The sequence below is a fragment of the Epinephelus lanceolatus genome, chromosome 15, assembly GCF_041903045.1.
Source record: "Epinephelus lanceolatus isolate andai-2023 chromosome 15, ASM4190304v1, whole genome shotgun sequence".
Classification (NCBI taxonomy): Eukaryota; Metazoa; Chordata; class Actinopteri; order Perciformes; family Serranidae; genus Epinephelus; species Epinephelus lanceolatus.
In genome coordinates, this window is record NC_135748.1 from 13824215 (window position 1) to 13965870 (window position 141656).

Below are 141656 nucleotides of genomic sequence, written 5' to 3' on the forward strand. Positions count from 1 at the left end.
CTCTCTCTTTCTGTCTCATTGTGTCATACAGATTACTGTTAATTTATCATGTTGATCTGTCCGTCCTGGAAGAGGGATCCCTCCTCAGTTGCTCTTCCTGAGGTTTCTACCGTTTTTTTCCCCTGTTAAAGGGAGTTTTTCCTTATCCGCTGTGAGGGCCCTAAGGACAGAGGGATGTCGTATGCTGTAAAGCCCTGTGAGGCAAATTGTGATTTGTGATATTGGGCTTTATAAATAAAATTGATTGATTGATTGATATTATATTTGGTGGTATGGCTCTGTTCTGGGGCCTCTCTGCCTTTCCTCGGGCCTGTACAGAAAGCCTCTTGCACGCGCCTACCGGGAAAGCATAAGGCGGAGAAAGTACACCTCTCCACCCTTCTGCGTGCCAGCATGGAAAGCCATAAAGCATAAAGAGCACACCTCCCTGCCCTTCCATGCGCCTACATGGAAAGCCTAAGGCAGGGAGAGCAGCAGCAAAGACCCCTCTGGGAACAGAACAGAGCAGCATCAATGACAAACAGAAATGACATTGATAAGTCAGACACAGCATGAAAAGGAGGAGCTGGGGTGGAGGCGGGTTGCAAAGCAGCTTGTAGAGGAAGCAGCAACAGTAGGATGGCCAGAGCAGTTTAAATAGGGTTCCCTGAATGAGATTCGCCAATTGGTTGCATAGAAAGGAATCATGTGATCTATCAGCTGACTCCCTTCCATCAATCAGCTGCTCCGTTAGTTGATTGGGCTGTTTGCTCCATCAGCTGATGTGGCTGGGATGTGAGCTGAGCTTGACATCATATCCTGCCTGAACTAACACTATGCTCAATTTAGGTGCAGTCTGCATGCAGCAGGATTGGCCAATAAAGAACACAGAATACTGAGATTTAAATTAGGAGGTCTGGAAACTTACTTTGTTGTCCCAGTTAAACTTTCTTTCTACACTTTCAAGTTTTAAGTAACTTTTATGCTGTAAGAGCTTTGTTAATCCCAGTATTTTCTTTCATCATAGTAAATGATGCCTGCATATATAGTTTGATAAACTGATCAAGATATGCACAATCTGACACAAACCATGTCTCAATGTATTTTAACAAATGGAATTTCTTCCAACTATAACAAAAGGTGACGTCTCTTCATTTACATGTTGATGAGATTTAAATCAGGTTTATTCATGAAGAGTTTTGCAAAGCAGTACAGTTAATTTTTCATCAAGATGCAAACACAGTCAGTACGGTCCAATCCATTGTTTTTTAAATATACATTTTTTGCTTTAAAAAAAGTCATATTAGTATAATGGCAGCATATAACATAGATGGTTGTGAGGGAGCAGAGTATTCTGTGTTCTGTCTTTTCTGGTATGTGACATGAAGAATTCATAGAGGAAAACTGGGTTTCATGCTATGACAAAATCCATTACTTCAGCTCATTTTAATGGACATTTTATTTGACCAAACATTTTCATTTCATTGAGAATAAAATATTGTATTTTGAGAGTAACAATCACATTTTATGATTTGTGTTGGGTAATATGTGCCACGTGATTAGAAAACCGCAGTACGTTTGCTGCAGTAACATTACATTGCACTCACAAAATTAATTCAGAAGCTTATTTGCATTATACAATAACAGTTTTAAATGTGCCACATTTCCATTCACCTCATGATCACACTGAGGTGTCTAAACCCAGGGCCTTTGCAAATACCCTTTGTGCATCCTCAGCAAGCATGTCCAGGGACGTATAAAGAGCTTTGTAGGTGGAGATAAAAGACGCAATCATTGCTGCTGGGATTCCAAATAATGGAATATATGTAGATGCGCCCCTTGCTACAGTTAATGCAGTGTCATCAGCACAAAGTGTCTTAACAGCATCTGTGTTTACTTCATTTGCAGCCAGTTGTGATGTCATCACTGCTCTAAGATCATCCACAGGCACGCGTGCACTACGAGCAAGACTCTGCAGTGACTCGCTATCAATCTCAAAAGTAACTTTGTACTCATTGATGGTAGCAACCAACATGGCTATATCAGTGGCAAAAGAGAGCTCAGGAACTGGTGCAGCCGCTATGAGTACAGACTTAAGGGCATGGTACTTTATTTCTGCCTGTAAAGCCTCTTTCTTCTTGCTGATGATACCATGACTGATATTAGGCATGGCCAACAGCAGAGTGTTCTTCTTGTGTGCAGGAAGTTCTCTCTCGAGGGTCTCCTCTAACAGATGGAAATCATAGAGGTGGAGATGACGGCTGGACACCAGGAAGACTTGAGGTGACTTGAAGCCTTGTTTTTCAAGACCTGTGTCACAAACAGAACAAAGAAGTTTATTTCATATGATGACAATAGAATGAGAAAACATCCTGAGCCTCCTCGTGTCAGGATACACCAGCAGCTCTCTCCAGGTCAGACACAAAGGTTGTTTTAGATCTTAGAAGATGAATGGTCAAGCCAACAGACTCTCACTGGGGGTGTTAAAAATCACAAGAGACTTGACTCCACCCTGTTGGAACCGCCCACCTCCTGAGGTGATATAAACCCGCCTCGAACCTCAGCCCTTCCTTTTCTCTCCTTCCCTCCAAAACCACCAGACAAAGAAAGCTGCCTGAAGTACCGTCCTTTTCTATAATGGTAAATTGTGGATGCATAAATGTGAAGTAAGTTAAGTTCATGGACCTTGATTTATTGTTAAAGTCTGTGTGAAGGTGGAAATTTATGTTTTATGACTTATCCTCTATGTTTGTTCTGTGCAGGAAATCATCCACCACCCTTTGTTCCACTCTGCTCATCCTTGTAACCTCAAATAAATTGCCAAGAACAGATTGCCGGTTCCTGTGTTTAAATGTGCACACCACACTGGATGCTCCCCTGAACCACCGTCACATACAGCCTAGTTTTTTCAGGGGAGCTCTGCCAGTGTTCATATGAATCATTTATGACCTGATAACATTGTTAGCTCTTCCTCTCAACATGGGCTGCCAAGTTATTTTTGGCTCGTCTCCTTAAAATGAAGCAGTGTCTACCTGTGACCCTTGTTGCATATACGTTTCAATTTTAGGCATTTGTTCTCCTCTAACCTCAGACTTACCTTGAATGCAGTTGTCCCTGATTTGTTTAAGAGTCCTTTCTGCGTTGAAGTCCCTCTGGCTGTCTTCCTCATCACGTAAGTTATGGTCAATCTTTGAGCGAACAAAGTAGAACTTTTTCTGCATCCTCTGAATCTCCTGAGCGAGCTTCACATCATTTTCTCTGAAGCGATCAGCTGAGATGATGATGAAGAAGTCAAACTTTTCAAATTCAACATGCTCCAGGTAGTTGCTAGCTGAAAAGTTGGGAGTGCCAATACCAGGAAGATCCCACAGTGTGACATTGGGATAGTTGGGATGGGGGTATGGTGTAGCCTCTGAGGTGGTTTCTACAGGACCAGTAGGGGCGGCTCTCTCATCTCTGTTGTCTATGCCTCTGAAGGCATTAACAAAGGTGGATTTACCAGAGCCAGACTCTCCTGTGATGCCAATATTTAGTGGAATATTATCCTGCTGATCCAAATACTCCTGGATCTTTGCAGCTGCTGAGGCATGTCCATTGGTTAGCAGCTCCTCTTTAATTTCTTCTATTGGTTCATAATCAAATGGATTAGCCATAGCGCGCTCTGAAAAATAAAGAAAACAGAAAAATAAAGAAAACAGAAAATCACTGCAGAAGTTTGATTTAGAGACTCACCCTCATCTAATCATGCATAAAAATGCAACAACTCTTATAAGATGCATTAGAAGATTGCAGTTAATCTTTTTTTCTTTGAAAATGAAAAGCTTGCATAGTCTATAATATAAGATACATTGTGGCCTGGATCTTTAATGATCAGTGATCTTTAATGGGCGGCAAAACATATCAAAACATGCAAAAAATGAATTCAGAAACATAATCATTGTGTCTTTGTTCTTTCAACCTCATTACATAAGACTACTAGTACACTACATGTAAGGACAATGCAGGGTGTGTTACATGGGACAAAGTTGTGGTGATAAGCACAGCAAAGTCATGAATATGGACTGAATATTTAAGATTCTAACAATCATAAACATGCATTGTAACACACAACACAGTGCAATGTGTAGCTGTAAATATATCTCTTACCGTATGAGGCACTTGGATCGTTGTTACTCAGTAAGAAGTTATCACTCCTTTCTCTGCACAGCCGCACAGTGTCAGAGTTGTACAAAGTTCAGTTCCTTACACAGTCTGTGAAGCGACCAATGAAAACATCTGCTGTGAGCCACGATGACCAATCAGTGTCTGTCCTGTTTCCTCGGCCCCATTATCAGTGAAAGCAGCTGGTTTACAAGAAATGTGGAGAGGAGGGGTGCATTTACATTAGAGAGCTGCACCCTCTGAGGTATGCACTGGCACTTATTCCGACAAACACCATTTGCCTTTACTAGGTTTATAGCTTATCAAAAACACAATAACTCTGATTATAATATAACTATAACATGCATACAAATTGCATTAGAAGATTACATTTAAATATGTTTTTTTCCTCCAATATTAAGAACTTCTGTTGTCCATACTGTAAGCTAGATTCTGGCCTGCAGTCAGTGAGCTACTGTGGACAGCAGAAAACATTGTAACATGGAAAAATGAATTCAGTACCGTATTCATTGTGTCTTTGTTCCTTTAAATAACCCAAGTAACCTCATTACACAAGACTACTAATAAACTACATGAAGGATAATTCAAAGTATGTTACAAAAAACAAAGCTGCAGTGATTGTTGTGGAATAAAGAGGCTCAAAACACAGGATCTGACATTTGAGGGTTGAAATCTAAACTATTTGATACATCATAACAATTTATGACATCTCACAAACAAGCAGTATCAGCTGACACACCCACAAGCTTTCCAATACACATTAAAGGGCGTTTCCTGTTTCCTGTTTTTCTGATAACCAGCTCTGGGAACTGCTGCTTCTCCTAAGCGACCCAAAGGTCTGAGTCATGTCGGGCCATCTGGCTGCGGTCAAGTCCACTCATCTCAGTGCCGACCTGTGGCATAGGCGATACAGGAGAATGCTAAGGGCCCCGTTATCCACAGGGGGTGGCACAAATGGGGGAAGAACAAAATTAAAATGTTTAGCTTTTACTATTTTGTTAAAAAAAAAATTCAATTCCATATAATATTTTGTCAAAGTCTGAGGGAGCTGCTGGAGAGGGGCTAAAGAGCTGCACGTGACCCTGGAGCTGCCTGTTATCAACTTCTGAGTCAAGCCAGGAGACCCTCGATAGGGGGCTCTGCCAGCGATAATAGAATGAATCAGTTTATGACATGCTAATATTGTAAGCTCATCCTCTCAACTTGGGCTGTCCATGTAAAAAGTTCTTTACAATGAGGCAGGGTGTACTTGTGGACCTTGTTGCATATGCCATTAAAATTTAGGCATTTGTGATTATACCCTCTAACCTCAGACTTATCTTGAATGCAGGTTTACGTCACTATTTCAAACAAGGTCAGGTGGTGTTCCTGTGCAGGCTGGTCCTTCCAGAATCTGGATATAGAGCCAAACTAAATTATTTCTTTCTATACTACAACTGGGATAGACACGTTTTAGTGAACTTTTATGCTATAGAGGTTTAGCAATACCAAAATTTCTTTCCATTACAGTCAGTGAGTCTTACATATGCAGATTGTTTGTTAAACTGATCAACACAAGACATGCACAATCCGACACAAACCATGTCTGGATGTTGCTGAGCATTAAAACCACCGGCGGTTCTTCAAACTACAACAAAAGTTGCTGTCACTTCATTTACATGTTGATGAGATTTAAATCAGGTTTATTTATGAAGAGTTTTGTAAAATACTATCGTTAATTTTAAACACAGTAAGTACGGTCCAATCCATTGTAGACAGTGGAATGAATTACATTCAGATATTTACACAACAGATATTTAATCTTATATATATATATATATATATATATATATATATATATATATATATACATATATATTTTTACATTTTCACTGAGGCTGCCATTAAAAAAATGTAATAGTGTAATGATAGCATGTGCTCACTCGATGGTTGTGGAGGAGCAGAATATCTTGTGTTCTGTCTCTTCTGGTATGTGACATGAAGAATTCATATAGAGCAAACACAGGGTTTCATGTTATGACAAAATCAATTACTTCAGCTCATTTTAATGAACATTTTATTTGATCACTCAAACATTTATTTCACTTAGAAAAAAATATAGTATTTTGATAGACACCATCACATTTTATGATTAAAGTGTTTGATGTAATGTGCCACTAGATTAGAAAACTAGAATTTAGTTTTAAATGTGCCACATTTCCATTCAGCTCATGATATCACACTGAGGTGTTCAGACCCAGGGCCTTTGTAAACACCTTCTGTGCATCCTCAGCAAGCATGTCGAGGAAAGTATTAAGAGCTTTGTAGGTAAAGATAAAAGAGAGGGATGCTGCTGCTGGGATTCCAAATAATGGAACAAACCTGAACCCTTCCTCTGCTGCCATTAATGCAGCATCACTTACAGACAAGCACAACATCTTAATGATAAGCTCTTTGTTTATTTCCTTTAAACCCAGTTGTGATGTCATCACTGATCTAAGATCATCCAAAGGCACGTGTGCACTACGAGCAAGACTCTGCAGTGACTTGCTATCAAGACCAAATGTAACTTTGTACTCATTGATGGTAGCAACCAACATGGCTATATCAGTGGCAACAGAGAGCCCAGGAACTGGTGCAGCTGCTATGAGTGCAGATATAGAGGCAAGGTACTTTATTTTTGTCTGTAAAGCCTCTTTCTTCTTGCTGATGATACCATGACTGATATTAGGCATGGCCAACAGCAGAGTGTTCCTCTTGTGTGCAGGAAGTTCTCTCTCGAGGGTCTCCTCTAACAGATGGAAATCATAGAGGTGAAGATAACGGCTGGACACCAGGAAGACTTGAGGAGACTCGAAGCCTTGTTTTTCAAGACCTGTGTCACAAACAGAACAAAGAAGTTTATTTCAGATGATGACAATAGAATGAGAAAACATCCTGAGCCTCCTCGTGTCAGGATACACCAGCAGCTCTCTCCAGGCCAGACACAAAGGTTGTTTTAGATCTTAGAAGATGAGTGGTCAAGCTAACAGACTCTCACTGGGGGGCTCTGCCAGAGTTCATATGAATCATTTATGACCTGATAACATTGTTAGCTCTTCCTCTCAACATGGGCTGCTCATGTGATATTTTATTTTTGGCTCACGCCTTTAAAATGAAGCAGTGTCTATCTGTGACCCTTGTTGCATATACCTTTAAATTTTAGGCATTTGTTCTCCTCTAACCTCAGACTTACCTTGAATGCAGTTGTCCCTGATTTGTTTAAGAGTCCTTTCTGCGTTGAAGTCCCTCTGACTGTCTTCCTCATCACTTAAGTTATGGTCAATCTTTGAACGAACAAAGTAGAACTTTTTCTTCATCCTCTGAATCTCCTGAGCGAGCTTCACATCATTTTCTCTGAAGCGATCAGCTGAGATGATGATGAAGAAGTCAAACTTTTCAAATTCAACACGCTCCAGGTAGTTGCTAGCTGAAAAGTTGGGAGTGCCAATACCAGGAAGATCCCACAGTGTGACATTGGGATAGTTGGGATGGGGGTATGGTGTAGCCTCTGAGGTGGTTTCTACAGGACCAGTAGGGGCGGCTCTCTCATCCCTGTTGTCTATGCCTCTGAAGGCATTAACAAAGGTGGATTTACCAGAGCCAGACTCTCCTGTTATGCCAATATTTAGTGGAATATTATTTTGCTGATCCAAATAATCCTGGATCTTTGCAGCTGCTGAGGCAGGTCCATTGGTTAGCAGCTCCTCTTTAATTTCTTCTATCGGTGCATAATCAAATGGATCATCCATTGCGCTCCCTGAAAAATAAAGAAAACAGAAAATCACTGTGGTATTTCAATTTGCAGAATATAAAAGCTTACCCTCATCTAATGATATATATAAATCATATATAATGCAAAGATAGCAGATTACATTTAAGTACATCTGTTGCCAACTGTTTAAAAACTGTGAAGTGTACACTACAGGGTAAATTTTGGTCTGCAGTCAGTGATCTTTAATGGGCAGCAAAAACATCAAATTAGGGAAATATGAATTCAGAAACACATGCACTGTCTTTGTCCCCTGAGATGGCTACTGTAACCTTATTATCTTACATAAGACAGTGCCACGTAGCCTATGTTGCACACAGAACAAAGCTGCAGTGATAAGTGACGTCATAAACTGTGTTGGGTTGTTTCTCTAAAAATGTACATTACTCATTACCCTTTTCAAAAGTAATATTACTTGACTGATTACTCCCTGCCAATAGTAAGGGTCACGGTAATTGTAGCCAAGGCTAGATAGCTTGAAAATGTTTTTTTTTTCTACTTGGGGGCTTCAGTTAGATGTGACCGGTATTATTCCCCCCACATAACAAGCCACAAGCATTATTAGTCCTTTTGTAGCCTGCAACTCAGCCTGTGCGGGGCTACAGCCGACCTCCGCGGCCAAGAAGGGCGCACCCTTGGTGGAGTGTATTTCTTGGAGCTTTGCGTTGTTGCGCTGTCAGTCGCACTAAGTATTTCACTCGGCAGGTTTGAGGACGTGGTTTTCGCAGTGAACTTTAGTACCACTACCTACAGCAATAGTGTTCCCGTCTTCTTTCCTCACGACATAGTCATGGGTGTATACAGCTGTTTCTTTCTTCCAAGCTTGATGCTTTGTGACGCGCACGCGCAGCGCGACGATTACAGAAATGAGTCCACTGCTGATTGTTGTGTTTCAAGTCAGTGGTGATGTGATTACAAAAGTAAAATTGTAACGAGCTATTTGGTTTGAGGCTAACTGTAACGTTATAACTGGAACTTTATTTGTAATCACACTACTCGTTACTGGAAATAATTATGTCATTACTGCCCAACACCGATCATTAATATGGAGATAATATTAAACTAATAAACCTTTAACAATTATAAACATGCATTGTAACACACAAGACAGTGCAATGTGTAGCTGTAAATATATCTCTTACCGTATGAGGCACTTGAATACAACAAGAAAGTTTAACTTCTTTCTCTGCACAGCTGCACAGTGTTAGAGTTGTACAAAGTTCAGCTTCTTAAAGTGAGTGAAGCGACCAATGAAAACGTCTGCTGTGAGCCACGATGACCAATCGGTGTCTGTCCTGTTTCCTCGGCCCCATCATCAGTGAAAGCAGCTGGTTTACAAGAAGTGCAGAGAGGAGTGTGCGTTTGTATCAGAGAGCTACACCCTCTGAGTTATGCACTGGCACTCATTCAGACAAACACTCTTTGCTCTTTATCAGTTTATCAAGAGCTGTTTTCAACAAGATGACATTAGTTACCCAGAATATGGATATGTGGCTTGTAATGAAAATATGGTTTTGATGAAATACACATCAGAGAAGTGACCAATGAAAAAGTCTGTTGTTAGTCGTGTGTGTGTGTGTGTGTGTGTGTGTGTGTGTGTGTGTGTGTATGTGTGTGTGAACACGTTTGGGTCGTAATTTCTGGGAATCCAAAGTTCTCCTGGTTTTCTACTTATTCCTAGAGCTGGGGTTCGTGCGTCAATACTTTCTATTTTCTTTGTCTCTTTGGCAAAAACAACCGTTTCTATTGCAAAACTTGGCACATCCGTCCCAACAGTCAGGTCACTCTAACCCCTCTAAGCCCTCATTTAATCTCCCAAGGCTTGACTTACACACAAACTACTCAAATTATCAAAACACCCCTTATGGGTCCTTTTTGCTGCCAAATCTGATATTTGACTAGCTGCTTCCTAAACTTTGTGTAACTGACCTTATTTTCACCTTTAGTATAAAATGATACATTATCTGCCTCTACATAGTCCCTCCTCTTTATATTTTATCATACATTACTCGCAGAGATAATGTATGGTAAATTAACGCCTATGCTTGTATGAATATGACTAGGATATATGGCACTGTAACTATAACCAGTGTTCCTTACTAACATGAATATATGGTCCTGTACGAAACTCTTGAACTTGAATATGATGATGCATAAGAACACATACAATATGGTGATATATGAACTTAACATGAACATATGATAACATATTTTATCATCTGTCACCATTCAACTGATGGAGGCGAAAAACCTGGCGGCTGTTTAATCCAGGAAAAGTCCCCCATCGGCCCCTTCCTGTTAGGCAGCCTTAATAGATGAATCTTAAACAAATTGACCAAATACATCACACAATAAAATGCAACTTACTTATTGGATTATAATGGAATCACAGAAATTATTTTGGATAGTATGCATAACTTGAATCAGATTACATTTTCCTCTTGTAAAGGCACAACAATAAATATAGCAACATTTAAAAATGATTAAAAAATAATGATTAAAAAATGGTTACAGAGACTAAAGACTAAAAGAATGGTATCATAATGATATTTATGTGATATGTTTATATGTGGTTGTGGTGTATATAGTCCCCCTTCTCTCTTTGAGGAGAGAGTATCAGACATTGTTCATCATTCTCTCTCACAGTTCCTCTTGTCCTTTGAATTGTCCATGTAATCAGGGATTGGGAACAAATCTGGTATTTCCTCCCCCCTCTGCGCCAGAAGAATTCTGCACACCAAATGTTCAGGGGTCATCATACTTAGCATTTGTGCTCCCTGCATGTCCGTTATGAGGTTCAGTCTCTTGTCCATTGCTCTCACACACCATTTCTTCAGGATAGGTAGAATGCAACATTTCAATAAGGAGAACAGAATTAGTACTATCAGTATAATTATCCCTGTCTTAGCAAAAACGGCCCCCCATTTTCCAAAAATTTCCTCTAGCCCATCCCACTTAATGCTTCCACCCCTACCAGCATTTTCAGTCATTTCAAACTTTAAAGCTTCAGCTTATTCATAGCAACAGGAAATGTTCCATCAGGCGAAGTGTTATTCATTTAATCTGTTCCTGACTATACAGCTTACAGTCACAATAAATTTATCTGAGAGTGTTGCCATGGGTTTCAACACAGTGTGAATTGGGAATTTTGTGGTTGCATCATACTTATCTTGAACACAGTTGTGCATTGCTTCCTGGAGCGGCTGTGACTCCAGCGGATGTCTCGTGCACCTCGTCTTCAGAGTCTGACTCAGGCTCCTTGAAGCAGCCTCCTTTGTCCCCAGGTTGCCTGTTGGTTGCAACACCAGGCTGCACATTACTCCCGCCAACAATCACATCATTTTCCTCATTGTTTTTTAGTTTCATACTGCCCTTTGTCTCTGCCTGGACCTTGGTGCAATGGCTCAGCTGATACCACGTCATGCTTCCTTCGACTTGGACTGCTGTTGGAGTCGCCCTCACCACAGTGTACGGCCCTTCCCTTCTCGGCTCGTGCCACTTTCTCCTGAAGACCTTCACGTACACCTGATCGCCTGGCACCACCTGTCTCTTGGCCTCCTGATTGGCCCTTTGGCTCCTTCACCTTTTCCTGCAAATATATACAGTACAGGCCAAAAGTTTGGACACACCTTCTCATTCAATGCGTTTTCTTTATTTTCATGACTATTTACATTGTAGATTCTCACTGAAGGCATCAAAACTATGAATGAACACATGTGGAGTTATGTACTTAACAAAAAAGGTGAAATAACTGAAAACATGTTTTATATTCTAGTTTCTTCAAAATAGCCACCCTTTGCTCTGATTACTGCTTTGCACACTCTTGGCATTCTCTCCATGAGCTTCAAGAGGTAGTCACCTGAAATGGTTTCCACTTTACAGGTGTGCCTTATCAGGGTTAATTAGTGGAATTTCTTGCTTTATCAATGGGGTTGGGACCATCAGTTGTGTTGTGCAGAAGTCAGGTTAATACACAGCCGACAGCCCTATTGGACAACTGTTAAAATTCATATTATGGCAAGAACCAATCAGCTAACTAAAGAAAAACCAGTGGCCATCATTACTTTAAGAAATGAAGGTCAGTCAGTCTGGAAAATTGCAAAAACTTTAAATGTGTCCCCAAGTGGAGTCGCAAAAACCATCAAGCGCTACAACGAAACGGGCACACATGAGGACCGACCCAGGAAAGGAAGACCAAGAGTCACCTCTGCTTCTGAGGATAAGTTCATCCGAGTCACCAGCCTCAGAAATGGCAAGTTAACAGCAGCTCAGATCAGAGACCAGATGAATGCCACACAGAGTTCTAGCAGCAGACCCATCTCTAGAACAACTGTTAAGAGGAGACTGCGCCAATCAGGCCTTCATGGTCAAATAGCTGCTAGGAAACCACTGCTAAGGAGAGGCAACAAGCAGAAGAGATTTGTTTGGGCCAAGAAACACAAGGAATGGACATTAGACCAGTGGAAATCTGTGCTTTGGTCTGATGAGTCCAAATTTGAGCTCTTTGGTTCCAACCGCTGTGTCTTTGTGAGACGCAGAAAAGGTGAACGGATGGATTCCACATGCCTGGTTTCCACTGTGAAGCATGGAGGAGGAGGTGTGATGGTGTGGGGGTGTTTTGCTGGTGACACTGTTGGGGATTTATTCAAAATTGAAGGAACACTGAACCAGCATGGCTACCACAGCATCCTGCAGCGACATGCCATCCCATCCGGTTTGCGTTTAGTTGGACGATCATTTATTTTTCAACAGGACAATGACCCCAAACACACCTCCAGGCTGTGTAAGGGCTATTTGACCAAGAAGGAGAGTGATGGAGTGCTGCGGCAGATGACCTGGCCTCCACAGTCACCGGACCTGAACCCAATCGAGATGGTTTGGGGTGAGCTGGACCGCAGAGTGAAGGCAAAGGGGCCAACAAGTGCTAAACACCTCTGGGAACTCCTTCAAGACTGTTGGAAAACCATTTCAGGTGACTACCTCTTGAAGCTCATGGAGAGAATGCCAAGAGTGTGCAAAGCAGTAATCAGAGCAAAGGGTGGCTATTTTGAAGAAACTAGAATATAAAACATGTTTTCAGTTATTTCACCTTTTTTTGTTAAGTACATAACTCCACATGTGTTCATTCATAGTTTTGATGCCTTCAGTGAGAATCTACAATGTAAATAGTCATGAAAATAAAGAAAACGCATTGAATGAGAAGGTGTGTCCAAACTTTTGGCCTGTACTGTAGATCTATGGAAGGCAGTTATTTGTTTTATATATTCAGACAGTTCCATTTGCAGTTTTCGGCTAAAGCGATCAATTACCACCAGCATGTATCGTTTGCCATGTTACAGATTTTACCATGTCTACATAGTCCATACATAAATAATGCAACACTGTGGGTTTCTCAGATCAGAATGGTTAACCATGCTACTATAAGTCCCTCATGGAACCTCCAAAACCTTTCTCATCCTGTGCTGCTCCTCTCTTGAGCCATAGACTATGCTCGCCCTGACCTGCTTCCTCTCGTATTAGTGTAATGTCTTTTGGTGTAATCATAGGTTCCAGGGACACCACTGGTGCCATTCCCCCTCTCTGAGCGGCTCCGAATCCCCCTCCTTCTACCGGTCCGGGGCTCACCTGTGGACAGGCTACTGCTCTGTGGCCAAGCTCTCCACACTGCCAACATGCTCCAGGCGGTGGATATGGCTGTGTGTATGGTTGCGGGTAGATATTGACAACTGGGGGTGGTTGCGGTGGCTGTGTTGGCTGTGCGGTGGGTGTGTTCATTAGCGTGTGGTTCATTTTTTCAGCTGTAATTGGCACTTGGGTGTTAGCTTTGCCCTTGCTCTGCAGCTCGCTTAGTTGCAGCTGTGCTAGTTTTCTCTGGACTTCTCTATCCTGCTCCTTCATCCTCTGCCCATCTTTTCTGTGTCTCTCCACTGCGTGGATCACATTGTCACAAAACTGTCTGTGTGGCATTGTTGTTAGTGCGACTACGTCTCTCAGTTTGCTCTGGACTAGGGTGGGGAGCGCGTCAGTGACTGAGTCTCTGACCAGAGTCGTTAGCACCTGGCTCTGCCCGATGTCTTCCTCAGTCTCTTGTCTCCATCTTTTCAAGTGATTGTTTATGTATGTTACAGGATTATCAGTCTCTCTGAAGGGGTCACCCTGCAATGCTTTAGGGTCAACTCGTGTCGGGTACTCCCTCCTCACTGCAGCCCACAGTTTCCCACGATAGGCATCAAATTCAGTCCCATCAGCCATGGGACTTATCATCCATTCACACTCATTGCACTTCAACATGTTCTCCATTGCTGAGGCTCCAAGAGTCTGAGCCCACACCGCCTTCACATCCCCCAAAGCCAACAATTTGCCAATGGTAGCTTCCTCAAAAGCTCTGATTCACCTTGAGGCCCCGTCGTGAATATCAGGGAGTCTGGAGACCAGGCCGGTCAGATCGAGGGTCTGCCACGGGATATAATGTCCCTGGGTCCCCTATATTAAGATTGGAGCAATATAATGTTCATTATTATATCTGTCTGTTTTTTAAGTAGTGAACATCTTCAAAAGTTTCAATTCCAATTCTCTCTTTTCTTGACGTGTCTTTGATTTGTCTTTAGGTTTGTAATCCCTTATTCTGATTTCCATACTCTCACAAACCATCATGTCAAACGTGCCTCCCTTCGGCCAAGGGTATTCTAGTCCCTTGGTTCGTTTCTCCCATTTCTCTGAAATTTTCTGGATGTCTTTCAAAATGTCAGGGTTTTTGCTTCCCAACAGAGCTATTGGTGTTGGATACGTTGTTTTAGATTGTAGTGTAATTGTCTTATCTAAATTTGTGTTCTTATGTGTTGAAAGAAGAAAAACGCTCAAACTTTCCACTTTTGCTGGCGCTCTCGAAAGGAAGGGCTGGGAGGGGACTGTGCTGTGGTGCACCTAAACTATTTTTTAGAAAGCCTGTGTCTGTGTTCCCAGGCTCCTCCCCCCTTAGTTTCCTGGCCGATTACAGCCTCAGTTTGTTCTCAGCTGTCTATGTGATCACTTATCTCCACACAAATCCAACTCTCTATACAACTATTTCCTCAAACACTTTCTCTCTTTCAGCCTGGGCTCGGACACCACACACCAATCTTAACCTCTCAACACAATGCAAATCCCAACTTTGCTATTGTCTCAGACACACTCTCTTCTGTTTTTCTTCAACACAAACACATTCACACTCTGGACACAGCTTTCTTACGCTTCTCTCAGATACCACACACCTAAGGGTTAACAGTTCCTTTGCGTTCAGCCCAGAGTCTTACACACACATGTACAGGTACATACACATACTGCAGTCCATACATTCAGTTATCACAATTATGCTTCAAGTCTACACAGAGCTTTATGTTTCAATTCACACATTCATACATGAGCTCAACACACCGTACAAGCAATTACACAGTATTACATATGACGTCCAAGTAAACAGTTTTTCCACACACACAAAAAATTACTTTGTCTTATCAAAAATTTGTATTTTTAGATTGTTCAATTAAGATTCTGTATTCGGCTGCAGCCTTGTTCTGTTTTTTTTTCTCCCCACCAAATTGTAATTTTCCAGTTATTTCCTTTGTACTACCGGTGTTATCCGTATTTTAATTATTTATTTTATTATCCAGCTGGATTCATTTATATTTTCTCTATTTATCTGTCTTTTTCTATATTTTATTTTCTATATCAGCTCATGGTCTCTTCTCTTCAGACCAGTCTGGTTCATAGGAGCTTAACTGCCTCTCTCGGCGCTCCTATCTCTTGGCACCCTTTCTGAATTTAGAGTCATCAATTTGTGCCACTAATCATTACTGCCGACACTCAGCTACTTGTTAAACTGATTAACGCAAGATCTGCACAATCTGACACAAACCATGTCTGGATGTTGCCGAGCATTAAAACCACCGGAGGTCCTTCCAACTACAACAAAAGGTGACGTCTCTTCATTTACATGTTGAGATTTAAATCAGGTTTATTTATGAAGAGTTTTGCAAAGTACTACAGTTAATTTTTCAGCAAGATGCAAACACAGTCAGTACGGTCTAGATAAGGAAACTATGATTTGTATGAGCTGTCTGCAGTAGTATTACATCACATTCACAAGAATAATTCAGAAGCTCATTTGCATTGTACAATAGCAGCTTTAAATGTGCCACATTTCCATTCAGCTCATGATACCACACTGAGGTGTTCAGACCCAGGGCCTTTGTAAACACCTTCTGTGCATCCTCAGCGAGCATGTCGAGGAAAGTATTAAGAGCTTTGTAGGTGGAGATAAAAGACACAATCATTGCTGCTGGGATTGGACTGCTGAACGAACAAATTAGAACTTTTTCTTCATCCTCTGAATCTCCTGAGCGAGCTTCACATCATTTTCTCTGAAGCGATCAGCTGAGATGATGATGAAGAAGTCAAACTTTTCAAATTCAACATGCTCCAGGTAGTTGCTAGCTGAAAAGTTGAGAGTGCCAATACCAGGAAGATCCCATAGTGTGACATTGGGATAGATGGGATAGGGGTATGGTGTAGCCTCTGAGGTGGTTTCTACAGGACCAGTAGGGGCGGCTCTCTCATCCCTGTTGTCTATGCCTCTGAAGGCATTAACAAAGGTGGATTTACCAGAGCCAGACTCTCCTGTGATGCCAATATTTAGTGGAATATTATCCTGCTGATCCAAATACTCCTGGATCTTTGCAGCTGCTGAGGCAGGTCCATTGGTTAGCAGCTCCTCTTTAAAGTCTTCTATTGGTTCATAATCAAATGAATTATCCATTGTGCTCCCTGAAAAATAAAGAAAACAGAAAATCACTGCAGAAGTCTGATTTGCAGAATATAAAAGCTTACCCTCATCTAATCATGCAATAAAATACAATAAGTCTGATCATAATATATAATGCAAAGATAGGTGATTACATTTAATTACACAATTTTCTAAATTTAAGAGCTGCGTGTCATCTACACTGCAGAATAAATTGGGCCATCAGTCAGCCAGCTGTCTCATAAGGCCGTCGCTGCTTTGCTCCAATCATCACTATCACACAGCACAAAATATCATGTCGGGGCTGCTTTCAACAACACATAATCGTTGTTAGCCTCCATGGACAAACCACTATAAATGTCCCTTGCCAAAACACCATTGTACTGTGCCTGGTCGAGAGGGAATGCTTTAGCCAGCTGAATCAGTGTCTAATCCTTGTAATGTTACAGTGGCCCGGGTAGTCTGTAAGGCTCAACAGGGTATCCTGCTGGTATGCATCAACAATGTAACTGATGACACTCTCCCGTTGAATGGAGGAGGAAATCAAGGAGTAATAAACAATAATCTTTATTAGGACAAAATCATATAGCCAACAGCCTTGCACACAGGTATGCGGAGACAGTCTGAGCCCTATGCTCCCCCTAAGTGCCACTCACAACGGCCAAAACAAGTGTACAGGGGCTCATGCCAATATAGATCACCTCTCAGGGCACAACACACACCACATTGCACCACAAGGAAAATCACTGCGCCACAAACACACCTGTGCTATCAGGGCAGCAGCCCCAGAGGATTTATTTAAGTACCTTTAACTGCTTTCCAAAATCCCGGCACTCTGGCTCTTAGCTGATGTTTAAAATCAATAACATTTAACAATAAATCACACCAGACACATACAAAACAAGCAGCTGCGAATGAATACGTCAGTGAATAAAAACCACTTAACTTCACCTGAGTTTGAGACCCTCCTCCAGGTCTGAGCTTTGGTGCTGATCCGGCTTCAGTCACAGTCTGGCCTGGAGACCACCGCTGGTCCAGTGCAGAGAAGCCTCTCCATAGACGGCAGGAGAGCCTCGTTACAGGCTGGAGAACGGACAAACTCACACGTGCCTCACACAGGACTCTCTCCCTGTCCCCACTAACTATCCTGACCGGTCGGCGAATAGCACTCGCTCCCTGGTTATGAGTGCACCATACAGCTGGCTCGGCTGGGCTTCTGCCCCGTCACGGTCAGCGAACACTCGGCTATCCAGAGACCGGTGCACCCGGTCACTCTCCTTCTGTCAATGCATCTGTGTCTGACACACTCCCTCCCACAGTGCATCGCTTGCTCTCATCTCACGTGCAGACACTCACCCTGCTCTCTCTTCCGCCTCCCTCCCTGACACACAGCATCACTCACTAAGTCATGGGAATATATTCAACCCTTTCATCTTCCAGACTGCTTTGTGATGCGCACGCACAGCTCGATGATGACAAAAATGAATCCACTGCTGTGATTGTTGTATTTCAAGTCAGTGGTGATGTGATTACAGAAAATTGTAACAAGCTATTTGGTTTGAGGCTAACTGTAATGTTATGACTGGAATTTTATTAGTAATCACACTACTTGTTATTGGAAATAGTAATGTCATTACTGCCCAACACTGATCATTAATATGGAGTTAATATTAAACCGATGAACCTTTATCAATCATAAACATGCATTGTAACACACAATGCAGTGCAATGTGCAGCTGTAATCTCTTACCCCATGAGGCACTTGGATCGTTGTTACTCAGCAAAAAGGTAGTGTTCAGCTCCACATCAGAGAAGTGACCAATGAAAAAGTCTGCTGTGAGCCACATGACCAGTAAGTGTCTGTCCTCTGTTCTCATCCCCATCATCAGTGAAAGCAGCTGGTTTACAAGAATTGCAGAGAGGAGGGTGCGTTTATTAGAGAGCTTCACATGCTGACTCATAACCCACTGGGCCAGCAGACTCTCTGACGTCCAGCACCTCATGATTAACAAATGAAGCACTGTACTACCAGTACTGCTGTCTGTGCCTCTGAAGGCATTATCAAAGGTGGATTTACCAGATCCAGACTGCGATGCCAATATTTAGTGGACTATTATTCTGCTGATCCAAATACTCTGGAACTTTGCAGCTCACATCACTCATCAATTTATTCTTTCATTTCTATAAAAAGAAAAAAGTGCAAGAAAAAAAAGATGTAAAATAACTGCACTGTTTTTATTTAAGGTATAGCAGACCACATCAGCCTACTTGATAAACTGATCAATGCAAGATCTGCACAATCTGACACAAACCATGTCTGGATGTTACCGAGCATTAAAACCACCAGAGGTCCTTCCAACTACAACAAAAGGTGACGTCTCGTCATTTACATGTTGATGAGATTTAAATCAGGTTTATTCATAAAAAGTTTTGCAAAGTAGTACAGTTAATTTTTCAGCAAGATGCAAACACAGTCAGTACGGTCTAGATTAAAAAACTATGATTTGTATGAGCATTTGTCTGCAGTAGTATTACATCACATTCACAAGAATAATTCAGAAGCTCATTTGCATTGTACAATAACAGTTTTAAATGTGCCACACTTCCATTCAGCTCATGATATCACACTGAGGTGTTCAGACCCAGGGCCTTTGTAAACACCTTCTGTGCATCCTCAGCGAGCATGTCGAGGAAAGTATTAAGAGCTTTGTAGGTGAAGATAAAAGACACAATCATTGCTGCTGGGATTCCAAATAATGGAACAAACCTGAACCCTTCCTCTGCTGCCATTAATGCAGCATCACTTACAGACAAGCACAACATCTTAATGATAAGCTCTTTGTTTATTTCCTTTAAACCCAGTTGTGATGTCATCACTGATCTAAGATCATCCAAAGGCACGCGTGCACTACGAGCAAGACTCTGCAGTGACTTGCTATCAAGACCAAATGTAACTTTGTACTCATTGATGGTAGCAACCAACATGGTTATATCAGTGGCAACAGAGAGCCCAGGAACTGGTGCAGCTGCTATGAGTGCAGATATAGAGGCAAGGTACTTTATTTTTGCCTGTAAAGCCTCTTTCTTCTTGCTGATGATACCATGACTGATATTAGGCATGGCCAACAGCAGAGTGTTCCTCTTGTGTGCAGGAAGTTCTCTCTTGAGGGTCTCCTCTAACAGATGGAAATCATACAGGTGGAGATGACGGCTGGACACCAGGAAGACTTGAGGAGACTCGAAGCCTTGTTTTTCAAGACCTGTGTCACAAACAGAACAAAGAAGTTTATTTCAGATGATGACAATAGAATGAGAAAACATCCTGAGCCTCCTCGTGTCAGGATACACCAGCAGCTCTCTCCAGGCCAGACACAAAGGCTGTTTTAGATCTTAGAAGATGAGTGGTCAAGCCAACAGACTCTCACTGGGGGGCTCTGCCAGTGTTCATATGAATCATTTATGACCTGATAACATTGTTAGCTCTTCCTCTCAACATGGGCTGCTCATGTGAAAAGTTATTTTTGGCTTGTCTCCTCAAAATGAAGCAGTGTCTACCTGTGACCCTTGTTGCATATACCTTTAAATTTTAGGCATTTGTTCTCCTCTAACCTCAGACTTACCTTGAATGCAGTTGTCCCTGATTTGTTTAAGAGTCCTTTCTGCATTGAAGTCCCTCTGACTGTCTTCCTCATCACTTAAGTTATGGTCAATCTTTGAACGAACAAAGTAGAACTTTTTCTTCATCCTCTGAATCTCCTGAGCGAGCTTCACATCATTTTCTTTGAAGCGATCAGCTGGGATGATGATGATGAAGTCAAACTTTTCAAATTCAACACGCTCCAGGTAGTTGCTAGCTGAAAAGTTGGGAGTGCCAAAACCAGGAAGATCCCACAGTGTGACATTGGGATAGTTGGGATGGGGGTATGGTGTAGCCTCTGAGGTGGTTTCTACAGGACCAGTAGGGGCGGCTCTCTCATCCCTGTTGTCTATGCCTCTGAAGGCATTAACAAAGGTGGATTTACCAGAGCCAGACTCTCATGTGATGCCAATATTTAGTGGAATATTATCCTGCTGATCCAAATAATCCTGGATCTTTGCAGCTGCTGAGGCAGGTCCATTGGTTAGCAGCTCCTCTTTAAAGTCTTCTATTGGTTCATAATCAAATGAATTATCCATAGCGCTCCCCGAAAAATAAAGGAAACATAAAATCACTGCATTTTGATTTAGGGACTTGCATTATTTAAAATGCACCTTCATCTAAACTTGCATAAAAACACAGCAAGTACAATTACAATATAATTACTTACAATATGCATATATGTTTATTTGATTGCATTTAAATGAGTGTACTTTTTTCCTTCTAAAATTAAGAGCTTGTGTAGTCTACACTGACAACTAACTACTAATACACTAAATGCAGGACTTTGCAAAGCATGTTCCATTGGACAAAGCTGCAGTCATTAGCACAGCAAAGTCACAAACATTAACTAAAATTAAACAGATGCAACTTTAACAGTCATAAAAAAATAATATACAATACAGCGCATGGTATAGCTGTGAATCTATCCCTTACCGTACTTCTCTTTCTGCACAGTGGTTCAGGCTCAGAGTTGTACAGAGTCCATCCAATAAGAAAGTCAATACAGTGTCCAATGCAAACATCCTGCTGTGAGCGACAGAGACTAACCAGTGTCTGCCACCTCTCCTCATGCACATTATCTATAAAACCAGCTGGTTTATGAGAAACGGGGAGAGGAGAGGTTTATTTATATAGAGCTGCATCATTTTGCACATGCCCTGGTACTCTACAAACAGTATTTGCCTTTCATAGGTTTATCAAGACCTGTTTTCAGTCACATGACATGGTTATGAGGTAGATCAGAGGAGAAGTACTGTAGTGTGGACCATTTTGAAGGATGTACGTAATGTACAATGAAGGCAAACTGTTTCAGTCGCCCTTCCAAATCGCCCCAGTTAGTCTGAGTGACAACAGACAAGAACTGTCAACTTGATACACTCTGTTTTCACGAGAACAATTAAATGTATTTCTGGAGGACAGTGAATTTTCACACATCTTATGAGAGAGTGTTTTTGCAGCATTTCAGTAGTATTTTATTTCGACTTTTTTGTTGTTTTTTTTTTTTTACATTTTATGGCATGTGTTTATTTCTTTATTCTTACTCTAGGTCCTCAGTACCAAACATGTAAGCATGGAGGTCATCCTCAGCAGGGATGTTGTCCTCATTGCTGACTTCAATCTTCTGCTTAACAGGGAAGCATCTGGGCATCAGCTTTCTTCCACTCTAAGAGGAAAAAAAGGACTCCATTTTAACCCCCGGGTTTATTTCTGTAACAGTTTTGACGACATGTTTGGGTAGAAAACAAACTGATCCGTTAAAATTTCTTTTTTAAAAATAAAAAAAAATTGTGTGAGGTTTAGTAACTTCATTTCAAAGATGTAATATTAATAGTGTTTGTTCAAATTAAAACTACATTACCCACAAATAAGGATTCGTTCCTGTGTGAGAGCAGCACCCTATGTCTTTGCATTGAGCTGACTCACTATTTTCTTGGCGTCACCCACGGATCTCTGGATGCACCTCTGCTCTCTTTCTTTCCGTTTCTCCATCTCACGTCTCCGCTTTTCTTCATGCAACCTGGAACATGATGTAATAAACAGGAAGAGAAGCAGTTTTCAGGTCACGTGCTCTTTGGAGAAGCATCTCTATCCAGAGCTCCTCACATTACCATATGTTTTCACATTGTATTTTAACAATGCGTTGGAGACAGAGAAGCCAGTCTGAAGAATACTACTCTGCTGATAATGTGCAAATTTGTCTTAAGCATTCCCACACTACATTATCAGTAGACTCATACATGATATACACATGTATTCAATCACTTTCTCCAACATTTATTTACAAAAATACTCTATTGAGAAAACTTAAAACGTGAATTCTGTGGTGCAAAAAAGAAGAATTACGTACCTGCAATCAGTGGATGAAATGTACCCTCTACATGCTAATATGCCATGAACTCTAAGCTATATAATACATACTGTGATGAACAATACACTTATCTAAACATAAATGTCTACTGTAAGGCCACTCATTGACAAAAACCTGTTCCTTCTCTCACGGCCCCTGATCTGCCTCAGTGTCTTCAAGTCTCCTTTAGGCATGCTCTCCATTTGCTCGAGCAGTGAAGTCATCCTGTCCTCGACACTGGACAGCTTCTCTAAGGTGCTGAGGCTGGCCAACGGCTTACCCACGCAGCAGCGATACACTTCTGTCACCTTCACTCTCAGAGCATCCAACGTAGCATCCTGAAAGCATGGAGAGGAGGTGGGATGGATAAAAGGGAAAGGGGGAAAGTGAGAGGGAGAGGAGACAGAATAAAGCATCTGGTCCAAATTAGCATGCTATGTGCAGTTTACATAAGTACTTCTCTGCTGGAAAGAAGGTCTGGGTTGTGTATGTAGTAGAAAGATGCAAATACTTGAAATTGGATCTACATGACAAGAGAAAACAGAGAAAAAGGCCTGTGGCATTTGCTTCTGCTTAAGAGAAAGAAAATCTACAACACACTGCGCCGCACCAGGCCAATAAATGCTCCAGCTGATGGGTGACATAATGCGAGCTTGACCATTTTGACACAGGAAATAATATGGCAGTCGGCTGGTAACAAACAGTCTCAAATTACAGTTCAACAGTAGGTTGAAATATGTTTCTGAAAAAAATTTAGGTGAGAAATAGGCAACACAATAACAGAATCTTAGTTGCTTAGTTTTACTGTTTGATCTCAGTTTTTCCAGCCTCCATTTGTCACAGTACAGGAACCAGTATGGCAGCCCCCTTCCTGTTCACAAATTCTCATACAGCCAAACAGTGCACTAAAATATGTTTCTTATGACATTTTAGGTAAGAAATATGCACTACAGTGACAAAATCTTTAAAGAAGTATTTCACTGCTGGAGAGATGGTCTTCTCATATTGCTATAGCTGCCTATGTAGTAGAAAGACGCAAGTATTTTTGAAATTGGTGCTACATGACCAGAAAAAAAAAAGAGAAATGGGCTTTGGCATTCACTTTTGCTCAAGAGGTAGAAAACCTGTAACTACCAGAATGTTGGCCTGGCCATTTTGAGACCACTGTCACACACGTGAAACTAGCATTGATAATTGTATGTAGGGGAGACACTGATTGTTGCCTGGCTGGCAGTGAGTCGGGAAACAGGCATGGACAACAGTAAATGTACCATTAACATTATTTTTCACTGTATTTCTTGGCAAGCCAGCTAACATTACTTATCAAGCTAGCGTTCTGTGTGCAGCACACCCAGCACAGCCCACATTTGGCATGAATATCAGCTCGGCAGGTAACAGTCTCTCGCCTGCATTTGATCATGTGTGACTATACCCCGACACAGAAAACAAGAGGCGGCCAGCTGGCCATATTGGTCTTGTCCCCCAGTACCTATCTGGCCTCCTCCAACCCTATACCCCCTCCTGTACTAAGAGTCCCACCCTCTGGACTTCTCCTAGCAGCGATCTGCAAAGCCCCATCTCTAGATATTTACAAACAACTGTGGAAAACCCACTTGTTCTTACTTCGCTATTGTTATTTCTGTTCTTGTTTTGTTTTTTTATTTTCATTTTGCTTGTTTATTTATTTCTGTTTTCTTACTCTGTAACGAGGCCTTGGGTACCTTGAAAAGCACTATATAAATCCAAATTATTGTTAACAGTCTTAAACTACAGCTAAACAGTAGCTAAAACATGTTTCTGAACACATTTTAGGCGAGCAATGGGCAACGCATAAACAGAACTTGGGTTCATATTGGATCACTGCTGCTTACTTCCACTGTTTGATCTCAGCCTCCGTTTTTGCAATGCAGTGAACAGTATGGTGCCCAATTCCTCTTCACAAATTTTTGCATTACAACCAAACAGTGCACTTAAATCTGTGAAGACGTTTTAGGCAAAAAAAAAACGAAAAGAAAATACAGAAACAGAATCTTGGTTAATATTTGATCAGCTCTGCCCAGGTTTACAATTTCATCAGTTTTCTCTGACTTTGAAAGACAGAGAGAGAGTGGCAGCTCTCTGTCTCAATCTGTTTCATACCCTTCATGTTTTTGGTGGCGGGCATATGAAAATGTGGAAGCACAATGACGCAAAATCTGCCATCCAGCAGATCTGAGCTGGGCAATGAGCAGGCGAATCTGTGCGCTGGTAAGATTGAGAGAAGTTTATCACATTTACATTTTCTACCCACATTGTTATGATACAAAGCCGTTTAAAAATCGGACAAGTATCCCTTTAATGATGCCACTTCAGATAACTTCTGGGTGTCGTAACCCCCGCTTTAAGTTGTCGAGCACAGCTTTTTGATTTGAAGTGTTGGGAAAAAAATGTAGCTAAATGTACAGTACAGTCTGCTGCCTTACCTGGTCCTCTGTTTTTAGTAAATCGTGGAACTGAAGCATCATTTTGAGGTTGGCGGCTCTCTTCTTCTCCTTGCCGATTCTATCCTCAGTGTCATTTATCTGTAACGTTAGCTTCTCGTCATCTTTCCTTTAGACACAGAGGAATTAGTGTTGGATGAGGTGAATGCCACAACTTGTTCACAGTATTTTCTATTTATTTTATGTCTTTCATGTGTAATGGTTGGTTGTGTGTTGGTTTCCCTTGGTTGTGTGCCTGCTTTTTATTTAATTTTTTGTACGTTACAACCATCCTTGACGTTACAATTGCTATTATCACTTTAATGTACTTATTAATACTGTTTTGTTTGTGTTTTTTTTTTTTTGTTTATGCTGTATCCCCTCATACTCCACATTCTTCAGTAATGTAGTGGCTTTTGTCTTGATCAAAATCAGCCTTCTGAATGCATATAACGATACTAAGTTTTGCATGAGTGTTTACGCCTTTGATTCATCTCCCTTCTCCATGCACCTTGGAAGTAGGTCAAGTTGCTCCAGAAACCCTTTCCCAGCTTCTTGGATAAATATGATACGTACGTTTTCTTCGAGGCGACCTCCATCATCTGCTGGAGCTCCTCCAACATCTTATTTTTTGTGGTACAGTTTGAAGTCAGGGACAGGATCTGGTCTTTCACCTCCATCATTGCATCCAGTAGCTGCTGGGGATCTCTTAAGTATTGCTCCAGCTTCTCCTGCAGGAGGGGGGTAGTGACATCACACTGTGAGCGCTGCAAGTAAACTCAAGATAAAAAGAGGCTGTTAAGGAATACCGACCTCATAGTCTGAGCTGTCGCTATCCAGTTTAGATTTTGTGACACTGAAATGCCAAAGACAGAGTTTGAGCTCAAGACAGATTAAGATGTAATGATTTGTGTGGGTAGATGGTGTCTGTATAGCTTTATGAAACAGCAGCAACAAGCATTATAATGCATCAGAGTACATGAATTTACAAAACAAATACTAGATGTGCAGCGTAACACTCATCGCCATGGATGTAAATAAGTGTTGGTGTGTCCTTACAGTGTGTCGTTGTGGGCTGAGGACAGCGTGGGCTCTGTGGTGGAGGGCGGCGCTTTACCTGGGCTGGACTCCAAACCTGTGTGCATGTTACCATTCACATCACATTGCCAGCACTATTCATACTTACAAGTCAGGATATGAGAGTCTCTCAGAGCTCCTACACATTTTCCATTTATAAATTCTATGCTTTTCCAGACTGAGTGCAACTATCTAGATGATTAGAATGTGAATACATGGTTTTTAAATCCAACTATTAAGACTTACATTCTAACTAAAAAAAAAGTTAAATACTTTAATTTTCATGGTGTCTGCGCAGCCTTGTTTATTCACTTTGACCTTGGAAACAGCGATGAACACAGCCATAAAGGTATGGTTTCTATGCACAGTCTGTTTACTTTTCTGATATCCACATCACTGCACAACTTAATGTTCAAACAAACTTAAGGCCCTGAGTCCACATAAGCATTCTTTCCCAGCTGAAAAGCACTGCTCAGGAAATGCCTGGCTGGGAGCTGTCGCTCTTTTTTTAGCTGAGACAGTTTGGTTGCATCTGGTTGCTATGATACAGAATATCCACAGCAGTAAACACATTGACACAAGGCACAGTAATCACTCTCAGTGAAGGGAAGGCTGAAGATAAACATTTTCCAGCTCGGCGCTCAGGAGAACAACACCAAACTGACCGCACTCAGAGCAAAATAGAAGCTCAGTGCCTTGACACGCTGCTGGTGTTTGTATCATGGCATAAATAATCAGCACTCCCACTGCAAATAATTAAAAAAGATGCTGACCTTAGGAAAAAAAAAGGGTTTGGTGGACACAGACCCTAAGATTAGATGATTTGTGATGCTGTGTACTGTGTATATTCAGTATATTATATTATAAAGAAATTAGCTCTCTAGCGCCCCCATTTTGTTTGATCGGGTCAATAATGGAGGGGTCCCCTCAGATTATGTGTGGTCATATGCCTACAAAGTTGCGTGGTGATCGGTGAAACCCTTGAGATGTTATACACCTTTATGTAGATCGGTCAAACTTCCCAGGAAGAGATCGATCAAGTGTTTTTCAAAAAATTCAAAATGGCTGAAAATCTATATAACCCGAAGTTATGGGTTTTTGGGGAAAATCTGTCCCTCATGAGGAGAGGCACTCTGTTCAAAGTTTCATGTCTCTACGACATACGGGGCATGAGATATGCCCATTCAAAGTTTGCAATTTCAATCGGTTGCTATAGCGTGGTGAATCACATGGATTGACCAAGTCATTGAGGAGAAAAACATGGAACAGACACACAGACAGAGTTTTTGTCATTATATAGTAAGATAAGATAAACTTTATCTTCCCAAACGGGAAATCTCTTTTAAGCACACAGTGCGACATAGCCAAGAGCCAAAGACAACCATCATGTACAATCAAGACACACAGAAGACAACCATGTAGTACAGCAAGATCGTACAATCAAAACGACTAGGCAAAATAAATACATCAACTTTATCATAACAGGTAAGGCTAAAAGAAAAACACCGGTTGCACTAGCACAGGCGATATTAATAATAATTAAAAGTGCAATAAAAACTGTAGTATAGATAGTGCAAATAAAATATGGTAGTGCAAATAAAACTGAAGTGCGAGTAGAAATGTACCAAAGTGTGCAACAGCTCAATAGTCACAATAGCAGCCTTGCTCTGCCAGGGAGACACCGCAGGGCCAGCAGATGAAGAGAGTGGCATAACCACAAGAACATTACAAGAATATCTTTTGTGAGCTTGTTCTGGCCTGCACTCTCTCTCACACCATGAGAAACACTTTGCGTGTATGATCAATTTCATTTTTAGAAATTCTGAATATTAGAGTTCTGAGAACAGAAAAGGTGCAATGGTCTGGAAACCCAAATATTTTTCCATACTCTCTTTTCTGTTTTCCATACATATCCCGACCTGGAAACTACAAAAAATCAACCTCCATACTTTTCCGTACTGCGCAGGATCTCTGGCGTCTGCTGCATCAATCCTGACCAGTCTTTTTTTGTAATCTGTGTCTTGTGAGTCCCTCAGTGATAATGAAGTCCAAAATAAACTGATGGAGTGCTCTTTTACATATTACCAAATCTCATACACAAAGAGCAGTGTTTATTAATTTTGCAATAGTCATCTCATACACACTGGAAAGGCTGAGAAAGATTTGATTTAAAGCTCCAGCCTGTAGGATTTAGGGGGATATTTTGGCAGAAACTGAATAAGAATTGGGTTTTCATAACCTTAGAATTAGCTGTTTATATCAACATAGGGAGCAGGTCCTCATCTACAGAGATCACCATGTTGCACTGCCATGTTTCTACAGTAGCCAAGAATGCACAAATCAAACACTGGCTTCAGACAGGGCCATTCACATTTTTGTGTCAGCCACTGAAGTCAGAAGCCCATCTGCAACGAGCAGCATCGCAAAACCACTGCTTTGTAATGGGAAACTGCTTCATTCAGTGTTTTTATCAGTTTAATTCACTTGTTTGTTTGTTTTGAAGCAACCTCTGTGTATAATTCCTGTTGAAAACCTTATTCTGGGTTTTTATCAGTTTTAATCACCTGGCCTGTTTGTTCTGAAGAGGACGAGACCTCTGCGGATAATTCAGCTCCAAGTAAAAACCTCCCAAACAGCGAACACTGAAGGAATTTTTACAGGGAAAAGCTTCACCTGGTTGCAATCTGCAATCCTCACCACTAGGTGGCACTACATCCCCCTAAATCTTACACATTGGATTTAAAGACCAACACTGACTCACCTCACTGTGGCAGTTGTAATCCATTAAACATTGATCCACTGGGTTCTAGCACTTACCCTGGCTAACTGCTGACTCATGAGGCTCCCTGCCTGGCTCAATCTGAGTGTCTCTGTCAGACAGGACTTCAGCTTTCAAATTCTCTGCCTCCTGGGCCTCATGCCACTCCGGAGTCAGCATCTTTAACAGAATGTTCTTGGATTGCTTATATTCATCCAGGGTATCCTCAAGCTGGGCAGCTTCACTGTGAAGAAGAAAAGGTTTTTGATCCATTTTTGCAGATTAATACTTCCAAAATTGCTTATAGATCTTTTCCTAGCACTTAGTGGTTAATCACTTCATACATACACAACATGTAGAAATTTGCACATACTCTATTTATGTTAAACTTGCAATATTATCACAATGCTACCTTTTTACGCTCTCTACTTCATCAGTTAACTTCTCAATTGCAGAATTCAACTCCAGTTTGGACTTGCTCATTTTTTCAAAACTGACAACAGAGATAAAATTAGAATTATTACAAAACTGGAAAGATAAATTAGTCTGAAGTTACAATGACAAAGAATCCACTACTGCTTACGGTATTCTGGCATCCGCAGATTTCTTCTTCTGTCTCTCGAGCTGCTCTTCCATCTCAAGTTCCTGTTCAAGCTTCTTCACATGTTGCTCCTTTGCTTCAATAGCCTTGTCCATCCTCATAATCTCTGACCTTTTCTTCATCAAGGATTTCTATGGATGGAAGGATGAGGGTAAAAGGGGTACTGGAGATAATTAAAGAGAGAGAGGTCAGACATAAATTGGCAGTAGATATTTGTTCAACATACTCATGTTCAAGTTATCCCATGTTTTTATCTTAAAGAAAAGTTTGACATTTGGGGAAATATCCTTATGTGCCTTCTTGCTGAGAGTTTGATGATCAGATTGATACCACACTCATATGTGTGCATCTAATACGTAGCTACAGCTAACAACTTAGCTTAGCTTAGCTTAGTGAAAAGACTATAGCAGGGGGAACAGCTAGCCTGGCTCTGTACAAAGGGAATAAAATCCAACCAGCAGCACTTCTACAACTCCATAACTAACATTTATTATCTTGCTTGCTTTACCCGTACAAAAACTAAAATATAAAAATAAGTTGTGGTTTTACAGGGAGTCTTTGCTGGCTGACTGGAAACCTCACAGTGATGACAACACTGTTCAAAGTCAATTGTGCTTGCCCTAGATACAGTCCTGCACATAGTCAGATCAATATGGGTGATTCTTACAGTATTTGTTATCCACAGCTTCTTTATACGCAATGGCAGCAAATGTCAGCTGGCAAACAGCCACACAAACAACCCGCTCAAGCTTCCTATCCAGCCCACAGAATATTAATGAAATCATAAAATTTGAGGAAGAAAACACCTGTTCCAGTATTAATGATATCTAGCTGTTTTTTCCTTCTTAAATTGAAGCAACTCCCAAAACAGCTGAGATGGAAATAATCTTATTCGGAATGATCTACCAACCTACAATATGTGCATTTGACCTGTTATAACGTTATTATCAACCCCAAACCTGCAGGACAGGTTCAGGTAAGATTACTAGAAAATATCACAGGTTATTATTTATCAATAACTTGCAGAAAGAAATACTCTAGGTCACTCTCTCCCTCTCTTTCCCCACATGTGTCTCTGTTCTTGTCTCTGTCCTTGGTCCTGCCAGCTGTGCTACTATAAGGCATAAAGCTAGAAGACTGCGGGTCGGGTCTGGTTCAGGTGGTTGATTATTTTTGCTGGTTTGCAGTGCAGATCGGATAGATGAAGCTGACACCAATTGCCATCTTTTAGAAATGGAATACAATTTGTGCCATATCTTCATGTCTGCTTAGAAAAATTCTGGCCTTTGGACAAACGTAGTTGATGACCCCTGCTCTTTGGAAACCTCCCCCAATTAGTCAAATCCCTGTAGCCATCTGAAGGCATCCTGTGACTTGTGTTCCATCTCACCCAGCCCTTTCACACTAAGCACTGCTGCACCCAAATGAACCAAAATAGCAGGTGCACTTGGAGACATCCACGGTCTGTGCAGCGCTGATCATTGCGCTTGCACCATTTAAACAGGATAAACACAGGATAAACCTGGTTAAGTTATTTACCTGTGTTGCCCTCTCCACCAAAAAATTAAATGTTGGGTCCTTCTTAACAGTCACTAGGGGCAGAGAGCAGATAATTGTTAACACTAAAGTAAGCAATCCTTTAAAGCCAAAAGAAGTACCTTTGCAACTTTTACATGTTTTGACTCTCTGCTCTGCCTCCACCCACCTCGTTCCACCAGAGACATCCTCTGCTTTGGACTGCCTGGTTTAGTGAGAGCAGAGTTATCTTTGAGTTTTGGAATTTTCATCTTCTCTTTTTTCTCCTGCTCCTCCACTGCTTCTCCCGCCAAGTCACCAGTCATCTCGTCAGCACAGGCAGCTAAGAATTTACCCAGCTCCTGAGCATGAACGAGAACAGCAGCACAAATTTAATCATCAACTTTTCACTTTTTACAGACACCACTTAACACTACTCATAGCAGGTGACAAATTGCTCATGCACAGTTGTAGTTAAACACACACTAACCTCTAATCTGCGTTCCTGTTCCATCACGATCACTGTTGACAGGAACTGGCTCTCTTCTGTCCTCCTTCCTCTCAATTCTACTCACAGGATAAATGACAGAAACGTTTTTGTACAAAACAAACATTAATTGATTGAGGATAGTTATTTATAGCTGTACTGTATAGCTTGTGCTTTCCAATTATGTCACTTTGTCCTGTGTTTATCAATCTCTAAAAGGTCAAGATTGCCAGAAAACATATAGATTGCCAGAAAACATATAAACATATATATATGTACAACTAAAAATCCTTGAAAATGACTGTAGGCATGCTTTCTTCTTTGGGAGGCATGACCCTATGACAGATATTTACCTGGCTCTGGTGATGACGTGTCTGAGCTTGCTTCTGCCATCTGGTGCTGGACTGGCTCTAATTGAAACATGTTTGTAGATGACAAATACAACTGTGAAACTGACCGCCTTTAGGAATTCAGAATTAAACTAGAACTTTAAGAATGGATGCTTTTCAATGACTTTACTGATTTTACTGGCTAAATCAAGTCTGGCCCTAAGCTGCCTGAGGTCCTCAGACCGGTTCCCACATCAAGACTTTACAGTCTGTTTCATACTAGTAGTTAAAACATATGGTTTCACATAGAAAACAGACACAACAAATCTGTTTCAGGTAGCGAATAACCTAACGTTAGCGCTATTCCAGCATGCCAACGTTATTAGCACAAGCCTATGGCATTTTACATTGTAGAAATTAGCCTAGCAACTAGCCATCTTTTGCTCTTCTCATATAAAGCCAGGGCCAACAGCAACATTTAACAAAGGTAACGGCACACAATTTGTTTCCATTACAACTTAGCCTCGCGTCACCAGGCTCTTCACATAAAGTAAAGAGCCTGCTGGTAATTACAACTCACAAGGTTCACTGACAACACAACTGTCATATACTAAACACCTTTTCCAAACAGCAGAGATTTCCTCTGCTCATATGAAGCCAGGATAAATCACCCACAAGACTTAAAATGCTAACGTTATTCAAGTGGAGGCTTTACTGTCTTCACAATTTATTGTTTATCTGTAAAATACAAGTAAATACAAGCTTCGTTTCCACTGAGGGAAATGGTTTCAGTACAGAAGCAGACAAGAGGTCTTCTTCACCACGACTTGCAGATACAGTTCTGAGGAGGTGCACGTCAGGCTACAGCGTCGATTCAACGCAGACGTATAAACTCCCTCTGTGATAAGCAGCGTTAATGATAGTTAACTTCGGTAGCTAACGTTTACTTTTGCAATTTAGTTAAATTTGTTTAGGAATTTACAAAGTTCCTGGAACTTACCAACTTAGAGAACAATTATTCTAAATTAAAGGTCCATTAAAGCTTCTTTAAAGTACGTTAATATACGCTAGTTAGCAAGTTAAATGCGATTCTCAGTAACGTTATTCGACGCTAATGTCAGTTAGCTTAGCAAGTGCCTAGCATGAGTCAGGCATTAATGGGCCTGGCAGTAGATTGCCGTTAGCTTGACACCAATACCGAGCTAGCCTAACAGTGTAAAGTTAGCACTAAACGGCATTCATTTGATATTAACAGAGACATTAAACTACTGTACCTGTTACCTGATATTAGCTACTCCTTCTAGCTTTTATACATCCGAGGCAAATTTCAGTTACAAACTGGGCTGTTAACGGCGTTTTTCTACTGTGGTCTGTGATGAGTTAACAGCAACACATGGTTGCTGCATTTTATGTCCCTAATGTTTCCAACAAAGATAATAATAATCTAAAAAAAAACATGCCATGCCATGAGAGACAAATAAATACTAAAAAAAAGTTAAATTAAATAATTACTTGTATGACAATACTGCAAAAAAACCAAAACAACCGATAATGTATAATTTGTATGACGATAATGCAAAAAAAAAATCAATGCCATGAGAGAAAAATAAATATAAAAATTACAGTTAAATAATTACTTGTATTACAATAATGCAAAAAATAAAAATAAAAAAATCAATACCATGATAGACAAATAAATACTATAAAAAGGTTAAATTAAATAATTACTTGTATAAAAAAATCAATGCCATGAGACAAATAAATATTATAAAAAGGAAAAATCAAATAATCACTTGTGTACTTGCACAATGAAAATGCAAAAAAAATAAAATAAATAAAAAATAAATAAATTGAAAAGAAAATTGAAAATGAGGATCGGCATTAGAAAAGAGGAATTAATTTGAATTCATCAAATGTGGGTACGTTTCTAGAATATTCTAAAAACCTGTTTCTTTTTTGTTGTTTGTGAGAGCTAATAAGTTTAGCATTTAATTCACTCAAAGAGGGGTAGGGGATTATGAAACTTGTGCATAGTTTTTTATCTGTTGTATACATGTATCTGTTGTATAGATGTATATGTATGTATATATAGTAGATTATGCTGGTCTAATCAGGTTGCACCTATACTTGCAAAATGTAGTCTCAATAATTCAGACTGTAATTGCCAACTTGTCTAGAAATACATTTTAAGGGAAAGCGATGATTTTTCAAGGGAACTAAAAAGCATATGATCTGAAAAAATAATGCCCCCATTTTTTACTGGATAAAACACCATGGACCACACTCTAAGTTGTAACTGACAGAATCACACAATATTCAACTGTGAGACACAGTGGACACAGTTACGACATGACAGGAGAGGTTGGATATTTTAATTTTTATAAAGGTAAAATAAATGCTACACAAGCCTGCAGCAACTCAGTTTGCATTTACTTCTTTCAAAAAATGAGCAGTTCAATGAAGAGACCTGGGTGCAGAGTGAATACAATCAACTATTGGCTATGATACAAAAATAGCAATATTCAGTTCTCCAAAGACAGTAAGTGAGAACTCTTGGTCTACAGAGCAGACCAGAGAGGCTCATACCCACAGTACTAATGACAAAATGAATGTGACATGCAATACATGGAGACTGCATCACCTGCCATATCGTCAAGCACTTCAGTCATATAAGAATTACAATTGTACATTTTGAGTTACCATCAAATTAACGACAAAACCTTAGTGTAATGATTTTTGTTATCAGCCAGTACGTGAATAGTGAATATTTTAGAGCAAAAGCTAAAAAAAACAGTTGCTGTAAGGTCATCCTCTACTGTAATGTGGTATGAGTACAAACATCCAGTGTTTCCAATGTACAACAGGAGGTAGAAGGAAACAAATAAGAATAAAAAGGTGAATTCTTTCCCATTACTGACAAAATAATGACGGCAACATTGCTGAGAGAAGTTGCAACTGAATAAACCCCAAAGCTTAACCTGTAAAACCACTATAGCAATGCAAAGCAGGCAAGTAGAGGAACATATACTGTAGAGTATGTGGTATTTCACAGTTAAGACTATCAGCAGACCTGGGAAGTCATTAAACATAATGCCTGTTTATACCTGGTATTTTCACGTAGTCTTTCAGCTCTGTGTCAGTAGTGTTTTTATCTGGTAGGGTGCCAGATAAGCAGGGACATCAGCCGAGTAGTTGCTCATTGCATTCACAACTGTCCACTTGTGCTCAGATCACCTGAGACACGTTATTACCAGGTATAAACAGGTTCATACACTTTTATACATGTGTGCTTCATTCTAAATTGAATTCTCTTCAAAGTTGATGTAGGGTGATAAACGTTAAATACATTCAACATGTGAGTAGTGTTGAAGCCGCCCTCAGCTTGTTGTCCCAGGGAGGCTTGTGAATCCAGTACTGGAGTGCCCTCTAGTGACACATCTGTTCTAAGCTCTTTACTTGATACTAATGTCAGATAGGTATTACAAGATATAACATGAACATGTATGACACTTGAATTATTTGCAAAGCGCTGCTAAAATTAAGTTAACATGAACACGGTTTAGGTAACATGATTCATATTGTGTGGGATAAGTGACAGATCAAGTAATTCAACTCTGCTAACAGCATCACTGGAGCAGGCAATCGAGAAGGCTACTGGCAGACGTTGGCAGGATGGGGGTAAAACTCTAAGTAGTGTTGTCAAAAATATCCATTTATCGATACATATCAATTCTGAATATTCAAAACTGTGCTTATTTTGCAAGGTAGCCATATTATTGATACTACTTGTTTGCTCTCTCATCTCCTCAATCGCAAGTCGACCCACGCACACACATCACAACAGTCCCGCGCCTTTGTTCACTCACTCACAGTGCTGTGTTCTCGTCACTCTTCTCATTCACTCCGGTTGCATATGGGATTCGTGGCACTGTTTTGTTTTTTACTTGCTCTTTATTGCCTTTTGAAAAGCAATCTCAGAGGCTTTTAAGCAGGTGCACCACTGCAAGAATATTGTTTTTTTTTTATTAATGTGAAAAAGTAGTAACTGTTAATATTTACTACAGTCATACTGCTGTTCTCTGCTACCACCCAAGACAAGTCATTGTTGTCATGTTAAAGTGCTGTTATATTTATCTGTTAATAAAAGATTTATATTCTATGACAGTACTGCCAATTTTCTTCTTATGGTATCGAATATTGATATTTTCAAGGTACTGTTGAAGTTAGAAATTCCAGTATCGTGTCAACAGTAACCAAAAGTGTTTCTTTTATATGATTAGAACACCTTTTAAATTACTTGTGATGGCATAAAGTTTAGTTTTGTAGAAAAATATGACAATTCTGGTAAAATCTGGTGCAGTCTTCATGATGCTAACAATTTATAAATTCCTAGATTTCCAGGGTTGGATTCAACGTTATGAGAGGATGTCACGGGTGATGATGAAAGTCCCTCTTTCCGCCTGTCTTACTGACCAGTTTTACATCCGTGATGATGATGTCATGGCTCACTGCCTTGCACATGTCATAGATGGTTAGCGCAGCGACGGATACGGCCGTCAAAGCCTCCATCTCAACTCCGGTCCTGCCTGTAGTGCGGCACGTTGCTGTAATGACTGCAGCTTTCTGCAGCTCATCAAGGTCAAAGGTGACAGAGGCGTGGTCTAAGGGGAGTGGGTGGCAGAGCGGGATGAGGGCTGAGGTCTGCTTGGAAGCCATGATGCCAGATAACTGCGCCACTGCCAAGGCGTCACCCTTAGCCAGCTGGTTATTCCGAAGCAGCCGGAAGGCGGTGGGGCCCAAGATGACGGTGGCACGGGCTGTGGCTGTTCGACGTGTGGGAGCTTTCCCTCCGACATCCACCATGGCGGCTCGGCCCTGGGCGTCTGTATGTGTAAGCTGGGCTTCGGTTGTTTCATTAAGGTCAGCGTTGTAGATGTTTGTGCCTGACTGTGTGTGATCCCTCACAGATTGTCTGACTTTGACACTGGGGTCTTTGCTGGAACTTTGATTGTGGCACAGTCTAACACTGCGTTGTTTAAGATTTAATTTGGCATTCATTAGTAGTGTGCAAAAAATAGGTTTTCCCGGGGTCCCGAGTATGTGGCTCTTCAAAGCATTAGGCCCCCCGGCTTGTGCGTACCTGAGACAGTCTGTATTAATGTAGCTCATGACATTTGTGCGCAGAATAAAACTTGCAGTCTTAGTGTGACCACTGATGAAAGTTAGAGCATTACTAAACTCAGATGAGCGAAGGGGTGCTGCACTGTGGAGGCAGTCCATCGTATTAAGTTTCTCTTTGTTGAAATGTGACCTAACATGGGTACCCCCACTCTTTAAGGTTCTGGAGCAGCAGACACGGCCTGCTTGTGTTAAAGCAGTGCAGTCTGGAAGGCACAAAAAACCCTCTCTATTCAGGACTCTCCTGCTGCCTGAGCTACATGTGTGAGGAGCTGCTGCTGGAGAGAGGAATGTGTTGTTTGTAAGATGAGAAACAATGGGGAAAGCTCTCTGGCTGTCTTGTGACTGTGGCAGAGACAAAGGCATTTGGGATGTGGTGCCTGTTGGAAACAGAGAACACTGGTTGTCAGGGACAGCGATTCACAGAAACAGCACACATTTATATGTAGATGAACATGGGCGATATATGAAATCTATCTGATATATTCGAGTATCATCTTTTGTGTGACATGGCAGATGACCATACTGTCATATCAAAAATGTTCCTTGCACATTTTAGTGATTTATTCATGCATTACAAGCAGGCTGTGTTTATGTGCAGGAGACTCACTCTCCCTCTCAGTTTCATGCACAGACACCCCAACAGTTTCACGTCAATCCCAAATGGAGGAAGATCCTGGAGTGTGTCTATCAGCTGGGAGTGGTTCGGTTTCAGGAGGGCAGACATGGAATAAACTACTATTCTGTACAAAATATGCCACAAAATCTCCCTTATTTTGCTGTGTGTCATGTACCATTGGTACTAGTCAGCCCTTGTCGGCTGTTTTTGACCGATTTGAGCTTTTAAACAGAAATTGTTCATTATTGTTTGTGTTGTTACTCAGGACACTCTGGTGTGAAATTTCAAAAATGTACATTTACTAAAATGTCACTTATGGTTGTGTTCCATCTAAATTGAAATTAGTTTACTGGAATGATCACACAGGTATGATTATTCCCATAAATAGGTTAAATTAAACAGTTATACAGTTTTACAGAAAATATAAAAATATCTTACTCGTATATCATGGCATGGCCTAAAAATATCAAGTTATTATTTATATGCCATTTAGCCCAGCACATTTCAGGCAGAAGTTTTTAACTCTCATTAGTTCAAATGTCATTGAATCTTGAAGCTGTATAATAAACTGTGAATAGATGAATGTAGAAAAGATACAGTGGTACAGCCCATGATGATCATAACACCACAAAGAAATAATGACTGAACAGTGAACAAACTGGGTGTGAGAGATTTGTACGTACAGCCATGTCACCCACCAATGAGGATCATCGGCCTGTTCTTCATCTGAGAGATACTAAACATGCCTGAGAAGACAAACAGGAAGAGATTACACTCTAGTGGAAGAAATAATCCTCAATAATCTATGAGTATATCCCACAAATGACGCACTGCATATGAACTAACACCAATGGACACATGTCTACCTGCATGTTGTTTCTTCTTCCTGCCCACAGCAGCTCCAATGATTTGCAGTAGCTCTTCATCTGATGCCCCGGAGCGCAAGACATCTCTCAGAGACACCTCAGAGCTCCCAAACAAACATACCTGAGAGAAGACAGACAGGAAGGGAAGGGAAAACATTCAAAATCGAATCATGGATGGTTCTGGATGGATGAGATTATTCATAGCGCCCACACACAGTATGCAGCTACATTATCACAAAATAGACCCATTAACAGCTCCTTGACACCCAACAAAGAATCACTGTAGCTTTACCTTGAGGTTCCCATCTGCAGTGATGCGTAAGCGGTTGCAGGAGCCACAGAAATGGTCAGACATGGAGGTGATGAAGCCCACCTGACCTTTAAAGCCTGGCACTTTAAAAGTCTGTTATAAGAAAAAGTAGAGTGAAGAATTCTTTCAGACGGCTTTCAAGCTTTCAAAGCCATGACAAAGTGCTTGATTTGGCTCTTAAGTCCCAGACACACCAAACAAACTTAAGGGAACTAGTGGTGATGAAAGCCCCCTGCTGCATTGCCTGACGTTGCTGTGTCTTGGCCAAAAAAGTTGCATGGGAACAACTGTTAAGACTACAGCTGACAGTCAACCAGCGCATACATTCTGCGCCTGCGTGAGAGCAAATAACGCTCCGCAACAGCAGACAGCGGTCATCTGCAATCCTTATTCAAAAAGGGAAACCGGAAGACCATCTTGACACTAGTTAGCCAGTTAGCACAAAAAACACAATCCAATTTTGACAGAATAAAGCATTTTTACAATCACAAAATGTTTCTGTTAAAGAGCTCAATAGCTACAGGAAAATAATCTCACCTTACCAGGGTTCCATAACATTTTTACCCATGAATTTTATACAGCCTTACATCAATACACTTACAAGGCATGTGCTGATAAATAAACTGCCATGGCAAGCTAACTTTACTCACTCGTTACGCATTCCTGCTGCCAACTAGCCACATATGTCCACTGCCAACTGACCTGACCAGCACATGCAGGTACATGGCAAAAAATTAAGGTTGCAGCATAGAAATTAGACAGATGTCCCTACGGGGACAATACAGTACATCGTATTGTATCGTATCGTATCATAAAATCAAAGATTCTATAGATCTCAATTCAATATGATGTGTTGGAATTATAATTTTGACAAGTTTCTATGCATTTACTTCTTGGTAAACAAACATTGGTTTCATAGAAATATCTAATAATTGTTTTGAAACCTTGCCTGAACCTTATCGTACGCAATGTATTAATAAATTAAGCTTGATCACTGTTATGCCTCTTCTGTCTTCCCCCATGTCAGTGGATCAATGATCCAAGACAGTGGGCTGGTTTTTGCTTATCCAAACATTTGGTCTACGTGTATCACATGATACCACTGAGTTTTTATAATTATATTTCAAGGCTGTGGGAACCCTGCCTTATGTAACAAGTTTGTTTTGAGCTCATTCCCTTTTGACTTTTGGTCTTAGTTTATAATCCTCACCTCCACTTCTCTTATCATGCGCTGAACTGAACTGCTAATCAGATTAATTTCATTTGTGTCTGCCATCGCCAATTCAACATGCTGAATCGGGGGTGAAAAAATCGATTAGCTTCGTCAAGGGCCAACAGTGTGGGACACACCACATCGACAAGGGTGGCAGACACTCACTAGCGGTCCAACTTTGACCAACAGCAGACCATCGGTTTGGTGTATCAGGGCCTTTACACCAGGGTTGAAAATGAACTGTTTCATCCATCTGCCACGGTGGCTACTGGATTCCAAAATCTTCCAGCCACTCAATAGATTAGCATTGTTTTTTTTGGCTGATGAGTAAAACAAATCTAGCAGCAACTGTGTATTTCACCAGCATTTGGCTGGTGGCTGGTGCTTATTTCCAGCCCTGCACCAGACATTTCATGTTTCCCTCAGATCTGGACATTAATGAGATTCTTTAGAAGATTGTTAATGTTGATCTTCTATTGGCCACACAATGAATCAACTAACAATTCCAGCACTACAAATGTGTGTCAGCTGATAAGATACAACAGTGTTTTCTGAAAGAACTGAGTTAGGAATGGCTTACATGTGATTAGAAGGATCGAATAATGTGCCAGAAGGAAGTAAAAGACAGTATTTCTCAGAGAAATTCTATCGCCCACTCACCTCAACAATAATGAATATCATCAATTGTTATTTTTCAGCACATTAATGATGGAGAAATACAGAGCAGCTGGACAGACTGACCTCGGCCGTTTCTGTGTGTCCACATTGAAACATTTCCAGTTTGGGCCATTGCTGCCTGATGCGGTCCAGCATCTCCTGATAACTCACCATCTTCTTGAAGTTCCACTTGTTGCCTGCAGAGCGAAGAGGAAGCTGTGTGGGTCAGTGTAGGGAGCAGCATATCACAAGTTACAACATGGAGTGGCCAAGAGCATTTTATACTATAATAAATCACTGCAATGGTTTTACTCAATTCTTAAAGGAGTTATTTGAACACTAAATATCAAATAGTCAGTTTGATTTTTTAAGAACTGCTGGACAGCATTGAGCATTGTAGGCAGAGTTCACATTTATATTATATATTTGGATGTCTAACCAATGTATGAAAACAGCTTCGTACTGTAATTTGACTCTTTGGATAGTTTTCCAGACCTGTGTAATAACACATTGTGTGAAGGCAGCACTCACCATCAAAGGGCATGTATTCGATGAAACGCACCTCCAGAGGCTTCTTCTCTGTCAGCGCCACAAAATCAAGCAGCTCACCCTCATTGAGGCCTCGCATGACCACACAGTTAACCTACCGAGAGCAGCACACAACAAAAAGCCACTGATTACTAAACTGTACATTCATCTCCTCAGTTGTGTCTCAACTTTGAGGATGCCAATTTCAAGGCTGAAACCACACAGTAGCTGGACACTGAAGCAACCACACAGGCATTTGATCAAATAATATTACTTTCTGGCGATGCATGCATCGGTATGTAATTGCCTTTTTTATTTAGCAGGGACAGTACACATTAATCAACACTTCAGTTTCCAATTCACTAAATGTACCAGAGTTAGATCATTTTCACCTGTAGTCACTGGACAGGTTGTTACAAATGTGGCCTACTGTAGCACTACACTACAACACAATATGATACAATACAGCAATACACTAAAAATATGAGATGCATGTAAGGGGAGTGCCAGAAATGAGGTAGTAGATTGATTACACATGATTGCATGTTTGGTTTGCTTTAAGCCATCTCTTAAGTTTATGTTCAAAGGTTAGGTAAATAGTGCTTTCTCTTAATTCAACAGGAAGACTATTTCAGTGGTAGGTGGCTCTGACTGAGAAGACTGCTGGCCCAAACTTGCTAGGTCTGTATTGTACAACACAGTCACCTCTGATTGTTGCTCTGCAGCTATCATTCTGCATTAACAACAGACTCAATGGGGGAAAGGAAAGCCCGTGTAATGTTGGAAGCTTAAAGATGACGCAGGCATCTGCGCGACACAGCCTATAGTTGTGAAAAGACCTTGCTGGATTACACCTGACAGATGAATCCATTACTGGTTGATGATTTAGAGGAATAATGTTTAGGACACACAAATGAACTGTCAATCAGATTTTTATTTTTTATCAGAGCTCTATATGATATTCAGATCATTAAGGTAGCATCAAACCACTATTTGCTTTGTAAAGATATAGTGGAGTGTTAGTGTCCTGAGCAGGGAATAAAGCAACTCTACCTTTGTGTGTGTGTTGTAATCTAAGCCTCTGGTCTTTGTTGTGGTAGATGGTCTGGCTGTGTGCATATTTGTGCATGCGAGTCCCTGTGTGTGTATCCCACTGGTTAGCTATTCTCTGCCCCTCTGCACTGTGCTCAAATGGCTTTTAATGCTAACATCAGGATGGCGTAGTTATGGAAGTGTAACGCTGGGATACTACAGTATGCAGTGATAAATCACATACAGCCTATCAGGAAGTCGCACAGCGATAGTCAGGATATAGGTGAAATATTATATTTAGCAATTATGTTAAATCTATGAGCGGCCAAAGCATGTTGGTATTAAGATGAAGTAAAAGACAGTGTTTTATCTCACTCTAAAAATACATCTAATCATAAAATTTAAAATTCAAAACTATAATTCAGATTATTCAGAGAGCCTTATCACTGTTTGTTCTAACAGTGGCCCTAACAACAATAGAGTAGTTACAACATGAGGAAAAATTGAACTGAAAATAGTTCTTGGTCGTATGCAGAGCATCAAGCTATGTGACTTCCTCCATCCTGGCATCTTTAGCATTCCAATTGACCACAGTACTTTTTACAGTAAACATCCATAGCTATCATTGACAGGATTGTAGCCCATTTCGATAGCCTTATCAATGCCCTCCATGACCTTGTGGAACCCTGGAAAAAGAGATTAATGATGAATGTCTAAAGTTAAATTAAATATTTTGCATTTAACGCATTAAAGGACAACTTCGGTATTTTTCAACCTGGGCTCTATTTCCCCATGTGTATGTGTGCATATGATTCATAGGTACAGCTCTTTCTAAAATTGGTTCAGTATTGAGGGAGGCGGATGCAGCCGGCAGCTGCGAAACGAGCTAAAACGGTAACGGGGGCAAATGCGTCCCGTATAAGTTTGTGCATTAAAAGTGCTTTTTTTCGCCACTGAAGGGTTCAGATCGCCAGTGCTATCTCTGTAAATAGCATAGTAAGCATTTCGAACATTGATTATATAACATTACCTCCACTGTGTCTGTAGCTCTCTCTACTCGTGGGACAGCCATATTCTTGAGGAAGAGGTGTTTCGGGATTGGATGTCTTCTCTTCTTCAGCTGGCAGTAGTCATCTTGGGAGAAGTGAGCACTGCAGACCCGATGGTCTGCAAGGCACAGTGTCTGGACAGGAGTGTTAGCATCCATTTGTAGCACAACTAGCCATAACTTAAGCATCTCGCCGTCCGATAAAGGCAGCCTATGAAAGCTGTATGGGGTGTTGCGCGACATCCTGTTCTTGCAATTCGGATAAGCACAAACACGAACCATTGTTTTCAATGGAGTTTAAAACTCTCAACTGTACTCTCAACTGTACTCCGGGACAACCAGCGCCACTCTGAGCGGCGCTCAGCATGGCTCCTCCGTTTTCTTCTGGCAATAAGCAAAGCTCTCGCGAGATGACGTCATAGCTGGGAGGAGGTGAAGGGTCAGGGAAACGCTTAGTATGCTATCTACAGAGATAGCACTGGCAATCTGAACCGGTCAGTGGCGAAAAAAAAAAAAGTACTTTTAATGCGCAAACTTATACGGGACGCATTTGCCCCCGTTACCGTTTCAGCTCATTTTGCTCCTGCCGGCTGCATCCGCCTCCCTCAATACTGAACCAATTTTAGAAAAGTTGTACCTATGAATCATACGCACACATACACATGGGGAAATAGGGCCCAGGTTGAAAAATACCGAAGTTATCCTTTAATCATACCTTGATATTGTTGAATTCTGTGCTACCTCGTAAAATCTAAGTTAGAGATGGTGCTGATTTAAGTAAAGTTTAAGGTAAAAATGTATTTAGCTATACGACAGGCACAAGACAATCTTGAGCTCAGAGCTGAGTGATGCAAGTGTCTAAAATGCGGGATACTTTAGCTTTACAGGTCTTTACAACACGAGTTCAGCTTTCTCTGTTCGCTGCCTTTTAACATCTGACTAAGCAAATGATTTGCTACAAACCACTGACATGTAAACATCTACCACAAATCCCTCAGCAGCAGCCAGAGCTTTTCAACTGCAAACTGTCAAGGTCAGACTCATCGTTTGTTTTCATCTGCACAAAACCCACAAATCCAGGCAGACTCACGCTGGCTGGTATGCTTCTCTGCAGAAGGTGAGGCTTATGTTTAGTCATCTAGAAGCATCATAACTGCAATTAAATACCACATGTTGTTGTTAAAATACTGAATAAGCTCCCTGAAAGCTAAGGGACAAGATGTCTTTCAGGCCGTACCACACATCTAATATCTGCTGAATCTTTTAGTGACAAAAAAAAATCAGGTGTTATGGAAGAAGACTGGCTCAGACAACATTTTCGTCTTTGTGCCAGTACTGCCATCATTTCCTTTTTCTCTCTCCCTTATTCCCTGATCTCAGTCAGTCCATCTGTTTCTACCTTCCATACACCAACCACCCAGAGCTCTGCCCTGCTGTCGCCTGCACTTTACGAGTGTTTTGAGTTTACAGGCTCCATCAGTAACCTTGTGGGACTGGCCCACAACAACATATGCACACAGTATTGATTTAGGCCATTAACAACTTTTGGGTTATATAAAGACAAGGAGAACAACAGAAACAACACTGAAACATTATTTTTTATAGATGAGAGCCTTTTTCAGTCTCAAAGAAACTGAGGACATGACTCCAAAGACAAATTACAACTCAACATTCATCTGCTGCAATTAAGCATACTTAAACTACAGTATTGTCTTCTAATCTCAGCACCATTATGTCTCATATTACATTGAAAGCTTCCAATCACTTAACCTTCCTTTCAGTATTGCAGCTTATTATGGGTCAAATACTTTTTTGTACCTTTCCGCCTGACAATGAATTCAAATTTGGCAGGGACCAGTGAATCCAGGCTGATGTTAATCAGGTCAAGGCCTGCTTCTTTCAGCTTGGGCAGAAGCCTGGCCAAGTTCATGCCGTTGGTTGTCACCGCAATGGTTTTCAGGCCCTCCAGCTTCCTCAGTTCTGCTGTAGAGGGAGAGCAAACATGAGAACAAGGAAGATGAAGAAAGAGGGAGAGAGTGAAACACAAAGAAAAAACTGTGGTGTTTACACCCAGTATCTGCCAGGTGTGACTGTGGCATAGCTAAATGAGCTAACTGACTACACGTTAGTTAGCTTGCTTATATATGACCCATTTTGATTGAAGCGTAAAAGTGGTATGAAAATGACTGTCATATCTGACATGACACTTGACCAAAAGCTGGCTTTATGATGACAAAACTGAGATGACCTTAAAGAGTGATAGCATTGCACTCCTGTAACACTGTTGAACTCACAAGGGGCAGTTTTTCATTTTCTCCCTGAAGCCACAAAATCCTTTATAAAACTTTTTTGTTCACAAATGCAGTAGAACTCACCAAGACCTGCAACTAGACTAAAATTGCTGATGATCCCTTTAGTTACATTTCACAAAAATGAAAATATAACTCAAATTAGAACATGGCACTCTTAAATACTTGATTCTGATTGGTCAATCAACAAAATTCTGCTGTGTTTATTTCTTGAGGTATCACCGCTGCTCTGCTGCTCTGTTGCTAGGCACGCCATAGCAACAGCCTTAGACTGAGGAGCATCAAAATCAGTTAGAGATTAGCTGTGTTCGAAACCGTCCACTCACTCACTCACTATTCCCTATTTCGTGTTTACTATATAGTGCACTACATGGGGAACGACTGAACGAGATTTCGGACACTAACTGAAATTTTTTCTTCTTCTTTTCCTCTGGCAAAAGACGACAGCATTGCATTGTGGTATATGGGAGTAAAATGTAGGGTACATCGTTTGTTCACTCACATTTGCTGTGCATTGTGGGTATTTTATAGTCCACTATATAGTGAATGAAATTAACCGCGGAGAATTCGAACAACACTACAAAATGGCGAACACACTATATAGTGCACTATATCCGTGATAGGGAGCGATTTTGAACACAGCTTTAGTGTTAGTCCACACAGGCCAAATAGGATTGGAGTGGCATGGATACAGAGTACAGACACATTTCTTTCTGCGAATTTTGAATCAATAAAACGTGCTTTAACATGCTTGAGTTATTTTTCAACAGTCACCGGTTCACTATACATTATCCCTTACTTATTAAGTATGCAAATCTACTAATGCTAAACTATATTACCTTAAAGTACCTCTCCGGACATGTTTATACTTATACAAATACTAATATTCTTTTTAACAGTTTTCCCATATGATAATCAAAAAACAACCCCTGAAAAGGTCCCGGAAGAAGATTTCCTCGTTCTCTCTCATTATGAAATGTGATTAAGTTTCACTTTCACTTTCAGCTCTCTCCAGCGCCTCATGTGCTAGGTTGACTGGTGAAAGAGCAGCCTGCATCAGGAGGCTAGCGTTAGCATTCGAGGAAACATCAGAGCAATTCAACCATACATGTTTGAACTTCAGTCAGACTGAGACTCAGAGGAAAAGTCTGTTTTGCACAAAAGTCTGTGACTAGAAGATGTGTCAGAATAGCAAGTGTAATTATAGCTGCTGCGCAGCAATGGTCGGGGCCGGGCAATTTTAGGCAAAATTAGGCAATTCTGAGCAACACACACACTAAAACAAAGCATATCACAACATAGAAGTTACATCATATAATTATGGCATGCCCTTCAAATTGTGGATGAGTGGCTGAAGTGATCAGACTCATAATGTACAAAGGAAAGAAAAAACTCAAGAACAAGAAAGTAAGAATAACATTAACTGCTAACAATTATGAACAAACTGGCCTGATCTAGCTTAAAGCTAAACATTATCCATGGTGACAAAGATGAAAACATTTTTTAAAATGTAAAAGTAGCTATTGGATAGACTGCATATTGACTGATAGCTAAGCCAGATAAACAGGGAAAAGAGACAAGGGATAACAGGGAAAAGTGTTGATAAAGAGTATTTGTCTCTCCGTGAAACTGCCTGGATCATAATTATTTTAACCTTAGTAGTCTCTAATCCACATAGCATGATGCCTGAACATAGGACTTTCACATTAGAATGTCCGATCTGCTTGAACTCACAACTGCTGAGACTGAGGTCTGTCTTCTATCTCACTGAGCTAATTGGCAAGTGACAGTTTCACACATTGACTAAGCCAAGCATCAGGGTGCCAGACAGTAGCCATCCATGTCATGCCAAGATCCAAAGCTGTAGCACATATGGTTGATTTGTTATGAATTTTCAAAGTTTTGAAATTTAGAGGCTTGCTGTAGCACCACCATCAGGACTATTGTCTTGTGTTTCCAGCTGAGGACATCGGGCATGGGACTGGACCTTTATGAAAAGTTTGGGTAGATTTCTCATATGGAAATGTTGCAGAAGCTGAGGCTTGAACTCACAATCTTCAACACCAAGAACCATCCTCTATCTCACTGAGCTAACTGGCAAACAGAAATGTCACATGTAGCTTCACAAACTGACTAAGCCAGTCACCTGTGTGCAAGACAGCAGCTGTTAGTGTGTAAAGGCAGATTTCAAACGGCTGTCAAAAATTCAGTTATTAAGACAAAAATCCGAAAATACACAAATCTAGACACCATGGAGATGTTGGTAACTTGTTTTTAACAATGATTTATTGGCTCCATAAGTGAAAAACTGATGTTTAAAAATACCATTTTTGCATTGACTCCAATTGTTCGCATGAGAGCGAAATTCAAAATGCTGTAAAAAATTCGGTTTTTGAGATAAAATTCTGATATTTTCCAAACATCATCTACCATGACTCCAAAATTTTGTCTTTTTTTTAATGAACATTGAAAATATATTTAGCAAGAATTTGCAAGTATATGTTTACAATACCGTTTACAGTCAAACATTTTGATGCACTGTAGGCTCAATTTTCGATAAATCAAAAATCTGTGTGGCTCGTTTGTGTAGGACAGTCTGAAGATGCTCTGTAGCAAGTTTGGTGTCAATTGAGCAAATTGTGATGGACTTCATAATTTGCAATAGGTTTAAATGTACAAAAGTTTCTTCAGCATTGGGGCTACAGTTTGGTGAAAGTTGCAAATCTGTAGCACATATGGTTGATTTGTTGTGAATTTTCAAAATTTTTAACTTTAAACTTTAAAGGCTTGCTGTAGCGCCAACATCAGGACTATTGGCCTGTTTTTGCAGCTAAGGCAATCTGGCATGGGACTGGACCTTTGTGAAAAGTTTGGTGATTTTTCGCACATGGGAAGTAGGATTTCCTCGGAAGAAGAAGAAAGAAGAAGAAGAAGAAGAACATGCAGGGTGTGTGTGTGTGTGTGTGTGTGTGTGTGTTCAGACTTAATTTATACTAATCACCAAAAAACTATTATGGTTTTTCTCAGTGGCTTTGGTGCATTTCTCACATCACTATTAACATTTGCACAACAATTAGTGCGTTCCTTAAAACAATTAGTACAAACTGCAAATCCTAGTTGATAACCTGCAAAACTGTGTCACTTGCTCAAAATGGATAGTTCATTCCTCAAAAGCAAGCATTCATGTCAATGAAAGTGTCAGTGTCATCAAAATGAAAAGTCCTGACACCATTGTTTATGAACAAGAGAGTCAAATGGCATTGTCATGTTTTCATTATGACAGTTTACTCTGTAAGTGTTTTCCAATGCAAAAAAGCCAGATCTTGGTGACACTACCTGAAAATACTCAAGACAGCACTATACACTATTTGCACAGCCATTTGAAAAAACTACAGTAAAGTTACACATTACTGTATTTAGTGAGGTAACTGAGTACAAGACACTGAATACATATGTTTCACATTTTTACTGCAATTCTAATTTGTTCATAGCATTGTGCAAAAGAAAAATACACACTTATTTACAACAAACATAAGAAACACCCCTTGGGTAGAGCTGTGCACAACTGTAAACAATATTGCAGTACATATTGGCACTGAACATACAACATACACAGTACTGTAAGTCATTCATGCACATCCAGACATGACTGTGGAGAAGTGGCTTATCATTGGTTACAACTAATGCTTCATACACCCTTCCTCATCAGTGAAAGCAGAGTTCACCTGAGAGAAATTGTTCAGTTTAGGAGACATTTTCAGGAAAAAATGAAAAAAAAAACAAAAAACAAAATTTGCTCGACAGATTTTGACAATTACTTCAACATTTTTGTATGTAATGACTCAAGCAATGAAATGAGGAGTGTTAGTTTTATAGGGAATGACTATTCAGCATTCATAAGTATAGTTCAATTTGACTGACATGACATAAGCAAATGATAATGTTATAAAACAGCAGAGAATTGTATGAAAGCAATTGATGCATGTCCAAAAGCATTTGCAATTTGTTGGAAGGAATGAGAATCTGCTATTATGATGTGCACAAATGACTCAATGTTGTGGAGGTTGAACTAACAGTTTTGAGAATTTTAATTCTGATCAGAGAAATGCACCAAAGTGACTGAGAAAAACTGTAATGAATACCATACATGTGTAAAGCATAGACTGTATAAGAACCATGCTGAAGTGTCATTCACCTGCAGATAGTAGCCAGCAGGGGACACTGCCTGCAGCTGTTTCATGTTTCATGTTTCATGTAAATGTGTGTGTTTCTTGGAAGTCAGCTGCTTTACAGCTGACCAATCAGTTTTCTCTAACTCACAATCGGACATTTTCATTGGCCACTGTTGTCATCACCATCACTGCTTGATAAACTCGTAACTCATCGGCTGATGTGCTCTTGTCTCATCTGTTTCAATATTAAGACTCCAGGTGAGTAGCTTCTAATATTCAGCAAAGCCATCTTTTTATCCTGATGAAAAATATAAGGAAGCTGCTTATTGCTGTATAAACCTGGCATGGTATAATACAGAAGATCCACTAAAACTGAAAAGATTTCACCTTCCTCTGTGTTATTATGTGCATACCTGAGTACGCCAAACTGATCTGCTGTGTTCAAGGCTATACAGCATCATAACATATTTTAAAAGAAGACAGGATTTCTAAAGAAGTATTCTACCTGTCAGATTTTCATTGGTATCCAGGATTCTATGTACATGATGTTTGATCATTGCAGGACTGCATTTTCTTCTATTTATCAAAGACAATAATGACTTTTACCTCCTCTTTCACTCCATTTTACTGCAGGATTGCCATGGAGGATCCAGGATCCTCCAGGATCCATGAAGACATTAAAAAGCACTAGAGAGCAATAATCAAGCCTTAGCTGATGCAAAGATCCAGGAGTACTTGGATCAGCAGAACAATATTCCACTAAATATAGCCGTCACAGGAGAGACAAGCTCTGGTAAATCCACCTTTGTTACAGTTTTTCTCGATTGGTTTGGCTTATTTCTTGAAACAGAAATTACATTCTCAAAGCTTTAAGTGCATTTGGCAAAATAGTCCAATGGTTCAGCACAACACTATGGCTCACCTGCAAAAGGTCATATCTCTCCCAAAACAGTTAACTCATGCTTCAAACTAAGTCCCTTTCTCATATAAATAGTCAAGGCCCCCAAACACAAGTTTCCTTCTCAATTGCTTTGGCTCATTTCTTGAAACAGAAATGACATTCTCCAAGCTCTACATGCATTTGCCAAAATAGCCTGGATGTTTCAGCACAAAACCATGGCTCACCTGCAAAAGGTCATATCTCTCCCAAAACAGTTAACTCGTGTCAAAACTAAGCCATTTTCTCATATAAATAGTCAATGGCCCCAAAATGCAAAGTCTCTTTGGCATTGTGTAAGCACTGTTGGTCAAAATGTTTAGATGTTTTGTCACTATGGCAGTGGACCATGGAAATATCACTTATGTCACATTTCAATCTTGGTCCAGACCATTCACTGACAATGAATGGTTACTGTAATTGATGCCTTTTGTCTAGCTACCAGAAATCAAACTGTATCAAACTGAAAAAAATGATGGACCTACACTGTCATGGAAATTGTTACTGTATTTTTATTCATAAACATAAAGTAACTGCCAAACATCACAGTAAAAAGAAAATGTATACAGCAAAATATACTGTACTGTAAACACATCAACACAAAAAAAGGAAAATTATATGCAATATCGTTCACACCAGTAACTCCACCTCAATGGTCGTCCTCCTCATCTTCACTCTCGTGGTCGTCCTCTCTCTGCTGTCTGTCTGGCCACAGATTTTCATCCACATCACACCTGATATTCTCCCTTGCGATGCAACGGGGGAAGAATCTACGTGCAACCATCCCCTGCATTGATCTGCTGTGACATTGTCACAGCAAGCATCCATTGCTTCAAGCAGGGACCTCTGGTTCTGAGCCCGATGCTCATACACCCCCCACCTCCAAGCAGAGAAAAATTCCTCAATTGGATTGAGAAATGGGGAGTAAGGTGGGCAGTGAACCAGGCCCTGATGAGCGGGCCGCGGTGGAAGCTGACATTGTCCCACACAACTACAAACTTTGACAAGTGAGGCCCTACGAAACCTCTCTCATTTTCTGGGATGAGATCTGAATAAAGGTGATCCAAAAAGAACAGGAGCTTTTGGGTATTGTATGGGCCAAGGGTGGGAATGTGGGTGGCCACACCATTTTCAGAAATGGCAGCACACATTGTTATATTGCCCCCACGCTGGCCTGGGACATCCACCGTGGCCCGGTGGCCAATAATATTCCAGCCACGTCTTCTTCCTTTGGCCAGGTTGAAGCCGGCTTCATCCACGAAAACAAGGGTGTGAGGAGTCTCATTCCCCTCCAATGCCATTATTCTCTACAATACAGGTTGTCGGCCAATCCTAGACATAGAATTCACAAATAGACAATATTACCATTTGTATTGTGATGCACTGTCCTGTCCTGTAGACCTACTGTATGCCTTATGAATTTCTCACAGAATGAGTTACCAATTGTACTGTTGTTTTACTGTTACGTAATGTACTGAAATTCTACTGTAATGCATTGCTGTACAGTAATTGGAATACTACTGTAAACTGTACTATCAATACAGTAATTCCATTGTTGAATGAGTACATAGGCCTACCTGTTTCCCTACGGAAGGTTTGGATGATAGAAGACACTGTAGATCTGGGCACATTCGGCTGAACTCGACGACCTGCCTCTGCCATTGTGAGGCCATGATTGATCACATGGTCAACAAGTGTAGCCCGAATTTCATCCTGAACGGCATGGTGTCTTCGTGCCCCTCGCCCTCTTCCACCTACTCCGCTACCACGCACCCTTACTCCTCCTCCTCTTCCTCTTCTTCTTCCTCTTCCTCAAGCAGGCAGTTGGTCATTGTTTACCTGGCCAGGTGCCTCCATGTTCAGAAATTGTATTGATTCTGGTCAAGCTCTATATGTATGTTTGGCAAAAATCATACTCATGGATAGCACCTGTCAGGTAACTAAACATACCATTTGATTGGTCATCTGAGATGTGTTACACACCCCCTTTATTAGTCAAGTTCTAGATTCACCTGAGTCAATTTATCAATCAGCAAAAGATATTCATATCATGTAATGTGATGTTATACATGGTATTATGTTCCTGACTAATTTTGACAATTGAATGAACTCTTGTGCATGTGATGGCTGACACAATGAAATAATGCTGACATGTTTTGGAGAGTAAAACCATTTGACTGACAATCAACAGTTTAGATCAGCAAGATATATACAATTGGTAATTGTGCTAACTGTAGGCAACTGTAATCAATCATTTGCAAAGATGTGCTAGACATTTGCAATTTGTGCAAAATGTAGACAATTCTATTTAATCATTTGCAAAGTGTGCTAAGACATTTGCAATTTGTTGAAAGGAATGAGAATTTGAAATCTGTTGTGAAGAAGTGCCCAGTGGTTTGGAGGGTTGTCCATGTTGTTTTGAGAATGTAATTTCTGTTTCAAGAAATGAGCCAAACCAATCGAGAAAAACTGTAAAGGAGATCAGTGTAGGGGATGGTTGCGACATGCATGCCGTTTCTTCCCTCGTTGCAACGCAAGGGAGAATATACGCTGTGATGTGGACAAGAATCTGGAGCCATACAGACAGCAGCGTGTGGATAGCCAGGAGGGTGAGGACGGTGGCCAGGAGAGGGAGGGTGAGGACAGCGACCAGTGAAGAAGTGTTAGTTGTGAAACTCCAGCTTTATTTACAGTACTGTAGGCTACATATAATTTTCCTTGTTTTTTGTTTATGTGTTTATATTACAGTATATTATGCTGTATACATTTTCCTTTTACTCTGATATATGGAAGTTACTTTATGTGTGTGAATACAAATGGAAGTATGAGTGCAATGTGTGATGTCAAACCTTGGAGGCTACTCTTACGCTAAGATCCTATTTTATTTTTTTATTTTTTTTCAGTTTTATACACAATTGTATTCTGTTAGCTAGACAAAAAAAACTTGCACAGTAACCATTGTCAATGAAGGACTGGGCTAAGACTGAGAGGTGGACATGAGGGATATTTCAGTGGTCCTCTGCCATAGTGACAAAACATCTAAACATTTTGACTTGCAGTGCTTACACAATGCCAAAGGGACGATGCATTTTGGGGGCACTGACTATTTATATGAGAAAGGAATTTAGTTTTGACACATGAGTGAACTGTTTTGGGAGAGATATGAGCTTTTGCAGGTGAACCATGGTGTTGTGCTGAACCATCCAGGTTATTTTGGCAAAAGCACCAAGAGTGTTGAGAACGTCCGGTCTGTTTCAAGAAATGAGCCAAAGCAATTGAGAAAGGATCTTTGCATTTTGGTGGCACTGACTATTTACTATATGGGAAAGGAATTTAGTTTTGAAGCATGAGTGAGTTTTGGGAGAGATATGAGCTTTTGCAAGTGAGCTATGGTGTTGTGCTGAACTGTAAGACTGTTTTGCCAAATGATCTTACAGTTTTGAGAATGTAATTTCTTTTTCAAGAAATGAGCCAAACCAGTGGAGAAAAACAGTAATACAGGAAGGAATATTTTTATACAAAACTGTATAATGCAAATGCTTTGAATTACTTTTGTGATGCATTGCTATTTCTTAGTATTTTTTCCAAACATAGCTTGGTCTTACACTGTGTGTCATGACTGTAGTTATTGGTATAGTTTCTGTATTCTTATGGGCCTCGATACCACGTAATGCTATCTACACAAATGAAAGAATATTAAAAACACAGCTGAATTTTTTCATTGTTTTATTTCAAAAGGTCTTACAGTTTTTTACAATCGCTAACATCCTATTGTCCAATCTGTAGTCACATTTTGAAACACTCCAAACACAACTAGCACAACATCCGTCTGTTGTGGACCGTACCTTTAACACAAATCATGTTGTTTTCACAGAATATGTAGTCAACTCACACGTTTCTAAATTGCTTAAATTTTCTTTTTACGTACAAGCCTACCCAATACCAAACATGCAGATCTGTCTTGTGTAATTTACAAATGCTTGCACACAGCATGCCATAAATGAAAACCTAATGTTTAGACCTTAAATATAGTATAAAGTCCCACTTCTGCAACAACAGCAGCTCAAAAGCTACATTGAAACAGCTGATACTCATTTCTGAATTGAAACACTGATAAATAGCTAATTTAAGTTGTGTAAAATAGACCAACCACCGTTGATTCCAGTCTCAATTGGAGACATAATCCGACATTGAAGTTTTCTGATTACATGGACGTTTACAGGAAAAATGGGACTTTTTCAATTGTTTCTTTTTAATGTGCATACAGGAAAAACATAGTGGAAACTGCAAAGATTAGAACAGACTGCCTGAAACTGTTAGGTTTTTTTTGTGTCTTTTACTCTTTTCATTGTATTTGTGTGTATCATTTTTACACATTTGGAAGCAAATGCAATGTCTGGTGGATTTTTTTGTTGATCACTGTCAGCAATCTCAGATTGCTAACAAAGCTTTTACTGCAACGCACAAAAATACAAGCATTTGATACTTGACCAAAAGATGCAGAATTGTCTGCAATAAAGGAAACTGAATTATAAAAAATGATGGATGTCATATTGTCTATTGTATGCAGGTACTGACACATAAAAAGTAATACAGTTTTTATAACTATTACAGTTTTCCTCGATTGCTAAGACACATTTAATGAAACTAGAATCCAACGCTATTGCATTGACAAATCTGTCCACAGGTGGATACTGAGAAATACACGTTATATGTATGTATGTTATAGGTATCGATACGACCACGAATGACACACACACACACACACACACACACACACACTCACTCACAAGCTGTAATTAGAAAATTAGATTAATTAATTAATTAGAAAAAGCCTGTTGAGCCTCCTTGTGTCAGGAAACACTTCCCTCTCCAGAGAGTATTCAAGCCAACTGATTCTCATTAGAGGGCTCTGCCAGTATTCATATGATTCATTTATGACCTGTTAACATTGTTAGCTCTTCCTCTTTACTCAGGCTACCCCTCTAACCTTATACTTACTTTGAATGCAGTTGTCCCTGATTTGTTTAAGAGTCCATTCTGCGCTGAACTTTGACCTCTGGCATCTTTTCTCATCATGTATGTCATGGTCAATGTTTGAGCGAACAAAGTAGAATGTTTTCTTCATCCTCTGAATCTCCTGAGCGAGCTTCACATCATTTTCTCTGAAGCGATCAGCTGAGATGATGATGAAGTCAAACCTTTCAAGTTGACATTATAATCATACCAAATAGGATAGCCTATTTTCCAAAAATAACACACTCAAAATGTCAGAATCAAAATGAGACAGAGATGTACTTTTTAAAAACAAAAAAAAACTAGCTCTTTGTTTATTGCTTTTCAGGGAAAAGATTTTCAGATACTTAAAACATTAAGTCAATATTAACAGATTTTCAAAGTCCTTCTCTTCTGATAGTACGGCTGGAGAAGAGACAGGATTTTACAGTAAATTCAAGATATGATTAATGGCTACAGACCCTTTACAGATGCCTGAACTTCCCTTTATACTTTGTTGAAGAAAAAAAACTTTCATTTCCAATTCTGTGGCTGGTTCAGATGACTTTTATACACTGTGCAGTAGAGACAGTATCACTGCAAGGGTGTGGAATCCTATCTGAAGATCAATATTAAGAACAAGGTTTTATACTATGACACTAAAGGCTAAAACAAGGGGTTGTGAGCTGCGCTAATCAAGACTTCTGAGTGGCAACAAAGGTATATAGAAGTCAGGAAACTTAGGACAGGCTAATTAACAATACAATCTGATTCAATCTGCCCTAATCCCTTCAACACCTAAAACACTGTCTTCCTGGATGAGAGGTTCAAGAATTATAAATAGGGATCTATTGATCAGTGTTGAACAGTCTGTAACTCTGTAACTCAACAGTAACTCAACAGAAAGGATGATAATACATTAAGATACAACCAAAACTAGAAGGTAAAAAAAATTCCTCTACAACTTGAATTCAGTCTTTTAGACAGTCGAAGTTTCCACATCCTGCTGTGATGGGCAGAGAGTCTAAACCAAAGATATCTCTCTTTACTGTTACGATTTATTGTTGTGGAGGCTTCAGTGATTCATGTAATGGAGCAGACAGTCAACAAAGGGAGGAGGAGCCTGGTGTGTTTTTGTCTGGTGGAGTTTTGATGTTATGGTCTATGTATTCACTTCTCACTGCCTTCTGCAGCCTGTACTGTCACAACAATGAGATAATTACAGGTGCATCTGCTTATGTACCACTGCAGGCTCTGCCAGGAAAAGGAATGTTGAAAGCAAACAGATCTTAAACATCACATAAACTCAAACAAATGAGTGTACTTAGTTCCTAACAGAATTTGTTGCACTTGATTGCAGGTTTTCTAATTAGAGGAGTTAAGATGGCAAAATTAAAGATATTTCAGTCAGGAACACTTTTGTCAAAGAAAACTTTATTTCCATTTGCGTCATATGTTAGAGAGCTCATAGTGCCTTATTATCCCACCAGAACACTGTGCTCTGAGAATGCAGGGTTACTCATGGTCCCTAAAGTCTCCAAAAGTAGATCAGGAGCCAGAGCCTTCAGCTATCAGGCTCCTCTCCTGTGGAATCATCTTCCTGTTACGGTCCGGGAGGCAGACACCATCTCCACATTTAAGACTAGACTTAAGACTTTCCTCTTTGATAAAGCTTATAGTTAGGGCTGGCTCAGGCTTGCCCTGTACCAGCCCCTAGTTAGGCTGGCTTAGGCCTAGTCTGCCAGAGGACCCCCTATAATACACCGGGCACCTTCTCTCCTTCTCTCTCTCTCTCTCTCTCTCTCTCGTGTCCTGTTACTGCATCTTGCTAACTCGGCTATACTGCATGTCACTAACTCGGCTTCTTCTCCAGAGCCTTTGTGCTCCACTGTCTCTCAGGTTAACTCGTATTGCAGCGGTGCCTGGATGGTGTGACGTGTGTGGTTGTGCTGCTGCCGTGGTCCTGCCAGATGCCTCCTGCTGCTGCTGTTATCATTAGTCATACTTCTACTGTTATTATACACATATGATTATTGTCACATATGTATACTATCAGATATTAATATATACTTTCAACATGTTGTACCACAACAGCCAGAATTATAATTATAATATTATTACTTTCATTAATGTTGTTGTAAGCTACTGTCATTACCGTCTGTCCTGCATCTCTCTCTCTCTATGTCTGTTTCTCTCTCTCTTTCTGTCTCATTGTGTCATACAGATTACTGTTAATTTATCATGTTGATCTGTCCGTCCTGGAAGAGGGATCCCTCCTCAGTTGCTCTTCCTGAGGTTTCTACCGTTTTTTTCCCCTGTTAAAGGGAGTTTTTCCTTATCCGCTGTGAGGGCCCTAAGGACAGAGGGATATCGTATGCTGTAAAGCCCTGTGAGGCAAATTGTGATTTGTGATATTGGGCTTTATAAATAAAATTGATTGATTGATTGATATTATATTTGGTGGTATGGCTCTGTTCTGGGGCCTCTCTGCCTTTCCTCGGGCCTGTACAGAAAGCCTCTTGCACGCGCCTACCGGGAAAGCATAAGGCGGAGAAAGTACACCTCTCCACCCTTCTGCGTGCCAGCATGGAAAGCCATAAAGCATAAAGAGCACACCTCCCTGCCCTTCCATGCGCCTACATGGAAAGCCTAAGGCAGGGAGAGCAGCAGCAAAGACCCCTCTGGGAACAGAACAGAGCAGCATCAATGACAAACAGAAATGACATTGATAAGTCAGACACAGCATGAAAAGGAGGAGCTGGGGTGGAGGCGGGTTGCAAAGCAGCTTGTAGAGGAAGCAGCAACAGTAGGATGGCCAGAGCAGTTTAAATAGGGTTCCCTGAATGAGATTCGCCAATTGGTTGCATAGAAAGGAATCATGTGATCTATCAGCTGACTCCCTTCCATCAATCAGCTGCTCCGTTAGTTGATTGGGCTGTTTGCTCCATCAGCTGATGTGGCTGGGATGTGAGCTGAGCTTGACATCATATCCTGCCTGAACTAACACTATGCTCAATTTAGGTGCAGTCTGCATGCAGCAGGATTGGCCAATAAAGAACACAGAATACTGAGATTTAAATTAGGAGGTCTGGAAACTTACTTTGTTGTCCCAGTTAAACTTTCTTTCTACACTTTCAAGTTTTAAGTAACTTTTATGCTGTAAGAGCTTTGTTAATCCCAGTATTTTCTTTCATCATAGTAAATGATGCCTGCATATATAGTTTGATAAACTGATCAAGATATGCACAATCTGACACAAACCATGTCTCAATGTATTTTAACAAATGGAATTTCTTCCAACTATAACAAAAGGTGACGTCTCTTCATTTACATGTTGATGAGATTTAAATCAGGTTTATTCATGAAGAGTTTTGCAAAGCAGTACAGTTAATTTTTCATCAAGATGCAAACACAGTCAGTACGGTCCAATCCATTGTTTTTTAAATATACATTTTTTGCTTTAAAAAAAGTCATATTAGTATAATGGCAGCATATAACATAGATGGTTGTGAGGGAGCAGAGTATTCTGTGTTCTGTCTTTTCTGGTATGTGACATGAAGAATTCATAGAGGAAAACTGGGTTTCATGCTATGACAAAATCCATTACTTCAGCTCATTTTAATGGACATTTTATTTGACCAAACATTTTCATTTCATTGAGAATAAAATATTGTATTTTGAGAGTAACAATCACATTTTATGATTTGTGTTGGGTAATATGTGCCACGTGATTAGAAAACCGCAGTACGTTTGCTGCAGTAACATTACATTGCACTCACAAAATTAATTCAGAAGCTTATTTGCATTATACAATAACAGTTTTAAATGTGCCACATTTCCATTCACCTCATGATCACACTGAGGTGTCTAAACCCAGGGCCTTTGCAAATACCCTTTGTGCATCCTCAGCAAGCATGTCCAGGGACGTATAAAGAGCTTTGTAGGTGGAGATAAAAGACGCAATCATTGCTGCTGGGATTCCAAATAATGGAATATATGTAGATGCGCCCCTTGCTACAGTTAATGCAGTGTCATCAGCACAAAGTGTCTTAACAGCATCTGTGTTTACTTCATTTGCAGCCAGTTGTGATGTCATCACTGCTCTAAGATCATCCACAGGCACGCGTGCACTACGAGCAAGACTCTGCAGTGACTCGCTATCAATCTCAAAAGTAACTTTGTACTCATTGATGGTAGCAACCAACATGGCTATATCAGTGGCAAAAGAGAGCTCAGGAACTGGTGCAGCCGCTATGAGTACAGACTTAAGGGCATGGTACTTTATTTCTGCCTGTAAAGCCTCTTTCTTCTTGCTGATGATACCATGACTGATATTAGGCATGGCCAACAGCAGAGTGTTCTTCTTGTGTGCAGGAAGTTCTCTCTCGAGGGTCTCCTCTAACAGATGGAAATCATAGAGGTGGAGATGACGGCTGGACACCAGGAAGACTTGAGGTGACTTGAAGCCTTGTTTTTCAAGACCTGTGTCACAAACAGAACAAAGAAGTTTATTTCAGATGATGACAATAGAATGAGAAAACATCCTGAGCCTCCTCGTGTCAGGATACACCAGCAGCTCTCTCCAGGTCAGACACAAAGGTTGTTTTAGATCTTAGAAGATGAATGGTCAAGCCAACAGACTCTCACTGGGGGTGTTAAAAATCACAAGAGACTTGACTCCACCCTGTTGGAACCGCCCACCTCCTGAGGTGATATAAACCCGCCTCGAACCTCAGCCCTTCCTTTTCTCTCCTTCCCTCCAAAACCACCAGACAAAGAAAGCTGCCTGAAGTACCGTCCTTTTCTATAATGGTAAATTGTGGATGCATAAATGTGAAGTAAGTTAAGTTCATGGACCTTGATTTATTGTTAAAGTCTGTGTGAAGGTGGAAATTTATGTTTTATGACTTATCCTCTATGTTTGTTCTGTGCAGGAAATCATCCACCACCCTTTGTTCCACTCTGCTCATCCTTGTAACCTCAAATAAATTGCCAAGAACAGATTGCCGGTTCCTGTGTTTAAATGTGCACACCACACTGGATGCTCCCCTGAACCACCGTCACATACAGCCTAGTTTTTTCAGGGGAGCTCTGCCAGTGTTCATATGAATCATTTATGACCTGATAACATTGTTAGCTCTTCCTCTCAACATGGGCTGCCAAGTTATTTTTGGCTCGTCTCCTTAAAATGAAGCAGTGTCTGCCTGTGACCCTTGTTGCATATACGTTTCAATTTTAGGCATTTGTTCTCCTCTAACCTCAGACTTACCTTGAATGCAGTTGTCCCTGATTTGTTTAAGAGTCCTTTCTGCGTTGAAGTCCCTCTGACTGTCTTCCTCATCACGTAAGTTATGGTCAATCTTTGAGCGAACAAAGTAGAACTTTTTCTGCATCCTCTGAATCTCCTGAGCGAGCTTCACATCATTTTCTCTGAAGCGATCAGCTGAGATGATGATGAAGAAGTCAAACTTTTCAAATTCAACATGCTCCAGGTAGTTGCTAGCTGAAAAGTTGGGAGTGCCAATACCAGGAAGATCCCACAGTGTGACATTGGGATAGTTGGGATGGGGGTATGGTGTAGCCTCTGAGGTGGTTTCTACAGGACCAGTAGGGGCGGCTCTCTCATCCCTGTTGTCTATGCCTCTGAAGGCATTAACAAAGGTGGATTTACCAGAGCCAGACTCTCCTGTGATGCCAATATTTAGTGGAATATTATCCTGCTGATCCAAATACTCCTGGATCTTTGCAGCTGCTGAGGCATGTCCATTGGTTAGCAGCTCCTCTTTAATTTCTTCTATTGGTTCATAATCAAATGGATTAGCCATAGCGCGCTCTGAAAAATAAAGAAAACAGAAAAATAAAGAAAACAGAAAATCACTGCAGAAGTTTGATTTAGAGACTCACCCTCATCTAATCATGCATAAAAATGCAACAACTCTTATAAGATGCATTAGAAGATTGCAGTTAATCTTTTTTTCTTTGAAAATGAAAAGCTTGCATAGTCTATAATATAAGATACATTGTGGCCTGGATCTTTAATGATCAGTGATCTTTAATGGGCGGCAAAACATATCAAAACATGCAAAAAATGAATTCAGAAACATAATCATTGTGTCTTTGTTCTTTCAACCTCATTACATAAGACTACTAGTACACTACATGTAAGGACAATGCAGGGTGTGTTACATGGGACAAAGTTGTGGTGATAAGCACAGCAAAGTCATGAATATGGACTGAATATTTAAGATTCTAACAATCATAAACATGCATTGTAACACACAACACAGTGCAATGTGTAGCTGTAAATATATCTCTTACCGTATGAGGCACTTGGATCGTTGTTACTCAGTAAGAAGTTATCACTCCTTTCTCTGCACAGCCGCACAGTGTCAGAGTTGTACAAAGTTCAGCTCCTTACACAGTCTGTGAAGCGACCAATGAAAACATCTGCTGTGAGCCACGATGACCAATCAGTGTCTGTCCTGTTTCCTCGGCCCCATTATCAGTGAAAGCAGCTGGTTTACAAGAAATGTGGAGAGGAGGGGTGCATTTACATTAGAGAGCTGCACCCTCTGAGGTATGCACTGGCACTTATTCCGACAAACACCATTTGCCTTTACTAGGTTTATAGCTTATCAAAAACACAATAACTCTGATTATAATATAACTATAACATGCATACAAATTGCATTAGAAGATTACATTTAAATATGTTTTTTTCCTCCAATATTAAGAACTTCTGTTGTCCATACTGTAAGCTAGATTCTGGCCTGCAGTCAGTGAGCTACTGTGGACAGCAGAAAACATTGTAACATGGAAAAATGAATTCAGTACCGTATTCATTGTGTCTTTGTTCCTTTAAATAACCCAAGTAACCTCATTACACAAGACTACTAATAAACTACATGAAGGATAATTCAAAGTATGTTACAAAAAACAAAGCTGCAGTGATTGTTGTGGAATAAAGAGGCTCAAAACACAGGATCTGACATTTGAGGGTTGAAATCTAAACTATTTGATACATCATAACAATTTATGACATCTCACAAACAAGCAGTATCAGCTGACACACCCACAAGCTTTCCAATACACATTAAAGGGCGTTTCCTGTTTCCTGTTTTTCTGATAACCAGCTCTGGGAACTGCTGCTTCTCCTAAGCGACCCAAAGGTCTGAGTCATGTCGGGCCATCTGGCTGCGGTCACGTCCACTCATCTCAGTGCCGACCTGTGGCATAGGCGATACAGGAGAATGCTAAGGGCCCCGTTATCCACAGGGGGTGGCACAAATGGGGGAAGAACAAAATTAAAATGTTTAGCTTTTACTATTTTGTTAAAAAAAAATTTCAATTCCATATAATATTTTGTCAAAGTCTGAGGGAGCTGCTGGAGAGGGGCTAAAGAGCTGCACGTGACCCTGGAGCTGCCTGTTATCAACTTCTGAGTCAAGCCAGGAGACCCTCGATAGGGGGCTCTGCCAGCGATAATAGAATGAATCAGTTTATGACATGCTAATATTGTAAGCTCATCCTCTCAACTTGGGCTGTCCATGTAAAAAGTTCTTTACAATGAGGCAGGGTGTACTTGTGGACCTTGTTGCATATGCCATTAAAATTTAGGCATTTGTGATTATACCCTCTAACCTCAGACTTATCTTGAATGCAGGTTTACGTCACTATTTCAAACAAGGTCAGGTGGTGTTCCTGTGCAGGCTGGTCCTTCCAGAATCTGGATATAGAGCCAAACTAAATTATTTCTTTCTATACTACAACTGGGATAGACACGTTTTAGTGAACTTTTATGCTATAGAGGTTTAGCAATACCAAAATTTCTTTCCATTACAGTCAGTGAGTCTTACATATGCAGATTGTTTGTTAAACTGATCAACACAAGACATGCACAATCTGACACAAACCATGTCTGGATGTTGCTGAGCATTAAAACCACCGGCGGTTCTTCAAACTACAACAAAAGTTGCTGTCACTTCATTTACATGTTGATGAGATTTAAATCAGGTTTATTTATGAAGAGTTTTGTAAAATACTATCGTTAATTTTAAACACAGTAAGTACGGTCCAATCCATTGTAGACAGTGGAATGAATTACATTCAGATATTTACACAACAGATATTTAATCTTATATATATATATATATATATATATATATATATATATATATATACATATATATTTTTACATTTTCACTGAGGCTGCCATTAAAAAAATGGAATAGTGTAATGATAGCATGTGCTCACTCGATGGTTGTGGAGGAGCAGAATATCTTGTGTTCTGTCTCTTCTGGTATGTGACATGAAGAATTCATATAGAGCAAACACTGGGTTTCATGTTATGACAAAATCAATTACTTCAGCTCATTTTAATGAACATTTTATTTGATCACTCAAACATTTATTTCACTTAGAAAAAAATATAGTATTTTGATAGACACCATCACATTTTATGATTAAAGTGTTTGATGTAATGTGCCACTAGATTAGAAAACTAGAATTTAGTTTTAAATGTGCCACATTTCCATTCAGCTCATGATATCACACTGAGGTGTTCAGACCCAGGGCCTTTGTAAACACCTTCTGTGCATCCTCAGCAAGCATGTCGAGGAAAGTATTAAGAGCTTTGTAGGTAAAGATAAAAGAGAGGGATGCTGCTGCTGGGATTCCAAATAATGGAACAAACCTGAACCCTTCCTCTGCTGCCATTAATGCAGCATCACTTACAGACAAGCACAACATCTTAATGATAAGCTCTTTGTTTATTTCCTTTAAACCCAGTTGTGATGTCATCACTGATCTAAGATCATCCAAAGGCACGTGTGCACTACGAGCAAGACTCTGCAGTGACTTGCTATCAAGACCAAATGTAACTTTGTACTCATTGATGGTAGCAACCAACATGGCTATATCAGTGGCAACAGAGAGCCCAGGAACTGGTGCAGCTGCTATGAGTGCAGATATAGAGGCAAGGTACTTTATTTTTGTCTGTAAAGCCTCTTTCTTCTTGTTGATGATATCATGACTGATATTAGGCATGGCCAACAGCAGAGTGTTCCTCTTGTGTGCAGGAAGTTCTCTCTCGAGGGTCTCCTCTAACAGATGGAAATCATAGAGGTGAAGATAACGGCTGGACACCAGGAAGACTTGAGGAGACTCGAAGCCTTGTTTTTCAAGACCTGTGTCACAAACAGAACAAAGAAGTTTATTTCAGATGATGACAATAGAATGAGAAAACATCCTGAGCCTCCTCGTGTCAGGATACACCAGCAGCTCTCTCCAGGCCAGACACAAAGGTTGTTTTAGATCTTAGAAGATGAGTGGTCAAGCTAACAGACTCTCACTGGGGGGCTCTGCCAGAGTTCATATGAATCATTTATGACCTGATAACATTGTTAGCTCTTCCTCTCAACATGGGCTGCTCATGTGATATTTTATTTTTGGCTCACGCCTTTAAAATGAAGCAGTGTCTATCTGTGACCCTTGTTGCATATACCTTTAAATTTTAGGCATTTGTTCTCCTCTAACCTCAGACTTACCTTGAATGCAGTTGTCTCTGATTTGTTTAAGAGTCCTTTCTGCGTTGAAGTCCCTCTGACTGTCTTCCTCATCACTTAAGTTATGGTCAATCTTTGAACGAACAAAGTAGAACTTTTTCTTCATCCTCTGAATCTCCTGAGCGAGCTTCACATCATTTTCTCTGAAGCGATCAGCTGAGATGATGATGAAGAAGTCAAACTTTTCAAATTCAACACGCTCCAGGTAGTTGCTAGCTGAAAAGTTGGGAGTGCCAATACCAGGAAGATCCCACAGTGTGACATTGGGATAGTTGGGATGGGGGTATGGTGTAGCCTCTGAGGTGGTTTCTACAGGACCAGTAGGGGCGGCTCTCTCATCCCTGTTGTCTATGCCTCTGAAGGCATTAACAAAGGTGGATTTACCAGAGCCAGACTCTCCTGTTATGCCAATATTTAGTGGAATATTATTTTGCTGATCCAAATAATCCTGGATCTTTGCAGCTGCTGAGGCAGGTCCATTGGTTAGCAGCTCCTCTTTAATTTCTTCTATCGGTGCATAATCAAATGGATCATCCATTGCGCTCCCTGAAAAATAAAGAAAACAGAAAATCACTGTGGTATTTCAATTTGCAGAATATAAAAGCTTACCCTCATCTAATGATATATATAAATCATATATAATGCAAAGATAGCAGATTACATTTAAGTACATCTGTTGCCAACTGTTTAAAAACTGTGAAGTGTACACTACAGGGTAAATTTTGGTCTGCAGTCAGTGATCTTTAATGGGCAGCAAAAACATCAAATTAGGGAAATATGAATTCAGAAACACATGCACTGTCTTTGTCCCCTGAGATGGCTACTGTAACCTTATTATCTTACATAAGACAGTGCCACGTAGCCTATGTTGCACACAGAACAAAGCTGCAGTGATAAGTGACGTCATAAACTGTGTTGGGTTGTTTCTCTAAAAATGTACATTACTCATTACCCTTTTCAAAAGTAATATTACTTGACTGATTACTCCCTGCCAATAGTAAGGGTCACGGTAATTGTAGCCAAGGCTAGATAGCTTGAAAATGTTTTTTTTTTCTACTTGGGGGCTTCAGTTAGATGTGACCGGTATTATTCCCCCCACATAACAAGCCACAAGCATTATTAGTCCTTTTGTAGCCTGCAACTCAGCCTGTGCGGGGCTACAGCCGACCTCCGCGGCCAAGAAGGGCGCACCCTTGGTGGAGTGTATTTCTTGGAGCTTTGCGTTGTTGCGCTGTCAGTCGCACTAAGTATTTCACTCGGCAGGTTTGAGGACGTGGTTTTCGCAGTGAACTTTAGTACCACTACCTACAGCAATAGTGTTCCCGTCTTCTTTCCTCACGACATAGTCATGGGTGTATACAGCTGTTTCTTTCTTCCAAGCTTGATGCTTTGTGACGCGCACGCGCAGCGCGACGATTACAGAAATGAGTCCACTGCTGATTGTTGTGTTTCAAGTCAGTGGTGATGTGATTACAAAAGTAAAATTGTAACGAGCTATTTGGTTTGAGGCTAACTGTAACGTTATAACTGGAACTTTATTTGTAATCACACTACTCGTTACTGGAAATAATTATGTCATTACTGCCCAACACCGATCATTAATATGGAGATAATATTAAACTAATAAACCTTTAACAATTATAAACATGCATTGTAACACACAAGACAGTGCAATGTGTAGCTGTAAATATATCTCTTACCGTATGAGGCACTTGAATACAACAAGAAAGTTTAACTTCTTTCTCTGCACAGCTGCACAGTGTTAGAGTTGTACAAAGTTCAGCTTCTTAAAGTGAGTGAAGCGACCAATGAAAACGTCTGCTGTGAGCCACGATGACCAATCGGTGTCTGTCCTGTTTCCTCGGCCCCATCATCAGTGAAAGCAGCTGGTTTACAAGAAGTGCAGAGAGGAGTGTGCGTTTGTATCAGAGAGCTACACCCTCTGAGTTATGCACTGGCACTCATTCAGACAAACACTCTTTGCTCTTTATCAGTTTATCAAGAGCTGTTTTCAACAAGATGACATTAGTTACCCAGAATATGGATATGTGGCTTGTAATGAAAATATGGTTTTGATGAAATACACATCAGAGAAGTGACCAATGAAAAAGTCTGTTGTTAGTCGTGTGTGTGTGTGTGTGTGTGTGTGTGTGTGTGTGTGTGTGTATGTGTGTGTGAACACGTTTGGGTCGTAATTTCTGGGAATCCAAAGTTCTCCTGGTTTTCTACTTATTCCTAGAGCTGGGGTTCGTGCGTCAATACTTTCTATTTTCTTTGTCTCTTTGGCAAAAACAACCGTTTCTATTGCAAAACTTGGCACATCCGTCCCAACAGTCAGGTCACTCTAACCCCTCTAAGCCCTCATTTAATCTCCCAAGGCTTGACTTACACACAAACTACTCAAATTATCAAAACACCCCTTATGGGTCCTTTTTGCTGCCAAATCTGATATTTGACTAGCTGCTTCCTAAACTTTGTGTAACTGACCTTATTTTCACCTTTAGTATAAAATGATACATTATCTGCCTCTACATAGTCCCTCCTCTTTATATTTTATCATACATTACTCGCAGAGATAATGTATGGTAAATTAACGCCTATGCTTGTATGAATATGACTAGGATATATGGCACTGTAACTATAACCAGTGTTCCTTACTAACATGAATATATGGTCCTGTACGAAACTCTTGAACTTGAATATGATGATGCATAAGAACACATACAATATGGTGATATATGAACTTAACATGAACATATGATAACATATTTTATCATCTGTCACCATTCAACTGATGGAGGCGAAAAACCTGGCGGCTGTTTAATCCAGGAAAAGTCCCCCATCGGCCCCTTCCTGTTAGGCAGCCTTAATAGATGAATCTTAAACAAATTGACCAAATACATCACACAATAAAATGCAACTTACTTATTGGATTATAATGGAATCACAGAAATTATTTTGGATAGTATGCATAACTTGAATCAGATTACATTTTCCTCTTGTAAAGGCACAACAATAAATATAGCAACATTTAAAAATGATTAAAAAATAATGATTAAAAAATGGTTACAGAGACTAAAGACTAAAAGAATGGTATCATAATGATATTTATGTGATATGTTTATATGTGGTTGTGGTGTATATAGTCCCCCTTCTCTCTTTGAGGAGAGAGTATCAGACATTGTTCATCATTCTCTCTCACAGTTCCTCTTGTCCTTTGAATTGTCCATGTAATCAGGGATTGGGAACAAATCTGGTATTTCCTCCCCCCTCTGCGCCAGAAGAATTCTGCACACCAAATGTTCAGGGGTCATCATACTTAGCATTTGTGCTCCCTGCATGTCCGTTATGAGGTTCAGTCTCTTGTCCATTGCTCTCACACACCATTTCTTCAGGATAGGTAGAATGCAACATTTCAATAAGGAGAACAGAATTAGTACTATCAGTATAATTATCCCTGTCTTAGCAAAAACGGCCCCCCATTTTCCAAAAATTTCCTCTAGCCCATCCCACTTAATGCTTCCACCCCTACCAGCATTTTCAGTCATTTCAAACTTTAAAGCTTCAGCTTATTCATAGCAACAGGAAATGTTCCATCAGGCGAAGTGTTATTCATTTAATCTGTTCCTGACTATACAGCTTACAGTCACAATAAATTTATCTGAGAGTGTTGCCATGGGTTTCAACACAGTGTGAATTGGGAATTTTGTGGTTGCATCATACTTATCTTGAACACAGTTGTGCATTGCTTCCTGGAGCGGCTGTGACTCCAGCGGATGTCTCGTGCACCTCGTCTTCAGAGTCTGACTCAGGCTCCTTGAAGCAGCCTCCTTTGTCCCCAGGTTGCCTGTTGGTTGCAACACCAGGCTGCACATTACTCCCGCCAACAATCACATCATTTTCCTCATTGTTTTTTAGTTTCATACTGCCCTTTGTCTCTGCCTGGACCTTGGTGCAATGGCTCAGCTGATACCACGTCATGCTTCCTTCGACTTGGACTGCTGTTGGAGTCGCCCTCACCACAGTGTACGGCCCTTCCCTTCTCGGCTCGTGCCACTTTCTCCTGAAGACCTTCACGTACACCTGATCGCCTGGCACCACCTGTCTCTTGGCCTCCTGATTGGCCCTTTGGCTCCTTCACCTTTTCCTGCAAATATATACAGTACAGGCCAAAAGTTTGGACACACCTTCTCATTCAATGCGTTTTCTTTATTTTCATGACTATTTACATTGTAGATTCTCACTGAAGGCATCAAAACTATGAATGAACACATGTGGAGTTATGTACTTAACAAAAAAGGTGAAATAACTGAAAACATGTTTTATATTCTAGTTTCTTCAAAATAGCCACCCTTTGCTCTGATTACTGCTTTGCACACTCTTGGCATTCTCTCCATGAGCTTCAAGAGGTAGTCACCTGAAATGGTTTCCACTTTACAGGTGTGCCTTATCAGGGTTAATTAGTGGAATTTCTTGCTTTATCAATGGGGTTGGGACCATCAGTTGTGTTGTGCAGAAGTCAGGTTAATACACAGCCGACAGCCCTATTGGACAACTGTTAAAATTCATATTATGGCAAGAACCAATCAGCTAACTAAAGAAAAACCAGTGGCCATCATTACTTTAAGAAATGAAGGTCAGTCAGTCTGGAAAATTGCAAAAACTTTAAATGTGTCCCCAAGTGGAGTCGCAAAAACCATCAAGCGCTACAACGAAACGGGCACACATGAGGACCGACCCAGGAAAGGAAGACCAAGAGTCACCTCTGCTTCTGAGGATAAGTTCATCCGAGTCACCAGCCTCAGAAATGGCAAGTTAACAGCAGCTCAGATCAGAGACCAGATGAATGCCACACAGAGTTCTAGCAGCAGACCCATCTCTAGAACAACTGTTAAGAGGAGACTGCGCCAATCAGGCCTTCATGGTCAAATAGCTGCTAGGAAACCACTGCTAAGGAGAGGCAACAAGCAGAAGAGATTTGTTTGGGCCAAGAAACACAAGGAATGGACATTAGACCAGTGGAAATCTGTGCTTTGGTCTGATGAGTCCAAATTTGAGCTCTTTGGTTCCAACCGCTGTGTCTTTGTGAGACGCAGAAAAGGTGAACGGATGGATTCCACATGCCTGGTTTCCACTGTGAAGCATGGAGGAGGAGGTGTGATGGTGTGGGGGTGTTTTGCTGGTGACACTGTTGGGGATTTATTCAAAATTGAAGGAACACTGAACCAGCATGGCTACCACAGCATCCTGCAGCGACATGCCATCCCATCCGGTTTGCGTTTAGTTGGACGATCATTTATTTTTCAACAGGACAATGACCCCAAACACACCTCCAGGCTGTGTAAGGGCTATTTGACCAAGAAGGAGAGTGATGGAGTGCTGCGGCAGATGACCTGGCCTCCACAGTCACCGGACCTGAACCCAATCGAGATGGTTTGGGGTGAGCTGGACCGCAGAGTGAAGGCAAAGGGGCCAACAAGTGCTAAACACCTCTGGGAACTCCTTCAAGACTGTTGGAAAACCATTTCAGGTGACTACCTCTTGAAGCTCATGGAGAGAATGCCAAGAGTGTGCAAAGCAGTAATCAGAGCAAAGGGTGGCTATTTTGAAGAAACTAGAATATAAAACATGTTTTCAGTTATTTCACCTTTTTTTGTTAAGTACATAACTCCACATGTGTTCATTCATAGTTTTGATGCCTTCAGTGAGAATCTACAATGTAAATAGTCATGAAAATAAAGAAAACGCATTGAATGAGAAGGTGTGTCCAAACTTTTGGCCTGTACTGTAGATCTATGGAAGGCAGTTATTTGTTTTATATATTCAGACAGTTCCATTTGCAGTTTTCGGCTAAAGCGATCAATTACCACCAGCATGTATCGTTTGCCATGTTACAGATTTTACCATGTCTACATAGTCCATACATAAATAATGCAACACTGTGGGTTTCTCAGATCAGAATGGTTAACCATGCTACTATAAGTCCCTCATGGAACCTCCAAAACCTTTCTCATCCTGTGCTGCTCCTCTCTTGAGCCATAGACTATGCTCGCCCTGACCTGCTTCCTCTCGTATTAGTGTAATGTCTTTTGGTGTAATCATAGGTTCCAGGGACACCACTGGTGCCATTCCCCCTCTCTGAGCGGCTCCGAATCCCCCTCCTTCTACCGGTCCGGGGCTCACCTGTGGACAGGCTACTGCTCTGTGGCCAAGCTCTCCACACTGCCAACATGCTCCAGGCGGTGGATATGGCTGTGTGTATGGTTGCGGGTAGATATTGACAACTGGGGGTGGTTGCGGTGGCTGTGTTGGCTGTGCGGTGGGTGTGTTCATTAGCGTGTGGTTCATTTTTTCAGCTGTAATTGGCACTTGGGTGTTAGCTTTGCCCTTGCTCTGCAGCTCGCTTAGTTGCAGCTGTGCTAGTTTTCTCTGGACTTCTCTATCCTGCTCCTTCATCCTCTGCCCATCTTTTCTGTGTCTCTCCACTGCGTGGATCACATTGTCACAAAACTGTCTGTGTGGCATTGTTGTTAGTGCGACTACGTCTCTCAGTTTGCTCTGGACTAGGGTGGGGAGCGCGTCAGTGACTGAGTCTCTGACCAGAGTCGTTAGCACCTGGCTCTGCCCGATGTCTTCCTCAGTCTCTTGTCTCCATCTTTTCAAGTGATTGTTTATGTATGTTACAGGATTATCAGTCTCTCTGAAGGGGTCACCCTGCAATGCTTTAGGGTCAACTCGTGTCGGGTACTCCCTCCTCACTGCAGCCCACAGTTTCCCACGATAGGCATCAAATTCAGTCCCATCAGCCATGGGACTTATCATCCATTCACACTCATTGCACTTCAACATGTTCTCCATTGCTGAGGCTCCAAGAGTCTGAGCCCACACCGCCTTCACATCCCCCAAAGCCAACAATTTGCCAATGGTAGCTTCCTCAAAAGCTCTGATTCACCTTGAGGCCCCGTCGTGAATATCAGGGAGTCTGGAGACCAGGCCGGTCAGATCGAGGGTCTGCCACGGGATATAATGTCCCTGGGTCCCCTATATTAAGATTGGAGCAATATAATGTTCATTATTATATCTGTCTGTTTTTTAAGTAGTGAACATCTTCAAAAGTTTCAATTCCAATTCTCTCTTTTCTTGACGTGTCTTTGATTTGTCTTTAGGTTTGTAATCCCTTATTCTGATTTCCATACTCTCACAAACCATCATGTCAAACGTGCCTCCCTTCGGCCAAGGGTATTCTAGTCCCTTGGTTCGTTTCTCCCATTTCTCTGAAATTTTCTGGATGTCTTTCAAAATGTCAGGGTTTTTGCTTCCCAACAGAGCTATTGGTGTTGGATACGTTGTTTTAGATTGTAGTGTAATTGTCTTATCTAAATTTGTGTTCTTATGTGTTGAAAGAAGAAAAACGCTCAAACTTTCCACTTTTGCTGGCGCTCTCGAAAGGAAGGGCTGGGAGGGGACTGTGCTGTGGTGCACCTAAACTATTTTTTAGAAAGCCTGTGTCTGTGTTCCCAGGCTCCTCCCCCCTTAGTTTCCTGGCCGATTACAGCCTCAGTTTGTTCTCAGCTGTCTATGTGATCACTTATCTCCACACAAATCCAACTCTCTATACAACTATTTCCTCAAACACTTTCTCTCTTTCAGCCTGGGCTCGGACACCACACACCAATCTTAACCTCTCAACACAATGCAAATCCCAACTTTGCTATTGTCTCAGACACACTCTCTTCTGTTTTTCTTCAACACAAACACATTCACACTCTGGACACAGCTTTCTTACGCTTCTCTCAGATACCACACACCTAAGGGTTAACAGTTCCTTTGCGTTCAGCCCAGAGTCTTACACACACATGTACAGGTACATACACATACTGCAGTCCATACATTCAGTTATCACAATTATGCTTCAAGTCTACACAGAGCTTTATGTTTCAATTCACACATTCATACATGAGCTCAACACACCGTACAAGCAATTACACAGTATTACATATGACGTCCAAGTAAACAGTTTTTCCACACACACAAAAAATTACTTTGTCTTATCAAAAATTTGTATTTTTAGATTGTTCAATTAAGATTCTGTATTCGGCTGCAGCCTTGTTCTGTTTTTTTTTCTCCCCACCAAATTGTAATTTTCCAGTTATTTCCTTTGTACTACCGGTGTTATCCGTATTTTAATTATTTATTTTATTATCCAGCTGGATTCATTTATATTTTCTCTATTTATCTGTCTTTTTCTATATTTTATTTTCTATATCAGCTCATGGTCTCTTCTCTTCAGACCAGTCTGGTTCATAGGAGCTTAACTGCCTCTCTCGGCGCTCCTATCTCTTGGCACCCTTTCTGAATTTAGAGTCATCAATTTGTGCCACTAATCATTACTGCCGACACTCAGCTACTTGTTAAACTGATTAACGCAAGATCTGCACAATCTGACACAAACCATGTCTGGATGTTGCCGAGCATTAAAACCACCGGAGGTCCTTCCAACTACAACAAAAGGTGACGTCTCTTCATTTACATGTTGAGATTTAAATCAGGTTTATTTATGAAGAGTTTTGCAAAGTACTACAGTTAATTTTTCAGCAAGATGCAAACACAGTCAGTACGGTCTAGATAAGGAAACTATGATTTGTATGAGCTGTCTGCAGTAGTATTACATCACATTCACAAGAATAATTCAGAAGCTCATTTGCATTGTACAATAGCAGCTTTAAATGTGCCACATTTCCATTCAGCTCATGATACCACACTGAGGTGTTCAGACCCAGGGCCTTTGTAAACACCTTCTGTGCATCCTCAGCGAGCATGTCGAGGAAAGTATTAAGAGCTTTGTAGGTGGAGATAAAAGACACAATCATTGCTGCTGGGATTGGACTGCTGAACGAACAAATTAGAACTTTTTCTTCATCCTCTGAATCTCCTGAGCGAGCTTCACATCATTTTCTCTGAAGCGATCAGCTGAGATGATGATGAAGAAGTCAAACTTTTCAAATTCAACATGCTCCAGGTAGTTGCTAGCTGAAAAGTTGAGAGTGCCAATACCAGGAAGATCCCATAGTGTGACATTGGGATAGATGGGATAGGGGTATGGTGTAGCCTCTGAGGTGGTTTCTACAGGACCAGTAGGGGCGGCTCTCTCATCCCTGTTGTCTATGCCTCTGAAGGCATTAACAAAGGTGGATTTACCAGAGCCAGACTCTCCTGTGATGCCAATATTTAGTGGAATATTATCCTGCTGATCCAAATACTCCTGGATCTTTGCAGCTGCTGAGGCAGGTCCATTGGTTAGCAGCTCCTCTTTAAAGTCTTCTATTGGTTCATAATCAAATGAATTATCCATTGTGCTCCCTGAAAAATAAAGAAAACAGAAAATCACTGCAGAAGTCTGATTTGCAGAATATAAAAGCTTACCCTCATCTAATCATGCAATAAAATACAATAAGTCTGATCATAATATATAATGCAAAGATAGGTGATTACATTTAATTACACAATTTTCTAAATTTAAGAGCTGCGTGTCATCTACACTGCAGAATAAATTGGGCCATCAGTCAGCCAGCTGTCTCATAAGGCCGTCGCTGCTTTGCTCCAATCATCACTATCACACAGCACAAAATATCATGTCGGGGCTGCTTTCAACAACACATAATCGTTGTTAGCCTCCATGGACAAACCACTATAAATGTCCCTTGCCAAAACACCATTGTACTGTGCCTGGTCGAGAGGGAATGCTTTAGCCAGCTGAATCAGTGTCTAATCCTTGTAATGTTACAGTGGCCCGGGTAGTCTGTAAGGCTCAACAGGGTATCCTGCTGGTATGCATCAACAATGTAACTGATGACACTCTCCCGTTGAATGGAGGAGGAAATCAAGGAGTAATAAACAATAATCTTTATTAGGACAAAATCATATAGCCAACAGCCTTGCACACAGGTATGCGGAGACAGTCTGAGCCCTATGCTCCCCCTAAGTGCCACTCACAACGGCCAAAACAAGTGTACAGGGGCTCATGCCAATATAGATCACCTCTCAGGGCACAACACACACCACATTGCACCACAAGGAAAATCACTGCGCCACAAACACACCTGTGCTATCAGGGCAGCAGCCCCAGAGGATTTATTTAAGTACCTTTAACTGCTTTCCAAAATCCCGGCACTCTGGCTCTTAGCTGATGTTTAAAATCAATAACATTTAACAATAAATCACACCAGACACATACAAAACAAGCAGCTGCGAATGAATACGTCAGTGAATAAAAACCACTTAACTTCACCTGAGTTTGAGACCCTCCTCCAGGTCTGAGCTTTGGTGCTGATCCGGCTTCAGTCACAGTCTGGCCTGGAGACCACCGCTGGTCCAGTGCAGAGAAGCCTCTCCATAGACGGCAGGAGAGCCTCGTTACAGGCTGGAGAACGGACAAACTCACACGTGCCTCACACAGGACTCTCTCCCTGTCCCCACTAACTATCCTGACCGGTCGGCGAATAGCACTCGCTCCCTGGTTATGAGTGCACCATACAGCTGGCTCGGCTGGGCTTCTGCCCCGTCACGGTCAGCGAACACTCGGCTATCCAGAGACCGGTGCACCCGGTCACTCTCCTTCTGTCAATGCATCTGTGTCTGACACACTCCCTCCCACAGTGCATCGCTTGCTCTCATCTCACGTGCAGACACTCACCCTGCTCTCTCTTCCGCCTCCCTCCCTGACACACAGCATCACTCACTAAGTCATGGGAATATATTCAACCCTTTCATCTTCCAGACTGCTTTGTGATGCGCACGCACAGCTCGATGATGACAAAAATGAATCCACTGCTGTGATTGTTGTATTTCAAGTCAGTGGTGATGTGATTACAGAAAATTGTAACAAGCTATTTGGTTTGAGGCTAACTGTAATGTTATGACTGGAATTTTATTAGTAATCACACTACTTGTTATTGGAAATAGTAATGTCATTACTGCCCAACACTGATCATTAATATGGAGTTAATATTAAACCGATGAACCTTTATCAATCATAAACATGCATTGTAACACACAATGCAGTGCAATGTGCAGCTGTAATCTCTTACCCCATGAGGCACTTGGATCGTTGTTACTCAGCAAAAAGGTAGTGTTCAGCTCCACATCAGAGAAGTGACCAATGAAAAAGTCTGCTGTGAGCCACATGACCAGTAAGTGTCTGTCCTCTGTTCTCATCCCCATCATCAGTGAAAGCAGCTGGTTTACAAGAATTGCAGAGAGGAGGGTGCGTTTATTAGAGAGCTTCACATGCTGACTCATAACCCACTGGGCCAGCAGACTCTCTGACGTCCAGCACCTCATGATTAACAAATGAAGCACTGTACTACCAGTACTGCTGTCTGTGCCTCTGAAGGCATTATCAAAGGTGGATTTACCAGATCCAGACTGCGATGCCAATATTTAGTGGACTATTATTCTGCTGATCCAAATACTCTGGAACTTTGCAGCTCACATCACTCATCAATTTATTCTTTCATTTCTATAAAAAGAAAAAAGTGCAAGAAAAAAAAGATGTAAAATAACTGCACTGTTTTTATTTAAGGTATAGCAGACCACATCAGCCTACTTGATAAACTGATCAATGCAAGATCTGCACAATCTGACACAAACCATGTCTGGATGTTACCGAGCATTAAAACCACCAGAGGTCCTTCCAACTACAACAAAAGGTGACGTCTCGTCATTTACATGTTGATGAGATTTAAATCAGGTTTATTCATAAAAAGTTTTGCAAAGTAGTACAGTTAATTTTTCAGCAAGATGCAAACACAGTCAGTACGGTCTAGATTAAAAAACTATGATTTGTATGAGCATTTGTCTGCAGTAGTATTACATCACATTCACAAGAATAATTCAGAAGCTCATTTGCATTGTACAATAACAGTTTTAAATGTGCCACACTTCCATTCAGCTCATGATATCACACTGAGGTGTTCAGACCCAGGGCCTTTGTAAACACCTTCTGTGCATCCTCAGCGAGCATGTCGAGGAAAGTATTAAGAGCTTTGTAGGTGAAGATAAAAGACACAATCATTGCTGCTGGGATTCCAAATAATGGAACAAACCTGAACCCTTCCTCTGCTGCCATTAATGCAGCATCACTTACAGACAAGCACAACATCTTAATGATAAGCTCTTTGTTTATTTCCTTTAAACCCAGTTGTGATGTCATCACTGATCTAAGATCATCCAAAGGCACGCGTGCACTACGAGCAAGACTCTGCAGTGACTTGCTATCAAGACCAAATGTAACTTTGTACTCATTGATGGTAGCAACCAACATGGTTATATCAGTGGCAACAGAGAGCCCAGGAACTGGTGCAGCTGCTATGAGTGCAGATATAGAGGCAAGGTACTTTATTTTTGCCTGTAAAGCCTCTTTCTTCTTGCTGATGATACCATGACTGATATTAGGCATGGCCAACAGCAGAGTGTTCCTCTTGTGTGCAGGAAGTTCTCTCTTGAGGGTCTCCTCTAACAGATGGAAATCATACAGGTGGAGATGACGGCTGGACACCAGGAAGACTTGAGGAGACTCGAAGCCTTGTTTTTCAAGACCTGTGTCACAAACAGAACAAAGAAGTTTATTTCAGATGATGACAATAGAATGAGAAAACATCCTGAGCCTCCTCGTGTCAGGATACACCAGCAGCTCTCTCCAGGCCAGACACAAAGGCTGTTTTAGATCTTAGAAGATGAGTGGTCAAGCCAACAGACTCTCACTGGGGGGCTCTGCCAGTGTTCATATGAATCATTTATGACCTGATAACATTGTTAGCTCTTCCTCTCAACATGGGCTGCTCATGTGAAAAGTTATTTTTGGCTTGTCTCCTCAAAATGAAGCAGTGTCTACCTGTGACCCTTGTTGCATATACCTTTAAATTTTAGGCATTTGTTCTCCTCTAACCTCAGACTTACCTTGAATGCAGTTGTCCCTGATTTGTTTAAGAGTCCTTTCTGCATTGAAGTCCCTCTGACTGTCTTCCTCATCACTTAAGTTATGGTCAATCTTTGAACGAACAAAGTAGAACTTTTTCTTCATCCTCTGAATCTCCTGAGCGAGCTTCACATCATTTTCTTTGAAGCGATCAGCTGGGATGATGATGATGAAGTCAAACTTTTCAAATTCAACACGCTCCAGGTAGTTGCTAGCTGAAAAGTTGGGAGTGCCAAAACCAGGAAGATCCCACAGTGTGACATTGGGATAGTTGGGATGGGGGTATGGTGTAGCCTCTGAGGTGGTTTCTACAGGACCAGTAGGGGCGGCTCTCTCATCCCTGTTGTCTATGCCTCTGAAGGCATTAACAAAGGTGGATTTACCAGAGCCAGACTCTCATGTGATGCCAATATTTAGTGGAATATTATCCTGCTGATCCAAATAATCCTGGATCTTTGCAGCTGCTGAGGCAGGTCCATTGGTTAGCAGCTCCTCTTTAAAGTCTTCTATTGGTTCATAATCAAATGAATTATCCATAGCGCTCCCCGAAAAATAAAGGAAACATAAAATCACTGCATTTTGATTTAGGGACTTGCATTATTTAAAATGCACCTTCATCTAAACTTGCATAAAAACACAGCAAGTACAATTACAATATAATTACTTACAATATGCATATATGTTTATTTGATTGCATTTAAATGAGTGTACTTTTTTCCTTCTAAAATTAAGAGCTTGTGTAGTCTACACTGACAACTAACTACTAATACACTAAATGCAGGACTTTGCAAAGCATGTTCCATTGGACAAAGCTGCAGTCATTAGCACAGCAAAGTCACAAACATTAACTAAAATTAAACAGATGCAACTTTAACAGTCATAAAAAAATAATATACAATACAGCGCATGGTATAGCTGTGAATCTATCCCTTACCGTACTTCTCTTTCTGCACAGTGGTTCAGGCTCAGAGTTGTACAGAGTCCATCCAATAAGAAAGTCAATACAGTGTCCAATGCAAACATCCTGCTGTGAGCGACAGAGACTAACCAGTGTCTGCCACCTCTCCTCATGCACATTATCTATAAAACCAGCTGGTTTATGAGAAACGGGGAGAGGAGAGGTTTATTTATATAGAGCTGCATCATTTTGCACATGCCCTGGTACTCTACAAACAGTATTTGCCTTTCATAGGTTTATCAAGACCTGTTTTCAGTCACATGACATGGTTATGAGGTAGATCAGAGGAGAAGTACTGTAGTGTGGACCATTTTGAAGGATGTACGTAATGTACAATGAAGGCAAACTGTTTCAGTCGCCCTTCCAAATCGCCCCAGTTAGTCTGAGTGACAACAGACAAGAACTGTCAACTTGATACACTCTGTTTTCACGAGAACAATTAAATGTATTTCTGGAGGACAGTGAATTTTCACACATCTTATGAGAGAGTGTTTTTGCAGCATTTCAGTAGTATTTTATTTCGACTTTTTTGTTGTTTTTTTTTTTTTACATTTTATGGCATGTGTTTATTTCTTTATTCTTACTCTAGGTCCTCAGTACCAAACATGTAAGCATGGAGGTCATCCTCAGCAGGGATGTTGTCCTCATTGCTGACTTCAATCTTCTGCTTAACAGGGAAGCATCTGGGCATCAGCTTTCTTCCACTCTAAGAGGAAAAAAAGGACTCCATTTTAACCCCCGGGTTTATTTCTGTAACAGTTTTGACGACATGTTTGGGTAGAAAACAAACTGATCCGTTAAAATTTCTTTTTTAAAAATAAAAAAAAATTGTGTGAGGTTTAGTAACTTCATTTCAAAGATGTAATATTAATAGTGTTTGTTCAAATTAAAACTACATTACCCACAAATAAGGATTCGTTCCTGTGTGAGAGCAGCACCCTATGTCTTTGCATTGAGCTGACTCACTATTTTCTTGGCGTCACCCACGGATCTCTGGATGCACCTCTGCTCTCTTTCTTTCCGTTTCTCCATCTCACGTCTCCGCTTTTCTTCATGCAACCTGGAACATGATGTAATAAACAGGAAGAGAAGCAGTTTTCAGGTCACGTGCTCTTTGGAGAAGCATCTCTATCCAGAGCTCCTCACATTACCATATGTTTTCACATTGTATTTTAACAATGCGTTGGAGACAGAGAAGCCAGTCTGAAGAATACTACTCTGCTGATAATGTGCAAATTTGTCTTAAGCATTCCCACACTACATTATCAGTAGACTCATACATGATATACACATGTATTCAATCACTTTCTCCAACATTTATTTACAAAAATACTCTATTGAGAAAACTTAAAACGTGAATTCTGTGGTGCAAAAAAGAAGAATTACGTACCTGCAATCAGTGGATGAAATGTACCCTCTACATGCTAATATGCCATGAACTCTAAGCTATATAATACATACTGTGATGAACAATACACTTATCTAAACATAAATGTCTACTGTAAGGCCACTCATTGACAAAAACCTGTTCCTTCTCTCACGGCCCCTGATCTGCCTCAGTGTCTTCAAGTCTCCTTTAGGCATGCTCTCCATTTGCTCGAGCAGTGAAGTCATCCTGTCCTCGACACTGGACAGCTTCTCTAAGGTGCTGAGGCTGGCCAACGGCTTACCCACGCAGCAGCGATACACTTCTGTCACCTTCACTCTCAGAGCATCCAACGTAGCATCCTGAAAGCATGGAGAGGAGGTGGGATGGATAAAAGGGAAAGGGGGAAAGTGAGAGGGAGAGGAGACAGAATAAAGCATCTGGTCCAAATTACCATGCTATGTGCAGTTTACATAAGTACTTCTCTGCTGGAAAGAAGGTCTGGGTTGTGTATGTAGTAGAAAGATGCAAATACTTGAAATTGGATCTACATGACAAGAGAAAACAGAGAAAAAGGCCTGTGGCATTTGCTTCTGCTTAAGAGAAAGAAAATCTACAACACACTGCGCCGCACCAGGCCAATAAATGCTCCAGCTGATGGGTGACATAATGCGAGCTTGACCATTTTGACACAGGAAATAATATGGCAGTCGGCTGGTAACAAACAGTCTCAAATTACAGTTCAACAGTAGGTTGAAATATGTTTCTGAAAAAAATTTAGGTGAGAAATAGGCAACACAATAACAGAATCTTAGTTGCTTAGTTTTACTGTTTGATCTCAGTTTTTCCAGCCTCCATTTGTCACAGTACAGGAACCAGTATGGCAGCCCCCTTCCTGTTCACAAATTCTCATACAGCCAAACAGTGCACTAAAATATGTTTCTTATGACATTTTAGGTAAGAAATATGCACTACAGTGACAAAATCTTTAAAGAAGTATTTCACTGCTGGAGAGATGGTCTTCTCATATTGCTATAGCTGCCTATGTAGTAGAAAGACGCAAGTATTTTTGAAATTGGTGCTACATGACCAGAAAAAAAAAAGAGAAATGGGCTTTGGCATTCACTTTTGCTCAAGAGGTAGAAAACCTGTAACTACCAGAATGTTGGCCTGGCCATTTTGAGACCACTGTCACACACGTGAAACTAGCATTGATAATTGTATGTAGGGGAGACACTGATTGTTGCCTGGCTGGCAGTGAGTCGGGAAACAGGCATGGACAACAGTAAATGTACCATTAACATTATTTTTCACTGTATTTCTTGGCAAGCCAGCTAACATTACTTATCAAGCTAGCGTTCTGTGTGCAGCACACCCAGCACAGCCCACATTTGGCATGAATATCAGCTCGGCAGGTAACAGTCTCTCGCCTGCATTTGATCATGTGTGACTATACCCCGACACAGAAAACAAGAGGCGGCCAGCTGGCCATATTGGTCTTGTCCCCCAGTACCTATCTGGCCTCCTCCAACCCTATACCCCCTCCTGTACTAAGAGTCCCACCCTCTGGACTTCTCCTAGCAGCGATCTGCAAAGCCCCATCTCTAGATATTTACAAACAACTGTGGAAAACCCACTTGTTCTTACTTCGCTATTGTTATTTCTGTTCTTGTTTTGTTTTTTTATTTTCATTTTGCTTGTTTATTTATTTCTGTTTTCTTACTCTGTAACGAGGCCTTGGGTACCTTGAAAAGCACTATATAAATCCAAATTATTGTTAACAGTCTTAAACTACAGCTAAACAGTAGCTAAAACATGTTTCTGAACACATTTTAGGCGAGCAATGGGCAACGCATAAACAGAACTTGGGTTCATATTGGATCACTGCTGCTTACTTCCACTGTTTGATCTCAGCCTCCGTTTTTGCAATGCAGTGAACAGTATGGTGCCCAATTCCTCTTCACAAATTTTTGCATTACAACCAAACAGTGCACTTAAATCTGTGAAGACGTTTTAGGCAAAAAAAAAACGAAAAGAAAATACAGAAACAGAATCTTGGTTAATATTTGATCAGCTCTGCCCAGGTTTACAATTTCATCAGTTTTCTCTGACTTTGAAAGACAGAGAGAGAGTGGCAGCTCTCTGTCTCAATCTGTTTCATACCCTTCATGTTTTTGGTGGCGGGCATATGAAAATGTGGAAGCACAATGACGCAAAATCTGCCATCCAGCAGATCTGAGCTGGGCAATGAGCAGGCGAATCTGTGCGCTGGTAAGATTGAGAGAAGTTTATCACATTTACATTTTCTACCCACATTGTTATGATACAAAGCCGTTTAAAAATCGGACAAGTATCCCTTTAATGATGCCACTTCAGATAACTTCTGGGTGTCGTAACCCCCGCTTTAAGTTGTCGAGCACAGCTTTTTGATTTGAAGTGTTGGGAAAAAAATGTAGCTAAATGTACAGTACAGTCTGCTGCCTTACCTGGTCCTCTGTTTTTAGTAAATCGTGGAACTGAAGCATCATTTTGAGGTTGGCGGCTCTCTTCTTCTCCTTGCCGATTCTATCCTCAGTGTCATTTATCTGTAACGTTAGCTTCTCGTCATCTTTCCTTTAGACACAGAGGAATTAGTGTTGGATGAGGTGAATGCCACAACTTGTTCACAGTATTTTCTATTTATTTTATGTCTTTCATGTGTAATGGTTGGTTGTGTGTTGGTTTCCCTTGGTTGTGTGCCTGCTTTTTATTTAATTTTTTGTACGTTACAACCATCCTTGACGTTACAATTGCTATTATCACTTTAATGTACTTATTAATACTGTTTTGTTTGTGTTTTTTTTTTTTTGTTTATGCTGTATCCCCTCATACTCCACATTCTTCAGTAATGTAGTGGCTTTTGTCTTGATCAAAATCAGCCTTCTGAATGCATATAACGATACTAAGTTTTGCATGAGTGTTTACGCCTTTGATTCATCTCCCTTCTCCATGCACCTTGGAAGTAGGTCAAGTTGCTCCAGAAACCCTTTCCCAGCTTCTTGGATAAATATGATACGTACGTTTTCTTCGAGGCGACCTCCATCATCTGCTGGAGCTCCTCCAACATCTTATTTTTTGTGGTACAGTTTGAAGTCAGGGACAGGATCTGGTCTTTCACCTCCATCATTGCATCCAGTAGCTGCTGGGGATCTCTTAAGTATTGCTCCAGCTTCTCCTGCAGGAGGGGGGTAGTGACATCACACTGTGAGCGCTGCAAGTAAACTCAAGATAAAAAGAGGCTGTTAAGGAATACCGACCTCATAGTCTGAGCTGTCGCTATCCAGTTTAGATTTTGTGACACTGAAATGCCAAAGACAGAGTTTGAGCTCAAGACAGATTAAGATGTAATGATTTGTGTGGGTAGATGGTGTCTGTATAGCTTTATGAAACAGCAGCAACAAGCATTATAATGCATCAGAGTACATGAATTTACAAAACAAATACTAGATGTGCAGCGTAACACTCATCGCCATGGATGTAAATAAGTGTTGGTGTGTCCTTACAGTGTGTCGTTGTGGGCTGAGGACAGCGTGGGCTCTGTGGTGGAGGGCGGCGCTTTACCTGGGCTGGACTCCAAACCTGTGTGCATGTTACCATTCACATCACATTGCCAGCACTATTCATACTTACAAGTCAGGATATGAGAGTCTCTCAGAGCTCCTACACATTTTCCATTTATAAATTCTATGCTTTTCCAGACTGAGTGCAACTATCTAGATGATTAGAATGTGAATACATGGTTTTTAAATCCAACTATTAAGACTTACATTCTAACTAAAAAAAAAGTTAAATACTTTAATTTTCATGGTGTCTGCGCAGCCTTGTTTATTCACTTTGACCTTGGAAACAGCGATGAACACAGCCATAAAGGTATGGTTTCTATGCACAGTCTGTTTACTTTTCTGATATCCACATCACTGCACAACTTAATGTTCAAACAAACTTAAGGCCCTGAGTCCACATAAGCATTCTTTCCCAGCTGAAAAGCACTGCTCAGGAAATGCCTGGCTGGGAGCTGTCGCTCTTTTTTTAGCTGAGACAGTTTGGTTGCATCTGGTTGCTATGATACAGAATATCCACAGCAGTAAACACATTGACACAAGGCACAGTAATCACTCTCAGTGAAGGGAAGGCTGAAGATAAACATTTTCCAGCTCGGCGCTCAGGAGAACAACACCAAACTGACCGCACTCAGAGCAAAATAGAAGCTCAGTGCCTTGACACGCTGCTGGTGTTTGTATCATGGCATAAATAATCAGCACTCCCACTGCAAATAATTAAAAAAGATGCTGACCTTAGGAAAAAAAAAGGGTTTGGTGGACACAGACCCTAAGATTAGATGATTTGTGATGCTGTGTACTGTGTATATTCAGTATATTATATTATAAAGAAATTAGCTCTCTAGCGCCCCCATTTTGTTTGATGGGGTCAATAATGGAGGGGTCCCCTCAGATTATGTGTGGTCATATGCCTACAAAGTTGCGTGGTGATCGGTGAAACCCTTGAGATGTTATACACCTTTATGTAGATCGGTCAAACTTCCCAGGAAGAGATCGATCAAGTGTTTTTCAAAAAATTCAAAATGGCTGAAAATCTATATAACCCGAAGTTATGGGTTTTTGGGGAAAATCTGTCCCTCATGAGGAGAGGCACTCTGTTCAAAGTTTCATGTCTCTACGACATACGGGGCATGAGATATGCCCATTCAAAGTTTGCAATTTCAATCGGTTGCTATAGCGTGGTGAATCACATGGATTGACCAAGTCATTGAGGAGAAAAACATGGAACAGACACACAGACAGAGTTTTTGTCATTATATAGTAAGATAAGATAAACTTTATCTTCCCAAACGGGAAATCTCTTTTAAGCACACAGTGCGACATAGCCAAGAGCCAAAGACAACCATCATGTACAATCAAGACACACAGAAGACAACCATGTAGTACAGCAAGATCGTACAATCAAAACGACTAGGCAAAATAAATACATCAACTTTATCATAACAGGTAAGGCTAAAAGAAAAACACCGGTTGCACTAGCACAGGCGATATTAATAATAATTAAAAGTGCAATAAAAACTGTAGTATAGATAGTGCAAATAAAATATGGTAGTGCAAATAAAACTGAAGTGCGAGTAGAAATGTACCAAAGTGTGCAACAGCTCAATAGTCACAATAGCAGCCTTGCTCTGCCAGGGAGACACCGCAGGGCCAGCAGATGAAGAGAGTGGCATAACCACAAGAACATTACAAGAATATCTTTTGTGAGCTTGTTCTGGCCTGCACTCTCTCTCACACCATGAGAAACACTTTGCGTGTATGATCAATTTCATTTTTAGAAATTCTGAATATTAGAGTTCTGAGAACAGAAAAGGTGCAATGGTCTGGAAACCCAAATATTTTTCCATACTCTCTTTTCTGTTTTCCATACATATCCCGACCTGGAAACTACAAAAAATCAACCTCCATACTTTTCCGTACTGCGCAGGATCTCTGGCGTCTGCTGCATCAATCCTGACCAGTCTTTTTTTGTAATCTGTGTCTTGTGAGTCCCTCAGTGATAATGAAGTCCAAAATAAACTGATGGAGTGCTCTTTTACATATTACCAAATCTCATACACAAAGAGCAGTGTTTATTAATTTTGCAATAGTCATCTCATACACACTGGAAAGGCTGAGAAAGATTTGATTTAAAGCTCCAGCCTGTAGGATTTAGGGGGATATTTTGGCAGAAACTGAATAAGAATTGGGTTTTCATAACCTTAGAATTAGCTGTTTATATCAACATAGGGAGCAGGTCCTCATCTACAGAGATCACCATGTTGCACTGCCATGTTTCTACAGTAGCCAAGAATGCACAAATCAAACACTGGCTTCAGACAGGGCCATTCACATTTTTGTGTCAGCCACTGAAGTCAGAAGCCCATCTGCAACGAGCAGCATCGCAAAACCACTGCTTTGTAATGGGAAACTGCTTCATTCAGTGTTTTTATCAGTTTAATTCACTTGTTTGTTTGTTTTGAAGCAACCTCTGTGTATAATTCCTGTTGAAAACCTTATTCTGGGTTTTTATCAGTTTTAATCACCTGGCCTGTTTGTTCTGAAGAGGACGAGACCTCTGCGGATAATTCAGCTCCAAGTAAAAACCTCCCAAACAGCGAACACTGAAGGAATTTTTACAGGGAAAAGCTTCACCTGGTTGCAATCTGCAATCCTCACCACTAGGTGGCACTACATCCCCCTAAATCTTACACATTGGATTTAAAGACCAACACTGACTCACCTCACTGTGGCAGTTGTAATCCATTAAACATTGATCCACTGGGTTCTAGCACTTACCCTGGCTAACTGCTGACTCATGAGGCTCCCTGCCTGGCTCAATCTGAGTGTCTCTGTCAGACAGGACTTCAGCTTTCAAATTCTCTGCCTCCTGGGCCTCATGCCACTCCGGAGTCAGCATCTTTAACAGAATGTTCTTGGATTGCTTATATTCATCCAGGGTATCCTCAAGCTGGGCAGCTTCACTGTGAAGAAGAAAAGGTTTTTGATCCATTTTTGCAGATTAATACTTCCAAAATTGCTTATAGATCTTTTCCTAGCACTTAGTGGTTAATCACTTCATACATACACAACATGTAGAAATTTGCACATACTCTATTTATGTTAAACTTGCAATATTATCACAATGCTACCTTTTTACGCTCTCTACTTCATCAGTTAACTTCTCAATTGCAGAATTCAACTCCAGTTTGGACTTGCTCATTTTTTCAAAACTGACAACAGAGATAAAATTAGAATTATTACAAAACTGGAAAGATAAATTAGTCTGAAGTTACAATGACAAAGAATCCACTACTGCTTACGGTATTCTGGCATCCGCAGATTTCTTCTTCTGTCTCTCGAGCTGCTCTTCCATCTCAAGTTCCTGTTCAAGCTTCTTCACATGTTGCTCCTTTGCTTCAATAGCCTTGTCCATCCTCATAATCTCTGACCTTTTCTTCATCAAGGATTTCTATGGATGGAAGGATGAGGGTAAAAGGGGTACTGGAGATAATTAAAGAGAGAGAGGTCAGACATAAATTGGCAGTAGATATTTGTTCAACATACTCATGTTCAAGTTATCCCATGTTTTTATCTTAAAGAAAAGTTTGACATTTGGGGAAATATCCTTATGTGCCTTCTTGCTGAGAGTTTGATGATCAGATTGATACCACACTCATATGTGTGCATCTAATACGTAGCTACAGCTAACAACTTAGCTTAGCTTAGCTTAGTGAAAAGACTATAGCAGGGGGAACAGCTAGCCTGGCTCTGTACAAAGGGAATAAAATCCAACCAGCAGCACTTCTACAACTCCATAACTAACATTTATTATCTTGCTTGCTTTACCCGTACAAAAACTAAAATATAAAAATAAGTTGTGGTTTTACAGGGAGTCTTTGCTGGCTGACTGGAAACCTCACAGTGATGACAACACTGTTCAAAGTCAATTGTGCTTGCCCTAGATACAGTCCTGCACATAGTCAGATCAATATGGGTGATTCTTACAGTATTTGTTATCCACAGCTTCTTTATACGCAATGGCAGCAAATGTCAGCTGGCAAACAGCCACACAAACAACCCGCTCAAGCTTCCTATCCAGCCCACAGAATATTAATGAAATCATAAAATTTGAGGAAGAAAACACCTGTTCCAGTATTAATGATATCTAGCTGTTTTTTCCTTCTTAAATTGAAGCAACTCCCAAAACAGCTGAGATGGAAATAATCTTATTCGGAATGATCTACCAACCTACAATATGTGCATTTGACCTGTTATAACGTTATTATCAACCCCAAACCTGCAGGACAGGTTCAGGTAAGATTACTAGAAAATATCACAGGTTATTATTTATCAATAACTTGCAGAAAGAAATACTCTAGGTCACTCTCTCCCTCTCTTTCCCCACATGTGTCTCTGTTCTTGTCTCTGTCCTTGGTCCTGCCAGCTGTGCTACTATAAGGCATAAAGCTAGAAGACTGCGGGTCGGGTCTGGTTCAGGTGGTTGATTATTTTTGCTGGTTTGCAGTGCAGATCGGATAGATGAAGCTGACACCAATTGCCATCTTTTAGAAATGGAATACAATTTGTGCCATATCTTCATGTCTGCTTAGAAAAATTCTGGCCTTTGGACAAACGTAGTTGATGACCCCTGCTCTTTGGAAACCTCCCCCAATTAGTCAAATCCCTGTAGCCATCTGAAGGCATCCTGTGACTTGTGTTCCATCTCACCCAGCCCTTTCACACTAAGCACTGCTGCACCCAAATGAACCAAAATAGCAGGTGCACTTGGAGACATCCACGGTCTGTGCAGCGCTGATCAGTGCGCTTGCACCATTTAAACAGGATAAACACAGGATAAACCTGGTTAAGTTATTTACCTGTGTTGCCCTCTCCACCAAAAAATTAAATGTTGGGTCCTTCTTAACAGTCACTAGGGGCAGAGAGCAGATAATTGTTAACACTAAAGTAAGCAATCCTTTAAAGCCAAAAGAAGTACCTTTGCAACTTTTACATGTTTTGACTCTCTGCTCTGCCTCCACCCACCTCGTTCCACCAGAGACATCCTCTGCTTTGGACTGCCTGGTTTAGTGAGAGCAGAGTTATCTTTGAGTTTTGGAATTTTCATCTTCTCTTTTTTCTCCTGCTCCTCCACTGCTTCTCCCGCCAAGTCACCAGTCATCTCGTCAGCACAGGCAGCTAAGAATTTACCCAGCTCCTGAGCATGAACGAGAACAGCAGCACAAATTTAATCATCAACTTTTCACTTTTTACAGACACCACTTAACACTACTCATAGCAGGTGACAAATTGCTCATGCACAGTTGTAGTTAAACACACACTAACCTCTAATCTGCGTTCCTGTTCCATCACGATCACTGTTGACAGGAACTGGCTCTCTTCTGTCCTCCTTCCTCTCAATTCTACTCACAGGATAAATGACAGAAACGTTTTTGTACAAAACAAACATTAATTGATTGAGGATAGTTATTTATAGCTGTACTGTATAGCTTGTGCTTTCCAATTATGTCACTTTGTCCTGTGTTTATCAATCTCTAAAAGGTCAAGATTGCCAGAAAACATATAGATTGCCAGAAAACATATAAACATATATATATGTACAACTAAAAATCCTTGAAAATGACTGTAGGCATGCTTTCTTCTTTGGGAGGCATGACCCTATGACAGATATTTACCTGGCTCTGGTGATGACGTGTCTGAGCTTGCTTCTGCCATCTGGTGCTGGACTGGCTCTAATTGAAACATGTTTGTAGATGACAAATACAACTGTGAAACTGACCGCCTTTAGGAATTCAGAATTAAACTAGAACTTTAAGAATGGATGCTTTTCAATGACTTTACTGATTTTACTGGCTAAATCAAGTCTGGCCCTAAGCTGCCTGAGGTCCTCAGACCGGTTCCCACATCAAGACTTTACAGTCTGTTTCATACTAGTAGTTAAAACATATGGTTTCACATAGAAAACAGACACAACAAATCTGTTTCAGGTAGCGAATAACCTAACGTTAGCGCTATTCCAGCATGCCAACGTTATTAGCACAAGCCTATGGCATTTTACATTGTAGAAATTAGCCTAGCAACTAGCCATCTTTTGCTCTTCTCATATAAAGCCAGGGCCAACAGCAACATTTAACAAAGGTAACGGCACACAATTTGTTTCCATTACAACTTAGCCTCGCGTCACCAGGCTCTTCACATAAAGTAAAGAGCCTGCTGGTAATTACAACTCACAAGGTTCACTGACAACACAACTGTCATATACTAAACACCTTTTCCAAACAGCAGAGATTTCCTCTGCTCATATGAAGCCAGGATAAATCACCCACAAGACTTAAAATGCTAACGTTATTCAAGTGGAGGCTTTACTGTCTTCACAATTTATTGTTTATCTGTAAAATACAAGTAAATACAAGCTTCGTTTCCACTGAGGGAAATGGTTTCAGTACAGAAGCAGACAAGAGGTCTTCTTCACCACGACTTGCAGATACAGTTCTGAGGAGGTGCACGTCAGGCTACAGCGTCGATTCAACGCAGACGTATAAACTCCCTCTGTGATAAGCAGCGTTAATGATAGTTAACTTCGGTAGCTAACGTTTACTTTTGCAATTTAGTTAAATTTGTTTAGGAATTTACAAAGTTCCTGGAACTTACCAACTTAGAGAACAATTATTCTAAATTAAAGGTCCATTAAAGCTTCTTTAAAGTACGTTAATATACGCTAGTTAGCAAGTTAAATGCGATTCTCAGTAACGTTATTCGACGCTAATGTCAGTTAGCTTAGCAAGTGCCTAGCATGAGTCAGGCATTAATGGGCCTGGCAGTAGATTGCCGTTAGCTTGACACCAATACCGAGCTAGCCTAACAGTGTAAAGTTAGCACTAAACGGCATTCATTTGATATTAACAGAGACATTAAACTACTGTACCTGTTACCTGATATTAGCTACTCCTTCTAGCTTTTATACATCCGAGGCAAATTTCAGTTACAAACTGGGCTGTTAACGGCGTTTTTCTACTGTGGTCTGTGATGAGTTAACAGCAACACATGGTTGCTGCATTTTATGTCCCTAATGTTTCCAACAAAGATAATAATAATCTAAAAAAAAACATGCCATGCCATGAGAGACAAATAAATACTAAAAAAAAGTTAAATTAAATAATTACTTGTATGACAATACTGCAAAAAAACCAAAACAACCGATAATGTATAATTTGTATGACGATAATGCAAAAAAAAAAATCAATGCCATGAGAGAAAAATAAATATAAAAATTACAGTTAAATAATTACTTGTATTACAATAATGCAAAAAATAAAAATAAAAAAATCAATACCATGAGAGACAAATAAATACTATAAAAAGGTTAAATTAAATAATTACTTGTATAAAAAAATCAATGCCATGAGACAAATAAATATTATAAAAAGGAAAAATCAAATAATCACTTGTGTACTTGCACAATGAAAATGCAAAAAAAAAAAAATAAATAAAAAATAAATAAATTGAAAAGAAAATTGAAAATGAGGATCGGCATTAGAAAAGAGGAATTAATTTGAATTCATCAAATGTGGGTACGTTTCTAGAATATTCTAAAAACCTGTTTCTTTTTTGTTGTTTGTGAGAGCTAATAAGTTTAGCATTTAATTCACTCAAAGAGGGGTAGGGGATTATGAAACTTGTGCATAGTTTTTTATCTGTTGTATACATGTATCTGTTGTATAGATGTATATGTATGTATATATAGTAGATTATGCTGGTCTAATCAGGTTGCACCTATACTTGCAAAATGTAGTCTCAATAATTCAGACTGTAATTGCCATCTTGTCTAGAAATACATTTTAAGGGAAAGCGATGATTTTTCAAGGGAACTAAAAAGCATATGATCTGAAAAAATAATGCCCCCATTTTTTACTGGATAAAACACCATGGACCACACTCTAAGTTGTAACTGACAGAATCACACAATATTCAACTGTGAGACACAGTGGACACAGTTACGACATGACAGGAGAGGTTGGATATTTTAATTTTTATAAAGGTAAAATAAATGCTACACAAGCCTGCAGCAACTCAGTTTGCATTTACTTCTTTCAAAAAATGAGCAGTTCAATGAAGAGACCTGGGTGCAGAGTGAATACAATCAACTATTGGCTATGATACAAAAATAGCAATATTCAGTTCTCCAAAGACAGTAAGTGAGAACTGTTGGTCTACAGAGCAGACCAGAGAGGCTCATACCCACAGTACTAATGACAAAATGAATGTGACATGCAATACATGGAGACTGCATCACCTGCCATATCGTCAAGCACTTCAGTCATATAAGAATTACAATTGTACATTTTGAGTTACCATCAAATTAACGACAAAACCTTAGTGTAATGATTTTTGTTATCAGCCAGTACGTGAATAGTGAATATTTTAGAGCAAAAGCTAAAAAAAACAGTTGCTGTAAGGTCATCCTCTACTGTAATGTGGTATGAGTACAAACATCCAGTGTTTCCAATGTACAACAGGAGGTAGAAGGAAACAAATAAGAATAAAAAGGTGAATTCTTTCCCATTACTGACAAAATAATGACGGCAACATTGCTGAGAGAAGTTGCAACTGAATAAACCCCAAAGCTTAACCTGTAAAACCACTATAGCAATGCAAAGCAGGCAAGTAGAGGAACATATACTGTAGAGTATGTGGTATTTCACAGTTAAGACTATCAGCAGACCTGGGAAGTCATTAAACATAATGCCTGTTTATACCTGGTATTTTCACGTAGTCTTTCAGCTCTGTGTCAGTAGTGTTTTTATCTGGTAGGGTGCCAGATAAGCAGGGACATCAGCCGAGTAGTTGCTCATTGCATTCACAACTGTCCACTTGTGCTCAGATCACCTGAGACACGTTATTACCAGGTATAAACAGGTTCATACACTTTTATACATGTGTGCTTCATTCTAAATTGAATTCTCTTCAAAGTTGATGTAGGGTGATAAACGTTAAATACATTCAACATGTGAGTAGTGTTGAAGCCGCCCTCAGCTTGTTGTCCCAGGGAGGCTTGTGAATCCAGTACTGGAGTGCCCTCTAGTGACACATCTGTTCTAAGCTCTTTACTTGATACTAATGTCAGATAGGTATTACAAGATATAACATGAACATGTATGACACTTGAATTATTTGCAAAGCGCTGCTAAAATTAAGTTAACATGAACACGGTTTAGGTAACATGATTCATATTGTGTGGGATAAGTGACAGATCAAGTAATTCAACTCTGCTAACAGCATCACTGGAGCAGGCAATCGAGAAGGCTACTGGCAGACGTTGGCAGGATGGGGGTAAAACTCTAAGTAGTGTTGTCAAAAATATCCATTTATCGATACATATCAATTCTGAATATTCAAAACTGTGCTTATTTTGCAAGGTAGCCATACTATTGATACTACTTGTTTGCTCTCTCATCTCCTCAATCGCAAGTCGACCCACGCACACACATCACAACAGTCCCGCGCCTTTGTTCACTCACTCACAGTGCTGTGTTCTCGTCACTCTTCTCATTCACTCCGGTTGCATATGGGATTCGTGGCACTGTTTTGTTTTTTACTTGCTCTTTATTGCCTTTTGAAAAGCAATCTCAGAGGCTTTTAAGCAGGTGCACCACTGCAAGAATATTGTTTTTTTTTTTATTAATGTGAAAAAGTAGTAACTGTTAATATTTACTACAGTCATACTGCTGTTCTCTGCTACCACCCAAGACAAGTCATTGTTGTCATGTTAAAGTGCTGTTATATTTATCTGTTAATAAAAGATTTATATTCTATGACAGTACTGCCAATTTTCTTCTTATGGTATCGAATATTGATATTTTCAAGGTACTGTTGAAGTTAGAAATTCCAGTATCGTGTCAACAGTAACCAAAAGTGTTTCTTTTATATGATTAGAACACCTTTTAAATTACTTGTGATGGCATAAAGTTTAGTTTTGTAGAAAAATATGACAATTCTGGTAAAATCTGGTGCAGTCTTCACGATGCTAACAATTCATAAATTCCTAGATTTCCAGGGTTGGATTCAATGTTATGAGAGGATGTCACGGGTGACGATGAAAGTCCCTCTTTCCGCCTGTCTTACTGACCAGTTTTACATCCGTGATGATGATGTCATGGCTCACTGCCTTGCACATGTCATAGATGGTTAGCGCAGCGACGGATACGGCCGTCAAAGCCTCCATCTCAACTCCGGTCCTGCCTGTAGTGCGGCACGTTGCTGTAATGACTGCAGCGTTCTGCAGCTCATCAAGGTCAAAGGTGACAGAGGTGTGGTCTAAGGGGAGTGGGTGGCAGAGCGGGATGAGGGCTGAGGTCTGCTTGGAAGCCATGATGCCAGATAACTGCGCCACTGCCAAGGCATCACCCTTAGCCAGCTGGTTATTCCGAAGCAGCCGGAAGGCGGTGGGGCCCAAGATGACGGTGGCACGGGCTGTGGCTGTTCGACGTGTGGGAGCTTTCCCTCCGACATCCACCATGGCGGCTCGGCCCTGGGCGTCTGTATGTGTAAGCTGGGCTTCGGTTGTTTCATTAAGGTCAGCGTTGTAGATGTTTGTGCCTGACTGTGTGTGATCCCTCACAGATTGTCTGACTTTGACACTGGGGTCTTTGCTGGAACTTTGATTGTGGCACAGTCTAACACTGCGTTGTTTAAGATTTAATTTGGCATTCATTAGTAGTGTGCAAAAAATAGGTTTTCCCGGGGTCCCGAGTATGTGGCTCTTCAAAGCATTAGGCCCCCCGGCTTGTGCGTACCTGAGACAGTCTGTATTAATGTAGCTCATGACATTTGTGCGCAGAATAAAACTTGCAGTCTTAGTGTGACCACTGATGAAAGTTAGAGCATTACTAAACTCAGATGAGCGAAGGGGTGCTGCACTGTGGAGGCAGTCCATCGTATTAAGTTTCTCTTTGTTGAAATGTGACCTAAAATGGGTACCCCCACTCTTTAAGGTTCTGGAGCAGCAGACACGGCCTGCTTGTGTTAAAGCAGTGCAGTCTGGAAGGCACAAAAAACCCTCTCTATTCAGGACTCTCCTGCTGCCTGAGCTACATGTGTGAGGAGCTGCTGCTGGAGAGAGGAATGTGTTGTTTGTAAGATGAGAAACAATGGGGAAAGCTCTCTGGCTGTCTTGTGACTGTGGCAGAGACAAAGGCATTTGGGATGTGGTGCCTGTTGGAAACAGAGAACACTGGTTGTCAGGGACAGCGATTCACAGAAACAGCACACATTTATATGTAGATGAACATGGGCGATATATGAAATCTATCCGATATATTCGAGTATCATCTTTTGTGTGACATGGCAGATGACCATACTGTCATATCAAAAATGTTCCTTGCACATTTTAGTGATTTATTCATACATTACAAGCAGGCTGTGTTTATGTGCAGGAGACTCACTCTCCCTCTCAGTTTCATGCACAGACACCCCAACAGTTTCACGTCAATCCCAAATGGAGGAAGATCCTGGAGTGTGTCTATCAGCTGGGAGTGGTTCGGTTTCAGGAGGGCAGACGTGGAATAAACTACTATTCTGTACAAAATATGCCACAAAATCTCCCTTATTTTGCTGTGTGTCATGTACCATTGGTACTAGTCAGCCCTTGTCGGCTGTTTTTGACCGATTTGAGCTTTTAAACAGAAATTGTTCATTATTGTTTGTGTTGTTACTCAGGACACTCTGGTGTGAAATTTCAAAAATGTACATTTACTAAAATGTCACTTATGGTTGTGTTCCATCTAAATTGAAATTAGTTTACTGGAATGATCACACAGGTATGATTATTCCCATAAATAGGTTAAATTAAACAGTTATACAGTTTTACAGAAAATATAAAAATATCTTACTCGTATATCATGGCATGGCCTAAAAATATCAAGTTATTATTTATATGCCATTTAGCCCAGCACATTTCAGACAGAAGTTTTTAACTCTCATTAGTTCAAATGTCATTGAATCTTGAAGCTGTATAATAAACTGTGAATAGATGAATGTAGAAAAGATACAGTGGTACAGCCCATGATGATCATAACACCACAAAGAAATAATGACTGAACAGTGAACAAACTGGGTGTGAGAGATTTGTACGTACAGCCATGTCACCCACCAATGAGGATCATCGGCCTGTTCTTCATCTGAGAGATACTAAACATGCCTGAGAAGACAAACAGGAAGAGATTACACTCTAGTGGAAGAAATAATCCTCAATAATCTATGAGTATATCCCACAAATGACGCACTGCATATGAACTAACACCAATGGACACATGTCTACCTGCATGTTGTTTCTTCTTCCTGCCCACAGCAGCTCCAATGATTTGCAGTAGCTCTTCATCTGATGCCCCGGAGCGCAAGACATCTCTCAGAGACACCTCAGAGCTCCCAAACAAACATACCTGAGAGAAGACAGACAGGAAGGAGTGAAGGGAAAACATTCAAAATCAAATCATGGATGGTTCTGGATGGATGAGATTATTCATAGCGCCCACACACAGTATGCAGCTACATTATCACAAAATAGACCCATTAACAGCTCCTTGACACCCAACAAAGAATCACTGTAGCTTTACCTTGAGGTTCCCATCTGCAGTGATGCGTAAGCGGTTGCAGGAGCCACAGAAATGGTCAGACATGGAGGTGATGAAGCCCACCTGACCTTTAAAGCCTGGCACTTTAAAAGTCTGTTATAAGAAAAAGTAGAGTGAAGAATTCTTTCAGACGGCTTTCAAGCTTTCAAAGCCATGACAAAGTGCTTGATTTGGCTCTTAAGTCCCAGACACACCAAACAAACTTAAGGGAACTAGTGGTGATGAAAGCCCCCTGCTGCATTGCCTGACGTTGCTGTGTCTTGGCCAAAAAAGTTGCATGGGAACAACTGTTAAGACTACAGCTGAGTCAACCAGCGCATACATTCTGCACCTGCGTGAGAGCAAATAACGCTCCGCAACAGCAGACAGCGGTCATCTGCAATCCTTATTCAAAAAGGGAAACCGGAAGACCATCTTGACACTAGTTAGCCAGTTAGCACAAAAAACACAATCCAATTTTGACAGAATAAAGCATTTTTACAATCACAAAATGTTTCTGTTAAAGAGCTCAATAGCTACAGGAAAATAATCTCACCTTACCAGGGTTCCATAACATTTTTACCCATGAATTTTATACAGCCTTACATCAATACACTTACAAGGCATGTGCTGATAAATAAACTGCCATGGCAAGCTAACTTTACTCACTCGTTACGCATTCCTGCTGCCAACTAGCCACATATGTCCACTGCCAACTGACCTGACCAGCACATGCAGGTACATGGCAAAAAATTAAGGTTGCAACATAGAAATTAGACAGATGTCCCTACGGGGACAATACAGTACATCGTATTGTATCGTATCGTATCATAAAATCAAAGATTCTATAGATCTCAATTCAATACGATGTGTTGGAATTATAATTTTGACAAGTTTCTATGCATTTACTTCTTGGTAAACAAACATTGGTTTCATAGAAATATCTAATAATTGTTTTGAAACCTTGCCTGAACCTTATCGTACGCAATGTATTAATAAATTAAGCTTGATCACTGTTATGCCTCTTCTGTCTTCCCCCATGTCAGTGGATCAATGATCCAAGACAGTGGGCTGGTTTTTGCTTATCCAAACATTTGGTCTACGTGTATCACATGATACCACTGAGTTTTTATAATTATATTTCAAGGCTGTGGGAACCCTGCCTTATGTAACAAGTTTGTTTTGAGCTCATTCCCTTTTGACTTTTGGTCTTAGTTTATAATCCTCACCTCCACTTCTCTTATCATGCGCTGAACTGAACTGCTAATCAGATTAATTTCATTTGTGTCTGCCGTCGCCAATTCAACATGCTGAATCGGGGGTGAAAAAATCGATTAGCTTCGTCAAGGGCCAACAGTGTGGGACACACCACATCGACAAGGGTGGCAGACACTCACTAGCGGTCCAACTTTGACCAACAGCAGACCATCGGTTTGGTGTATCAGGGCCTTTACACCAGGGTTGGAAATGAACTGTTTCATCCATCTGCCACGGTGGCTACTGGATTCCAAAATCCTCCAGCAACTCAATAGATTAGCATTGTTTTTTTTGGCTGATGAGTAAAACAAATCTAGCAGCAACTGTGTATTTCACCAGCATTTGGCTGGTGGCTGGTGCTTATTTCCAGCCCTGCACCAGACATTTCATGTTTCCCTCAGATCTGGACATTAATGAGATTCTTTAGAAGATTGTTAATGTTGATCTTCTATTGGCCACACAATGAATCAACTAACAATTCCAGCACTACAAATGTGTGTCAGCTGATAAGATACAACAGTGTTTTCTGAAAGAACTGAGTTAGGAATGGCTTACATGTGATTAGAAGGATCGAATAATGTGCCAGAAGGAAGTAAAAGACAGTATTTCTCAGAGAAATTCTATCGCCCACTCACCTCAACAATAATGAATATCATCAATTGTTATTTTTCAGCACATTAATGATGGAGAAATACAGAGCAGCAGACAGACTGACCTTGGCCGTTTCTGTGTGTCCACATTGAAACATTTCCAGTTTGGGCCATTGCTGCCTGATGCGGTCCAGCATCTCCTGATAACTCACCATCTTCTTGAAGTTCCACTTGTTGCCTGCAGAGAGAAGAGGAAGCTGTGTGGGTCAGTGTAGGGTGCAGCATATCACAAGTTACAACATGGAGTGGCCAAGAGCATTTTATACTATAATAAATCACTGCAATGGTTTTACTCAATTCTTAAAGGAGTTATTTGAACACTAAATATCAAATAGTCAGTTTGATTTTTTAAGAACTGCTGGACAGCACTGAGCATTGCAGGCAGAGTTCACATTTATATTATATATTTGGATGTCTAACCAATGTATGAAAACAGCTTCGTACTGTAATTTGACTCTTTGGATAGTTTTCCAGACCTGTGTAATAACACATTGTGTGAAGGCAGCACTCACCATCAAAGGGCATGTATTCGATGAAACGCACCTCCAGAGGCTTCTTCTCTGTCAGCGCCACAAAATCAAGCAGCTCATCCTCATTGAGGCCTCGCATGACCACACAGTTAACCTACCGAGAGCAGCACACAACAAAAAGCCACTGATTACTAAACTGTACATTCATCTCCTCAGTTGTGTCTCAACTTTGAGGATGCCAATTTCAAGGCTGAAACCACACAGTAGCTGGACACTGAAGCAACCACACAGGCATTTGATCAAATAATATTACTTTCTGGCGATGCATGCATCGGTATGTAATTGCCTTTTTTATTTAGCAGGGACAGTACACATTAATCAACACTTCAGTTTCCAATTCACTAAATGTACCAGAGTTAGATCATTTTCATCTGTAGTCACTGGACATGTTGTTACAAATGTGGCCTACTGTAGCACTACACTACAACACAATATGATACAATACAGCAATACACTAAAAATATGAGATGCATGTAAAGGGAGTGCCAGAAATGAGGTAGTAGATTGATTACACATGATTGCATGTTTGGTTTGCTTTAAGCCATCTCTTAAGTTTATGTTCAAAGGTTAGGTAAATAGTGCTTTCTCTTAATTCAACAGGAAGACTATTTCAGTGGTAGGTGGCTCTGACTGAGAAGACTGCTGGCCCAAACTTGCTAGGTCTGTATTGTACAACACAGTCACCTCTGATTGTTGCTCTGCAGCTATCATTCTGCATTAACAACAGACTCAATGGGGGAAAGGAAAGCCCGTGTAATGTTGGAAGCTTAAAGATGACGCAGGCATCTGCGCGTCACAGCCTATAGTTGTGAAAAGACCTTGCCGGATTACACCTGACAGATGAATCCATTACTGGTTGATGATTTAGAGGAATAATGTTTAGGACACACAAATGAACTGTCAAACAGATTTTTATTTTTTATCAGAGCTCTATATGATATTCAGATCATTAAGGTAGCATCAAACCACTATTTGCTTTGTAAAGATATAGTGGAGTGTTAGTGTCCTGAGCAGGGAATAAAGCAACTCTACCTTTGTGTGTGTGTTGTAATCTAAGCCTCTGGTCTTTGTTGTGGTAGATGGTCTGGCTGTGTGCATATTTGTGCATGCGAGTCCCTGTGTGTGTATCCCACTGGTTAGCTATTCTCTGCCCCTCTGCACTGTGCTCAAATGGCTTTTAATGCTGAAATCAGGATGGCGTAGTTATGGAAGTGTAACGCTGGGATACTACAGTATGCAGTGATAAATCACATACAGCCTATCAGGAAGTCGCACAGTGATAGTCAGGATATACAGTACAGGCCAAAAGTTTGGACACACCTTCTCTTTCAATGCGTTTTCTTTATTTTCATGACTATTTACATTGTAGATTCTCACTGAAGGCATCAAAACTATGAATGAACACATGTGGAGTTATGTACTTAACAAAAAAAGGTGAAATAACTGAAAACATGTTTTATATTCTAGTTTCTTCAAAATAGCCACCCTTTGCTCTGATTACTGCTTTGCACACTCTTGACATTCTCTCGATGAGCTTCAAGAGGTAGTCACCTGAAATGGTTTCCACTTCACAGGTGTGCCTTATCAGGGTTAATAAATGGAATTTCTTGCTTTATCAACGGGGTTGGGACCATCAGTTGTGTTGTGCAGAAGTCAGGTTAATACACAGCCGACAGCCTTATTGGACAACTGTTAAAATTCATATTATGGCAAGAACCAATCAGCTAACTAAAGAAAAACCAGTGGCCATCATTACTTTAAGAAATGAAGGTCAGTCAGTCCGGAAAATTGCAAAAACTTTAAATGTGTGCCCAAGTGGAGTCGCAAAAACCATCAAGCGCTACAACGAAACTGGCACACATGAGGACCGACCCAGGAAAGGAAGACCAAGAGTCACCTCTGCTTCTGAGGATAAGTTCATCCGAGTCACCAGCCTCAGAAATTGCAAGTTAACAGCAGCTCAGATCAGAGACCAGATGAATGCCACACAGAGTTCTAGCAGCAGACCCATCTCTAGAACAACTGTTAAGAGGAGACTGCGCCAATCAGGCCTTCATGGTCAAATAGCTGCTAGGAAACCACTGCTAAGGAGAGGCAACAAGCAGAAAGATTTGTTTGGGCCAAGAAACACAAGGAATGGACATTAGACCAGTGGAAATCTGTGCTTTGGTCTGATGAGTCCAAATTTGAGATCTTTGGTTCCAACCGCCGTGTCTTTGTGAGATGCAGAAAAGGTGAACAGATGGATTCCACATGCCTGGTTCCCACTGTGAAGCATGGAGGAGGAGGTGTGATGGTGTGGGGGTGTTTTGCTGGTGACACTGTTGGGGATTTATTCAAAATTGAAGGCACACTGAACCAGCATGGCTACCACAGCATCCTGCAGCGACATGCCATCCCATCCGGTTTGCGTTTAGTTGGACGATCATTTATTTTTCAACAGGACAATGACCCCAAACACACCTCCAGGCTGTGTAAGGGCTATTTGACCAAGAAGGAGAGTGATGGAGTGCTGCGGCAGATGACCTGGCCTCCACAGTCACCGGACCTGAACCCAATCGAGATGGTTTGGGGTGAGCTGGACCGCAGAGTGAAGGCAAAGGGGCCAACAAGTGCTAAACACCTCTGGGAACTCCTTCAAGACTGTTGGAAAACCATTTCAGGTGACTACCTCTTGAAGCTCATGGAGAGAATGCCAAGAGTGTGCAAAGCAGTAATCAGAGCAAAGGGTGGCTATTTTGAAGAAACTAGAATATAAAACATGTTTTCAGTTATTTCACCTTTCTTTGTTAAGTACATAACTCCACATGTGTTCATTCATAGTTTTGATGCCTTCAGTGAGAATCTACAATGTAAATAGTCATGAAAATAAAGAAAACGCATTGAATGAGAAGGTGTGTCCAAACTTTTGGCCTGTACTGTAGGTGAAATATTATATTTAGCAATTATGTTAAATCTATGAGCAGCCAAAGCATGTTGGTATTAAGATGAAGTAAAAGACAGTGTTTTATCTCATTCTAAAAATACATCTAATCATAAAATTTAAAATTCAAAACTATAATTCAGATTATTCAGAGAGCCTTATCACTGTTTGTTCTAACAGTGGCCCTAACAACAATAGAGTAGTTACAACATGAGGAAAACTGAACTGAAAATAGTTCTTGGTCGTATTCAGAGCATCAAGCTATGTGACTTCCTCCATCCTGGCATCTTTAGCATTCCAATTGACCACAGTACTTTTTACAGTAAACATCCATAGCTATCATTTCTGAACAAAAGTAAGTTTGAAAAGATGAACAAAATACCTTGACAGGATTGTAGCCCATTTCAATAGCCTTATCAATGCCCTCCATGACCTTGTGGAACCCTGGAAAGAGAGATTAATGATGAATGTCTAAAGTTAAATTAAATATTTTGCATTTAATGCATTAAAGGACAACTTCGGTATTTTTCAACCTGGGCTCTATTTCCCCATGTGTATGTGTGCATATGATTCATAGGTACAGCTCGTTCTAAAATTGGTTCAGTATTGAGGGAGGCGGATGCAGCCGGCAGCTGCTAAATGAGCTAAAACGGTAACGGGGGCAAATGCGTCCCGTATAAGTTTGCGCATTAAAAGTACTTTTTTTCGCCACTGGAGGGTTCAGATCGCGAGTGCTATCTCTGTAAATAGCATAGTAAGCGTTTCGAACATTGATTATATAACATTACCTCCACTGTGTCTATAGCTCTCTCTACTCGTGGGACAGCCATATTCTTGAGGAAGAGGTGTTTCGGGATTGGATGTCTTCTCTTCTTCGGCTGGCAGTAGTCATCTTGGGAGAAGTGAGCACTGCAGACCCGATGGTCTGCAAGGCGCAGTGTCTGGACAGGAGTGTTAGCATCCATTTGTAGCACAACTAGCCATAACTTAAGCATCTCGCCGTCCGATAAAGGCAGCCTATGAAAGCTGTACGGGGTGTTGTGCGACATCCTGTTCTTGCAATTCGGATAAGCACAAACACGAACCATTGTTTTCAATGGAGTTTAAAACTCTCAACTGTACTCTCAACTGTACTCTGGGACAACCAGCGCCACTCTGAGCGGTGCTCAGCATGGCTCCTCCGTTTTCTTCCGGCAATAAGCAAAGCTCTCGCGAGATGACGTCACAGCCGGGAGGAGGTGAAGGGTCAGGGAAACGCTTAGTATGCTATCTACAGAGATAGCACTCGCGATCTGAAACGGTCAGTGGCGAAAAAAAAAAGCACTTTTAATGCACAAACTTATACGGGACGCATTTGCCCCCATTACCGTTTTAGCTCATTTTGCGGCTGCCGGCTGCATCCGCCTCCCTCAATACTGAACCAATTTTAGAAAAGTTGTACCTATGAATCATACGCACACATACACATGGGGAAATAGGGCCCAGGTTGAAAAATACCGAAGTTATCCTTTAATCATACCTTGATATTGTTGAATTCTGTGCTACCTCGTAAAATCTAAGTTAGAGATGGTGCTGATTTAAGTAAAGTTTAAGGTAAAAATGTATTTAGCTATACGACAGGCACAAGACAATCTTGAGCTCAGAGCTGAGTGATGCAAGTGTCTAAAATGTGGGATACTTTAGCTTTACAGGTCTTTACAACACAAGTTCAGCTTTCTCTGTTCGCTGCCTTTTAACATCTGACTAAGCAAATGATTTGCTACAAACCACTGACATGTAAACATCTACCACAAATCCCTCAGCAGCAGCCAGAGCTTTTCAACTGCAAACTGTCAAGGTCAGACTCATCGTTTGTTTTCATCTGCACAAAACCCACAAATCCAGGCAGACTCACACTGGCTGGTATGCTTCTCTGCAGAAGGTGAGGCTTATGTTTAGTCATCTAGAAGCATCATAACTGCAATTAAATACCACATGTTGTTGTTAAAATACTGAATAAGCTCCCTGAAAGCTAAGGGACAAGATGTCTTTCAGGCCGTACCACACATCTAATATCTGCTGAATCTTTTAGTGACAAAAAAAAAATCAGGTGTTATGGAAGAAGACTGGCTCAGACAATATTTTCGTCTTTGTGCCAGTACTGCCATCATTTCCTTTTTCTCTCCCTTATTCCCTGATCTCAGTCAGTCCATCTGTTTCTAGTGTCTAGTGTTTTGAGTTTACAGGCTCCATCAGTAACCTTGTGGGACTGGCCCACAACAACATATGCACACAGTATTGATTTAGGCCATTAACAACTTTTGGGTTATATAAAGACAAGGAGAACAACAGAAACAACACTGAAACATTATTTTTTATAGATGAGAGCCTTTTTCAGTCTCAAAGAAACTGAGGACATGACTCCAAAGACAAAATACAACTCAACATTCATCTGCTGCAATTAAGCATACTTAAACTACAGTATCAAACACTTACTGTCATTGTAAGAGTAGCTTGTAGCAGGACATCAAAAACTGGTTTTCTCTGACACTTGTCTTCTAAACTCAGCACTATTATGTCTCATATTACATTGAAAGCTTCCAATCATTTAACCTTCCTTTCAGTATTGCAGCTTATTATGGGTCAAATACTTCTTTTGTACCTTTCCGCCTGACAATGAATTCAAATTTGGCAGGGACCAGTGAATCCAGGCTGATGTTAATCAGGTCAAGGCCTGCTTCTTTCAGCTTGGGCAGAAGCCTGGCCAAGTTTATGCCGTTGGTTGTCACCGCAATGGTTTTCAGGCCCTCCAGCTTCCTCAGTTCTGCTGTAGAGGGAGAGCAAACATGAGAACAAGGAAGATGAAGAAAGAGGGAGAGAGTGAGACACAAAGAAAAAACTGTGGTGTTTACACCCAGTATCTGCCAGGTGTGACTGTGGCATAGCTAAATGAGCTAACCGACTACACGTTAGTTAGCTTGCTTATATATGATCCATTTTGATTGAAGCGTAAAAGTGGTATGAAAATGACTGTCATATCTGACATGACACTTGACCAAAAGCTGGCTTTATGATGACAAAACTGAGATGACCTTAAAGAGTGATAGCATTGCACTCCTGTAACACTGTTGAACTCACAAGGGGCAGTTTTTCATTTTCTCCCTGAAGCCACAAAAGCCTTTATAAAACTTTTTTTTTTTTCACAAATGCAGTAGAACTCACCAAGACCTGCAACTAGACTAAAATTGCTGATGATCCCTTTCATTACATTTCACAAAAATAACAGAATATAACTCAAATTAGAACATGGCACTCTTAAATACTTGATTCTGATTGGTCAATCAACAAAATTCTGCGGTGTTTATTTCTTGAGGTATCACCGCTGTTCTGCTGCTCTGCTGCTCTGTTGCTAGGGATGCCATAGCAACAGCCTTAGACTGAGGAGCATCAAAATCAGTCAACGTTAGTCCACACAGGCCAAATAGGATTGGAGTGGCATGGATACAGAGTACAGACACATTTCTTTTTGCAAATTTTGAATCAATAAAACGTGCTTTAACATGCTCCAGTTATTTTTCAACAGTTACCAGCTCACTATACATTATCCCTTACTTATTAAGTATGCAAATCTACTAATGCTAAACTATATTACCTTAAAGTCCCTCTCCGGACATGTTTATACTTACACAAATACTAATATTCTTTTTAACAGTTTTCCCATATGATAATCAAAAAACAACCCCTGAAAAGGTCCCGGAAGAAGATTTCCTTGTTCTCTCTCATTATGAAATGTGATTAAGTTTCACTTTCACTTTCAGCTCTCTCCAGCGCCTCATGTGCTAGGTTGACTGGTGAAAGAGCAGCCTGCATCAGGAGGCTAGCGTTAGCATTAGAGGAAACATCAGAGGGATTCAACCATACATGTTTGAACATGTGCACAAAAGTCAGTGACTAGAAGATGTGTCAGAAGAGCAAGTATAATTAGCATCTTTTTTTATGTTGTTTGTTAGCCTGTAGGCTAACAGGCAGTGGCAGACAACAGCATTAGTAGTTCTGAAACATACAATAATATCTGCTGCAATTAAGGTTTCGTTAGACAGTGGAAGGAAGCTCCAGGGTCCTGTTAACACCCAAAAACTGTACACTCCACCATGTTTGCTGTCAGAATGTTCATAATGCTAATGCTAACTCAGCTCTTTGACAAGTTCGCTCTGTGCTGGAGGTTTCAGGTTTCTTTGCCAGTGCTGGGTCGAAGTCTGTTCTCTTTATATGTTTCCTTTATTAGACAGCGACTGGTTTTCATATTAGTGACATGGCGTATATTTAAATCTCATATTTTAGGGAAGGCACAGATATCGCCCCCTGCAGAAGAGTAATGTGAAAACACCTCTTCAGTGACAAACTTTGCACAACTTTGTAAGACATTTAAGCGGACACAAACAGAAGGAAAACACTTGTTTGAGAGGGGTGGGACTTCAAGGGGATATTTCCAACTCACTTTAAACTGTACAAATACCACCAACTCTTTACTAACCAAGTCTTTACAACCAAAACATTTCTTGTTAAGGCGTTTTATTGACGCAACTAGTAAATTATGAGTTTTAAACTAGCTAGTAGTTACTGCAAACCTTAAAAAGACTTAACACGCAAGCTTAGGAATTAATGAATAGTTGAGGTAACCCAACTCAGGTGAGGTAATACGTGAGCTAAACTTCATAAAACTGGTGACTGCCCTCACCAAAGAGATAATCACTGAATGTACATCTGTTTCCTGCATCCTAGCAAAGGAGCTCATCACTGATATGTGGAAAAAGCTTCACATAGCCAAACCCAAAATGACACTGTCATGACTGTCATGGTGCAGCCCATCCCAAAAACACCTACTCTATTATCTATTGTCAGAAAAAAACAAATACAGCGGATCAAAAGTAACTGTCTCAACTTAACGCAAATTATTCCCTCCAAGAAACTTTAGTTAGGGTCATGTGAGGTCACAGTGGAGGCTCTACACATGACCGAGATAAATGCTGATCTTTATGGGGCTGTTGGCAGCCAATGATCTTCTTTCTACAAAGACACTGACCATTGGTCACGCCACATTACTTTGTTCGTTCATGCCGTGTTTTACTGTCGCTCACACAAGCAGTATTGTCTGAACATGATCCTCAGTGGCCGAGGCTGCAACAGTTAATCGACAAATCAAGCTGTGAAATTAAAATGTGATAATGTGTCATTAGACTAAGCACATGGCTGTGGTGTAACAAATTATTTTAACTTCCACAAGTGGGTCTTAACCTGAAGGCATGCATGGAAAACCTATCCGGCTCCTGTCCTCTCTGTCCTCTCTGTCCTCATATCACTTAGAAAAGCTTTAATCAAGTCATCAGGGTTAGAACATGCAAACCAAATGCTGAATCATTTCTCTGGAAAGACTGTCACTACACCCACTGAGTCATATGGTAAACCGTATAATTGTGTTTGCCACAATTTGGTTACAGGTGTTAAAAACAACTCAAAGCAGCTTTCTCGCTTAAACACCTGTGTGGGCATTAAGGGTACTGTTCTTAAGTGGTTTCAGTCCTACCTCTCAGATAGGAGCTTCTCTGTCCAGCTGGGCCAGTATTCTTCAGCCACTTCCCCCCTGAACTGTGGGGTGCCTCAGGGTTCTATTTTGGGCCCCCTCCTCTTTTCAATATATATGTTGCCACTGGGATCCATATTTAGAAAGCACAATGTCTCATTTCATTGCTTTGCAGATGACGTACAAATCTATCTGCCTTTAAAAACAAATGAGCAAGCCTCTGTTCAAGTCTTATTAGACTGCCTCAATGACATCTGATCTTGGATGGAAGTGAACTTTCTCTCCATGAACAAAAATAAAACTGAGATTATTTTATTTGGCCAACAAAATCTGTTAGATGGGTATGACAGCGCCATTGGCACCCTTAAGTCTCACTGCCACCCTTTTGCAAGGAACCTTGGTGTTATTTTGGACAGTGACTTTAGGTTTGATAAGCAGATAAGCTCTATTGTCAAAACGAGCTTCTTCCAGCTAAGACTATTAGCAAAAGTAAAGGCATATCTCCCCCAAGATTATTTTGAGAAAGTTATTCACACCTTTGTTACATCACGCCTAGACTACTGTAACTCTTTGTTTGTTGGTCTTGACCAGTCAGCACTGCGCCGTTTACAGGTAGTCCAAAATGCAGCTGCCCACCTGCTGACTGGAAAGAAACGGCGTGATCACATTAGTCCTGTCCTTGCATCTTTGCACTGGCTGCCTGTTAATTTTAGGATCCAGTTCAAGGTTTTATTAATTGTTTTTAAGTGTTTAAATGGTCTGGCACCGTCTTATTTATCAGAGCTTGTACAGCCTCACAGTACTTCTAGAGCACTTAGGTCGTCAAACCAGCTGCTCCTGGCACTACCTCGGTCCAGACTCTCTACTCGTGGGGACAGAGCCTTCTCAGTGGTGGCCCCAAAGCTGTGGAACAGCCTACCATTCCAGGTTAGAGCTGCACAGTCTGTTGAGCACTTTAAAACATTACTGAAAACCCATCTTTTCTCCTTGGCGTTCAGTCCCTGCTAGGCAAGAATCCTTGGCTTTTACTCTTTTTACTCTTTTATTTCCCTTTTTTAATCTAATTTTTAGTTTTTTAAATTGAGCCCTTACTATTTCCTTTGTTTTATTTATTATGATATTTGTGTATGATTAATTTATTTTTCAATAACTGTACAGCACTTTGGTCAACTGAGGTTGTTTTTAAATGTGCTTTATAAATAAAGTTTGACTTGACTTTGACTTGACTTCTACGTCCTGGCTTTACAATTTAAAAAAAGAAACCACAATCTCATGGACAATCAACTCAATTCTTTTTACAAGTTTCTTACCGATGATATCCAACACGTCGGGTCTGATGAGGGGCTCTCCTCCAGTGAGGCGGATTTTCTCCACCCCCTCCTGGACGAAGAGACGAGCCAGGGTCAGTACCTCCGAGGTGGACAGCAGCTGGCCCCGTGGTGTAAGCTTCACCCCCTCCTCTGGCATGCAGTACTGACCTGAAAATGGGAAGATGGTGAAATGGTGACAGGATAACAAAGATGCAATGTGCCACTCAACAGATGCTTTTATCCTGCACTGTCACAAATTCATGTATCTTCCAATAAGTGCCTTGTTATATGAGTGCCACAGAGGTGGCTCTACTTATATCATAACAGTATTATAATATTAACCTAGAGATGAGTATTTTTTTCTGTGGTCACAATTTATCTGAATATTTAAGATGGCAACTAGTACAAAAATCAATAAACTTTAAATACAATGAAAATGCTTATACTGTTGTTCTTATCCTTTTTTTGCATGCCACTGAGTTATTTTACATTTCCAATATGTTAAAAAGTTGAATTCTAGATTGAATCTCATCTCAGAGAGAAATTAAAAAACTAGGCAGCCAGATATGATTGTACATAAAAACATGCTCAATAACCTGCCCACTTCAAGTTGATTAGAGAAAATTCCCATGGATATTTCTTAACAAATAAACCCTATTGTGTCGCGCTTCATCACATACAAGCTGGACCTGTATATAATTTACTTTGCTTATTTTACTTTTACACTTTTTGGATATTTGCAGATGATTCCAGCCTGATGACAGTCTCCTGTACCACCACTATATCTCTGTGCCAGGCCTACTTAGATTCCAAGGTACTCAATATTTTCATAGAGACAAGCGCTGATGTTGGATAAACTTAACTTTTGTTAGTGCTCCATATAATTTTGCTACAAAATGTCATTCCATTTGAATGCTAAAAAATTCAGATGAGGAAGAGGACTTGACTTGTCGTCAGAAAAAAAATCAATTCCATTTAAAACGACTATGTTTCAAACATCACTTTTACATATTCTGCTAATTCATCCTTTTTATAACAAAGCGTCATGATGTTTGACATAACTGTTAGATAGATAGACAGACAGAGACAGACAGACTATTTATCCTTGTATTCTGCTGTACAAAGGCAAAAGACATTAATTTCATTTTGGTCAAAAATGACTTTTTGCCAATTTTGTAACAATAAAGACCCGCTCTGCCATGTGGATAAATATTCCATGCCTCAAGTGTTGTTTTTTGTTGAACAAAAAAACTGTAGAGAAACCAAGGCAACATCTCTTAACTTCCCTTAAGGTTTTCTGGCTTTGTTGCACTGTGCTTAGCTGCACTTCATTTATCCACACGTAACTGTTTTTGGTGTTGCAACTCGAAATGTGACGGTTAGGACAAAAAATATTGTAAAGTTTGGTCCTGGTGACGTGAGTTGGTAATGTACCATCAAAAGACAATCAAAGTAAAGTGGTTTAAAAAAAAAAACCAAATAAACACTAATTGATTGATTATCCTTGTTTGTAGGCTATTATATTGAGAAGACAGTTTCATTACATATCACTAGATACTATCCAGGTTAGAATTATTATCATACAGTATATTGCTTATAGGGATGCACCGAATATTCGGTAACTGAATATATTCGGCCGAATATTGCAAAAAAACACACATTCGGTATTCGGTGGAATAAATTAAAAGCAAGGCCGAATAATAGCGGCACGGTTTTGATAATGCAATCAAACAGCGTGCCGTGACGGGCGGATTAAAATGTCGGCAGTGTGACGATCCATCCGTCACCGCACTCGCATTTGCGACTAAAAATAGTTTTGAGCGCGCAAAATAGGCTTAAATCATTCAGCACGCTGTGCGAGCAGCCTACAGATTTCAACCAGCAGCAGAAACAAAAGGCGAATCCCACCAACTGTGGGTTGAACGGGGGTCACAGACACAGACAGTAACGTATTCCTGTCAAATACGGGGCCATCGTCTTACCAGCGAGGAGAAGTCGGCTCCAATAATATCCTCTTCTTGGCGTGTGGACTGCCCAGAAGTACCTGAACAGCTGAGCCAGCGGAACACAGGTACAGTATGTGACGTATCAGAGGAGAAACGAGCCGTTCACGGCCCACAAACCTCACCGCACTTTAGGGACTGTTCTTTACTTATGAAGGGGCCGTCAGGGGAGGAGGGTGGCTGGTTGATTCTTATTTTATTTATTTATTTTATTTTGATCCCCACTATGTTAATCATTTATTGATGCTGTTTTTGAAGTATGAATAAGTCAATAAGTAATTTATTCCATTGAAATATCATTGATGTATTATAGAAAAGTGATTTATCTTTTCATAAATGACAAAAGGCACATCTGCCTCATTTTCACTGTGGTATCGTGATACTACTCAGAACCATGATATTTTCATTTATATCATACAGTGGGATCCAATTTTGGTACCGTGACAACACTAATCTGGAGGGGGTTCATCTGCAAAAACTAATGAAAAACTAAACAATGATATTCGGTATTCGGTACTCGGTATTTGGCCAAGTGTTTAATATTATCCGGCTTCGGCTTCGGCCACAAATTTTCATTTCGGTGCATCCCTAATTGCTTACTGTAATCAACGACAAAGTGAGAGATTAAAGGGATAGTGCACCCAAAAATGAAAATTCAGCCATTATCTATTCACCCATATGCCGTTGGAGGCTCAGGTGAAGTTTTAGAGTCCTCACATCTGCGCACGAGACCAGCGAAAGCATGTGAACACACATGAACGCGGTGCCCATGTCTCACGGTCTCGCGCAAGCGCGCACACGTGAGCATGGTGCACAGAGAGGCAGTTAGAGCTACAGGCTCCTATGAGGCTAAAAACAGAGTTCAAATGACGTTTTTTCCAAACAACTTAGTATGGAGATATTCTGTGGTTTCAATTATGTGATTTTGGACGTTTGAATCTGGGGCGCCGTCAGCCTCCATTAGGCGGAGTTGTGTTTCTACCCCCTCTCCCCTGGGATCTCCGCAAGGGATGTGAGGACTCTAAAACTTCACCTGAGCCTTAATCGGCATGAAGGTGAGTAGATAATGGGTGAATTTTCATTTTTGGGTGCACTATCCCTTTAAATGGAAGTTAATGCCTGTTGCCTTGGCATGACCTCTCATAATCTTGCAGACAGTACAAAGGCAGAGTACCTTAACTTCCAAATAAGGGCCAAAGGTCAAGTTGAGCACAAACTTCAAAGTAGATGAATAACTTCATTTTTTTAAAAAAACACAAAGAATTGCCACACTGACTGTAATTCATTTAGCTGGAAGACATTATTCTCAGTTCCACAGTCTGGTGAGTTTAGGTCTCTTACCTTTGGTGGCTGCAGTAGAATCACTAATACTGAATGTGGTTTCCTCAAGTAGCTAGATAAGCATCAGGGAAAATAAACCAAAGCAGCTGATGACATCCTTAATATGGCACAGTGGGAACATCTACTCTACTCACAGCGCAGGTTGCATTTCTCAGTCAGGGAGATGCGCAGGTAGCTGTGCCTCCGGCCAAAGTTGTCAGTCAAAAACGCTGAAAAGGGTAGAATGCTGTCATCTCTTAGCCTCACCTGGGGATAGACACAACAGGATAATGTCACAGTGGAACTGATCTGTCATGTAGAAACGGCTGATAATGAGGGCACAGTACCACACCTATGTTTTGTTTTGCCATATTTTGCATCAAACACAAGATTGGGCAGCAGTAGCTCGGTCCATAGGGACTTGGCTAAGGAACTGGAGGGTTGCAGTTCAAGACTCTATATAGACAAAGTATGGGGTGTGGGCTGGTAGCCTCCTGGGCACTGCTCGGGGTGCTTGTCCATGGGTAGCCCCTTCCTCTGACATATCTCCATTCAGTGCATGTGTATGGGTCCTGTTTGTGCATGCGTGTGTATTTTGGGCCTGTGTGTATGTAATAATAACGGACTGAAAAAAAAACTGTTTTTCCCTCGGGATAAATTAAGTATGTCTTCTTCCGTTTACACTATCGTTACATTGATTTTATCCTTGTTCATGTATTGTCAAAGAATACTGGTGCATTACAAAACAGTGCAACCATTTATAGTTTTTGCAAGGCACAACACACCAGGGCCAAAGTCTGGGGAAAACACTGGGGCAGAAAATCCTGAATTGGCTATATCTAAATAAAAGTATTGACACATCAAAATGTTAGTCTCACCGAGGGCTTTGCACATGCCTGTCATAACCTTTGACTGTCAATAGCGGCCTGCTGTTGTGTCACATGTTATCAGCGTAACACCAAGCATGTTACTACTACTAAAGTAAATCACAGGAGCCAGTCAGATACTGAATATTTATGCATCCCTATTTATTCTGTGTAAAGGACTTGTAACAGTAATGTGAGGATAACAATGTAAACCAAGTGGTAATCATTCCAAAGGTTAAAAAAAAAAATCCACTCTACAGCAGCCATCTTTACTTCTCAGAAAGACCCCATAAAATCCTTTGGGAAAATACTTTGCTAGTTCATTCACCCTGTCACTGATAGTGCCTGCCAAGACAAGTTAGCTCGGCTGAACAATGAACTTCACACTGCATTGGCTGTCTGTTTATCTGCTGTAATGTAAGTAAATAACATCCTAAGGTAAAGGCATGCTCCACCATGAAATAAATATGAATCTAACTTAGTTGAACTGCTGTTAAAAAACACTTTATATAACCATGTTACACCAGTGTCATAGTGGTGGTGCTGGTTTAATATTTAGTCCCCAGCAGTTAGCTAGTTAAACCTTTATTGCTCCCATGGACAGAGATTGTAGCAACATTACAAACTGCTAACCTTACTCATTAATTACCAGTTGGCTAGCAACTCCAGTAACTTAACTAGCCTGAGATTAGACATAGTGAAAACCTCAACACCGAGTACAACACCGAGACGACAGTGTCTGTGAGTCAGTATTATGTTAGCCTTACCTGTCTTGACTTAGTTTTGAGAGCTGAGGCGAAGTTAGGAGCAGATGAAGCCGAGTCTCTAAGTTCAAGTTCATTTTCCTTGTGCGTAGCACCTGAATACAGACGCTGGGTATTACCGCTTACGCACTGGACGAGGAGTTTTCTTAAATGTGTTAAGCTGGTATGTCTGTCGAATAAGCGACAGCACAAGCTAGCGTGTGTAGCCATGGTGTTATAGTCTCACAGCTCCAAGGTTTTATATGGTTATTTTCGGGGCTCTCGGTGTGTGTACTCCTCTTGCTCTGCAGTAAAACATGCCAGTTAACCAGGAGGGAGGGATAAGGGGCGGGGTCACGTCAGCCAATCGTACCATCTTACGCAGGTGCCGGTGCACTCTGGGTAGTGTAGTGTGGTTGACGTTATCGTTTCAAAGAACTTAGTGAGACATTAGAGCTTTTTATTTTTCATGATCTTCATTTTTATTATGCTTTAATTTTTGTTTTCAGTTCAGTTTAGTTACAGTTAGTTCCCTGGGTGCGTTATGTGTTTGTTATTCATTTCTTTTTGTTTTATTTAGTTATATCATTATTAGTTTTTTATTATGAGGGGCATTTGTCAGGGGCAAGATTTATTTTAGACATTAAAAGATATAACACTTCGTGAAGGCAATTGACTCACAGCCTCCTAATGCTTACTGTGTTGACTAAATTGACAAAGACTACAACTAAAGACATTTCCCATGTATTTTTATTTTATTTTATATAGTTAGGCTGATCTTGTAAGTACACAATATTATTTCAGTTAGTTTCCTTCTTTTTTCATATTTATTTCAGTTAGCTAAAATGTTTTTTCACATGTAGTTCTTGATTTGTTTTAGTTAACTATAATACCCTTTCTCTGGAGTCAGCAAAATGTTAAAGGACACATTTTAGGGTGTGTGCCCCAAAGAAGCTCACACGTTACATGTTCCCTCAAATCGGGTCCTTTGTGCAGTGACCAAGCGCCATAGTTGACCTGAGAAAGGCTGGCTTTCTGTGTCTGAATGATATGAAGAAGTAATTTGATTTCCATTTAAAGAATAATTCAAGAAACAATTAAAATTGGATTATTGTTCCTATCCTCTTTTTTCAATGCTCCTCTGCTTGATGTGCTATTCATAAACTCTAGTGGCATATTAGGGCAATCACAGACCCCAGTGTTGCATTGGGATCCTCACATTAAAGGATTTCATTTTACATGTTTGAAGCAATAGTTTGCTGGAAATGTAAGACAGCACAGAACAAACATAAATACATTACACAGACAGGTTTGTATTATGGAGGGATATTTATGTGAGAATAAAAGTTAAATAAATATGCCTGAGACATATATGTGTGTCATTGTCTCTTAGTATGTGTGTAAGTATATGCACAGTGCACTTAATCACAGTTACAGATAGCTCATCATATTCAGAATGAAGGTATCTTGGAAACATAAAGGCATTGTTGGAAGAACGGTCACAGAGCACAGAAATATTCTTCTAGGAGTGTCACTGCTGATCAAGGAATGGAGCTCATTCATCTGCTGATACTGATGGTTTCTAACTCACACATAGAAATTCAAATATATATGTGCTTCTTTTTCCAGAGCCCCAGTTTGTACCTTTTGCCCACAGAAACACATGATCCTCACGTCATGTGACCAACATTTCATACTTCAGTCATGTGATGGCAACTGAACCCATCAATTGGACAAACTCCATGTGCTGATGAGGGCCAAGAGATGTGGTTGAAAGCTGTGGAATCTTTTTTGCTATTCTTATCAAACTACAATGCCCAAGATCATAAGTTTAATGTGATGAAAGGTTTTAAAACAAAATGACTACACAAACATTGTGTGCATATTCAATTCAGTTCAACTCAGTCCAATTCAATTCAGTTCAATTCAATTCAATTCAATTCAATTCAGTTCAGTTCAGTTCAGTTCAGTTCAGTTCAATTCAATTCAATTCAATACAATACAATACAATAAAGTACAATTCAATGCCTTTATTGTCATTGTCACTGTACAATGAAATTAGGTGTCTCCAGTGGTACATACACAAACCTTACTTTCAAGCAGACACATTAAGACTATATACATAGATAAAAGCAAGCACTTGGGTACAAGCTTTTCGTGAATCTGGAAATGCTTATAGAGCCCTGCCGCGCCTTCCAGAGGGCAGCAGGGTGGAAAAAGTGGTGACCTGGGTGAGATGAGTTGCTAATGATGGTCCGTAAATGTCCTCTGGTGATGGTAACTGAGTGCCAGTGATTTGTTGTGCTGACTTTATGAGTCTCTGAAGAGCTTTCCTGTCTGCTGCTGTGCAGCAAACAAACCACACCAACACCTCCCTTTTTGGAAAGCGTTCTCAGAGCAGTTATGAAAAGACAGAAGCAGCTGCTGGGACAGGTTGGCTTTTTTCAGTGTCCCGAGGAAACAGCCTCCACAGTGCCTTCTTAACCAGGGCAGTGGTGCGTTAGAGTCCATAAGAGATCCTGGGAGATGTGTGTGCTATGCTCAAAAATACGACCAAAATATATTTGCACGTTTAATTTGGAACATTTACTGGAAATTACAAAGAAAATCACATTTTTAACAAACAAGTAAGAACGTTTATTCTACAGGTGCAATGCACAAAAATCCTAGCCACAGACATGTAACAGAACCTCTCTCCTACATAGCATAACAACCCACTCCAATAGATATAAAACAAAAAAAATATCAGGTCAGTCTTCAAGTCACAGGTAGGCCATTCAATATTAAGGGATCAGGACCAAAAAAACAAATATGATTGGGACAGCTCCACTCTGTGAACAAGACAAGTTTAAAACAGTCTCTTCAAACAGAAGTTCTATAGTGGCCCCATGACCCCTGGTCATGGGCGGATTATGAGACAAAGGGCCCCTGGGAACAGATATGCAAAAGGCCCCACCATCTCTCTTACACAAGAGTGAGGCACACAGACTTTGTGGTGGTTTTGCATCTTTTCGTGGTCTTTCTGTGGTCATTTTGTGTCTCCTTGGCTGTTCTGTGTCTCTATGAAGTAAACTGTGTCTTTTTGTAGTTTTGTGTGTCTTTTTGTGTCTCCTTGTGGTTGTTTTTGCGTCTCTATGTGGCCGTTTTGTGTCAGTTTGTGGTTGTTTTGCTCCTTTTTGTAGGTAATTTGTGTCTCTTTGAGGTAAATTTGTGTCTCATTGAGGTAATGTTGTGTCTGTGGTGTATTTTTGTGTCTTTTTTGGTTGTTTTGTCCCGCTGTGTTGTTATTTTGTGTCTCCTTGTGGTTGCTTTGTCTCCTTGAAATTGTTTTTTTTTTTCTCTTTGCAGTCGTTTTGTGTCTCTTTGAGCTTGTTTTGTCTTTTTGTTGTTGTTTTGCCCCCTTTTGTAGTTATTTTGCGTCTCTTTGCATCCCTTTATGGTCATTTTGTGGTCATTTTTAGTGTGCCCCTGATCGATACTTGTTAATTTGAGTGACATCTTGAAGGTGAAGGCAAGGGGGGGCCCTTACACTTTGGGCCGCTGGGCTGGTGCACAGTTCAGTAATCCATCCATTCCCCTAATTCGACATGCCCGGTGGGTCTTTTCATCAATCCTTCCATGAATAAACAAGTACATGCCATAGAACAGCATGAATGCTTTAATAATGTAAAAATCGAAGTCCATGAGCTAAATAAAGCTGGAAAATAAAGTCTGATGTGGCTGTAGGTTTTAAAGCAAGTAGGCCTACGTGTGTATTGCATTGTGCTATGCTCACCATCTTGCTGTCTCTGCATTGGAAGCATACTGATTGTAGCGTGCAGAGTGTCCACTAGATGGCAGTACAATTTAGATTTTCTTTTTTAGTGTGTAACCCTTATACAGTCTATGGTGTAAACAACACTAAGGCATTTAGAAAGGAAACAAACAGACTGGTTTATGGGTTTGTTATTGGTGTCATTTTTTTGGAAGAACTTTTAGCATAATCAACATATCTTATACATGATGACAGAAAATAATGGATTTGCTGTGTAAAATAAACCTTACATCAAGGAGGGTATCAAGGTGACTACAACAGACAGTCATGACTGCAGAGGGAATCATTAGCACCAACCTGCCCTCCAGTCAGGACTTATACTCCTTCAGAGTCAGGAAATATCTGAGCAGACTCTTCACACCCTGGACACAACCTGTTTATTGTTTACTGTTCTCATGTATATAAAGCAACCATACTTACACCAGCACGCTTTGTATATGAAAACAATGTATGTATATACTGTATACATGTTTATGTATGGTTATGTTTTCCTTTGTTCAGCTTTGTTGTCCTCGTTTTAGCAGTATATATATTTCTGTGTGTATAAAAAATAACTGAGTCAAATGCCTTGTATGTGTAGGCCTACACACGTACTTGGCCATCAGAACCGATTCTGATTCTGAATGTTCTGGCTGTAAAATTCCAGTGTGGCAAAGCATTTTGGCAAATGCAACTGCAGTAATTTCATGCTCCTGGAAATCCAGTCCATATTTGTGAAAAGTAACAACTCTCTCCCGGAGCTATAAATAGCAGAACCAACTGTTGGATCCGCGGAGTGTTTCTGCTTCCTGATGAGGGGTATTGTACTCTAATCAACACACCTCACTTAGACTAAAAAGCTGTTTGTCTGTGGTATATATTTTAACAACAGTCCTGCTGGGAAATAAGTATCTCCATTTCTACAATATGTGCATTATGAGAGTGTTGTTTGCCTGAACAATGTCGTACCACACAAAAATAATCTGCAAAATCAAAATTATGAACCACAAATAGGTGATCTGCAAAGTCCTGGTTTATATAAATCATGTGCAGCGAGGCGAGATGAGCTCACGACCGAAAACAAAACCTGTTTATCTGGTATTCACATTGTTGTACCAATGATTTTCCTTTTTCCTCGACAGTGAGTTGAATCATATTCTGATGGAGTTAGTGCAGAATGATATAACAGGGGCTCCTTCAGTGCTGAACAATGAACCAATGTGTTATTTCATGCATCAAAATGTTACTGCAAGTCAAATCGATTTAATGACACTGCAAACAAACCTCTAGTTTGGAATCAAGTTCTATCATTTTTCCTTTCATAGGATTATTATTATAAGATGTGTAATAAGATAACTGCCAAAATGGCCAAAATCTCTTTTTAGACGAAATGTAATGGAAATCAAGTTAATTCTTGGAGACTCATGTTCATGCACCAAATGAGAAATTCTGGCTTTCCACCAGCCTGCAGGCGATGTCCTTTCTGAATTTATGCTTTCCATTGTGTTACAGATGTTCATAATTAACAGTTCGGTTCAGTTCATGTCTTCATTGTTCAACAAAAGATTCCCGAAAAGCTTTTGCAGCAAGGTGGCATACCCCCCCACCCCCCCCACCCCCCCCCCCTCCCAGAAAACATAAAGACAAAAAACCCATAATAGGGCAACTGAAGACATTAAAAGTGCTGATACTATTCATACATGTTACATTGTAGGTTTCATATGAAGCGCATATGTCAAAACTTCTGGGCCCAACCTAGGAGAAATTGCAATAGCAGTGTTTCATAGTTTTTATTGGTCCTAATACCCTCCTGCATCATGTATTACAAGTATACTTTAATGGATTTAGTGGAACATTCTTTTTTCAAGGTCAAAAGCGAAGTTTTAACATTTTACAGTTACATGGTTTGGGTGAAAATATTAGTGGAGGGTCTATGTACACCTAACCTAACATATTTGGTGTCTTTTCCTAAGTGTTTTGGGTTAATCTTTTCAATAAAACACTTTTCAAGAGGTTATTTCAGATGTATTATACCTATATTCGAGGTACTACTACTCAACAATCAAAGACATCCTGTACGTCTTAGACGGGATGGTTGGTATCTGATGGTTATATATGAGAAAGACCATCCTATAAAACTGATATTTAGACATAAATTATATGAAAATATCATGTTCAGAAGCAGAGATATGCACTTCTTTGTGTGATTCTGTAACATACTGGCCCCAAATTTGAACCCTGAATTTACCTTGATCCACTAAGTATATAATGATACACGTATTATATGTTATGTGCACATGCCAAGAGATCACAAATAATCATGAATGATTACTATTGCAATTTTCCCTGGACTATACGTGTTAAGCCATCCCCCATCCTCTCCTCCTACTGATGAAAAATTCCACTCATTTACATGTTATCTGAAAAACCCGCTCTCACAGAAAAAATGACCACATAAGTTGACTGTACAAGCAGTGCCTTACAACCCATACTGTAAGGCAGTGCCTTCTAGTGGCCAAAGGCTGTAGGTATAACTGCAAGTGGAGCACAGTCCACAAATATCTGCTTCTGAACATGATATTGAATGGGGAGGTTGGTGTCATCTCCAAAAGGACAGTTCTTTGTTTCAGTGCTACTGTCACTGCCATTTAAACCTTGAGCGCATCTGCATCTTTCCAAGCATCATGAACGTCAAACCCTGCCAGTCTCAGTCCGTCCCCCAACAGGTTTATGAAATGTGTGTTGTCCTTATTTGATAGAAACTCCTGCTTTTTCAGCGTCAGTGACATAGTTGATGTAAATAAAACCTTTAAGCCAGTCTCTTTATGGCTTCTTTACCCATCAAACATGATCACCACTGACTGCCCATAATTTTTTTGAACGTAAAGAATTTAAGTTTCCACTATTGCACTGCATGTTTTTTCCTATCTCCAAGGTTAATCCATGGAGAAAGGCACATCAACAAGAGGCAAAGCACTCCAGATTGCTTTTGCAATTTATTTAGATTCAAATATATTGCTTCAATGTATTGAAAAAATAAGATAATGACAATAAGAGTTAGGGTGCTCAAAGTATGCCCTACATACACCTATCAGCCAAAACATTAAAATCACTGGTGGGTGAGGTAAATAACATTAATCATCTTACAGTGCAATATTCCATTGGGAAACCTTGGGTCCTGGCATTCATGTAAATGCTACCTGATGCGCTCCACCCACCGAACACCGTTGCAGACCAAGTAGACTCCCTCATGGCAACAGCACTTGTTGATGGTAGTGGCCAACCAGCAGGACAATGCACCACGCCACACCACAAAAACTGCTCAGGAATGACCCAAGGAACTAAGAGCTCAAGGTGTTGACTTGGCCTCCAAATACCCCACATCCCAACCTGATCCAACATTTGAGGGACGTGCTGGTACCCCAGAGGTACCCTCGACCCACGGTGGGTCCTCCTTAGACTGGACTTAGCTCTGACCTGTCAAGGCATGAACACAGGACCTTTGGAGGGTGTCCTTTGGTGTCTGGCACCAACATGTTGACTTCAGATCTTTTGGGACCTGTGGGTTGAACAGCACGTCCCACAGACGTTTGATCAGACTGGGATTTGGGGAATTTGGAGGCCAGGTCAATGTCTTGAGGTCTCTGTCATGTTCCTCGGGCCACTCCTGAGCAGTTTTTGTGGTGTGCCATGGTGCATTGTCCTGCTGGGGGGCCAATGCTACTGGGGAGTGCCGCTGCCAGGGGGGTACCTGGTCTGCACTGGTGTTTAGGTGGGTGGAGCGTGTCTGGTGGCAACCACATGAATGTCAGGAGCCAAGGTTTCTCAACAGAACATTGCATTGTAACAAGATGATCAATGTTATTCACGTCACCTGTCAGGGGTTTAAATGTTTTGGCTGATCGGTGTATGTGTCAAACTTAAAATGGCTGATGATATTATAGATACTAAACATATGCCTATACAAAAGAACTTATACCCAGTTTAGACGTGGATACACTCATACCAGCAGTGTGGCACAAACTGTAAGTGGATAATTTGTCAAAAAGAATTACATGTTGGCTGGTAGTACCCCAATAAAAGGTATAATATATTAGAATATCTTCAGAAAAATGAATTATTATCAAGAGTGACCCCCCAAACTGGTGGTAGATGTTACCACAAACCCTCTGCACCCAACCTCCACTTGGCAGACTTCTGTTTTCCATCAACGATGTTGAGCTTCAGCAGCTAGTTCGGCATAGCGCAGGTGTTTTTGCTCATGTGCCTTGTCCACTGACCCTTCCCAGGGTACGGTGAGCTCAATGATGTAAACCTTCTTTAGAGAAGGGGACCAGAGCAGCAAGTCAGGTCTTAAGGTGGTGGTGGTGATCTCTGGAGGGAACACAAGCTGCCGTCCGATATCCACCAGCAATTTCCAGTCACGGGCTAAGCCAAGCTGGCCTCTCTCCAATGGTGTGGAGCTGCTCCTGCTTATTTTTGCCCCCTCACGGACAAAGGCTGTTGTCCATGGGGGTTTGGAAACTGGTGGTGGTTGGGAATTGATGGTGTAGTATTATTAACACTATTTCATCCATGTCACTGTAAAATACTGAAACTCTACTTTTGACCTTGAAAAAGAACATGTTCCACTAAACCTGTTAAGGTTTACTTTTAATATCTCATTCAGAAGGGTATTAGGGCCAATAAAAACTATGGAACATTACCATTGCAATCCCTCCTGGGTTTGGCCCTTTTTTTGGGTTAGATTGACCGGACTGCAATGATGTTACTCTCCATCTTGCCAAAGTTACCTAGTTGATAATGTGTTCTGCAAATTTAAACTCCCCTATCAATAAATCAGTGAGGAGAGGACTGATGCATTGATTGTGTGACGACATTAAAAAACATTTTACTCTTGCAGTATAGTCTTTGCTGCCCTATTTGCATATTGCCACACCATTTTTACAGTGCCTCCCTTTTTCTGGATGATTGCTTCTATGCACCTCAGCATTAATCTATCAATACAATGAAAGCAAACAGACCTGGATACCGAGAAACCAAGGGTCACTCAAGATTCTAATAATTACACACAAAGCTAACACATGGCCTTTCATTCCCTGAGGAACTGATTATAGACTTGTTTTAATGAATTATCCTTGTGACAAAGAAAAAAAAGCAATGCTGTGTAACAATTGATGTCCTTTTTGTAGGTGGATATTGATCTTAAACACTATTGAGTACATAATTATCGATCACCTTATGTTTCCACGCTGCATTGCAAAGCACAAACACTCTCTATCAATGGTGGTTTTTCTATGACTGTTCAACGCTCTCCTATTAGGACCTGAAATGAATCCTGCTCAGCTGATCGCTTCAGCTGGGCAGAGGAGCATGAAATCTAAGCCAGCCAAGAATCCTGTGAACCATGCTGATTCCTTCAGTGCATGCGAATCTGACAACAGTTTACCTTGCTTTTGCTATTGCATGTTTTTTTTGGGTTTTTTTTAGCTCTTTCCCCATCAAACTGGGCACCCTGCATGCTTTTGTCTCTGCATATCTGGATGTTATTAGCCATGTGAAAGCACCGCTCAGAACAGCTGATGTTGATATGAGCTCATGCAGAATTTCACAATGCCTAAGCAATCCCGTTTAAAATGCAGCTTTTACACGCTGCATTTAAAATGTGTGCAGAGGTTTACAACAAAGCGCCGTGACAAGTGCATCAGTGTATCAATCAGAGACAACAGAGTACAACTGAGGCTTCAGTAAGAATTACTTACTACAAGCAATTACTGACTTAATTTTACAATACGGCAACTATCATGATAGCTGTGAAATGTTCCCTTACAGATACACAGTAGGCTAGTGTTATGATCTGAATGCAGTCACTCCCAGTGTGTTAAAGCCATTAAACGTCTGGCACATGGATGGTGTTGCTGTGGTCTTGCAAGGTGTGAGGAGTACATTAGCACAAATGAACAACCAAAGCTGCTTTGAAGCAGTGCATCGCTCCCTCTTTCAATGTTCATACCCGCTATTCTTTAAATGCCACCTGGACTCTTTTGTTCATTTCATTTTAACGTCATTTTGCTGCCAAATAGCATCCACAATTCCCTGCAGAACAACCATGCTAACAGGCAAAAATTGTTAGGTAGTCTGCAGGCCTGTTAGTCCCTTTGAATGGTTGGAATGACAGTGGTAATTATCCTGTCATGACACAGCAATTAAACAGAGGTATTTAAAGCCAGCACTGATCGTGAAAGAGATTCCTCAAATGATAGGCTCATTTCCCACTCCGGTCCGGCAGTATTCGCTCCTATTCTGTGTGGGCGTGATTTACTATTGAATTAGAGGGAACATGAATTTGCATATGGCTAACACCAAGTGGTGTCACACTGTAACAGCTAATCTCTGGAGTTGTTTTTCTGAGCACTGTGAAATGGAGGGATTAAATATATTCATTTTGTCCCTCAATTTGATTATGAAGTAAGAGAGACAGTGAGAAAAACTTTTTTTTAATTTGCTCTTGAAATGCACCATGCAGCGTTTACACATATCCTCCTTATCAGCTCGCTCACTTTTTGAGTCACAGATATCATGTGTGATAATAACTGAGAAATTTAGAGATTTTAAGTCAAGCGTGTAAAATTAAACCATTTTCACGTGGTTGCTGCAAAATAAGATTTAACAAACAGCAGAGCATCTTAGATTTGAGTTATAAATTAAATGAACACACATTTGGGTCACTCTAAAGAATCATCAAACTGAATTAGCCAAACAAGTAATCGTCTTCGGTAGAGATGCAGTTTGCAGTGTGTAGGCTTTTAATCCTGCATCCTGCAAGCAGAACAACAAGCAGTAACACTCCACTGGCATGTCATCATCACCTTATAAAGTTCATGGTGAAAATATTAGCATAAGTGCACAACATAAGTGTCGCAGCGCTTTATATACAATAACAATCATTTACCGTCCCTACTCTATGGCAGCTGATCTCGTCCTCTGCACAGAGGGTAAGGAGCACCTGGACCTCATTATTTCTGCAACTGCGTCAGGGTGGCCGTTGCACCGCATGCAACCCGCTTAGCGGCGCCACTGCTGTCACATTGCAATTCCTTGCCCAAAGTTGTTAGGAATGTCTCTGCACCTCGTTGATCAGGACCTATAGCGGCTGTGTGTCAGTTGTCTTTTTCTCTCTGCCATTGATATATCTACCGTGTTCCTCATGCAAAGGCAATATTCATACTTTACCACATGATAACTGCACTCAGATGCAGAAAACAAGGCCAATTGCACTCAAAACTTCATGAGCGTGTTTGTGCTTGTTGCAAGTGGTGTGCAATTCTTAGTGCTATCAGCAGCTGCAATCCACTCTTTGTAAGTGACCATTAATTCATTTGATTTCATGAATGAATAAATGACTAAGACTTGGGTCACTTATTTCTTGTTACACACAATGAAAATGATCAATGACATTTGTCCTCTGCAGATGAGGCTGATATCTACTGACTAACAACAGGGTGTCGGTTAAAATCATTTCTACCTTCAAGCAGGAACTCATTGTGGTCTTGGCATCAGTGAGCCTTGTTTGGTAAGCAGGTGGTGCAGGTCTATGAGGCTGTTTAGTCATTAGTCATCAGCATTTGTCATGCCATTTGGGTGCATAGAGCCTCCGCGTCTTTTTTGCTTATATGGTGGAGGAAGTTGGGCGTCCTCCTGTTCCCCATCGAAACCTGGCAGCTTTGTAGTTTTGACGCATTCGTCACATTGAGCCCAGGATGTGAAGAATGAGTGATTTAACGGTGCGAGCGACAAATCATAATAAATGATGATGATGATATTCCTATTCTTAGCAGTTTAAAAGACTGGCAGTAATTGTGTTACAGAGCTCTGTCACTCAGTTAGGTCAAACCATGCAGCAGTTAGGTGCCTTTAGGGGAACACATGAAATGGGGGGGTGGGGGTAATTTTGAAGGTCAAACACTTAATTTCCTGCAATCTGGTGACTCACCTTTCCTGCATTTATTTAAGGTGGGAATGTCTTTAATTTCGTCAACATGAAAGTCCTCTGCTACTTTCAGGTTTTACTGTGGGGGACAAATGCACATGTAAATACTGAAGGGGATGCATCACTTGCATCACCTCCCAACCCCCTCCCCAGCAGCCCCCGCCCCCTTAATTTTCACCAATGCATACTTTCATATTTCTTTGTTTTCACTTTAAATGCATTAAAAGTTTGGTGAACTTTGTCATCATTGTCATCATTGTCAAGCCACTCACTAAAAATGTGGACGATTGTGTGAAGCTGAGCATTTCCACTGTCCAAAGAGCTCAGGTTAGCTCCAATCAAATTCCTGGCATCTGTACCAACAACCAAGAAACAAAATACGGATTTCTTTGACTGACATCTGCAGAGAACACCTGCCATTTTTTCCCTCACAGGATAAAAACAAAGTGGATGAATTCATCATTGCAGTTTCTACTTTCCCTGTTTTATGTGATCTGTCTCTTAAGTACAGAAAAAAGATACTTGGGTGGCAGAGACTGAGACTGTCATATTGGATGATGAATGGAGACGCAGTCTGACACAAAGTGTCCTAAATTATTCAGCAAGGTGTTTTTTTTTTTCACCACTGGGAGCAATGACAGTGGACGTTCACCATTTACGAGAAACAGCAGGTAAAAGAGTTATGTATCCTCATCTAACATTCCTCTTGTTCAGTGTAGTCTCACCATGTATTTAAGAGCCAGGGAGGACGAAAGAAAGAGTGTACTGTTGTTCTATGACCAATGAAGCAAACACCTGATCTGTTCATGTCAAGGTCACTGGGACATCCACTGATAGGGACGCATCAGCTGTAGCTTCTGAAATATGCAGCCTAAGGAGAGATACTACAACTATAATCGTGTGTAATTACATGATGTGAATGCCTGTTCAGAGATGGTGTGCTGCAGAATGCTTAGAAGGTGACTTTCACGTTCATGCCTCTAATCCTCATCGTCGGTAACGTTTCAGGAACAATGGCTGCTCTGAGATAAATACACGTTAATAGGATCATTTCTGCACTGCTACAGATCGGACAACAGACACATTCTACATACTACTCCTCTGCTTTTCAGTGTCTGAAAACTGCAAGCATCCCCATACTCAAAAGCTATAATGCCATGTTAATCATACATGTTCAGACTGTAATTATGAGCAAAAAAAAAAAAAAAAAAAATTAGAACTACCGCCTCATAGATGGATGCCTCCGCTAACAAGTCAAGTTGCAGTTTACATCCATGTCTGTCCAGACCGGCGTGTAGCCATGACTGTGCTTCTAATATGGATGTTGCTGCAGAGAAGGTACAAATTCTAAATGTTGATTCTTCATGCAGCACAGAAGATTTATGCAGTCACCACAGCTTCAAGGTGGACACCCAAGATTAGTATCACAAATTCAGTATCTGACCAAATGTCTGTCCTCTTGTTCCTGCGTTATGACGTTGAATAAAAGTCAGAGGTGTTTTTGCGGAACATTATGATGTCACAGTGAAGTTGACCTTTGAGTTTTGGATATAAAATGTCATCACTTCATCATTTCATTTTAATAGACATCTGTGTGAAATTTTGTCATAATTAGCATATGGAGTTTTAACCAAAGGTGTACTTTAAGGTCCCAGTGATCTTGACCTTTGACCACCAATGCCCAATCCCATTTCTACCCCTTAAATCTTCCACTTGGTACTGATGAGAGAAGTGAGAAATATTAGGGTGGAGATCTTTCCCTAAGAAATGAGATTTGCTGGTGAGTTTTTCCCAAATTGAATGGGAAACAAAGTTCAGTGTTCACTTAGCTGGGCGTAACTTAGCTGGGCGATGTCCGTCGATAGCTGCCTCTGTGAGAAGAGACCAGAAGGAAGGGAGGGGGGTATCACTGTCTGAGGGCTGCCGTAGAATGGCAACGGGGATGTCAGCCGACCAACACTCGCTACCCGGTCCCTGGTTGCGGCGATTTGTGATGCTGGCCAGCTAGGAGTTAACTAGCAGCCAGTACAGTACAGTCCTCTCTCGGCTAGCTAACATTTAGCCATGTTACTTACTGATCCATTAGAAAAAAAAGCTAGCTGGACATTGTTTTTGAAGCCTCTTTGGTCACGGAGCTCCCTCCATCTCTTGAATACTTGACTGAGGTTTACTCTTGTTTTTCCTCTTCTTTTATCACTCTCCTTTTTGCTCTTCTTTGCCTCCTCAGATAGAGGAGCTCCTTTTCTTTCTCAAACTTTGTCCGTCTGCCATTGTGCTCGTGACTCAACTATCTTATGCCCAGTTCCTCATAAGGACCAGCTCCAGTCCCTGATTGGCTGACCGACCAGTTTCGCAATACATGACGCGTTTCCTGCCGTAAAGCAGATTTTTTCCACGAAATTTTGTCCCTGGTGGCAGAAGCTTATTACAAAGATTGCAAAGCCACTAAGTAACCTATGTAAACGCTGATAGTCTGATTTCACTGTGGCCACTACCCTGTGCAACCCACATTATTTTTGTAATGATATATTTAGGAAAAGATGCTATCTGTTACCGCTTTAATGTTTACACATTAGTGACCAACATGACCAACCTAAGAAGCAGAAGAAGCAGCAGGTATGCAGGTATGGCAGACGAAGCTGAAGGTGAGAAGTAAGGCAAACTAATTTGGTAATAAAACTTGCTGTATCTGGCTCAGTTTTAAAGCTACAGTAAAGACATTGTAGACACAGGTATCATATTAATTAAACTAGAGGACATGAGGCATCCATTGGTGCCAACCATGTCATGCTACCTTGTCAGCAAGGGGCCAAATAATGCTCCAAAGTTACACTAAATTTTGGCAGGGAAAAAAAGGAACATTGCCTTTTTTAAAAACTGTTTTTTTAAATATTTCTGCATAGGGTCCCTGAACAGTCTTTAAATTGCATAACTTGGGTTTGACTGGAATATTGACAGTTGACAACCATATACTCTACAATATTTCAGTTCTGCACACAATTTGACCAATATATGATTAAAGTAGCCTCAAGATTAGATGAATAAGTAAAGAAAAAAATGGGCCTATTTGTTCACTCCTGATTTGATGTTCTGATTTAAAACCTTGCAGTGAACCCTTCAGTCAGTGTTTGATTTGACTTTTCTCTAATCATTCAATGGATGGTGATTTTTTTTTCAGCCCAGGGCACACATGTGACTCTGCTTTTCAGAATACAAGGCTTTAACACAGCGATGCGTGTGGATGAGGGGCCCACTTTGGAATATGTTGTCCCCCTGCCTATATTTCCTACTGACTGGCCTGCTCACATCCACATATATTCATTATTGCATAGTATTTGTAATCCCCAAATTGAAGGAACTGATTACATTTGTCTAGAAGTGCATCTTCACATTTCATGTGACAAATACATCAATTGACTGATCAGAATTGTGTATGACACTTTTTGTTTTTACTATTTTTTTTTAATCATTGCATAAGAAATATAAGAACAATTTCTAGGCTATATTTAGGTTATGTTTTAACTGAATCGGTTGTACAATGTTTAAATTGATATAAAATTATGAACATGTGGATTTTGTTTTGCACACATATTTATATTTATTTAATTTCTATTGTTGAGTGTGTCCTGGAATGTTGTGCTCATATCAATATATTGCGCTGTTAGATGTTGTTGTGTTTAGATATCAGAATATTTGGTTTGTTGTTGATTAATGTGTCCATGTAGGAGGGGTCATGTAAACAGCCAGACATGAAAATAAAACTATTCATTATCAATTAATTTATTCACACAAAAACAAGTATGGCTGTAAAGGCAAAATCAGTGTGTGTGTGTTGAACTGAGTAGCCTAAGGGTCCAAATGGTTCCAGCAGTTAACTATTATTGCAGGCTTTGTTTTTTTCTCAGCTTTATATGCCACAAAGCTGTGCGTCTTTGACATGCAGCTTTATCTGGGGGGACAAAGCATTGTCCTTTATTGACTTCATGCTTTAGCTGAGGGACATGGGGACTCCCAGCACATGCGGTACGTCTCTGAAGTTAATCCTCAAGCCGTTATCAATTCTCAGCCAGAGTGGGTGTTAGCCGCAAGAGACAGCTCAGAAAATGCAGGGACAGAGAGACGTTCAGAATTGAGGAGAGGACAGCTGCAAAATAACTTTGAACATCAAATGATAAGAGGAACCTCAGTGGTTTGGGAAAAAGGATTTTACTAAGGATGCAATGCTGCAAGCACACATTGATTATAAGTATTGATTCTGTAATCACAGCGTAGGTTTCCCAGGGAGCGGAGAGGTTAACGTGATCATGCCAGCTAAGCATCGCAGCCATTAAACTTTTAGACTGTTTTTCCTACAGAAGTGGATACGTTCCTTTAGCTTTTCAGGACTTTTCACACTTGCATCAAAGATTGGGGAAATGCAGTCCCACAACATGAATTGCAAATGCATTTCCTTAGATGCTTCAAAAGAACACGTCTTGTAACATACCCATAAACTGACATAAACAACTGTTTTTAATGTTATTTTTCGAGCTTGTAGCTGACAGTGGAGACTGAGGGGTGACAGCAAACATGGGGGCAGACGACGGGGTGGATGACAAGACTGAACTCAGTGATACAGTTGTTCTATATGTGATGTATTTCTTCCTTTGCCTCTCATCTAGAATTCATCTTTGATGATGAATTCTAGATGAGAGGCAAAGGAAGAAAGTCTGACCATAAAATATATGTGCTATGGAATTCAATGATGACAACAAATTTGTTGAAATGTAAATGTGAGAATCTTGAGCCTGAAACACAGACAAACAGAAACACTCCAGTCACCACAGACATCGATTTTGTCACGATGCAACACACCAGCATGTCCACTACCTTAAGGTTAAGGGTACTCACTGACTACTCCGAGCCTCAGCAGTTTGGACTCTCTTCCATCCTTTTACTTCTTTAAAGGAGCTATTATTAACTCCTGCAGAGGTGAAGCACTTCCCAGTCCTCAGAGATTAATGAAAAGGTAGTCAGCATATGAATAATTTAGGTTTGTCCTCTTCATTCATTGCTGAACTCAATTTGGACAGATACCCACTTAACCCTGCAGTTTCTTCTCCCTTCAGATAAAAATCTTTTCAGGAATTTAATTGTAATGGTGAGATTTTCAGCACACGATTGCCTCGTTTGCGGGAGCAGTGTGTTTGTTGCAGAATTATGAAGATATTAATAAATTATGAGTAAAAACCAAACTGTGACGGGAATGAAAATTCTGTGAAAGACAAGAATTTCAAATAGCTGAGCCTCAGCAGTTCATCAGTGCTAAAAGCTGTAGAGGAAACCTTCATTTGACATTTGCCTGCCACAATCCCTCTTCAAACCACAACTTAATAGAGTTTAAACAACTGCTTAGAATGCAATTATGGAAATATTTGTTCGCTGTTCCTTCAGCTCTGAATACATTTTTTTGCCGAGACCCAGTGCGGTGGGTTCATTTAAATGCTGCAGTGCAATGGAAGCTTGTCAGAAAGTTTACAGTACAGTCATCAGTTTCCAGAGTTTTCCCACTGCAATCTGTTACAGCAAGTCTGGCGGCATCCTCACCAGTGACACTGACACTGGGATTAACTCCTACCACAGAAGAGCTGCAACTGGGTTCCAGTGACGTCACCACCCAAAATGGCAGCCTAAAGCAAACGCTCCCTCGAGAAAACATTTCGCCTCGTTAAAAACAGAATTGCTTGATAATATTTTAATTTTTAAGTGGGGCAAGAATGGGGACGAAAGATGGAAACAAGTAAGCACTGCTGAAGAGCCAGTAACTGGATAAAACACAGAGAACAGCTCTCCCACAGGTATATGAGATGGTGAAGCTAACGCTAGCGAGACGAGAAGTTTAACAAAAATTTTGCAGGAAATACAGGACAAAACAATTAAATGAAGTCATATCAGAGCTCACCAATGTTTATTAAAATTCATGAGCTCTGCATCCGTGTACGGTTCAAATAAATACAGGCAGTCGTCAAATTCAAACGGCTCATCCAGATCCAATTGGTCAAAATCGGGTAAAAATTTGGACATGTTTGTTATGGCAAGTCAAAACACTCACTCAGAGAGTGAAAGTCTGGCTCTGAAATCTCACGTCTTGCGAGATTTGAGTTGTTGCAGGAAATTGCCGCTGGAGTGACCATAAAAAACGCGAGGAGTTACTCTGTTTGGAGTAGTCATGGCTGAATTTTTACCCGATATTGACCAACTGGATCTGGATGAGCCATATGAATTTGATGACCACCCGTATTTATTTGAACACGGAGTACAGGGACGTACACAGATGCAGAGCTCATTGAAACTGAATAGCGGACGAGGAGAGAGAGGGAGCAGTGTTACTTTGGTAGCACATATACTAAAATTGTAACAGGCAGAGGAACCTGTTGCAACACAACAGGAACATCCAGCTAAAGGTAAACACAGACGTTCATTTCTCCTTTCCGTTATGTTGTCAGATAATTATACTAACAATCCGAGCCTATCTGTGTGAAAAAAAAGCACTTTTAGTGGACGTATTTTGACGTTGTTTGACGCTGTCTGAGTGCCCTATTATTTAATATAGCGCGCTCACAGTCTGCAGGCAGGTCAGCCCTGGCTTCGTACTGGAGAAATGTCAAATATTGAACATCCTAAAAGTAGATCAGAAAATAGGGCCCAGGTTGAAAAAAACATTAGTTCCCCTTCAAGTCACTGATTGCTCTGTCACAGCTGGAGTGACCCCATTGCAAGATGATTTTTAATTAAAAAACAAAACAAAACATGAAAATCTGTAATAATAAAAGAAAGTAACGAATGAAAAAAAAAAACATCTTTGGTGATAGAATCACTAAAAACAAAAGTGGGCCAGGGGTATAAAGTATAAAGCATCTTTGAATTCGGCCTTCATTTTGACACACCTGTACAGTTTCATGACTGCATCTTGCATGTGTGCAACATTATTGCACTGACAAAATCTGTCCACAGACAGACACACAGACATATAAACACCTGGTAAAATACCCAAAACGGCTTCTGTGGTAGTTTCTTCTACAATAGGTGACACCAGAGACCACATTTCTCCACCATAATGCCCATACAGACACACACACACACACACACACACACACACAGACTCATGAGTTGAAATCAATACTAGCCGTCGAGACGTTGTTGCTGCTGGTAAACTTTCACCTTTACATGCAATCCTTCTTTCCTCCTGTTTTAGGATCTGCACTGTAATGTTGATATAAGAATGTTTAATGTGAAATATTATATACAGCTGGTGTCTCAGCCCAAACCTCCTCAAAACCCTTCATCTGCCTTCAAGAAAGAACAAGCCTCCTTCCCAATCAGTTTTACTTTTAGCTCTTTGTCCCCAGGCATCCAGGGAGCTGGAAATACAGCTATGTACATACAGCCAAAAGTACACCATGGACTAAAATACTCTCATCCTTCCCTCAAGGAAAGATTTTGCATGCTCGCAGCAGCTCTGCAGCCGGTGACATTTTAAAGAGCAATTTGCAAAAAAAATGGATGTGAATCAGAAGCTAGCTCAACCATGTGATTGATTTTCACTCATGTCCTTAACGATATTTAGGAAGGCGCACAGCCAATAACAGTTGAGCTACGAACACATTATTCTCAGTTGGGTTTTCTCAAGAGGGAGCACTTATTTCTTACAGGATAATAAGCAGACTTATTTGATTTGTTGAACTATGTTCAACGAAATGCAAGAAGTGATGATAGCTCCCCAGTGTCTAAACTGCTGTAGCATACATCTGTCTGAGGATTATCAGTCAAAGCAACAGTCAAGCTATGCAAACAAACAGGAAGGGACAACATTTATTAAGTTGCATCTGGTTACTGAGGAGGAGGCATCATGGTAGCCAGTCTGGACTGAAGTGGGGGACCAACCGACCTACTGTAAGTCAATAAGATATGTCATCTGAGGTGCCATTAATGTCTGTACAAAATGTTTGTACCAATCCATATGTTAAATGTTAAGATACTTTACTGGATGACTGAAAACTTTGACCCATGGGGGCCACTATAGAAAACATTTGGGGATCACCAAAGTTATTATAATTCATCCTGAAGGCCTTGACAAACCAAACCAAAATCAAAGTGCTAACAGCGATGAAAGCTGAGCATTGAGAGGCCTCACGCTGCCTGTGCTGCCGAAAAGTATCACTAAATATGTCCCAAACATAATTAAAGAGTTGCAGTTATGCTATTAAACTTTGTGGTTAGGTTTAGACAACAGAATTAGGTGGTTAGGTTTAGTCTGTGGATATTCTCATTTATCTAGGTCAATTCCATTCTGGCAACAATTAAATCGTAGGCAACTAGACAAAATCAAAGTCCACTTGCCTACGATTTAATTGTTGCCAGAGTGGTTAGGTTTAGAAAAAAGGACATGGTTTGGCCCTAAAAGTAGCCTACACTTGTTGCAAATGTAATGTGATGCAAGTCATGTCACATCAACATGTCACATATGTCACAAACATGGTATGCTATGCAAACTAGCATTCTATGCTACTTTGTAATTGGGCACAAACACCTCTCTCCAGAGTGGAAGTCCTGTGCATGTTTGACCTATCCATTGTTCCTGCTCCCTTGTGTAGTCAATACGTCTTTTGTTGGGTTTTTGCTTAGATCCCTGAAATAAGGTATGTGGTAACACAAGCTTAAGAGACTTTAACATTTTGTTCTATGGCAAAAAAATCAGTAAATAACTTGTAAATGTTAAATCTTGTGCGTCTTACAAGGCAGTCGCTGACAAGTGGCTAAAAGAAATAACAGGACGTCATCACACTTTACTTGCTGTTGTGGCAACATTGAAGTCATGCAAGCATGGTGTAGATATAGAAAAATCATAAATGTAGTGTTCATTTGTAAAGGCATCTTTAAGCATCACAATCTTTTGTTTGCCACAGAGCTTATTTCTGCAATGTTCCAAAATCCAATGGGAAAATCCCCTTGGCTTTTTGACGAAGGAACCAGGGCGACGATAACTTCCACATCAGCGTACAAAAGAACGTCATACCAGCATCACTTTATTAGGACTTCTTTGATCTTTGTACAACATTACACTGACTTTGTCACTTTCTATACTACATCACCTTACTTACGCATCTGCTCCTGCAATAATTACCTTGGCCACTAGAGCGCAATGCCTTACAATCAACATAGATATGGTTCGCAACAAGTTTCCTGCACAATCCACCAACATGATCGTTTTTCGGTGAGAAAAACTGGAATGGATATTTTCAACAACTTCATATTTACCTATTCAGCTTGTTAAAACAGGCCAGTTTTCATTTTCTCAGTCATGTTAACAGTAGGCATGAGGAAATATTTTATCAAGACACACCACTAATTTGATTACCAATAATTTGATCTATTAAAATATTTCAAATATATTCAATGATTTCTCAAACCTTGTATCGCTGCATTTAAATGCATCTGGGTTTTTTGTTTTGTTTTTGTTTTACCCCCTTGAAAAAAAAAGAAAAAAAAAAAAAGCAAAGTACAACGGCCATCAATCCATTAGTAAATCAGGCACACTCATGGTCTAGTCAGAGTACTGCCACTGAACTCCTAAAGCCTAAAGTTTAAAGTGAAATTAAAGCTTACACATGCACTCTTCACCCCCTGCCAGCACTGGCCTTTGCGGGGAGAACATGCATTATTGACCAAGAAGTGCTCTGAAAAACTAAAACAGTGAGACATATAGTATCCAGCGTCGGCACTTGAAAACATATTCTATGAAAGAGACTAGCTGCTCTAAAACCTAGACAGAGTGACCAGCTGTGAGCGAGTGGGAGTGGAGAAGGAGTGCACAACAATCATTGAGTGGGCAGGCAAGGCTGAGTGCTCACTCCGCATAGAATAGACCAGCAGACTGAAAACCCCCCCCCCCCAAAAGTCTGAAAGGTCACCATCCTGCTGCTTTTACAGATTAAATCTTAAGATCAATCATTTAGCCGTCAGAAGGACTGTTGAATCTTAAGTAACGACACTGAACTGTTTCTTACTCAGTTCATGAAGCGTTGCTGTCTCCCACCTCCCAGTTAGGCTAAGACCTAAACTGAATTTGAACATAACTGAAATTTCTTGAAATAAAGTTCACCCTGATGTGGTGCTGTGCTTGTCAATAAACACTGAGAAAGCTGAGAGGGGTGACTGAACAAGGCAGAGCCGTGGGAATCAATTTCAAAGTCAGAGAAAGAGAGATCTCACAGTAAAGAAGTCCACTGCAACAGTTTCCATACATTTAGTGAGATATTTATGTGAAAATGTGCTTTATGAGCATTTTATGCCGCAAAAACTAAAATAAATAACACAAAAATAACATGCTTCTACTATCTGTGTTTTCCCAAAAGACACTGCCAGAAATACATCAACGGCTTGAGTCACATCTCAAGTAATCCAACAGGAGCGAGTCTCCCTCTGTTGCCTCCGAATCAGATCTAGCTGTCATCCCTGGTGGCACCAGTGTGATAGCTGTTTTTGCCACCAGATATGTAACTTGCTAAGTTTGACTGACACAAATAAATCCTAGGAGCTTGAACATCAGATCTTAAACCATGCACCCTGCAAAATTGTCTTGACTTTTGAAATACCTGGTAAAATTTGGTTCAGCTAATTTATTTTATTTTTTTAATAAATTTGACTGCTTTAACTTAAAGGTATCCTGAGGAGTTTTTGGCCACTAGTAGCGCTATTGAGCAGTGCTTTGGTTAGTGTTTTTGTTTTGTATCTTCTGCACATGCACAAGGACGCATTCCTGTCTATAGGCCCTGACACACCAAGCCAACGGTCAGCTGTCTACCCAAGTCAGGCCGTCAGTGAGCGTCTGTTGCCCTAGTTTTCATGGTGTGTCCCGCACCGTCGGCATTTCGGCGTCAGTGGCTTTTTGGATGATTGAGCATGTTGAATCAGCGGCGGAGCTTGTCGGTGAGAGAGATCACTCTGATTGGCTGTTCAGGTTTTATTTCCTCGCCCCTGTAGCGAGTGAATCTGCCTCTAGTGAAACCGGGGCTAATCGGTGCTTCCTCCTCAGGCTCCACTTCACTCAGCTGCCCGACAGATCCGCTGCTTCTTCCCACTTTAACCTGAATAACAAACTGGAGCTAGCTGGGAGCGTTAGCCGCAGCATGACCGGAAGGAAGCACAGCCAGTTAGCCTCCGCTAGCCTCTGAGCTAGCCCCGACTCTCTGTTTGTATCCAACCGGAGCACCGAGCCCTGGTTTGTTATTCAGGTTAAAGTGGGAAGAAGCAGCGGGTTTATCAGGCAGCTGAGTGAAGTGGAGCCTGCAGAGGAAACACCGGGACTGTCTGGATGTAATAGTCCGTGGAGGTACTGCGGTGCTCGGCTGCACGGATAGGAAACCCCTCGGCTGTCAGGATGTACCACTCTCTCACTCCGCTCTCTCTCACACAGGCGCAGAACATACGTGCTACTTGGCCGTCGGATGTAGTCCATGGAGTGTGGTTAAATGCAACTGACACAGGGCGATGTGAGGCAACGTAGATGACACAACAGTTGGCTTTCGTCGCCGCTAGTTCTTTGATGTCGGTTTGGTGTGTCCGCACCTTATGTCTTCACACTATTCTACTGATCTACAGGTGGTTGTGTCAAGAAATCTAGCAATGTGCCAGAAAAATGCAGGGAAAAAGAAGACATCAAGCTAGCAAACAAGGATGGAAACTGTCTCAAATTTTTCAAGAATTTGGAATTTTGAAGAAAAGTCCCTCAACACCTTTGTCTTACCCCAAAGATACACACAGTGTGTTTTCTAGCAAACACTGAGGCATTGACCGACTTTGTGAACATCCAATTAAAACATCCCAAAGACGTTCCAAAATAGTTCCAAAATGAAAGATGTGCTGACATCCTGGATGTGACCTGGCCACGAGCTGGACATGCTAGGAATGTCTAAATATGATGGTAACACAAACAAATAATAAGCCAATTTATTCATGTACCACAACTTCCTCCATACGTGGACATCAACACTCTTTCTACTACATCACCTGGCTTTCTGGCAGAAAGCTCTAAAGGCAAACTTCTCTCATGTGTGATCAAAGACAGGAAGCTTGGATAAAGACTTTGGGCTCTTACAAACTCCACATGCTTAAAACGGTGAGACAAGAATACAGTTACGTTTAGATCGACCTAAATGGCATAAATGTGTTTTTATTAAACCACCACTGATGCTTCGCAGTGGTATGCCTCTGTTAACCAGTCACATTGCAGTTACAATTTACATCTATGTCTGACCAGACTCATAATGTAGCCATGACAGTAAACAATGCCACAAATATGGATGTTTCTACAACGAACTACATATTCTAAAACATGGATGCTCCACACATATCCACAACCCGGCAGTACAGAGGAGCTATACAATCAGCACAGTTTCAAAATGGGAACTCAAGATTAGTGTCCTCAATCTAGTGTCTGACCAAATGTCTCCCCTTCTGTTCCTGACGCTGAATAATGTCCATTAAAGTGTTTATGCAGAACATTATGATGTCAGAGTGAAGTTAACCTTAGACCTTTTGAATATAAAATGTCTACACTTTATTTTTTTATTCCATTAGACTTTTTTTTTCTAGTGTATGAATTCTTATGAATGTTTTGTGAGGTCACAGTGACCTTGACCTTTGACCAATAAATTGTGATCAGTTCATTGTTGAGTCCAAGTGGACACTTTTGCCACATTTGAGGAAATTCCCTCAAGGCCTTCTTGAGATATCATGCTACTGAGAATAAGACAGACACAAAATCACAATGACCTTTGACCCCCAAAGTCTAATCAGTTTATCTTTGAATCCAAGTGGACGTTTGTGCCAAATTTCCCTTTTTGTGTGCTCTTGAAATATCACATTCAAGACAATGGGATGGACAGATGGGAGTACATATAGACAACCCTAAAACATAATGCCTCTGGGTACGGCTGTGGGCCATAAAAACTGGGTACATAGTACTTGTCTTTGTACATGGAGTGAAAGGCACAGTGTGGCCATCTGATCACAACAATTCCACAGCCAAAAAAGTTGTCAATACAGTGTTGTATTAAAAAACAACTATTCCATACCCATGGAGTGCACAATTGCCCACGTACAGTTTCACATGGTGTGTATTTGGGATACAGGTCATAGGAAATTGCAGATTAAATAGTTAACTGAACCCATTAAGAAGAGCAATGTATTCAGACAGAGTTTTTGTGAATTTGATAGTACGATTGCTTTACTGAAAGTACAGTAGTACCATTGCCAATAGTGGGATAGTTAGTGGGCTAAAACTGTTCATTAGTAGTTGAGGTAAAAACATTCGGCTACAGGGGGAGCCACAGCGATCGGTCGCATTTTAGCCATTTTTAAGCATTTTTCTGTTGTTATAGCGCCACCCAGTTGCCAATTAGAGTTAAATTTCTCCAGTCACCTTGAGGCGTCCTGTTCTACATATTTACCAAGTTTAGTAAAAATCGATATGGCGGTTAGGTCTAGATAAGAAATTAGCTCTCTAGCGCCCCCATTTTGTTTGATGGGGTCAATAATGGAGGGGTCCCCTCAGATTATGTGTGGTCATGTGCCTACAAAGTTGCATGGTGATGGGTGAAACCCTTGAGATGTTATGAACCTTTATGTGATGAGCCACACCCACCGCAATATTCATTGCCTTATAGAAGCTCAGTTTTAGTAAGTTTTCCAACTTCTGCCAAGAGGGAACTTTAGATATTGGTCCCTAGATTATGTTCACCGAGTTTCATGCGGATGGGTCAAACTTCCTAGGAAGAGATCGATTTGAAGTGTTTTTCAAAAAATTCAAAATGGCGGAAAATCTATATAACCGGAAGTTATGGGTTCTTGAGGCAAATTTGTTCCTCATGAGGAGAGGCATCTCTGTGCAAAGTTTCATGTCTCTACGACATACAGTACAGGCCAAAAGTTTGGACACACCTTCTCATTCAATGCGTTTTCTTTATTTTCATGACTATTTACATTGTAGATTCTCACTGAAGGCATCAAAACTATGAATGAACACATGTGGAGTTATGTACTTAACAAAAAAAAGGTGAAATAACTGAAAACATGTTTTATATTCTAGTTTCTTCAAAATAGCCACCCTTTGCTCTGATTACTGCTTTGCACACTCTTGGCACTCTCTCGATGAGTTTCAAGAGGTAGTCACCTGAAATGGTTTCCACTTTACAGGTGTGCCTTATCAGGGTTAATAAGTGGAATTTCTTGCTTTATCAACGGGGTTGGGACCATCAGTTGTGTTGTGCAGAAGTCAGGTTAATACACAGCCGACACCAGCCTCAGAAATGGCAAGTTAACAGCAGCTCAGATCAGAGACCAGATGAATGCCACACAGAGTTCTAGCAGCAGACCCATCTCTAGAACAACTGTTAAGAGGAGACTGCGCGAATCAGGCCTTCATGGTCAAATAGCTGCTAGGAAACCACTGCTAAGGAGAGGCAACAAGCAGAAGAGATTTGTTTGGGCCAAGAAACACAAGGAATGGACATTAGACCAGTGGAAATCTGTGCTTTGGTCTGATGAGTCCAAATTTGAGATCTTTGGTTCCAACTGCCGTGTCTTTGTGAGACGCAGAAAAGGTGAACGGATGGATTCCACATGCCTGGTTCCCACTGTGAAGCATGGAGGAGGAGGTGTGATGGTGTGGGGGTGTTTTGCTGGTGACACTGTTGGGGATTTATTCAAAATTGAAGGCACACTGAACCAGCATGGCTACCACAGCATCTTGCAGTGACATGCCATCCCATCCGGTTTGCGTTTAGTTGGACGATCATTTATTTTTCAACAGGACAATGACCCCAAACACACCTCCAGGCTGTGTAAGGGCTATTTGACCAAGAAGGAGAGTGATGGAGTGCTGCGGCAGATGACCTGGCCTCCACAGTCACCGGACCTGAACCCAATCGAGATGGTTTGGGGTGAGCTGGACCGCAGAGTGAAGGCAAAGGGGCCAACAAGTGCTAAACACCTCTGGGAACTCCTTCAAGACTGTTGGAAAACCATTTCAGGTGACTACCTCTTGAAGCTCATGGAGAGAATGCCAAGAGTGTGCAAAGCAGTAATCAGAGCAAAGGGTGGCTATTTTGAAGAAACTAGAATATAAAACATGTTTTCAGTTATTTCACCTTTTTTTGTTAAGTACATAACTCCACATGTGTTCATTCATAGTTTTGATGCCTTCAGTGAGAATCTACAATGTAAATAGTCATGAAAATAAAGAAAACGCATTGAATGAGAAGGTGTGTCCAAACTTTTGGCCTGTACTGTACGGGGCATGAGATATGCCCATTCAAAGTTTGCAATTTAAATCGGTTGCTATAGCGCCCCCCTTTGGCCAATTGATGTAATATTGCTTCATTGGCATCCTCCCATGACCCTCTACCACTGTGCCAAATTTCACATGGATTGACCAAGTCAGTGAGGAGAAAAACAAGGAACAGACACACACACACACACACACACACACACACAGAGTTTTTGTCATGAAATAGTAATTTGCTTTTTTCATAGCAATAAGATGATCAATATTTTTTGTGGTTTGTAAAAGAGGGCCGGACTGTACCATTACTGGATGTGGAAATAACACCACCATCTGGCTTGCTGCCTCATAACTATGTTGTAACTTGTGGCGCCCAACCACAACCATTTTTGGCCAGAGGCACGATGTCACCTCCCATGCAATGTTTGCTGGGAAACAATAAATATAAACATAAATTTTGGTCATTTGAAATGAGGCAAAGAGGCAAAAAAAGTCTTTCCACACCCACAGTATTGTAACAATAACAGACTCTC

General features: G+C 40.7%; 12 protein-coding genes across 22 annotated transcripts; all 12 read right to left on the bottom strand.

The window, feature by feature from the left end:
- Positions 1 to 1145: 1145 nt before the first annotated feature.
- LOC144466950 (interferon-inducible GTPase 5-like) lies at positions 1146 to 4937 on the bottom strand. Its single transcript, XM_078174953.1, has 3 exons — positions 4126 to 4937; positions 3077 to 3640; positions 1146 to 2289 (listed from the first exon to the last, which is right to left on the bottom strand). Exons 2-3 carry the CDS (start codon positions 3630 to 3632, stop codon positions 1661 to 1663), a joined length of 1185 nt encoding a protein of 394 aa, XP_078031079.1. The 5' UTR covers positions 3633 to 3640; positions 4126 to 4937; the 3' UTR covers positions 1146 to 1660.
- A 1242-nt stretch (positions 4938 to 6179) lies between these two features.
- On the bottom strand, positions 6180 to 9262 carry LOC144466949 (interferon-inducible GTPase 5-like). The gene is made up of 3 exons (XM_078174952.1): positions 9073 to 9262; positions 7355 to 7918; positions 6180 to 6994 (listed from the first exon to the last, which is right to left on the bottom strand). Exons 2-3 carry the CDS (start codon positions 7908 to 7910, stop codon positions 6357 to 6359), a joined length of 1194 nt encoding a protein of 397 aa, XP_078031078.1. The 5' UTR covers positions 7911 to 7918; positions 9073 to 9262; the 3' UTR covers positions 6180 to 6356.
- A 6635-nt stretch (positions 9263 to 15897) lies between these two features.
- Positions 15898 to 18721, bottom strand: LOC117266717 (T-cell-specific guanine nucleotide triphosphate-binding protein 2-like). 2 transcript variants are annotated; one of them, XR_013493338.1, is made up of 2 exons: positions 17661 to 18434; positions 15898 to 16732 (listed from the first exon to the last, which is right to left on the bottom strand). XR_013493338.1 is itself a non-coding variant. In XM_078174954.1 (2 exons), the coding sequence occupies exons 1-2, from the start codon at positions 18710 to 18712 to the stop codon at positions 16275 to 16277; spliced, it is 711 nt and encodes a 236-aa protein (XP_078031080.1). In that variant the 5' UTR covers positions 18713 to 18721; the 3' UTR covers positions 15898 to 16274. The 2 variants fall into 2 exon arrangements, 1 of the variants encoding a protein (XP_078031080.1); XM_078174954.1 differs by lacking the exon at positions 17661 to 18434 and adding an exon at positions 18460 to 18721.
- Positions 18722 to 18937: 216 nt separating this feature from the next.
- LOC144466948 (cilia- and flagella-associated protein 100-like) lies at positions 18938 to 33330 on the bottom strand. Of its 4 annotated transcripts, none has more exons than XM_078174949.1 (16): positions 33197 to 33330; positions 31947 to 32003; positions 31597 to 31673; positions 31297 to 31468; positions 31131 to 31183; positions 29574 to 29722; positions 29403 to 29483; positions 29050 to 29234; positions 26215 to 26290; positions 25969 to 26011; positions 25732 to 25886; positions 25159 to 25285; positions 22832 to 23034; positions 22273 to 22366; positions 20330 to 22012; positions 18938 to 19969 (listed from the first exon to the last, which is right to left on the bottom strand). In XM_078174949.1, exons 2-15 carry the CDS (start codon positions 31984 to 31986, stop codon positions 21887 to 21889), a joined length of 1581 nt encoding a protein of 526 aa, XP_078031075.1. In that variant the 5' UTR covers positions 31987 to 32003; positions 33197 to 33330; the 3' UTR covers positions 18938 to 19969; positions 20330 to 21886. The 4 variants fall into 4 exon arrangements, with proteins under 4 accessions (XP_078031075.1, XP_078031074.1, XP_078031076.1 ...); XM_078174948.1 differs by having other exon boundaries at positions 33204 to 33320; XM_078174950.1 differs by lacking the exon at positions 29403 to 29483 and having other exon boundaries at positions 33204 to 33320.
- On the bottom strand, positions 19332 to 21371 carry LOC144467068 (interferon-inducible GTPase 5-like). The gene is made up of 3 exons (XM_078175409.1): positions 21283 to 21371; positions 20330 to 20703; positions 19332 to 19969 (listed from the first exon to the last, which is right to left on the bottom strand). The coding sequence occupies exons 1-3, from the start codon at positions 21369 to 21371 to the stop codon at positions 19332 to 19334; spliced, it is 1101 nt and encodes a 366-aa protein (XP_078031535.1).
- A 945-nt stretch (positions 33331 to 34275) lies between the features above and the next one.
- LOC144466951 (molybdenum cofactor biosynthesis protein 1-like) lies at positions 34276 to 41410 on the bottom strand. 2 transcript variants are annotated; one of them, XM_078174956.1, is made up of 6 exons: positions 41297 to 41410; positions 40850 to 40981; positions 38878 to 38988; positions 38586 to 38706; positions 38418 to 38465; positions 34276 to 37480 (listed from the first exon to the last, which is right to left on the bottom strand). In XM_078174956.1, the coding sequence occupies exons 1-6, from the start codon at positions 41297 to 41299 to the stop codon at positions 36351 to 36353; spliced, it is 1545 nt and encodes a 514-aa protein (XP_078031082.1). In that variant the 5' UTR covers positions 41300 to 41410; the 3' UTR covers positions 34276 to 36350. The 2 variants fall into 2 exon arrangements, with proteins under 2 accessions (XP_078031082.1, XP_078031081.1); XM_078174955.1 differs by having other exon boundaries at positions 40850 to 40962; positions 41297 to 41404.
- A 17714-nt stretch (positions 41411 to 59124) lies between these two features.
- LOC144466954 (interferon-inducible GTPase 5-like) lies at positions 59125 to 62908 on the bottom strand. Its single transcript, XM_078174963.1, has 3 exons — positions 62105 to 62908; positions 61056 to 61619; positions 59125 to 60268 (listed from the first exon to the last, which is right to left on the bottom strand). The coding sequence occupies exons 2-3, from the start codon at positions 61609 to 61611 to the stop codon at positions 59640 to 59642; spliced, it is 1185 nt and encodes a 394-aa protein (XP_078031089.1). The 5' UTR covers positions 61612 to 61619; positions 62105 to 62908; the 3' UTR covers positions 59125 to 59639.
- Positions 62909 to 64159: 1251 nt separating this feature from the next.
- LOC144466953 (interferon-inducible GTPase 5-like) lies at positions 64160 to 67241 on the bottom strand. The gene is made up of 3 exons (XM_078174962.1): positions 67050 to 67241; positions 65332 to 65895; positions 64160 to 64971 (listed from the first exon to the last, which is right to left on the bottom strand). Exons 2-3 carry the CDS (start codon positions 65885 to 65887, stop codon positions 64334 to 64336), a joined length of 1194 nt encoding a protein of 397 aa, XP_078031088.1. The 5' UTR covers positions 65888 to 65895; positions 67050 to 67241; the 3' UTR covers positions 64160 to 64333.
- A 6633-nt stretch (positions 67242 to 73874) lies between these two features.
- Positions 73875 to 76698, bottom strand: LOC144466955 (T-cell-specific guanine nucleotide triphosphate-binding protein 2-like). 2 transcript variants are annotated; one of them, XR_013493339.1, is made up of 2 exons: positions 75638 to 76411; positions 73875 to 74709 (listed from the first exon to the last, which is right to left on the bottom strand). XR_013493339.1 is itself a non-coding variant. In XM_078174964.1 (2 exons), exons 1-2 carry the CDS (start codon positions 76687 to 76689, stop codon positions 74252 to 74254), a joined length of 711 nt encoding a protein of 236 aa, XP_078031090.1. In that variant the 5' UTR covers positions 76690 to 76698; the 3' UTR covers positions 73875 to 74251. The 2 variants fall into 2 exon arrangements, 1 of the variants encoding a protein (XP_078031090.1); XM_078174964.1 differs by lacking the exon at positions 75638 to 76411 and adding an exon at positions 76437 to 76698.
- Positions 76699 to 76912: 214 nt separating this feature from the next.
- On the bottom strand, positions 76913 to 91307 carry LOC144466952 (cilia- and flagella-associated protein 100-like). Of its 4 annotated transcripts, none has more exons than XM_078174959.1 (16): positions 91174 to 91307; positions 89924 to 89980; positions 89574 to 89650; positions 89274 to 89445; positions 89108 to 89160; positions 87551 to 87699; positions 87380 to 87460; positions 87027 to 87211; positions 84192 to 84267; positions 83946 to 83988; positions 83709 to 83863; positions 83136 to 83262; positions 80809 to 81011; positions 80250 to 80343; positions 78307 to 79989; positions 76913 to 77946 (listed from the first exon to the last, which is right to left on the bottom strand). In XM_078174959.1, exons 2-15 carry the CDS (start codon positions 89961 to 89963, stop codon positions 79864 to 79866), a joined length of 1581 nt encoding a protein of 526 aa, XP_078031085.1. In that variant the 5' UTR covers positions 89964 to 89980; positions 91174 to 91307; the 3' UTR covers positions 76913 to 77946; positions 78307 to 79863. The 4 variants fall into 4 exon arrangements, with proteins under 4 accessions (XP_078031085.1, XP_078031083.1, XP_078031086.1 ...); XM_078174957.1 differs by having other exon boundaries at positions 91181 to 91297; XM_078174960.1 differs by lacking the exon at positions 87380 to 87460 and having other exon boundaries at positions 91181 to 91297.
- On the bottom strand, positions 77309 to 79348 carry LOC144467069 (interferon-inducible GTPase 5-like). Its single transcript, XM_078175411.1, has 3 exons — positions 79260 to 79348; positions 78307 to 78680; positions 77309 to 77946 (listed from the first exon to the last, which is right to left on the bottom strand). The coding sequence occupies exons 1-3, from the start codon at positions 79346 to 79348 to the stop codon at positions 77309 to 77311; spliced, it is 1101 nt and encodes a 366-aa protein (XP_078031537.1).
- Positions 91308 to 92250: 943 nt separating the features above from the next.
- mocs1 (molybdenum cofactor synthesis 1) lies at positions 92251 to 114359 on the bottom strand. 2 transcript variants are annotated; one of them, XM_078174965.1, is made up of 11 exons: positions 114043 to 114359; positions 112565 to 112676; positions 109087 to 109254; positions 104858 to 105022; positions 102599 to 102660; positions 99276 to 99387; positions 98829 to 98941; positions 96860 to 96970; positions 96565 to 96685; positions 96397 to 96444; positions 92251 to 95459 (listed from the first exon to the last, which is right to left on the bottom strand). In XM_078174965.1, the coding sequence occupies exons 1-11, from the start codon at positions 114247 to 114249 to the stop codon at positions 94330 to 94332; spliced, it is 2349 nt and encodes a 782-aa protein (XP_078031091.1). In that variant the 5' UTR covers positions 114250 to 114359; the 3' UTR covers positions 92251 to 94329. The 2 variants fall into 2 exon arrangements, with proteins under 2 accessions (XP_078031091.1, XP_078031092.1); XM_078174966.1 differs by having other exon boundaries at positions 95319 to 95459; positions 96382 to 96444; positions 114043 to 114358.
- Positions 114360 to 141656: the final 27297 nt, after the last annotated feature.

Coding starts and splice junctions, on each gene's coding strand:
- LOC144466950 (XM_078174953.1), bottom strand. CDS start 3,632: ATGGCTAATCCATTTGATTATGAACCAATAGAAGAAATTAAAGAGGAG. Junction 2,290..3,076: donor CAGGGACAACTGCATTCAAG/GTAAGTCTGAGG, acceptor TTTGTGACACAG/GTCTTGAAAAACAAGGCTTC.
- LOC144466949 (XM_078174952.1), bottom strand. CDS start 7,910: ATGGATGATCCATTTGATTATGCACCGATAGAAGAAATTAAAGAGGAG. Junction 6,995..7,354: donor CAGGGACAACTGCATTCAAG/GTAAGTCTGAGG, acceptor TTTGTGACACAG/GTCTTGAAAAACAAGGCTTC.
- LOC117266717 (XM_078174954.1), bottom strand. CDS start 18,712: ATGAGGTGCTGGACGTCAGAGAGTCTGCTGGCCCAGTGGGTTATGAGT. Junction 16,733..18,459: donor CGATCCAAGTGCCTCATGGG/GTAAGAGATTAC, acceptor TTTATTTTTCAG/GGAGCACAATGGATAATTCA.
- LOC144467068 (XM_078175409.1), bottom strand. CDS start 21,371: ATGTTTGCATTGGACACTGTATTGACTTTCTTATTGGATGGACTCTGT. Junction 20,704..21,282: donor TGTGCAGAAAGAGAAGTACG/GTAAGGGATAGA, acceptor TAATGCCTTCAG/AGGCATAGACAACAGGGATG. Junction 19,970..20,329: donor CAGGGACAACTGCATTCAAG/GTAAGTCTGAGG, acceptor TTTGTGACACAG/GTCTTGAAAAACAAGGCTTC.
- LOC144466948 (XM_078174949.1), bottom strand. CDS start 31,986: ATGGCAGAAGCAAGCTCAGACACGTCATCACCAGAGCCAG. Junction 31,184..31,296: donor GATGTCTCTGGTGGAACGAG/GTGGGTGGAGGC, acceptor CTCTGCCCCTAG/TGACTGTTAAGAAGGACCCA. Junction 23,035..25,158: donor TACTAAAAACAGAGGACCAG/GTAAGGCAGCAG, acceptor CCATGCTTTCAG/GATGCTACGTTGGATGCTCT.
- LOC144466951 (XM_078174955.1), bottom strand. CDS start 41,393: ATGCGAGGCCTCAATGAGGGTGAGCTGCTTGATTTTGTGGCGCTGACA. Junction 40,963..41,296: donor CGAATACATGCCCTTTGATG/GTGAGTGCTGCC, acceptor TTCGCTCTGCAG/GCAACAAGTGGAACTTCAAG. Junction 38,466..38,585: donor GAAGAAGAAACAACATGCAG/GTAGACATGTGT, acceptor TTGTCTTCTCAG/GCATGTTTAGTATCTCTCAG.
- LOC144466954 (XM_078174963.1), bottom strand. CDS start 61,611: ATGGCTAATCCATTTGATTATGAACCAATAGAAGAAATTAAAGAGGAG. Junction 60,269..61,055: donor CAGGGACAACTGCATTCAAG/GTAAGTCTGAGG, acceptor TTTGTGACACAG/GTCTTGAAAAACAAGGCTTC.
- LOC144466953 (XM_078174962.1), bottom strand. CDS start 65,887: ATGGATGATCCATTTGATTATGCACCGATAGAAGAAATTAAAGAGGAG. Junction 64,972..65,331: donor CAGAGACAACTGCATTCAAG/GTAAGTCTGAGG, acceptor TTTGTGACACAG/GTCTTGAAAAACAAGGCTTC.
- LOC144466955 (XM_078174964.1), bottom strand. CDS start 76,689: ATGAGGTGCTGGACGTCAGAGAGTCTGCTGGCCCAGTGGGTTATGAGT. Junction 74,710..76,436: donor CGATCCAAGTGCCTCATGGG/GTAAGAGATTAC, acceptor TTTATTTTTCAG/GGAGCACAATGGATAATTCA.
- LOC144467069 (XM_078175411.1), bottom strand. CDS start 79,348: ATGTTTGCATTGGACACTGTATTGACTTTCTTATTGGATGGACTCTGT. Junction 78,681..79,259: donor TGTGCAGAAAGAGAAGTACG/GTAAGGGATAGA, acceptor TAATGCCTTCAG/AGGCATAGACAACAGGGATG. Junction 77,947..78,306: donor CAGGGACAACTGCATTCAAG/GTAAGTCTGAGG, acceptor TTTGTGACACAG/GTCTTGAAAAACAAGGCTTC.
- LOC144466952 (XM_078174959.1), bottom strand. CDS start 89,963: ATGGCAGAAGCAAGCTCAGACACGTCATCACCAGAGCCAG. Junction 87,700..89,107: donor TGGTGGAGAGGGCAACACAG/GTAAATAACTTA, acceptor TTCCATCCATAG/AAATCCTTGATGAAGAAAAG. Junction 83,263..83,708: donor GAGGTCGCCTCGAAGAAAAC/GTACGTATCATA, acceptor CTGTGTCTAAAG/GAAAGATGACGAGAAGCTAA.
- mocs1 (XM_078174965.1), bottom strand. CDS start 114,249: ATGGCTACACACGCTAGCTTGTGCTGTCGCTTATTCGACAGACATACC. Junction 112,677..114,042: donor TCAAAACTAAGTCAAGACAG/GTAAGGCTAACA, acceptor GTCTATCCCCAG/GTGAGGCTAAGAGATGACAG. Junction 96,445..96,564: donor GAAGAAGAAACAACATGCAG/GTAGACATGTGT, acceptor TTGTCTTCTCAG/GCATGTTTAGTATCTCTCAG.